Genomic DNA, 144179 nt, shown 5'->3' on the forward strand with positions numbered 1-144179 from the left:
CATATGCTCGTTAAATGCATAGCGTCTTTGCATAATAACCTTCCATCTTTACAGGAGGTTAGGTTTAGGCAACAAACCCACATCGTTTTTGGGAGAAGAGTGTTTCTAATGTATAATTCACTGAGTAACGACACTACTGAGGGACAGTAATGGTATTATTAAGTACTCATATCGGTATCATATAAATGCCGTTATAAGTCGTTATCTTGAAATCAGTACATCCCTAGAATTTAGTGATTGGATTTTCACATGTCAATGTTGCATTCTATTTTGCAGACAAGCCTCTCCACACAGCATACTTTGGTATTTTAGACCGTAGTGTGCTCCCAACTTTGTCAAGAGTTTGTGTTTGACCTTTTCCTGTTCCAACATGACAATGCCGCCATGCACAAAGCCAAGTGCATAAAGAAATGTTTTCCCCAGTTTGCTTTGAGAGATCTGGACTGGTCTGCATAAAGCCCTCACCTCAACTGCATGCAACACATTGGGGATGAATAGAAACAGAGGTGGTCAGCTTCCAACCCCTGGGCACACAGCTTGCGTGTGCATGCAGCCTTGCGTCATGTTCACATTCAAATTTACATGGCTTGATTAATTATAGCAGGGAGGGGACGCAGGCCGAGGGTTCAGCATCATTACCTCTGCCTTGATTTGTCTGTGGCTGGTTCGTGCGCCGTCTGCTAACTCATTACCTTTTGTGTTTCTTAGTGGAGCTGTGTTTATGTGTTTATGGGGCCGCGGGGTACAAGGTGCTGTTTACATATTCAGCCGTGCCATCTGTATCCGCTGCGGCAGAGAGAAAAGGAGCCGAGGCTGCTGCGAGCTCCCTCAATGCACTTTTGCATAATTACTCTTTAAGGGCTGTCATTACAAATTGTTACTTGGCATTTTTTTAATGATATACTCAAATGCCTCATAGAAATGAGTTGTTCTCTTCGTCTGGTCTCTTGATCACAAAGTGGTGATAATTATCATTTCTCTTTAATTGTACTTTATTTTGGAGACAGAGCTGTTGCCCTGGAGGAATGCAGCTTCATTAGCATCTGTAATAGTAAAAATAAATGTTCAAGCGTTGCATTTTCTTAATACGGTCTTTGTTAACAGTCATTATCAACATCATCATCTCCTAGCTAATCATTTATCACCTGCAAAGGAGAGGAAGTGCTGGAGGGAGGGTGACATCTGACGAGGGAGAAAAGAGGTGAGTAAAGGCATATTATTATGTTTTAATAGCTTTCCCTGGGGAGTGGAGGGCCCATCTCCTGCTCAGCTAATGAAGGGAACGAGCAGAGCAGACACGACGGTAGAAGTGAGAAAAGGGTGAGGATGAAAGGACAGACCGGGGGGGGGGGGGGGAGAGAACAGAAGACAGGTCCTGATTTCACCAGCATGCTTGTGAACTGGAGCTTATTGGACCAACGAGGTATACTGAGTGTGTATAGCACACTAGCAAAGCTGTGTCAGCTTAACACCCTGTGTTAAACTGTTGCATTAGTGGCGTATCAGTTGTACTGTATACTGTACTTTGAAGGAACGCTCCACTAAACATCTTTTTTAAATAGAAGCGCAATAATTCTCAATTATCTATCGGTTACAGGTCTGGGTCCGGATACAACGCCATCTGGGTCCAGACCGCGGTCCACAAAAAAGTGGACCTACTTAAGTGAGGTGCGCTACAACTTGTCACATGACAACACTCTGACGCCCTGTCAGACCGCTTGGAATCACTTTCTAACGCATTGGGTTGCCCCACGCAAGGTCGCAGTAAACACGTGGTTAAAGTTGTGAATTCAAACAAAGACACGTGCTTCGGTTTAGACAACAAAACCACTGGGATCGATTTAGGAAAAACTGCACGGTTGGGCTTAAAAATAACTAAGTAAATGAAGTAAGGTATTTGAAAAAGTACTGAAAAGCCAGCACAAATATCACTAAAGTAACAACTTTATAATTCAACACCGGACTTGAATACTGGTCTCCTGGTTGAAAGTCCTGTGTGCAGTCGTTTTATTTTGTCATCACACTTCCAGGGTATTTTCCCTATGAGCATCTAATCATGATGCGGATGGGAGTGCATCATGCGGATGGGAGCGCATCATGCGTCGGTATCAGACGCCGAGGGGCGTGACAAAACATTAGTATTTAACAACCAGGGAAGGGGTTCTGTTTGGGCTATAGGGATGGTAGGTTTGGTTGATCCACCACTTTGGAGTAGATGGAAACACTTAAATGTGGTGACCCTCTGACCTTTCTTGTGCGAGCATGGCTGCAGATCTTCCGTGTTGCCTTCGAGTATGAAATACCCACACCCCACGGCATTTTGATATGTTCTGACGTGACCCTGGGTCAACGATGAAATCCATCATAACTGCTGTTAATCCAAGCAGACTGCAGCGGCTGTCCTCCACAAAAGATCAAGCTAAAAGCTTTTCAGAGCCTCCGTTCAAACATATGCACTCAAGAGCCTATTCAATATTAAACAAGATAGATATTATGTAAAGTATTTATTCGACACAAGGACTAAGTGTCACTTAGAGGTCAAACATGTTTGAATAATATAATTTAAGAAAGAAGAGGTTCAAACGGCTTCTTTTGACTTGAAGGAGCCAGTTGAGGTGGTTTGAACAACCTGTGATGTTATGCCGAGGAACAATGTTTGAAATGTGAATTTAGAGTAGGAACAAAATACTTCGCGGGACCAACTGATTCTCCCACTTCATATAAAAAAATGTTGTTAGTGCAGTTTTTAAACTTCACTCTGACATTTTGCACCACAACATTCATATGAGTCATGCCGTCAACGGCTCTAAACCCATGAATAACTGTGCACTGGCCCCTCGCTTGCAGTGTGATCGCTGCCTCGGGCTCTGCAACATCTGAAAGCTCAAAGAAACAGCTGGAGCTGCCCTCAGCAGAACAGCCGGTTATACTTCATTCACTGCTTGCTCTCTCCTCTCTCGTTCTATTTATCGATTCAGTTCAATTCAGTGACTTTTACTGGACTGACATTTGACGTTTTACCAAAGCAAGCTACGATGGTTAAAACCATGTTAATGTCTTCTCAGCCTTTCACTCTTCTGTTCACACACACGCATTTTCTCACCCCTCCATGTGTCCTCGTCTTCCATTGCTGAAAACGATTCCTGCTGAAAAAATTAATAATATCCATGACAGCAAAGCTTCAATTCAGCGTGTTGCTGTAGTTTTACTGTGCCCTCCAGAATTATTGGTGGCCTTTATAAAGAATAGCTCATTACTTTTACAGCTTTTTGGCTCATCCTCACCAAGGGTGCCAATTATTCTGGAGGGTAATACTGTATATATCTTACCCTCCTATGACTCTTTCCCTTCTCTTCCTCCTCTCAACGAGCAGCCTTATCTCACTTTTAAGTTCATGCATAATTCATAGACTTTTTTTCTGTAAGTGGGAAATTATATTTTAAAAATGAGCAAACAACAGGGATTTGATTATCTGAACAGGATTGAGCTCCACAGAACAGCTCTTAAATGTAATCTGTGCATGCAGTGTGAGTGAGAACGAGCATGAAGGAAAGGCTTCAGACAAGCTGTTGGTGGAAATTTGAGCTGTTTACGAGTAGACAAAGGAAATATGCAATTCATTAAGACGGCTTGTCAAGCACACTGCTTAAGGCTCACACTTTAGGATTTTTAATATGTTTAGTGCTTGATTTGATTCAAAGCAAACCTTCTGCTCAGGTCAGGTTCACCTCAACCCCATGAAGTTATCTTCCTCCAGCTCTCTGCAGAACTTTCCTCAGTTAATTTGCTGTTCCTGCATAGATGTCTCATTATGTGTTGGTACAGGAATTTGTCTTTTTGTACGATTGCGGGGGCTCTATGTCTACACAACAGAAACTAACCTCTCGTCCCCGCCCCCCAATGCTGCTTTGTCAAGCTATCAGAAGCTACCATCAGGCACAGTTGCACACAATTGACCAAAAAAAGTACCACATTTAGTTCCCATTGCCACCATGTCCATAGAACAATATAGTTGATACATTGTCACCTACATATATCATTTTATATTACAATCAATGGAAATGTCTCAATATTGTGACTTGTTTTTTTCAGTCTACTTTGAGGAGACATTGTGGAAAACAAACATGACAAAACACGACTAATAGAAATAAGAAAAGTGACAGGGGAGATTTAAAATGTACCTTACATAGACTCATAAATCATCCATTTAAGAATAATCGTCTTCAGCCTTTTTAATGTCTATACTGCAAAAAAGCAACTTAAAATATTCCTAAGTGAGCACTAGGAGATTGGGAGGATGTGATGGAGTTCACAAGGGCAGGGGAATATTTTGTTGAAGCAATAAATTAGCAGCTTCATTCTTTGGTGCTGTGCCAAGGTATCTGGGAATTCATCCACCACTTTGGAAAGACATGCTCAGGATGCCATAACGGGTCCGCTATATGGAGCTAATTGATTTTTTTTTTCATTTCATCAAGAAAATGATGCTTGAGGTGAGTGCTTATATTCATACAAACAAACAGGCAGTGCTCATTTGGGACACAGATCTTCAGTACTTTTATGGACTGTTGTACATCATGTTGAGGTTTTATGTCTAAAGCGTCAAGTGAGCAATTTCCTTTAAGGTACCGTATTAATCATTTTTTTATTAATATGTTCCAAGACAGTTTACTGTGGCCCGGGATGAGAATATGTTTCTCCTGAGAACTGCTTTTGTTTATTGAGCTCGAGGATATGAAGAGCGTGCAGTCTTTTATGGACACTCTGTGCATTGTATTACATCTCATCTGATCTTTTATATGCAACTCATCAAGCTCATGGGGATCTGGGGAAATTAAGCACTACAGTTGGGTGTAGAATGGCAAAAGACACATGGTGCTGTCCTTATACTTTAAACCAGAAATATCAGCCTATTGAGAACCAAAAACAAAGTAGAGCTACAAAGAAGTAATCTATTGGTTTTGTGTACATGGACACACATTGACAGGTTTTGTTGTGTTGCTCTGTAAGAAAACAATGCAAAATGAAAGTGATTCAGGATTCTTTTTTGTGGTGGACACAAATTAAACATGTCCAAAAATGCAACTGTCAGATATAGTGACATAGTATTAAATATTGACAAAGACCACATATGGTGGGCAGGAGCTGTGGTGGATGGGTCCAACAAACAGGACTTTCAACCAAGAAACAGGTGCTCAACACCGCATGTCCCAAAATGCTGTTATGGTGTTGTTACCTAAACTTAACGTTTATACTTAGGTTTAGGCAATAAAACCACTTACTTAACTTTACTTAGTTTAGGACAAACATCATGGTTGGGTTTAAAATAACTAAGTTGTTTTGTTGCCTAAACCTAACTTTCTCTTTGTGATTTCACGTTGTGTCAAAAAATAAATTTTTCCGAGTGACATAAAAAAAGGGCAATCTGTGTTTTTGTAAACAAAACCAATAGATTGCATTGTGTGACTATTACACAAACAACACTGAGACTGTGTTGCACATGTTGATGGCTGTCCATGCCCCATCTTGCCCCCGTGAATAGGATCACAAATAACTTCCTCTACTTGGTGCAGTAATTCATTTTAACCCGGAAATGGCAATTCCAGTGTGATCTCACAGAAATACATGAAATGACCACAACCTCTTAACAGCACATTAAGTGGTGGTGACATGTAATGTGTTAAAATTAAGTGCCACCATCTTGCAAACAATTTAACATTAGGTTTAAGCAACAAAACCACTTGGTTAGGTTAAGGGGAAAAAAGTCATGATTGGGGTTAAAATAAATTGGTAAACACGTTATGAACAGAACTCTACAATAACTGAACAGGATTTTGGGACACTAACTCAAACACCAATCCTGTGGTTGAAAGTTAATGTACATGTAATATGCCACCAACACGTAATTCACTGTTCGAGTACTATGGCCTCAGATTTGGAGATGGTGACTGGCAATCCGATATGATAAAAGACAACTATCTGTAAGCAGGATGCTAATAGTCATATTTCACTGAAAACCATGAATTTCTGAATCCTTTTGATATTTAGTAAAAAAAAGGCACACACAGTTCCTTCAACACACACACTGGATATATAAGAGAAGCCATAATAGCTGCAGGGCACAGAGGTACCCATACACGCACACACTTATACAGTATGTGGTCTCCTCTCTTTTGCCTCCTCTCTCCATATACTTTTAGTGCATTATTTAACACCTCGGGAAATGGAAATGTGAACAGGAAATGATGCATCATACAGTGGTTCAAAACCACACTTTATGATTAATATCCCCTTCCTCCCACCTCTGAAATCCCAGTGATAATATTGCACTTGTTCCCTGATTTATTATGTCAGGGTCCGAAGTCATGCATTGACTCCATAGTTCAAACTGATTTAGCTGCCTGTGTGAGAAGACAGATACACACAGGAGCTGTTTTGCATTATTCTCTGCAATGTCCCTGCTGCAACACGGCAAAGCAATCAGCTTTTGGTTTGTGGTCTCCGTGTTTCTTATTATTCTTAAGTCGATTACGAGAAAAGTTATTTCGTATACGAGGAAGAGCCAGTTCAAAGTTGTCTTACTAAGTATTTCAGGAGCCCCATATCCTACAGTGGCTTTGGTGGGGCTTGTTTTGGGAAAACAGCTGGCTTCTGCTGCTGGAACCCAAGTTGAGCACTGAGACTTGCAGTACATGCTGTGAATATGAGGCTCAAAAATATCAGAATCATGTGATGAGTCTCTTTAGATTCATCACTGCAAGCAAGTGGTATCACATGACACAAAGTCATGTGCTTCATTGATTGATTCAGATGTTGTTTAGTGGAACTTTAGGAGGATTACTGAAACAAGGTTTTCAGGGACTTACAATTAAAGTATTTTAATCTTGAAGCTCCCAAACAAAAAATATATATATCTCTGTTGGAATTCGTGCTTTTGTCTCATGACCCGTGCACAGTGGAGGAACATAATGTTAGAAATAAATAATGTTCACAGCACTTAATCCGGTCATCATATCGGTCATGCTTATTTGTAAAAAAAAATAATTGTTATAAGAATGTGTTGCCCCCGGTGACATTTTCAATTTTCTACCTGCTCAGGTTATGTCTTATCAGTGAGAAATACGACCTAAGTGGAAGCCATCTACGATTGATTCCCCCCCTTTTATGTCATGTTTTACTGTCCGCCCTGAAGGATGCAGAGGTAATCACAGAGGAGCTTCAGGTTCCAACACATGGCAGATATGGATTATTGTGGTTGAATGGGGTTTCATTTAAAAAATACCTACTGCCTCTCTACTCTGGCTGTATTTCATCCATCTCATTTCGTTTCCAGCTGGTCTCAGGTGGGTTCAAGGTTGAGTTTATGAGGAAAGAATATCTCCGAGTCGTGCAATTTACCAAGAGTTAAATTTGGTTGTCTTTTTTAAATTTGATCCTAGTCTTGATGCATTGGAGTTTTAGATACATTTTGTCAGCTTAGCCTTCATAGTTTTAGCTCACTGTGATTGGTTACACATATTTCAATATTATGTTCGTCATTAATTGTGTTGCAAACCCCTTCTAGGTTTAAAGCTATCTACAGAGACTTATTATTGCTTCTTAAGCCACAACAGGCGAGTTCGACAAATAATGCAGCATGTACACGCTATGTTTACTCTATGTTTCTATTTAAATCTTTGCAATAATAGAGCCGAGATATATAGCTCGAACATTGCCGGAAGCTGTAGACGGTCCGCTTCCACGTCTCTTTTCTCGCTAGATCGTATGTGACTCATGCAGCGAGCTGGAAGGCAGAGAAGAGAGCGTCTCTGTCTGTGTGATTGTTGGATTTGTGTGTCTGTCTCAATTTTGTGAGAAACTAACCAATAAAAACTCAAGAAATCCCTGAGTTCCTGTCAACAGGAGAAGCTTGAAAAATGGCAACGTTGTAATCTTGTTGTCGTTCTTGCTGCTGTTTGGCAAACCAGCATCACGGATAACGGAGAACCAGAGGGTTTGACTCCTTTTTTGTTCCCTAAACCTAAGTTTATGTATTTATTTACTTACTCACTTTACAAGAAACTTAACTAAATGGTTTTCATGCCTAAACTTAATATTAGTTGAATAAAGGTATGTTTTCACAACAGATTTGAAGAATATCAAAAAGTCAACTTTCTGGGGCCAAATTACGTCTTTGCACAGTGCTTTAAGGCTAATCGGAGCCCCATTATCGATAGAGCTGACACTAATGTTGATATAAACATATTGGTATCATGACATTTACAAGTACCTTTTAAAAGGTGCATTTAAGAAAATAAAAATCGATAAAATACCCTTAGATTCATGCAAAATGTATGTACAACAAATTATGAAATTCTGCAAATGTGAAAGACAAGACGCAGACTTATTATAATGTAAGTTGAATCAACGTATAATTTATAAAACAACACTGACAAACTGTAGTGATATTATCTGAAGTGAAATCTCACAATTAGATATGACAAAAAAAAGTCTATCATTGTTTAATTTAATTTGTTTGTTTTCCTAATCTAATGCTCATCTGACTCTTAAGATTCTTCTTCCTAAAATGGCATTGTTGTAAATCATCTTTCATGTCATAGCTGTTTAAGATGTCTCTCATTGCTTTTAAATTGTGTTTAATTTGTCAAAGATATTTAAGTGAGTCAAACTAGAGGATCACCAAAGTAAGTGTGCTTCATCATCTGGAGACCAGCAATGTCTCTACACATTTTGACGTCCATCCAATAGGAGATATTTCAGCCTGGCCCAAAGTGATGGACCTTCCATCTCTAGAGCCACGGCGCTAGCATGGCTAACGGACAATTATGATGAAGAAAACAGTAAAACCTATGGGTAAGGTAAACCAAAGTATAAAGACAACTCATGTAAGAGAATGCAAAACCTCTGCTCGAGAATATCAAACTCTGTACATGCTAATACAGGGCTAAAATGTGGGAAATAAAGCACATAGCCAGGCAACGAAGAGTCTGAACGGAAATCAATCAGATCAGAAAACACCAGAGGCCAGTGTAAAGCCTGCAGATTAATTCTGTTGAGTCCATACCCACAACTTTTGATTAAGACAAGTAATGAGCAAAAGCAAGTTGTATACAGCCTGAGCTCCCTGTGGTTCAGTAAACTTCTCTAAGCTGCTGCCAGACAGCCTGAAAAAATAGAATTGTGTTGTGAAAGGCCAGTTATTGCACTGGTCAGGAAATGTGTTTGGCACAGAGATATTATGGTTACTGAGATTTAATAGGATCATTTTGATTCTCGCCAGTGCTCCTGGGTACATTGTGCTATGTGCTTTCCACCAGGTATGATCTACTGTACGTACTTATAAACTAACCTTTAGCGAAAATGACTGATTTCATGGAACCACCTCCACCTCATTATTTATTCACAATTTTTAGGACACCTCTTTATTTAATGTCAGTTACATAGACCACAAAGTCAGCCAACACAATTTACTGGTTTACTGTTTGTTTTTTTCATGGCAAATTAAAATAAGACACTTGTTTGTCCAATCAGATACAGCTCCAGATAGGCAGAACAAAATGACCTTAAGTGTTAAATTAACTCTGGTATGTGGACTTTAATACACTGTCAGAGTTAATTTCCACTGATTTTAATGAGTTTTGACTCCCACCTCAAATACCATGGGATACAATCAGGTTGTTGTGAAAACACATAGAGGGAAGTGTCCACCAAATGGTGATCTTTATGTGTGCTTCATCAGTCGAGCCGCAGTATAGCAGACGGTATTGATACTTAACATGAAAAATGAATTTGCAAGACTTGTACAATATTCTTGCTGCATGGCAACGATCCACCGCCCATCAAGATTTAGGGTTATTAGGGTCATTAAAGAAATATTGACTTTGTATCGTGCATGCTTTGCTTCAACTGCACTTAAATATCTTTCATGTCTAATTCTGGGACTGGGTAAAGTTTTATATTTATAATGAAATATTTTTGAAAGGCAGAAACGAGGGCTGCCAGTAGCAGAAGCAACGCTGTGAGAGGCACGGCCTGACTTAATGGACTTCATTCTCTTGTACCTCGTGGGGACCAGTATTCCCTCCCCCCCCTACATTAGAATAAAATGACTTTTATATTCAATTCAATCCATTTCCTGATTTTCAGACGAGCCCTTTCTCAAATATTTTTCCTCCTTGAATGGCCAACTGTGCACTGCTGAGAGCTGCAAGTTTACACAAAGAAAAAATGCGCTCTTCTATTTCATGCTTGATGGCACTGTGACGAGAATATCAATTATGCGTCAACATAAGGCGGCCTTAGGTGCACATGTTTCCTGCCTCTCTTTTGAGCTACTAAACAGGAAAGCGCAGATTTCTTTGACAGATTGTTTCAGACTGCAGACATGCGTTTCAGCAGCTCTACAGTAGTTCGACACAGTGCAGAAATAATTACCTCGCATGTGAGAGAGGATGCAATTAGTGGAATCGAAGAGATTGAAATCAGCTTAAACTCCTAATCTCTACGAGTGGAACAATATAAATACAAATGGCAGGAGTAATTGCATTGAGTCCATTAATTATTTATCAAGCTGTTGGCTGAGGCATCTCAGACATTAAATAACAATGTAATGTAGTGCCGCCACTCCACATAAAGGGCAGATGAGGTTGTTTGGCACTGGAACAAAAGGTACGTTGAAGAACCAGCTCGATAAACAGGAATAGTGCAAAACAAAGTGTCTATTATTAAAAAGTTTACACAATCAAATGGGTTAATCACTAAAGCAGACGTAAGACAATACAAGGTGAATAGGGGAAAAATGGTTCTTCACAAAGTACCCTTGCTTATACGCTGACAGATTGATGCTATTTAACACTGTAAGAGTATTTTAAGGCTAATTTAAAGCAGCCCTAAAACCATTTCCACCAACTTTTATATTACAACAATTGATCTTCTGGTGGCTGACAGAGGCACTATTCACTGACAGAAATGCAATGTACTGGCCAAAAGTAGCAGAGGACATGTTTACAGCTAATGAATGATGTTCCTTCAGTTTCCCTCTGTACACTTGGTGTGGAAATACTCCATTGTGGGACACACGCCGTGGTATATTTCAGACATAATCACAACCACGGTCTGATGCTCCGCTGAAGGCCGAGCCACCGCGTTGGCACAAAATCCTTCCACTCTGGGCTCTTTTCCACCTTCTTAATATTCAAGGTACAGCACAAACACTCCAGCAGGGCCTTTGGGCAGGCACTATTGCAATGAGCCCCTCAACCTATTTAGTCTCTATCAACCGACCGCTCATTAACTGACAACGTCTCACAAGTGGCAGGAAGAGCATCCTAAATCAAGCAATTAATTCAGATGAGAACCTGAAGCAGCGGAGAGAGACACTGAGCGAGGACAGGGACACAGACAATTTTGCCTGAAACGAGTAATCTTTCATTAATTTTGATGTTTTCTTTTATCAGTCGACTCCTGTGAGGGTTTCTGCTTCTAATTGTATTCCTCTTTGTTTCCAATGTAGCCTAACATGTAATTCCGATTCCAAAACTAAAATATAACAAGTTTAAGTAAACTAACTAAGTAAGCTAAACTTGAAAACTGCAGGTTTGTTGAATGGTTACTTATACTAGATATGTCGGTCAAATGCTTTTTTTGCAATACTCACTTTTGTACTGGAGAGTATAGTTATTGGATGCACTTAAGTGATGATCAGTTAGTAGTTCTTCAAATTTGAATTGTACTTGATGACAAGGAACTCTATAAAATATGAGGATGAGTCTTGGCCCATGTAATTACCACCGAGGACTACCCAAAAAACGTTTTGGTGGGGTCTGAGAAAGTAAGCTTATTATGTTCTCTTCCTCAGTGTTGTAAAGTCTGCGTGAAGGTGAGGAGCACCACATACAATTAGACTGACATGCTGCAGCTGCTGGCATGGATGCAGGCTTCGTCCCTTCAAGTTGTTGCAAACTCAACACGTTTTCATTCTCGCAAACAACGTAACATAAGAACAGAAAACAAGTCCCAAAAATCACTAACGTGTCTTCAAAATCATTCAAACCCCTGTCTCCTGGTTAAAAGTCCTGTGTTTGACGCTCTGGGAATGAGAAACATGTTTACAACTCACGCACTGATGCAATTCATTCCATTTATTTTGCAACCTGAACTTTAATTCAAAACTGAGTCAATGGATTCATATTTGCCTTCACTACTCTGGCTACTGGTCTTGTCTGGTTCAGTAAGGAGACATGAAGTAAAATGTATTTTAAGTCTTGTGCTTTAAACGAAACTGGCTTCAGGTTCATAGCAGTCTATTACCTGCTTCTGTGGATGTAGAAATTGATGTCCATGCCCCTTCTCTGATGATTCTCTCCCTTTGATTTTTGAACATTGGTGCAAAATAGCACTGGCACCAAAAGCTGACATTTACCACTGCTGCTTTAGATAGCAGAGAAATGTTCTGTTATTCAAGCTCATTGAGGCTGAAATATAACACTGACAGTTGGTTAAAAATAACTTATGGTTTGGTCCTTTATTCATTTTTTACTGTTTGCCATTCCGCTGGCTTTTTATTACTGCGTCATTTAGTCCTTGAAGGATGTTATTCGGCACATTGTGAATCACAGCACATTTGTGCAGTCACCCATTCAGCTTTTGTTTTGTTTTGTTTGTTAAGATTGTGTTTCATCATGTAGTGTAGCTGTGTGTTTTCTATTTTATTAAATTTTTACCAAAATGACCGGGAACAGAAGTCCACACTTGGTTGGAGTAGCGTAATAGTCCACTGTTGGTAATGTAGAAATGTATTGATGTGTGAGTGTGTCTGTATGGTGTGTCTTGTATACTTACTGTCACCTTCTGTTGAGGATCAGGTGGATTGTTCTTCTAGCTCTCATTTATTGAGCTTTAATCATTTACAATATCATATCTAACTGGTATTCCGACATCAGAACATAATTCCTTGAGGGATTCTGCATTTCCAGTATAGACCATAGATCAAAGGAAAAAGCATGCAAAAACTGTAAGCCTTGTTATGCACTCTTATTTTGGCACTTTTGTCCTCCTAAAATGTCCAACACAAATTCAGTGCATTTTAAAATCGTGCGAATGCAGAAGTATGGTAAGTACTCCAAATATCATTAATCCTTATAGGCTTTAAAACTGAATTAAACTGGGGATTTATTTCAAACCTCTCATGGAAAAAAAATAAGGGGTTGCTCTTAAACTTATTCCTGGTTTCTGTGGGAGAAGCAGGTGTGGAGATAACAGCACAGTAATAACGTGTGTGGCGGCACATGAAGTGCTGAGGCACAGTGCTGCCAGCTCCAAGAGCAGCTTACTGTCCCATCGCAGTTGGAGTCCAATCTGACAGATAAGCAGTCCTGTCATCCCATGTCTCCATGTTTTCACTCCTGGTGTGAGGAAAAATGGGATGTCAGGAGCCTATAAGTGTTTTTAAAGTGAGTCTGTGTCAGGAAGTTTGCTTGATTGGAACAAGTCATTATAATTTCTCCCTTAATAAGCTACCTTCCAGATTCTCTTGACCATGCAGGCAATATTCCTTAAAAATAACAGGTTGCTCTGCTATTATAAATGATAATGGCTTCATAGATATATTTGGATGTTTTTTCTTGAAAATAAGTTGTGGTTGTAGTCATAAATAAATATTTTCTACAAGGTTCTACATTGGACCTGGTTTTACATATGTTACGTACTGTACAGGCAACTCTTATGCATATTGATTGATCCATTTAAATCTGCTGAAATTCTGCCTTTTACCCAGTAAACAGATAACTTAAATATGTATTACATCAAATATTATATGATACATATTTTTACATTCAGTGACTTAAAGAGAAGCTTTAAATGTCTTGTCTGTGGAAAATCTCAATCGGCTGCAAATGAAAAGGATCTTCATAACCCACATATTTGTAATTAAAAGCCTGACTCCTCGGCACGTATCCAGAGGCCGTCTGCTGCACCTGTCCCTCTTTTGGCCCTGTATGCCGATGTGGGGCAGCAGATCCCTGACAGGCCTACAGAGCAGCTACTGCACCCGCTCAGTCTGTGCCTCAGCCAGAAGTGAGTCAGGATCCATTTTTTGGACATACTGTTCAGCAGAATCTGCCACTGGAACAGTCTTCACAGGTCTGAATGTGCTGTTTCCCTTTTTTGGGAATTACTACTGACTTCCATGAAACAAACAAAAGCGAAATGCTGAGTGACTTGGCATACGGCATCACATCCAGTTTGATTTACCTTCTAAATAACAAATGAAGCCACAGTGCTACCAGTCACTGTGTGTGTACTGAACTATTACTACTCCCATTTTATATGTATTTTTCAGAAAAATATGCAGCTTTCTAAACTTTTGCCTCAGGTAGTCGGTAGCCAGTATGCTTTCAAGGCCTACATACAACATTGAGGATTAAGAGGACTCAAATGTTTTTTGGGGAAAAATTAGGACAAAAGCCTTCCAGTGTCAGCAGCACAGACAAGACATAAAACAAAAACAAATTAAACAGTAGAACAAAATGACATATCAAGTGCAAAGTGCAAGATACTTAATGAACTGCAGTGGCAAACAGAAAAACTGCAGCAGTGTTGTGTTGGTCTAACCAAGTTTCAGTTCAAACCATGAAATCAAGATTGTGCTTAATATTCAAATCATTAATTAAAAATGATTTGCCTGCCAAACATCTGACGTTTAATTAAGTTAAATGTAGTGTTTAAAAGCATTCTCTGCCAATTCATCTTTATTTTTTTCTTCGTGAAGACAGACCGTGGCTGAAGAGTAATTGATGTCAAATTTGATAAATCGGCAGATTCAGTTGACTACGTTTTGTTCAGTCTACTGCTACAGAAGAGTAATTTAGGGGTTGTAGACGTGGGCCAGGGACCCTGTTTGTCTTTGGCATCATATGTCTCCCGTCTCTACTGATGCCAGGCAGATTTGCTTGGTGATGATTTGAATAGTGATGATTCAAGAGTTCAGCTTAGTGGCATCCATTATCACATCTAGTTCCCAATCGCTGATCTCTTAGAGATATCCATGCGGCGACATCTGGTGCTGACAAGCCAACGTGGAAGTGATAACTGAGTTTTTTCAAATGGCCACTTGAGGCTGGCTCCAAAAGAGAGTCAATCCCCATAGACCCCCATGTTAAAATGCCCAACTTTACAGCAGAAATAGATGTTTACAACCTGGTATGAAAAATAATTTTGTCTCTATAGCCAATACCCCCAATAGCCAATATTCATGACAACTTTAAGGGGAGGGAATTTGAATAAAACTCACCCGTGGACATTTCTAGTTGGGCTTAAAGTTAGGCATAATTAAGGGAGTGGCCTCTTTCAGTGACAGATTGGTCAAGTCACGAAACCTAACCTCTCAGCGTGTGTTGTGCCTTTTGGAGATTATTTTATGCAAATATCAGGGAGAATCTAATGTCAACGTGATCCAACACTTCTATTTCATAATTGAATTCCAAAACGAGGGAGGCAGGGGAGGGCAAAAGGAGGATTAGGAGACTGATCCATGAGCTAATTATCCATATTGAGGCTGTGTTTTGTTTTCGTGGTGCAGAGGCTGCTGTTTCTCAGGGTGCTTAAAACTCAGATCTGGACAATGAGTATTGCAGGCAGAACCAAACTTGGTCCATCAGTACCTAAACTTCACACCTGCTTGGGTGGAGACTTTCTGCTCTGAAAAGATGCCCATGTCCCCAGAACAGATTGAGGTTATTTTAATCCCTTTCAGGTTTTGCTGAGCCATGTATTCAGTGATAAGAGTCGGCTGGACCTGTTGATCCCCCTATAGACCATTGGCAGTGGTCCACTAATAGAAAAATGGGCTTCCAGTTTGTCCGGACAGTTCAGTGAATCCTGCTTTAGCATTTCTGATTGCTCTCTGCAAATATTATTGGCCGCCACATTTAGAATAATGTGATTAATTTTGGGATGTTTATCAGTTGAGGAATGTCAAAGACCCTGTTATCTAGCATGCAGTAGTTATTTTACGACAAGAGTTACTGGTTAAATCACCGTGTTAGCCAAGGTTTTTTTTTCCTGTCCGCTGGCACTTCATAACACCATGTCCTGACTTATCAGCAGCCATCTCCTCTTCTGTCTCATGGGGATTTATTAATGGTTCAAACCTGTTTTCTAGTTAAGGTCTGGGGTGATGGCTGTCTGGTCGAAGTTGGCCCTCTGTAGGAGAAAACAATGGGCTAAAATTGGATTTATTTTCAATAGGCATGGCACTCCAATAGGTCTTTTGGTTCGCTGTTGATTAACAAATATATATATTTCTTTAATACCATTTTAGAGAACCATATTTTTTTGTTTTTAGTCACTTTTTTCATGCACAGTCCAGCTTTTATTTCACTTTTGGTTTGCAATATGTCTCCGCTGCAAATGTCTGCGTTACTTACCAAAGGCTCGTATACTAACAACAGTGTCAATATCAATGTGAGACCGATGTTAAAAAGACAGCAGTGTAAACGCTCTGGTTCTTCAAAGCTACACTCTTTGTCTGTCTGTCTCCGTCCGTGTGTCTTCCTCTCCTCCAGAGTCTTGTTATCTCAGCCTTTGGTCAGTGGAGGACGTCGAAGGCCCAGTGTGAGACAGAATAGATTGCCCGTTAACCCTGACTTCAAAACAAACTAACAAGCAACACAATGGAGACTCAGTGAAATATGAAAGCCTGCCATGCTCACTGTGTGAAAAAACAAAACGGCAGAAGTCAAGTGACTCATCTTTTAATGAGCCTGGGGGGCTTGAAAACAGCACATCAGCGAATGAAGAAGGAGCTACTGATTGTATTATTCATGCTGACAATGCAAGAAAACAATTAGCGTTAACTAATAGTCTGTTCGTTTACAATGATCAAACTAAAAAAAAATAACAGCCTTGGGGAGCGATATCGAGCCAAAATGTTTTAAGTGTTCGTCGTAAACTCTCCTAACTCTTATGCAAACTAAGGTCACGTACACGGCTGAATGTACACCTCTTTTCATTAGCAACACCCACATCCTAATTAAAGGCTGCCGCATTTGATCATTACTGTATGTACTGAGAGGTTTTTTTCTCTTGTTATGTGGAAGCTTTGAAGGACGGTGCATGCTTGGCCACCACATAATGAGGATCCAGTTAAAGGTTAAAGGAAGAATAGAGAGTGTGTTTTTGAGGCGCTGTAAGTTCATACGAGTCTCGTTAAAAAAAATCACCGTAGCTCATTGTGTATTGATTGAGCGGGTGCATCTGTCGGTATGTCGCTTTTGACAAATGTGAATATAAGCGATGGCATAAATGTGTGTAAAGTTAGAAAGGGCGACAACAGGAAGCAGACAGGGTGAAATTGGCGTCGGGCAAAAAGCCGGTCGGCCTTTTGAAGGGCCATTAAAGTGACATGGAAGAAATTGCAGGGAGTCACTGGAATGAATCGCTGCTTTCAGGCTTTATTAAATGTTGCCGCTTTTTTTTTGGTTTATTTTCTCCTGGGTTTGGAGTTGATATTGTTTTGTATGTGTAGAGTGAGAGTTTGAAAACACATTGGATATCACATAGGACGAATCATTAACAAGTGGCACATGCGAGTAATTTAAGAAAACTTGTTGCATACACCAGTTTATTTAATTGGAATTTTCTTTTTGACATGGACCAAGTTGGCTTTTTTACACAGATGGTAAAAGAAAGGAAACTCTGGTCAACGTCGGGGCCTACTCACAGGCGCTCCAGGGCTTCTTAATTAAGTGTTCTGGACGTGGAAGCGCTGCGAAGCACCGCGTTCTGTCAGTTGTTGCAGGAGCAGGAACCATTTCTCTGTGCGGGTCAACAAGCCATTCTGCTCCCCTGCTGTTTTCCATAGAGCTAATCTCTCTGTCTGCTTGTTTGTGTGTGTGTGTGTGTGTCTAAACGTCGCTCTGTTTAGACACAACTGAGAAATACATGGAATAGGAACGCAATTTAAAAACCACAACCACAAACAGCAGTGACACTAGACTATTTGTAATAAATACCGTGGATGGATTTAAGAAATGAAATCATGTGGAAGGGGAATCAGGGGAATTGCAACTCCTGGAAAACAGCAGAGGTAGAGGGAAGGAAAGTCAAAAGGGTGGAATGCATATTTTATCACGCATATTTTTTTAATATTATCAGAATGAGATCATAGTGGCACGAGCAAATCTGGCTACAAAACACACTGCTAATCTACAATAAAAGTACAAGTTCTCCTGATTCTCCTCCCACATGATCACATTTCAAAATCCATCCACTATATTCATTAGACTTAGACAAGTGTCAGTGCTGTTTGTGATTGTGGTTTTAAAATTGCGTACTTATTCCTCAGTTGTGTCTAAACAGAGAGCGGGCACGACGAGCAGACACGCATACATACACAGACAGACAGAGAGATTAGCTATATAGTCAACTTCCACGATGTCTTTGGAGTTGCATTCTGAATGTTTTATCTTCCAGATGTTGCAGAACTTGAGCGTGGATGTCTTTGTTAATGTGACGGCTTTTGTTTCTTGTGTTGCTCCCAGATCTAAGCAATTAACGTAACAGGTATGATGTCATCATCACAGACAAAAAAGCCAAACTCATGCCAATTGGACCAAATTGCAAAGTATAAAACAAAAGAAAAACAGAATCATCTTTTTCTTTTCAAATATCTGGTACAATACCTGCTAAGCATCAATTGGCAGACAGCATACGTTTGTCACTAGGCAATGGAGTAAGTGGAACATCTGGAGGCTAAAAAGATATTTAATTCTTAGGGGGTTGGTGGAAACCAAACCAATAAACTACTTAAAATAACTCAAGCATGGATACTTATAATATTGAAAGACGCACACACACACTCCTAACTACACGGCTTTGCAGTGATTCTCTACTTAAATCAGCTCATTTGAATGCAAAGCCAGAGTTTTCATTCCAATTACACACTTGCACTAGAGCAAAGTAAATCTGGGAAGGGTTTTAGAAATTACAGTTATTAGATTATGATGAGCAAAGTTCAGTTGAAAGGCTTAAGCCTCTGCAGTTCACATGAGAAAGGAATGGCTTCACGCAGCACTCACCATGCACTTCAACCAGAACCCTGAAAATCACTGTACATAGAAAATGCAGAAAGACTTTTTTACTCATGGATTTATGTGTTTTCTGTATGTGCTCTACCATGTTGGCCGCCAAAGTAAGCTCAAGATGCAAAAACATGTTCATGCTTCGTTTTTGAGGCTGGTCTGACCCAATGAAATGCTCCACGGTGACAAGGTAGCAGCCACCGGGAACGATATACTATGTATATCTATGTTGCAAGAGTTCATGTATAAACACAATCATACCCAATCCCAAATTCATTTTTTATTTATTACATGAGAACAGTTTCCTTTACAAGTCTTTTTGCTAATCTACTGTAATTTCATGCCACAAACATTATGGAAATGTGTTTTTTTTTCCTCTTTGGAGCTAAATGTGCCTCCATTTTCTGCCAGGCAACTCAGAGTGCATCCACAACTATATTAACAAGCACAATTTACAGTTTCCTTTTATCTTGATGACCATGATGGCAAGTGAGTTGTGTACTGAGGCAAAATCCGTAGAGAATGAAAGAAGGAAACATGTATGGCGTTCGTGTTCTTTTACAGAATGTCCAAAAGAAATGCAATGTGAGCAGTCGGACCGATCTGTCACGGGGTGTGGTGGCGGACCCAAAAGCAGACACAACCACGGAATACTGAGTGGACACAAAAGGGAAAACTGTCCTGGAACAATGGGAAATCCGAGGACGAGAGAGCGAGGGTGAACACCGGGACAAGGCAGGTTAGGCAGACTGGGGAACCGGGAGGATGATCCAAACTGTAGGCACAGGTCAACAAGGGAAAACACATGGTTAAAATAATAATTAAACAGAGCGGCCGAGAACGAAGAAAATACCGATAATTTCTCTGGCCTGCCTGTCTGAGAGCGTTCAGTGTTAAGAGCAAATCTCACAGTGAACTGTCAGTAGAGCAACAGCATGTGTGTGTAAGGTTTCTGGCCCTTTATTATTCTGAGCTGTATGCTTTTAATTTGGATCACTCTCATGTTGTGTGTTTTCTCTATGTATTATATCTTTTGTGCTGGGTGTTTTTGTTTTTTCCCCATCAGGGGATCCAACCTTTACAAAGGCCACAAGCTTTAAATACTTTTTCTTCTCTTCTGTACGCTTCTTGTTCCAACACTATATCGTATGACATTCAGATGTATTTCCGCATGCTATACGACGGATGCAGGGTTGGTGGTTACACCCCTAACTCCACCATTGTGTTGTTGAGCAAGACACTGGATCCCAAGCACTTGCAAACATGCTACACAAATGTAGTCTTTTTAGTCTTGTTTCCTGGAAACAGAGGGCTTCTCAGTGACTATAAACAAGCAGAATGGATGAATTCAAACCTCAATCTTTAAGAGGTTGCCATAAGTGTGATTATACAGCCAGAGGTGTCATATTTGTCTCCATCCTCTCCATTATTGCCATGCTTTGGTATTATTTGCAGAAATGATGAATCCAGACAACATGGGCATTGCCAGCCAGCCACTTGACATCCAACAAACACATTTGGTAAAATTGGCCATCTACCATCATACAGATGGATATAATTGTGTTACACAATGGATTTGACCTAAGTAAAAGTTTTGTATTTCCTCATGAGAAAAACCTAAACTGTCGAACAACCCTCCACCTACTCTTCCATCACCCTAGCTGCCATTTTACACTTCATCCTGTCATCCACACACATGCACAACTACCACTTTCTTTGCCCACCTACCCATCTATTCGTCAGTGCAATCTCTGTCCACCCAACCACACATCCGTCCATCAGTCACTCCTTTATCTGTTCAAGTCGCTATAGCTACTGGTGGCTGCCTGGTGAGAGCTTTTTTTTTTTTTTTCCAGTTTGACAGTTCAAAAGACAAAGTGCTCTTGAGGCTGACAGCAAGCCGGTCAGATAGGAGCAGGTAAGTGGCACCTTCTGTTCATCACTGCCAACAGAGAGGGAGCACCGAGCAGCCCCGCGCTCTGCCTGTGATCCTCTGGCAGCAACGCTCCGTGGTGGCAATCAGAGACAGTGATTTCAGCCAGAAGACGCCCTGCTGCTCTGCCTTTCATCAGGCGTCGAATCCTATTAGATATATTTTTTAAAAACACATGCTTTAACTTGTGGATTCGTAACTCCACGCATTTGCACTGTCTGAGATACTTCAAAAAGTACAGGTTCCTGTCATTTCGATTTTAAGCCGATCACCTCCTCGTTCCAGCTCCATAGTGAATGCACAGGTATGAGAGGTCTCATCTAACTCCAGGCATGACAGCATGTAAGCATTTCCTTTTCCCAATTTCCTTTTCCTTCAAAATAAAGTGTAGACTGTGGTCAAATGAATAATCAATAACTGACATGACATTTCTAGCTTATAGTATAATGATTAGGTATATGGCTAGACCAAGCAATGGATTTGAGTAGTCCTTTCATGCCAGGCCCATTTTTCTCTATTGGAATAAACAAAGTGCTTTTTTTTCTCCCAAGACTGGGCAGGGATGGGGAGGTGGAGCGGCACGTGTAACAGCAGCACGAAAGGCAGCGAGAGCATCTTATTTAAATAGAAGACAAGAGCAAGATGATAGGCTAACGACGTAGTTGTGCTACTGGATCAATGGGACCAGCCGATGAGAGCGGCTGATTTCACGATTCACAGCAACAATGGCAGCAAGGGAATTATTACAGCATGCATGAGTGAAGTGAATGTCAAGATACACAACAGGACTACAAGCATGCAGAAGTATATAGTCTTCCTGGCTCATTTTATGCTTGAGCTTCATTACCCGTAGAGGAATAAGTGAGAGTGTGCATACCTCACTGGAATCAGGATGCATTGCTTCTCTTCCACATCCCAGCAATGCAGCTCATTTTCCTCCCAAATTCCTACAGTAACATCTTTATCAATCACCCTCTCATAATGCTGAGCACAGTCGGCCCATTCAGCCTTTATCTCATTTTCTAACCTATTTCCTCCCCATCGCCGCCTTAATACCTTCATCAGCCTCCAAATAGCCTTAATGTCTTCAGCAGATGGTGCGGCTGTCTGAGGATCCTCAATCTCAGGAGATCTCAGCTGAGATGAAGTGGTTTACTAACCAGTCTTCACATCATCAACAACAAAGTATGCACATGGTCCGTCTTTGGCTTAATATGTATGAAAGTATCTGTTATTTGCCACATGCTAGAATAGCTAAATATATCTTAAGGAAATACAATGTCCTTACTAATTTAACAAAATGTGTACCAATATTTAGTAGACAAACATAAATAAGCAGTACATGTTTATGTACTGGGTAATTGTACTTGTCAAACCGTTGTCAGACGTTTTTACTCTGTTGAAGTCATTCATATTTCAGGACTTTATTTTCTATTATGGTTTTCGATTTTAGACGTTCAGACAAAAACTTTTTAGTCTTGTTGAAGAAAATAGTATTGCTGCCTGTGAGGGAGAGCTTCATTCACAGCCATATTTGCAGTCAATGTGCACACATGAATGCCGTTTGCTCGACCAGGTGTTGGAAATTCTGGACTGTACCAAGTGGAATTGGGGTAGGGAGAAAGCAATGGATTAGTACCGCCATCAAGAAGGAGGTTAGCAGGATTACGAAAAAAAAACAACTACTGACTCAATTTTCATGAAAGTTGGTAGAAGGGTGTAGCATTAAACAAATAAGAAAATTCAGGAGTGGGTTACTCCTGACGATTCCATGTAATTGATAGACCAGTATGTTGGTGGATGGCATTGCATTGTGTTGCAGCAAAAGTTGAGCCAGGTACAACTTTTTTGATTGATTACTTAGTGTTCTCTGTCTGACCCCCTTGTGGCAGCAACCCCACCTCCAAATGAATGAGCAGGCTGAGTTTTTGGACACTGCACTTATGTTAGTCTGACCACAGCCTTCTGCTTTCAGACACAGCCACGCTGATGGTCGTGATGCATATCATTTCTAACATTCAAAGATCCAAACTAGTTGACCACTAGAAAAAGCCCCGAAGCAGCCGTGCAACTGGCCATTGTCTGTCAGTTGGATGGACGGGCCGGATGTAATGACAACTACGGATATGATAGCTGTAAAAGTTGCTGTGAATATTCACAGTTCCCAGAGGAATACTCCCAATGATTTTTACAATACCCCAAACCATTCTTATTGTGCCACTATCATCCCAAACGTTCTCATTGTACAAAGGAATTTCTGGTCAGATTGCAATGCAATTTGCTAAACATGGTCATGCTGTCAAGAGGATGAATCTCTCCGATTTAGGACAAACACATTCTCAATCCTAACTCGTCAAATACCGACACTTGGTCAGTTGCCCTAAGCTTCTAACTATGACACTCTAGGTACCCCTCTCGCGTCAGTTTTGTCAAATGCATTTGGGTGAAACCGGGTTGTTAGGACACCTTTGTTCTGGCAAAAATATACAAATATAAATATATATATATATATATATATATATATAAATATATATATATATATATATATATATAAATAAATATATATATATATATATATATATATATATATATATATATATAAATATATATATATATATATATATATAAATATATATATATATATATATATATATATATATATATATATAAATATATATATATATATATAAATATATATATATATATATATATATATATATATATATATATATATATATAAATATATATATATATATATATATATATATATATATATATAAATATATATATATATATATATATATATATATAAATATATATATATATATATATATATATATATATATATATATATATAAATATATAAATATATATATATATATATATATATATATATATATATATATATATATATATATATATATATATATATATATATATATATATATATATATATATATATATATATATATATATATATATATATATATATATATATATATATATATATATATATATATATATATATATAGGAAGCATCATTTGTTGGGGACAGTGTGTATCTTTCTTTGCGTGACCCTTTTTCAGATACAGTATGGCCGGACTATCACAGCCTGTTGGATGATGTCACATTTCTGAATGGTTTTAAAGTGGATGAAAAAAATGTAAGAATGCACTTCCCCCTGCAGCCATGAGTTCAACTTTTCCTTCTCATCTCTAATGCTCTTTTCTGTTTGTGCTGAGGCAGGGGATTGAAGTTTTCCCTCTGAAACCTTTCTTTAGGCTATCAGCCTATGTAAACATCAGTCTGGGGTGATTCATTATGCCAGGCAGAGAGAGATAGAGAAACGGGGCTGAAAGGAATGAAGAAGAAAGTGGAAAATGATATAGATTAGAGTCCTGAGTCTCCTTGACCTGGCTCTCTTGTGGCACCTGCTTGTCTTTACAATAGGCAAAGGTATAAATATTTCAAGTCAAATAGAAAGCGGTATAAACTGAGTTTTCATCTTTTATTCATCAAAGCCGAGGGATGTAGATGCACATCCACCAGTCTTAATGCCTGCAGGGCCAAATGCTCCGACAGTATATATCTTTCTGTATTTGCGTTGTGTGCGTGCAGGCACACAACTTTGTATGGAGAAAATGTCGTCATCAAAGCCAGGTGATAAACGATAAACTACAGCCTTTTGTCCACCCTTCTTATCTTTTTCAGATGTCTTGGCAGATGTCCGGTGACATTATGTATGCTGCATGCAGTAAAGAAACATGTTTTTGTTCTGAATTTTTGATATGTGCGTCTTCTCTTCACATTTCAAGTACATAATCCAAAGATGCAGGGATTTTAGAAGTGTAACTCCTTCCAGCAGGCTTGTTTAAAGGATAAGGCTGGCGTTATTGTTTTTCTGAGTGTCAACAAATCCCACAAAAAGACCAAAACCAACAATGTGTTAGTCCATCTCTCAATATTTCATGATTTCCCTACTCAGTCTGTATAGCACTCAGCCTCAAACACATTGCTGCTACTTAAATCTTTAAACACGCCTCACAAATATTGACCATATGTGTTTCAGCAACAAGGAGCTCCGACTATTAGATCTCAACACAGCGTTGGAATCAGTTGGTCATATTACTGTCATAATAGTCTGTATAAAGAAGTCCGGTCATGTTGGTATTTGTGTTTTTGAGTTTCGGATGATATTGTACAGTTATATATGATCAGGCCAAACCGGGTTTTCACATCTGCTACTTCCAGTCCATAAGTGTAACATGTTGGTCATTCAACATGATAGAATTAAGATTACATAGTCGAGTGAGAAGTTGTATTTAAAATCATCCATCTACTCGTGAAATGTTTCAAAATGTGTTGAGAAAAACTCTGCTAGTGTTATGCTCTCAAACTTCAGGATGTTCAGTGGGTTGCACTCCTAGAAACTGAGCCTCTCCACAGCACTTCAGTGCATCTCCAGAGTCCCGCCTGCACTTTTATACCGCTATAAAAAAGGCCAGCGGACAACTAATGGCATCACCAACCACCCTGCTTCCTCTGCATCCAGCATGGTAGCAAATGAAATCCCATGAGCTGCTCCACTCTTCTAAACTGCCTTCATGTGATATGACCCACCAAAAAAAACAAAAAAACGCATGAATTGAATTCATGAATAAGTATTTTTTTTTTTCAGGGCTTAGTAAATGCTGAGAATAAAAAATTCAGCTTTTGTCCAACCAGTCCGTCTGTAATCACTAAAGCTTCTCTCGACTGTAATATTAACTATTTAAGAAAGAATATCCTATCAATTAATCACCAACAGTTAACCATTTTGAGGCATTTAATATTGAAACCAAAGAAAATGTTGTGAAAAACATTCACAGTGTGGTTTAACAGGTCGTGTTGAGCGATTCCGATCAAAGATCAATTGTCAGTGAGACAATTGTTTAGTTAAAATAAACCATTAATCAGAATTGCTATGAAATATAAAACTATTTATTTTTAAAGGGGTATGAGACTTAATTAGAATTGACATAAGAATCACAGACAGGGCTTTATTAATACACAACTAATGATCTGACCCAATTTCTGCATGAAAATTGGAAAAAAATATGATATGACTACCAAAAAACAAATAACCCTTTTCTCTGCACCCCTGTTTATATCTGCGTGTGTGTGTGTGTGTGTGTGTGTGTGTTGCTTCACCTTAACTGAAATAAAGTCTTCATAACTTGCAATTGTATCAGAAAATGCCAGTGTCACCACAACCATAATAAACTGGTTTAAGAAGGAAATGCACCTAACAGAAAGGTTACCACAGGGAGCAGTCAGCATAAGACGAGGAAGGCTACATATTAAATCACCACAGTTTACACAACCTGAGGCATTGTTTTTGAGCTGCCCATGTATGTAAAGTTAAGAGGTATGCAGGGCCATGAGCGTCAACTAATACTCTAAGTATCAACGACGTATGGAAGGAGTCGTGTTAAGGAATATCTCTTCAGATGAAAGAAGGCAGAATTAGATATTGATCGTGTGGGGGGTGTTACAACGAGAAATAGAAATGAAACGGATAAGATTCCTTTCTTTAGAAGACGGATACGAGGGTCAACAGACGAGATATGAGAAGAAGAACAGACGAGATATGAGAGTGCGCAGTAAAGGCAGTGAACAGAAACATGCAGATGATGTCTCAGTGAATGGGATGAATACGCCAGAGACCATTCTGATGATACAACAATGTGCACACTGAATATTGTGCTTTTCACTTCAGGGAAGATAACAACATATTGGGTGAAAGTTTTGTGTCCAGCAATATGGAGCTCATAATTAAAATGAATTCAACTATGACAAAAAAATAACTAACCTGAGAGTTGGAAGTACTAAAATTGAAATAAGCTTTCAGGAGTCTGAGCTAAATAAAGTCAGTAATCAGCTGGTCGGCTTCGACCTGCAGACAGTCGGTATGCCGCCAGTCAGACAGAGAGCAGGAAAGTGAGGCACTGCATGTCCCCAGGGTTTAGCAGGTCGGACTGCACTGCAGAACATATCAGCCTTCCCTTTATTACTTTCCGTCTGCTGCTCTGAAGGCTGCTCCATCATTGGCTCAACGAGCTCTAAACAACAGCAAACTCCTCACCTGAATCCTGACTCGAAAGAGAAGGTGTCTTTGTGGTTAAAACTCTTAAAATGATTAATATTATGTATTCTCCAATCTGCTTTAGTCTTTGACCACCTCACTTTCATTTTACAGTGTATGGTTTACAATGTGCAGTGCGTGATATAAGTAAAGGAATTAAACTGAAAGCCATATTTACAGCATATTATTTGTCGTGTACAGTATAAGCACTCCCAACCTCTGTGCCGTCAGGTACACAAGATGCAAACAAACCTGGGCTTTAACCTTCCCATCACACACTCAGGCTGTAGCTCTCACTGGTGTCAGGCAGATGGTGAGAGTGGGGTTAAGGCTTTAAGGAAAGGAGGCTGTTGAATATGTATGGGTGCAGGTCAGTGTGTGAGCACGCTGGTGCGTCAGCAGCAGGGCCCTGACAGGCAGTCTTCCTCATTAGCAGTGACTGAAACAGTGCTCTGCGCATCTGTCCACCTCCAGCACCGCAGGAGGCAGCGCTTTAGTGCATAATGCTGCCATTCTGATAGAACCTTTTTGCTCCCTTAACTTTGAACTTCTCACTGTTGTTGACTCTTGTAAGCAAAATCCCACGTTGAAACTTCCCCACTCCTGTGCAGAAGTTTGTTGCCGAAGTGAACAGCGTCGCCAGTATTCGGAACGTTGACGGAGGCTGAGAAAACTTTGCAGCTGGGGCTGATGTGGGAGGAAGTGCGGCGAGCTTTTAGTCGTCCTCTGTCAGCAGTTTCTGCTTGAAACCGAGCAGCGTGCGTGGGTTCAATGAGCTATCTGCACACAGGAATGTGGAATCTCAATGACACAAATATCATAGCCTTCTGCTGAAATAACTGTGCACGGTGCAGGGGGAGAAAAGTTCTTAAACTTTCCACAGCTTTCCTGCACTGGTCTCTAAACACACAATGGCAATTTAATAAAGTGATCGGTGGTTTTTGGAAGAAGCAAAAAGGAGAAAATCTAAACACATAAAGAGGTGTAGTGCTGGTTGACTCATCAATCTCGATAAGTTATGTTTTTCTATAATTCAATCCTTGCCAATTTGTATCAATAAAACATTTAAAAAACGTTTACTACTATTCTGTATTTGTGTCTCAAATCAGGTCACCTATGAAAGGCCATGCTTTAATTAACTCGCACAAGAGAACATTGATATATTAAGGAACAATTAACGTGTCATTATTTTATTATAGCCACTTTTGGCCACGGTGTCCTCTGCACAGCAACATTTATATTGTCTTACTTCACTAAATGTGCCATGTTAATAGAATGTAAATAATTAAGGAAACATACGATGAGCGGGGATCATTGGAAATCTGTTGTGCAACATTATCTATGCACACACACACAATGTTTTCCTCTTGGACCAGTTTTGTTGAATTTCATCTCCTAACCTGCACGACGTGTCATTTTCTTAATGCTACCCCACCGCATTCCCCAAAATGATGCTATCAACAGTGAATCCCCCAGACAGCAATACCATTTTCCAAGAGAACAGGGAAGACTGAAAGCAACTTCACAAATGGCACTGCAGTATTTGTCCAAAGAAAGTGAATGAAAAGTTTTGTACAGACCTAAAAAATATTGCTTTCTCATAAAGAACCATGCTGCCTGCAAAGACATTTGTCAGCTGCCCATGGTATATCGATCTGGTAATTTGGTACTTGATCTGAATTTGGTGTACGATAGTGGCAAACGTCCCCCGTCATGCATGTATGCTGCATTAGTAATAGAGACAAATATTTATGCGCTCTTAGAAGACACATTTCTGCTGTCTTAAATCATAAGTCGTGACGTCTAACAACTGCAAAAAGCAAAAGCTTTATTTTTCTACTCATTATACTATTTTTCCAAATGGAGTCAAAATCTATCGTTTCACAGCCAAAACCCCTTTGTGTTCTTACTATTTTACATATTTGCTGTTTGCCCCAACAGGTGCTGCTGCATTTCACTGCACCATCCTGCATTTAAACAATTATCATATTCTGCAAATTGTATTTTGCTCATTCTGTATAATCAAGCTTCTTGTTAATTACGTTTTTTTGTTAAATGTACATCTTCACTATGTCCTCATCACTTTGTCTTTGATTTCTCTGTCCTTCCCCTGTCTGACTGCCTGTCTTTTTGACCACATGACTCTCACTTCATTTTGGAGACATGTTTTTAATGGTCTGGCTTACTTTTTCATTGAAGACTGCAGTTCATCCCCTTTCACCTACCAACAGAAATAATCTTCAACCTGGCTTTATTCAATGTTCTGAAAATGTATAAAAATCCAACTTCATGGTTTCTCTCGGCTTCTCTTTGTAACCTTTAGACTAAAAAAAATATTATTTACACAAATATCATTTTTGAGCCTCAAAGGATTGATAAGTTCAGGTCAGTTTACAAAGTTTAGCTTTGTAAAAGTTAGAGATACTTTTTGTGGAGGCGAAAAACAGAAATTACCTCCAACAGCAACAGTAAAATAGTAACTGGTAAAGAGTTTTAAAGGAAATAATGAGTAGACCACAGTGTGTTTTATTTATTTTATTTTATTCCTGTAAGGTTTCAGTTGTTGCTTCCAGACAAAAATAGAAAAATTAAAATCCCAAATCAACAATCATTTGCGTCGCTGTCATGTCCTATCTCAGGGACTGCAGGTTTGCTGCAGGGTCTCACAGGGCTCGTTGGTGGGCACGTGGGCTGCTGCCGTCCTCTGGCTGTCTTTTCGAATGAGTTGAATGTGAAATGATTCCTTAAGCGATGTTGACTGTTGCACCTCGCTCATATCTTATCCATGCAAACAGATGCTCGTTAGCCACGGGGGGATTTCGTTTGCACAAAAACAACATGAGGACGTGGATGTGAGGTGTGAGTCGAAAGAATCATAATGCCTTTAAAAAAAAACAGCGGAAACCTGCATATTGGACACAAAACCCAGAACAAAACCCTCTTTGGTGGAGGTTCAGTATTCCAAATGCTTTCCAGCAGTGTCATTACACTGTATGCATTTTTAACACGGACCGAGCCAGCGGCCATGCAGCCTTTAACCCTCAAAGTAAATGAGGAAGCCTTTTCAAATTTCTTCATCAGCCCTTAATGTGCAACATGAAACTTGTAGGACAGAGACAGAGTATGATATTTAGAGTGCAGAAAATATGTCTGCAATGCCTGTTCTCTCTTTAGCTGTGTGCAATATGGAGCTTTTGCACATTTATAGGCAGAGTGCGATAAGGGAACCGTCTGGTAATCCATGATGCATAATCCCTTCAGCAACATGCACAGGTAAGATTGAAATGTATCCTCCTGGCGTATCCTTTGTGGGAATTTTTACAAGATGAACAACATGTTATGTTTTCAATTAAGAACATGTAGAGACCTGGAATGCAAGGGTATAATACGGAAGATCATAATATAAACAAACATCAAAACCCCCATTCGGTCGCAATGGCTGATTTTTAAAAAATGTACACCATATTCTGGGCTGATTGTAATCCTGTTTTGCTCTTGAGATATTTTCAGTGTAAATCAACAGGATTCATTGTTGTGATCGGGAACAGCTCAATAAAACATATGGCTCTTGTCCGTCTTGTGTCTACGACAACAATTACACAGGATGGACACCCTGCAAAGAAGTCAAATGGATTTGTGTGACTGAACTCCCACAAAGAGGAAAAGACAAAAAGATGAACCTCCCGAGTTTGCTGCCTCGGTTACTCTCGAGCCTGTGTTGGGAGGTAACCAGATAATGTAGTATCTGTTTATTGATCAGTGATTGATGCTGCTAACAGCGCAGCATGCTCCCAGGCCCTGGACAATCTGCACACAACACCTTGCCAGAGAAATCCAATTAAAGTTTTAACAACTCTGATATGTTCCGCTTTGATTCAGTTTATAACACTTAATATTTTCATCACATCAAACCAATCTTTCATTCTTTTTATGGCTAGTAATTTATGATCATTGAATAATGACTCATTAGTTACCTTTATATATAGTAGCCTGTTTTGTCTATACAGTTGTTTGTATTGACTACATAGTAGTCTGTGTTGTCTATAGAGAAATCCGTATTATCTATACAGTAGTCTATATTGGTTATAGTCTATTAGTAGATTTCAGCTTGCTTTGTGTTTTCATGAGGCTTCATCTGCTGCCTCCCAAATGCTGCCTTAAGAATTGCATGGCCTCATGTTACTTTATATAAAAATGATGCCAAGGGCTGCAGTGACATACATAGACTTTACATTTTAAAGAGAGGTATTGGTATTGGATTAAAACCAACTGATACCCAGAGCAGAGCTATTGGAATAAGTATCGGGAGAGAAAAGGTCTGTCTGATTGGTGCATCCCCACTTCAGGCTCAGGCCTTGAGCCCCCATTTGCTCAAATGGAGATGCTCATTGCTGAGCAAAAGGAGACTTTGGCTCAACTAAGCATGTCCCAGGTGTGAGCGTAACTATGTTGAGCAGGCTGTTGCTGAACAATGTCATATATAATACCCTTTAACCCTCCTGTTACCTTCAAATTTACTAACATATTTTATCCTTGGGGTCAATTTGACCCCAGCAATTTAAAACTCCAGAAAATGATTATAATTCGAATTGTTTATGTTTATGTGTCAGGTACTTTATGTTTGTTTGTTGACTACCTAAATATCCCTCTAAATAAAACAACCCCCCCCCACCCCCCTTATACATCCAGAATACCCACAGAATACCCACTTGTCCCATACATCCCGTATTGTTGCGAGTTTGTCTCGCTCTCGTCGGCCCTTCCTTGTTTCTCTGTCATCAAAGCGTATGACACGGGAGAAACCATGGAATGTGTTTAGAGACATGGTGGCTGGAAATATTGCCCTTCCAGTGTCAGCAGCCCAAAGGCATGCTGTTGCTTCACCTTTTGACTTGTACACTTCTGCCAAAATGAGCAACCCAATGTAGGCTTGCAAGTGGGTCACATCCAAGTCTTTCCAACTGTCCCCATATACGCGCCTCCCCATACACGCGTCATCTCAAGTATATCCTTTTCAATTGATGGTGTTATGAAGAGCTCAAATGCTGATTGTATGTCTTGGACATGGCTGACAGCGTATCTGGTGGGGCCTGGAACCATTTTGATGACATTGGCAGCACTAAGTCTAGTTTAAGTGGGGAGACGGACCATAATAACTTTCCATTTTTGGAAGGTAACGTGTTTGCTGGTGGTTGAGAGACAACAGGAGGGTCAACACTGAGGGTCTCATTCTCATCAGAGGAGGATGCCTCATAATCAGGGTCCTCTTCAACATCATCCTCTGTCTCAGACACATTCTCCTCTATGTCACTTTCATGGTCAAAGAGATTTGACAACACCTCATTGACAGAAAATCTTTCCTTAGAAGTCATTTTCAGTTGAGAGAGAACAGAAAGAGAGAGCAGAGAGAGAAATGGTTTAGAAGGCTCCTGTGCAAGCTTTTATGTTTGCTCCACCCCTGTCTTGTGTGAACTATCAATATCTTCACGGGATCCATATTTTCCCTCCCCCACAGCGTGGGAAATATCAAAGTTCTCGCGGGAATGTTTTCCCCTCCCCCATGTCGTGTGAACTATCAGTGGATCTCGCACTACTACAGTTATGGTTTTGTTAGGTTAAGGCCCTAAAGCTCTTTGAAGATTACAAAATTGCATGTTATAGTGACCTCAATATCATCCAAAACAAATGTGTGTAAAATGTTGATATTTCTTAAATGTTTTATACAGCTAAAACAGCCTGGGGTCAAATTAACCCCAAAAGTATAACAGGAGGGTTACGTCTTCTACCCGGGTTGATAAAGGTTAAAATAACTGTAAACCTAGCAGCTGCTGGCCAATGGATCTTGAACATGTTCAACGTGCCCGCAGCTAATAGAACAAGCTCTCAGAAATCCCCAGACTGTGAAATTACCATCAGTGAATGTGGCTTAAGCTATTCAATTCTGTCATCTTCACTCAGTCAAGAAAAAAGCACATCTGCTTTCTGTGATATTACGGACTCTCTTTACCCCCATTTTGGAAAGCCTGTTCCTCCTACTCTAGATTTCAGAACAGTGTTATACTTTTCATAACACCTAAAAAAAAGGGAGGCACTGAATAGCTTCCTGTTTAGGGAAAAAGAAAAGAAAACCCTAGCCGATTATATAAGTACAATTTAGGCTGTAATTGCACCCCAAAACAATGAAAATTTAAACTTGCTGTTTTTATTTCTCAGAATTCTCCCCTGTCCATCAACGCTCAGTATGTCCCAGTCGTCTTGCCAAAACATGTTACTGAATATGCTACTACTACCTGCTAATTTGAATCTTACTGCCATTCACAAATTCCAATCCAAACATTTTCTCTATTTTTTGTTTTTCAAAGTTATTTTTTATGTCTGTAGTTCCCTTCAATTTTTGACCCTTTCATATGAAACTAACGTTTACATCCACATTTTAACTAAACTTCAAAAAATCTACAAATGACATTTTCAATGAATGCGTTTTTTGCAATATTTCAACTCATTTAAGTGTTTTCACTCACATTTTTTTAATGCGGATATTGTAAAAGCAAATTAAAACAGGCGGGTGGAAACTTACTGTCTACTCTACCAAATTAAGTTGGTTTTATGTCACATAAAATATGAAGCACGACTCCAAGAGCACCATTAAAGAAAAAGAAAAGTCATTGAAGTTTCCGTTAAAACAATGCAAAATACGGTGATCGACCATGCAAAGGAACAACAACCTTGAGTTTCATTAAAGAGGATAACATGATTTATTTCCAATCAGTGGAATATACCACAAAACTGAGACAGCTGAAACAGAGAAATTGACATCTGTGTTTATTTAATGACGGCATGCATGATGTCAAGAGAGGGTCGAGAGGATGCAGGTTGTCATTCCCTTTAATCAAGCACTCAGAAAATTTCACTAATTAGATTCTCGCTCTCTGGCAGAAGTTGTACTAATCAGTGAGAGCAACTTGTTTGTCTTAGTTTGAAAGGAAAATCTGCATGCAGCACATTTCAATAAGTTAGCCTTGGGTTTATATTCAAAATGTGGATCCTACTTTAAATGCAACACCAATTACAGAACTCATTACAGCTCGGCAGCAGGTGTGGCTCACGTTCTCTAATTCTTTAATCACAGTTAAACAGGTAAAGACACTGGAGGGTCACAACCTGCAGGGATCACCTTTAGGATCATGAGGTACTTTCTGTTAGCTAGCCAAAGGGGCCTGATCTCTGGCACACTAGGATGATACACTGCACCGTGTCTGACATCTCTAAAAAAGATGTCTGTAGCTTGCAGCCTGGAATGAAATTAACTAAAAACCAGAGACCTACAGGCAGAGTGTCACCTCAACTCACCCACAGCCTGGAAAGAACAGAGAGAGAGATGTGGGCTGCAGCTTATTGTATCTCTGACAACCAAAATCTGCATTACATTCATTTGAATGGTGCTTAACAATGAAGGCTGCAACTTATTGACATTATCCTTTATTTGTCAATTTATTAATGGTACACTCCATAATGAGGATTAGCAGAGAGAGAGTTTGTATTGGTTGAGACAGCGTATGATTATTTGAATTAAATTGGAAAAATTAGTAATAATCCTGTTTGCACTTCTTATTTTAGATTATTAAATTGTGTTTTCTCCTTCTCTGTTGTGCTTTCGGAAATGTTGTATTTTGTGAAATGTCTTTGTTTTCTGAAATTTCGTTGTGTTTTGATCCTCAGGGCCACCGTAATTTGTGCTTTGCGGAATACCGTACTACTCCATACTATATATAAAAAGGTGGGTGAAAAAAAAAGTGACGACTTCACATTTCTTGTTTTGTTTTACCAATAGTTCAAAACCCAAATCCTGCAATACAATGATGTAAAGCAGTAAATCCAGTCCACACATAAATATGATGGTACCGCGATCAATCTGGTTGGTTATTTCTGTACTCTATACTGTCATCCTGTTAAAGGGCAGGCTTACCATTGGTGGTTTCTTTGTAGTCTTTATGATTGACTGACATTTCGAATTTGTCATGAAACAGCTACTTATGGAGGCAAAAAAATAATACATATAAAATGGTTTGTCTTGGAAACAAGAGGAAACTTTTTTCCCACTGTGACACATTTTCAGATTGTATATTAAATGTCTCCTTAAAATAGATTTGCCAGCATACATCAGTGACTGTAGTGCAGTGGAACAAGAAACAATTCCACCTTCAACTCTTGGGGAAATGAAACATTCTAGTCAGAAAGAAACATCTGTTTACTTCAGCGCATAGAAACACTGAAGTTATTTTTTTTCTTGTAATAATCTCAAAGGACATGAGTGAAACTGTTCAGAGTACTCCGGGAATTAAAACTGTTTTCTGGGAATTTTTCCGGAGGTATTGGAAAACTACAAAGTAGCAGACAATGCAGGAGAAATTTAACTTGATCAACCGAAGCCTCAAGCTGCAGCAGTAGATGATGGATTTCCCTGCGGTACAGCAGCCCTGTCCTATAACTGGAATATTAAATTACATTCCTAACACAAGTTCCACTGGGTCTTAATATACATACAGTGGGTGTGTGTGTGTGAGTGTGGAAGATGCTGGCGATGAGCAGGTTCATTGGGAGTGAGCTCAGGTTGAGATCCTCTGGAGACACTCTCAATCCCTTTGAAGATACCTCCGATCATTCACTTTGCATTGCGAATGGGGATGTGTTTGCACTCACTCTGCATGAATCAATAGTCAAGAAAGCTTGTGATGAAGTGTAACGCTGATGTGCATGTTGATACAGCCTACTGTGAAACCATTTTAAAAGGAAAGTTTTAAACTGCGTTTGTTCTTGAGGATTGCATTGCAAGCTCTGGAATTAAAAAGGACATTTCCTAATTTTCATTTTGTTTGCATTACCGATGATAACTTTTGAAAGCAATACCTATATTCACGGAATCATTTTCTTTCATTGAGCAGATACGTTTAAACCGGTTTTCACTGGATTTGTACTATTAGAAACATCATCACCCCAGTTTGCGATAAGGTTCCTCTGTGACAAAGGGGTTGCAGACTGTAAACGACCGTGGCACAGGCGTCCTGCACGACCATGTGTTGCACACAGAAGTTCCAGGTCTGTTTGTCTGTTATTGCTGTGATTTTAATATCCTGAACATAGCTGCTGATGACAGTTACGCCACTGACACACAAGTGACTGACAGCTGTGCTGCGTTGCCTAGCAACAAAAAGATGCCTCCAATGGCAAAGAATAAATCAGCGTGGGCGGGATCGGAGCCAAGAGGCATCATGGTGAGCCTGACTTTACAGACTGCCAGTAAATAGTTTTAGGTTTAGGTTCAATGACGTCGGTTTTGAGCGCCATTTTTTTTTTTTTTAACCAGACCAACACATTCTCACTCCCAGGGGCTGCCCATTCTTTTTGACATATCTGTATGCTGCTGACCACAAAACAGAGAAATTGATAATGACGATTTGGAGTGCAGGTGCACTGCAAGAATAGCATGCATGCCAGTATCTATATTACAGTGAACAAGTGATAAATCACCTTATTGCAGGAGCTTTACATCAATAAAAGCCTTATTTATATGAAAATACAAATGCATGGCAAAATTAGCACACTCAATATTTTAAAGACTCAAATGACGTTTTTAGCGGAGCTCATGAGAGGAAACAAGCTCCCCTGTAGTTTCCACCCTGCTGACAGATAGAGAGCAGTGAAGAGTTCTGTGCCTCTGCAGGTCTGAGATTCACTTGTTTCAGTGTGGTTAAATCAGCAGGGTTAATAAGCACCACGGGTTGCTGCCGGAGGACAGAGAGGAATCGATAATCTGATAGAAGGCTTTCAAGACAAAACAAGGTGTCCTCCAGCTGTGGTGCAGCTGAGCTGATTGAATCCGACGTGTTTTATTACAAGTCCTGGCATGCTGCTCTGTGGTTTACCGCCAATTAAGGCCACCGGCCCTCTTACCCTCTCCCCTCTACAAGATGAACACTATCTGTACACACTGATTAATGCTGTGACCTGCATCTAAATGTAGTAGCTGGTCCCTGCAAGGCGCAGACAACAGTGATCATAGCCTGTTATCTTCCTGTGTCTGTCATTATATCGGACTTAAGGGGCAATCCACACGGCCAAGGTTTTGAAAATCCTTCGTGGATTGTTTTAGACGTCAATCACCCGTCTGTCGCAGAGAACAGAAATGATTATATTTCTTCAAATATCAATCCGCAGCCACTCTGACATTGCATGTATATGTCTATACATGCAATGCCCATCAAGTGAAGGAAAGTGCATAATAACGCAAATCACAAACTTTGTTGTGATTTCAAATTTCTGCTTTTTCATGCCTGGTTTTAATTAAGTGGAAGCCCCATTGTTTCCTAGGCGAACTCTCGAGTTTTGGTTTTGCCAATAAAGATAGTCAAAATGAATGTCCTACAAATAACTGGAAAAAAATGCCCAAAGGGAATACAACTGGCAGTTTCCTCACATTTACATCTTGGTGTTCCTAATTTTTCAGCACAAAAGTAAAGTAGAGGTAGACTGGAGAGAAAGCCATCAAGTTTCTCTGAATATTGGGCTTTTTAAAGGAGAGCTCAGGAAATGTTGAACTCTGCTTAAATTGTAGCTACGACTAAGAAGAACAACCCTTTCATACACCTGCACCCCTTTATATAGCTTGTGATGGACACGCAGATAAAACATTGTTAACTGTGGAAATAAATTGAGAGTCAAAGGGAAAAAAAGAAGGGAACACCAAAGTTCAACATCCATTAGTAGACCTTTCGTTTTGTTCCCCAAATTGACAGTTTTTGCTCATGGCGTTCGTGAGATATCGTGAGACGGACGTGAGGTCACAGTGACTTTGGCCTTTGACATACACAATCTAAACAGTTCATCCTTGAGTACAGGTGCCAAACTTTTAAACCTATTTGCTTATGCTTCTGGCTAAGGTTGTCGCCGGCATGGGGGCATGAATCTGTTTTCATAAATTAGGATCAATTGAATCCTTGTTGTGAAAGAAAGCGGACTTTCTGGTAAATAGGTAAAGGTGAATCTGACATTTTATAAATGGATGAAATCTTTTTCTATGCTCTGTTTAACTGGTCAGTCTAAATTTAGGGTTAACGAATGTCACTCTTTAAAACTGCCGTCTTCAGATTCTTGCTGAGAGGGTTGTGAATGAGGACTCGTGCGGAGCGATGAGAGGGGCGCTGGGCTTAATACATCTCATTTGGGTTCTGCTACGTGATTAATGTGGTCGTTCTTTTCAGATTGGGTATTCACCAAGAATTCTGATGAGACAATCAGATTTCCACTGTAACATTATTCCTCGACCACAATGAATGAATGCACTTTTCATGGGGCCCATTGTTTTAATGATGGATTGCACGCTGCATCTTGGAAAAATGTAATACATTAGAGATCTAGTTTTAACAGGATCATGGAAGTTTTGCAAGCTCTGCTCTTCCACAAAGACATAAAGTCACCTTCAAAAATATCTTTCTGAACAGTTGCCACTCTGTATCCTCTCACACACACCTAAGCCATGCCCGTAGCTGGCAGAGAACCCTGAACACCCTGGGCACTGATGGTCTGGACACAAACACATTATTTGAAGACTACAATAAGGATCTTGTGATATTGCAATCCAGCTGCCGTGCAAGGTAACATGTTCATAACCTGCTCTGTTGTTTTATATATCAGGACACCTCTGGCCTACAGGCAAGTGTCATTCAGTCCATTGTAGATTTTTATAGTGACATGAAATGACATCCCAGGATTCCGGGTCCACAAGTAAGGCCTCAGTCTGAATCATATAGCAAGATTTAGAAAATGTAAATTTGCTAATCTGTCCAGTTAGCATAGGTTTAATGCCAAGCTCGGATGTTTCAATGCTAAGAAAAACATACACAAAAGGATTCAAGGCTTTCTTAAGTCCACAGAGAGAAAAGTAATAGCACTATACAATGCCACATGTTTGTTTAATCGAGCAATTTACAAGTATAAAGAATGTTGTTGTTATTTTATCAGTAGAGCCAGCTGTGTCCCTGCTGTGAAACACTGAGCTGGAGCTGGCGGGAGAAAAGGCTTCAGCTAGCGATTTCACTGATAAGCGCACCTTTAATCACAGAGGGAGGATTGATTAGGCAAATCACCTGTGTTGTGATCGGTTTGAACGCAACCCTGCGCACTCTCAGCTCTCCGTGGGCTTTGCAAAAAGAGATCAATTTGACAGAGCTTGTGGAGAAGCTGCTTTGCTTTGTTCACATCAAAGTTGGTACATACTAAACTGAATCACATTAACAAACTGATAAACCACAGCTGTCAGGCCAACACATACTGTCCGAAACATTTTCCTTTGGTTCTCTTCTGCACTCGGGCTCCATTGGATTTGAAGTGTTTTTGTAAACATCACAGGTGTCTGTGCAAAGAGCAGGCAGTGATCAGTAACGGTGTTTATTGTATTTACAGGGATATGAATAACCGGATTTCATCAGTTCTCCAGTCACAGAGGTCACAACTCTGTCTTACCATCTTGTTCTTGTAAGTGAACAGAACCCTGCATGGTTTTCTGCTGCGGCTAAGCCACTTCAACGTCTCTTTTCTGCTTTGATACTTTTTCAATTCAATGTTCTCAAATCTGTTACCAACTCCTCAGGATGTATTGGATATTGTTATCATGTTCAAAGTTTGATCACAACGACTGTGTCCAGCGTAGACTGTATATAAGAAGTGAACGTAGGCACAGTGATCTCACCCTCTGCTTTGTGGACCGCCGGTTAGTAGCCTTGAGTTCAGCATTTCGGCCTTCGCCATCTTGTTTTTTTAAACCAGAAATGACAAGAGAGGGTGGAGCTAAGTACAACCGGAGGCTGATTAAAGACATTTTTAGTTTACCAAAATGTTGCTCTCACTTTATCGACTGAAAACATATTGTGAAAATGTTAAAATATAGAAAAAAAACACGGAAAACTAGACCAGGACAACACCGTTGTAGCCATCAGTATATCACAAGGTAGCCACGCCCGAAAGTATGCCTTGCTTTATGTTGAAATGTTAAAATAATTTACTAACTGATCATCATGCTACAGCTGATAGAAGACAAGCAATTGAGACCATATTTACAATCGTTTGAGGTAATAAATCAAGTGAGAAGTAGAGTCATTTTCTCATAGACTTCTACACAACCAGACTTCTTTTCACAATCAGAGGAGTTGCCCCCTGCTGGCCATTAGAAAGAATACATGTTTAAGGCGCTTTGGCTTCACTTTGCAGAACCGGAGGTTGCTGCCTAGTATCCCCCCATTTGTTACTGTCACGTAAAACAAAAACTGTTACTCTGGTGCCAGAAAATAGCTTCATTAAGAATTCTGCATTGAGAGGCATCAGCTTTGTGCCACATAAGTAAACCTCAGCAGCTTAAAAGGGAGTGACCGAGTAAATCAATCAGCAGACAAGCGTTCCGACTTAATGTTGAGCTGACAATTTGATTAATTAAATTCAGATTCCAGTTGCTTTATGACCGATAAGTCTAGTTTTGCAGCCACTGCTGAAGAGAACCTTTGATGCAGGTTGATGTGTGGTACGTTTAGTACATCAGAATGTAGTCACGTACTGTGCTTGTGTGTTGATATATTCATGCCCAGTCAAATTTCTCCATCTATTAATCTTTTTCTTTTCAATTATGCAAAGTTAATTGATCAAAGTTTAATAAAAGTTCCCTGTGCACCTTGGGAAAATGGCAGTAAATGGCTCTTGGCTTTCGAATCAGAGCAAATAGAGGTTGAGAGTGGAACTAGTTTTAATTCCCCAAGCACTCAATGAAAGCTTGTGAATTGAGGCAGGCCGATGGAAAGGGTGAAAACAATGACAGGCCGCCTCTCGCACAAGACAGGAAGAAGCATCTCTCACAATAATGTCACCTCACAGGAAAATATCTGCACTTTTTAAAGGATACGTATGAGATATATGATCTGTTTGGACCCAACCAGGAGGGGAGTTATAAATTGAATTTATAACCAGAAACTGTCATTGCAATTTTGTGCTTAGGCTATATTATGGGAAGCCAATTTTCTGATATACATAGGATTTCAATCAGGAGAGACTTGTTTTATAATTTAACAATGATTTATTATACAAGCGTCAAATATGAAAAGTGCAAAGTCTTTGGCGATTGGACTCCATCCTGAAGTACTATCACCGAGGGTAGGGATACTGAGGCCCAACAGGCCTAATCCCCCCTGGAGTCCAGACACTGGTGGTGGTGGTGAAAGGAGTTGCTGCAATCTGATGATGAATCAGGAGCCTGACTGTGATGCTGACTGGAGGTGACTGGGGTGGAGGCGGGTCGCATCTGCTTAACGCTGAAATGACAACTGACAGCAGCAGAGAGGAGAACACTTTAAAGTTTGACAGCAACGATCTGATTGGCTTAAGGAAACTGTGTGCCGAATCTGGTTGGTTGCTTAACAGTGCACGCCCCCAATCAGCTGATAGAGTAATTACAAGGAGAGGAGGGACATAGATCACAAGTGAATGTCTTCCTGACTGAACTTGCGCTTGAGCTACATTTAATTCCAGAGATTTTATCAATTTTGTCTATATATATGCCAACAAAAAATGTTTAACAACTGAAGGAATGACATGAAAGATGCTGTAATTACAACCACAATTGGGTTTGAAGGCGAGTGAAACCCTGACTAAAACCTGTATTACCCTGTCCTTGAACAAAAATAATAAAGCCTCTCAAATTCCACAAACTACTGAATATCGCTGTAATTATTAAAAAAGCTGCCATATTTTATAGGATGTGGTTCAGCCTTTAACTAATAAAGTGGGCCCCCTCTTTGCTCCGCCACCTTAGGTCCGGATGCTCGCGGTTGTCTCTGGACACGGCGGCCATCTGTCATACATACCTGTGAGGCTGTGATGATGTATGAGTGTAATGAGCCACGTGGAGGAATCTTGCATCCAGCTCCGTATGCAACAGGTCACCTGGTGACCTTTACAGGCCAAACCCTGATGTATCATATGTTGAAACACTTTCTAAAACAAGTAGCCCAGGATGAGTCTATGTCTTCATATTTACCTGTAAACGAGAGAGTCAGGGAGCAATAGGAATTATATCAAATGCAGTGTTTTCTGTCTGCAGGAACAGAACAAAGATTGTGGTAGACAGGTAAAGTATGCGGCGCACTCACCACTATCCGCAATATGAAGTATCTGTCACTGTGGATAATGATGAAAAAAATCACACAAAGTCAAATTAAACATTTACTCCATTAAATGAAAAATGGCACAATAAGATATAGGACCTGAGAGGAGAGAGTGACCATTTAAATATATATTCTTCATACACTGTTTTGAGTGGTCTTTGGCTTCAGATGTGGTCTCGATCACGATCGATCGATGACTAACTCTCGTATGAATTACATTTTGGACTAAGAGTGTCATGCCACAGGGATTATTCTTATTATGCGTTTTCAATATTAGACTGTTCATATTGTAAATGTAGTGGTTATTCTATTATCATGACCCCGAGAAAGACTTGATTAGTATGACACTAATTGGGTGCTGGGTGTATGTATGATAATTATCATGTTCCATATTTTGTTATATCATAAGTGTATACACACACACAACACACAAACGGCCCCAGCTAGATCCCACCCACACTCACACGTGACTTCTGTGGCCTATCTGACCTGCCTGGAGGCACACACACACACACACACACACACACAGAGCATCCATTTTACTACAGCAGGCTATATGGAGTACAGAGCAGGGAGCACGATGATATGAGGCTGCATCATTATCCCTGAAGGCACATCCTGCGTGCGAGTCGTTGGGGTTCATAATCTGCTGCTGCAAGGCTTTCTTACTGTAATGTAAAAAAAAAAAAGAGTAGGTACTTTCTTCTTCACCTTCTTCTTTGCTCAGGAAAGCAAAACAGCAACTGCTGGGTCTCAAACCAATTTTATAAAATGTTATGCTCTTTCATCACACCACTTCCCTTGTTAGTGGGGCTGTTGTTGTGAGAGAACCAACTGGATTCACACCAACAGAGGATCAATGGACTTGGCTGCAGGTTTGATTAACTACTTTTTTGGACATTGTTTTCTTTCCTTTCACACTTACTCTGATTTGCCTTTTGAATCCATGGTAATTGCTTCACATCCAAGCTACACCTTTCAAGCTGACAGACAGCGTTTCCCTCAGGATTTAAGTTTTGGGTGGAGTATTGTTTTTGTTGTAACTTATAGAGCTTTCAAAATTAGTTTTAAGAAAACATATAATATATTGTAATATAATAATATAGAGGCCTGTTTTTTGTTAGGCAGTGTGGGCTTGACTGACAGGTGTCTTAGCCTATCATGCTCATCCATTGTCTAAGCTCATCCGGCCTTATTGCCGACAGAAAACAGTCATGTGACAAACACAAACCCTGGTTAACAGAGGGACATTTTCAAATCTAGTTAATGATGTCTAAGAGACAACGGTATGAAAAGTTTCAAGTGTGACACGTGTGTTTCGGTACATAATAACAAAGGATGACTGACAGCACTGTTCTGCACTCATTTGACTCTTAAACGTGAGGTGTCCCTCTCGTTCTTGGGCAAAGTGTGATAAAGATGAAATCACTTTTATTTCAAAAGGTCTATGAGAGTGAAAAGTTTGTCGCACAGTTATTCACAGCAGGACAGAAAAACAGCTTCAACCTGTGATATATTCTTCCATAATGTTCACCGGCGTGATACAGAGGGATCGTGGCTTCCCAGCCCTAACATCATATTTCTGCATCAAGATTCACTGCAATGTGAAGCATCCATATAACTCGAGCAGGAAAACAAGAAGCCTTTCCTCATTTATTATTTAGTCGCTTTCCTCCTCGCTCGCAGCTTCTTTTCAAGTTTAGCAAAACTGGCAGGCTGTGTTTACGTTCAGCTCCAGTCTATTATTAATGCAAGATAATCGTCAGTGTGCATGAGTGTAGAGAGTGTAGAGAGTGTAATAGAAACCTATTAGAAAATAATTTCATATATGACGTTTATGTGAGTATGGAGCTAGCAGTAATCTATATGTGAACGTAGCAGTGCAGTATGTGAACAGTTAAGGCTATTTATTGTAGAATAAATGCTACCACTCCTTCAGAACCGATTTTTTCTTTGTTTCTTTCTTTTTGGTAAAAGCAAAAGTATAAGTTTCTTCCAGGTCATGTGGAACCACAGTCTGTACAGAGCCTCACAATAATACATTCATAAATTACATTATACACCATAACATAACCACATACTGTATATTACATCAGATATATCCGCTCTATACACGTAGCCCCTACACACGGCACGGTGTGGTTTGTTTAGTGATGCTATGGCAGAGGGGACAATGGATCTGTATCTATGACCAGATGAAAGCAGTGGAGAGTGTTTTTTTTTTTTTTGGGGGGGGGGTTGATGTGCTATGGTGTGTGCTCTGCATGTAATGGCTTTGCTGTTGAAGTCTGAGACTGACTCATTTCAGCACTGCTCTGCACGAGGAACTCATGAGTGGTTCTGTTGAAAAGGCTGCCCTCAAAGAAAATCCACCACGTCACTTTTCAAACCAGAATGAAAGGCAGCGAAGGCGTCCACCTTCTGTGAAGCTTGACAGAACAGGGAAAAGCCGACAGGCAGCTTGATATAACACTGATTCTTGTCAGACTGGAGAGAGAGGACAGTACCTGTGTCCAATATGCTTTCTTTTTTTCTCATGACATGAACAATGTCTGAACTGATAGCGACCGAGGCCCACGGCTCCTATTTGCGTTAGTTATTTTCATGATTGATCCTTTAACATTTTCATATAAACCTTTTTTTCTGTACATGTCTGTGGTTGTTGGCAGTCTCAAGCCATCTACAATGATGTATTTCCAGTCTTAGTTTCTTCACGTGTTGCCCAAAATATGTTTATCATGTGTACAAACATTCCCTCCTGAGATTTGTGTTAGTTACTTTATATTTGATTACATTATTATCTAGTGTGAGTCTTCCTTTTTTAATTCTAGAAATCAACGTTTTAGCACATCTTACCTACTTTAGGTGTTTCAATCGTAAAGCCCAGGAACCAGCAAACTCTAATAGATTCCACTACGGAAACCACGGGTGCCTCCACCAGCATGCATTAAAACAGTAATTTACTATAACATTTGCTTTGCATTGGATTAAGACATTAATCAACTTATTCTCAATCTATCTTTAGGACAGAATAGGGAGAACACAATATGCATCTGATCTGTAAAGTCATATGCATTTTTTTTCATCCTGAAATCATGTGCACAGCCTGCTTTACTTTAGAAATACTCATAATGAACTATAAGTATCCCCGTCAGTCATAGCAGTCTTTCGGAAATGGCGAAGATAAGAACGGCAAAGGAGAATTTACAGAATGTGAAAATTAAAAGTTTATCGGTGAAGAAGTGAAGAAAGGCGCTTTATACAGCGGCCATAGTTCACATGTCATCGTCAGAATGAAGAAGTATTGAATGGCAACATGTGGAAGAAGCTATTCATTCTGTCAGCTCTGAGCCAAAGAAATTGTGTGACTATAAGAGCGAGACGAAGAAGCGCATCAGTACGCACAATGACAGCGCGAGGGCTACAGGGGCAAGACAGCGAACCTCAGCTCTTTGTACAGCCGATGAATGCTTCTGTTCTAGGACAAAAGACATTTTATGGGATTGTTTCAGCTCATGAGGGAGACAGATAAAACTTGGTGTGCTATTTTTCTCTTGTTTTGCACAGTGACATATTTCAATTTTGGAAATTAAGATGTGTTTCACCAAGTCAGGCGGCTTAGAGGACCACGGTGCCGCTCGGAGGATGCAGGAGAGTGAAAGTGAAGATGCCGCATTCAGTCTGCATCGTCATCCACCCCCGCTGGTCATCCACCAACGCATGTCTTCACAGCTACTATATGAATTTAATAAGTAACTGATTACAATACAACAGCACAAACATAGTTGCAAATAGTTTTGTGTAATAATCCATACAATTATAAACTTCCTTCAAGGACTTTAACCTTTTTCTTTTCTTCAGGTCGACTGATCACACCAAGATGAAATTTATTTGCTGGTGTAAAAAGCCCAGGAGGGAAGCGACCATATATCAGCACAGGTTGATGGAGTAATCTACCTCTGAATGGTTGCATGGGACAGCCATTTTCCCTTAAAATAAAAAATGCAGTGCTCCACAATGACGTGAACGGCCAGGAATAAGTTTATGTAGTTGAAATGATGGCGATGGCTATTTCACCGTCACCATCTTGGGTTATGGTCGACGACATTTTGTTTTTTACTGCAGCCAATGAACGGAAGTTACCATATTTGGAATGCGGAGGAGTGACGTAGAGACGCCATGTACATCTCTGGTAGCGGCAGCGACCTGTCAATCACAGGAAGCCTGGCCTAAAGCCTACTCCACTTTATGGTCTATTTAACTTTAAACCGGACCGTAGTTTACTAACTGAACATGGTGCTGTACTGAAGAAGACTTGAAACTAGCGATTGAGACCATAAACTCATGTTCACAATGTTTACTGAGTAAATAAATCAAGTGAGAAGTAGGGTAATTTTTTCATTGACTTCTATACAACCAAACTTTTTTCTGCAACCGGAGGAGTCGCCCCCTGCTGGATGTTAGAGAGAATGCAGGTTTTAAGAAGCTTCCGCATTGGCCATATGGTCACATGCCGGTGCATGTTGGTTTTTCTTTGTCATTTACAAAAAACTGTGAGTGGTGCAGGTGGGTGATGCGAGTTAATGATGTGTCATACTAGGCATCCATCTCACAATCTGACATGCCTTAAAAGTGATATTGTGCAGTCTGACACAGATTGATTAGATAGAATCTTAGGTCCAGCAATCGCCTGCAGTATGCCATGCAATTACCTGCATCGATTGCTGTTATCACAGCAACAGCAAACTGTTCTTTTTCAATACCAGGGCAGCCGTCCTCCACTCTAAGGTGGACGGAGACAAAATATCTTCTTCAGTTACTGAGCTCAGCCTTTTGACTGTAAAATGCACAAGTCAGCTACTGAGAAAAAACGTTGGCAGAAATCATTCATGTCTTTTTTTTTTAAGGCTGAATAACTTGAAACAATGATGTCATTCTTTCTGTTCAGAGAACATCTCCCCACTGACAGAGCATTAAGGACACTTACATAAATATTGCTTTATTCATACTCTTGACAGAATGTTTGAACTGCTTTGACATAACTTTCATTTCTAGAAATCCTCCGAATGGTTCAAAGAGAAGAACACTGGTGCAGAGTTGCGGTTTGAGAATGTGTTCACGAAAACACCCGGCTACACTTTGATTTGTATAGTGACCATGAATAATTTCATGGGGTTCATGGCTCGCTAAAGTACACTTGAACAGGACTGAATTAGGTTAGAGTAATGATCTCTCACTGAGTCCCCTCCTCAATAAACATGCTGACAGCTTCCGGAAAAGCAGCAGCGACGTGAGAAACCATCTTAAATTCATGAGGACTAGTGCTAATATTTAATATTTCGGAGTGTAAAAAAGAGAAGACAGCTTGTGCTGCGAGCTGTTTTTATATTTGTAAACACTTACAGTGGATGGAAAGAAAAGCCTGGATGTGACAGATTATAAAAAAAGCTGTCAGGCTGTCATGAGATACATCTATTTGGCATCTATTTTTCATCGAAGAGAAGATCACCTAAACACTCTGAAATGCAATATTTTCTCCACAACGGTGCCGTCGATGCATCGAGATACATGCGTTGTCTTGGTTTCTCCCTCAGTCACAGTTCCTCTCCTTCCTAAAATAGATTCCAGGTCATAACTGGATCAGCTGGAAACAGACGGAACTGCAAGTTTTTGCAGAAATCATTTGCTGTAAATGTAGTTATTGACTTCATAGGAACCCCAATGAGTATTGCCAAAGTGGAGCGACCTAATCGTCCTTTAGAGCACTCCTTCAGTCAAATTGAACGGATGTCAACGCGTTTTGACGAATGGTGAGATTCCATTGCCAGCAAGGCTAATGTCGCGTTAATGAACCGAACCAATTTCCACCAAATTAAAATCCATTTGCACGAGGCTTAAGTGCATCTGGCGGATACATTTCCATAAGCCAGACAGGGCTTAGGGGCAGCACTTGAGGCGTTACTGTGCTTGTAATAACTGAATTATAATTTTATTAGAAGCAGCTAATTTTAAGTGAAGAAAATTACTCTGACAAGTCGGAGGGTTTTGGGGACACTGAATGGAGGCGAGGCAGGCGCATTAGAGAGACTCTTCACTCTTCACGCTTCTTTATGTGACACATTCATGCTGCCGAACACGGAGCTAGTTTGTGAAGGTTGCTCTGTGTGAGTATGTGTGTGTTTTTTTTTTAGTATTTGATTTAATGTCTGCAATGGAAATTTCTCCATGAAGGATTAATGAATTTTATGGGCTGGATCAAACTGAACTAAGTAGGTCACGTTTACAGTGTAAAGTCTGAAGATTTACACACAGCCAACATTTCCAATGGGGGCTCCAGATACATTGGTGATTGGAAAGAATTTGATTCAGATTGGAAAACCTAAACCTACATGTATGTATATTTAGATATCAATATTGAATCTAATATGAAAAGTCAGATAGATCATAGACAAAATCATTTTTTCGAATTTTCTTTAGCCTCATTTGACTCATAGTTGTAGTTTCACGGCATATTTACTGTTTGGTTTAGTCTCAGTGTTCTCATCAAACTCAAGCAGGCAGCTGTTGTGTTGTGTTTGCTTGCTGTCTGAGTAAGGAATTGATTGAATGCAAAGGGCTCCGTTATAAGTGGAAAGCAGAAGTTCATATGAGGATGTGTGTTTGAACCAATTGCAAAAGGCCGGATTGGGAGGCCTGGAGAGAAGCTGAGCCAAACACAGAACACGTTTCGGAAAGTTGCAGGAATACTCGCATGAACAAAATTTGATGTGTAAAATTGGTGGAGTTCCCCTTTAATTAGATAATGTAGACTATATACCAATGTAATATTAATCCTAATATTACTGATATTAGGTTTAGTACATGTGCTTTTTCCCTCCTTCAGTGACAGACATCAATTCATCATCATTATTCTGATATGATTGCTCTTTGTAAGACACATCCAGGCAAGGCATTCAGAGTGAAGGCTGCGTGTTGGAGGGAAGCTCGACTTTAGCTTTAGTCCCTTGAATAAGAGTCCAGAGGATGAGTTTCTTAAAAACCTTCTGCTCGGCGCCTACAGTCAATGGGTTCCTGAATAAACCAAGTAGTAAATGTGTTTGGTTTTCCTGCAGCTGCGTTTAATTGAAGGAGAAAGCAATACAACAAAGCCGTTATATTGCAGATGAAACGGTGAGTTCATCCTTGCCAAAACCCTTTTGAAATTGCAGGGTGTAAGTGTTTCTTCTCCAAATCCTTATTTTTCAGCAGGAGCTGGTACTTTGAGGAATTCTTACCAACCATCCACTATGCACAAGGAAAATTCTCATCAAATGATGTTTTAGCTACCTCGGTTTATCTGGATTGTCTGCTGATACAGATTCAGGGAAGTGTCGGCACGATTAAACAATTTTTGTGTTTCTAATTATCGTCGAACCAACTCCAAATCACAAACCTGATTGTCATGACATTTGTTTTCAACATGTGTGGTCACCAGAAGATGCATCAAAAAATTCCCATTGACCTAAACTTTTCCATATATTTTTTTAATATTCATGGCTGCCAGTGGAATGATGTTAATTTCTTTGACCTTTCCCCCAATGTACAACATAGTAATGAAGCCTTGCAAGACATGTACAGACTATTCATGATTCCCATGCAAGGCAGCAAACCTGTGGCCTCTACCTCATCCTACTGTTGGATTTAAAAAGAACTGAATGTTTTGGGTCTGCTAAATTGAGGCATAAAACGTTTCCATTTTCCACAGCCTTCGATTGGATTACAATTTGGACTTTACACTCATGGGAAGATTTTAAATTAAATGTATTCAGCAAATCAATGTTCCCAATGAACCCGTTTGATTTTGTTGACCACAGGATTTTGATATTTTATGTTAGCAGCACTACAAATAACAATATCTTCATCTTCTTATGCTTGTTCTTTTCAACCCGTTGGTATTGTGCCGAGGGTGTTTTGAACGTTGCAGTAGTTGAGCTTTGGTCCTTAGCTTTGTTTCTCCTCATCAGATGGCTAGTGTTTCATCTAGAATGCATTGCTCTGATTGCCGAGACATTTACTTTCCAGTTCCCTGTCCAATTTAAATTACTTTAATTTATTTAGGAATTTTACGTTCTGGTTTCAACAAAACTCATTCATCGTGTACCCAAGCATGGCGAACGAAAATTAAGACAATATACTTCTTTTTCCTTCTTTTCCGCGGACTGTAAGGGATTTCTCTGACCCTTTAATTGTAGATTGTCTGGGATGACTTTTTTTTTTCAAAGAATATATTACCATATTTTATTTCATTCTTTCTTTTTTCCTATACCTGTGATTGATTCCATTGTTGGGGGGGGGGGGGGATGAACACCTCTGTGGATGGATGAGAGGATCACAACTAGGATTTGGGCAAGGCATTAGAGTCAGTGTCAGTTTGTAGAGGGGAAGAAAGGACGACTGTGGTTTGAGAAAGTCAACTCTGGGAAATGTAAGTTACCAAGTTTAGTAGACATGGAGAGATTACAGAATACACAGAGATTGAATTACACCAATTGATGACAGAAATACGTCCTGGAATGCAGTGAACTTTACAGAGTGGTGAAACATACCAAAGGGAGAAGGTAGATTTTTTTGTTCAGTTGTCATCTTCCTATCAGAAAAAGATCCCTCAAGCTTTTAAATAGATGCTTACAATTCAGGATGGAGCACACCACATGTCATGACATAACTCTTAGAAGACGATGAAACGGAAATAAAATGACAGGCCATCCTGGGGGTGCACAAAGAAAAGTGGTTCCTTTTCATCTTTGTGACTTTCAAGCAAGCACTTCAATGCGATCTTAGAAACGCAGGCTTGACATCCATCTCAGCTCCTCCTTCCCTGTAAAAGCCATCAGTTAGGTGAAGAATGGTGCAGCTTTTTTTTTTTATGCGGATTGGCCTTATTTTGCAGATGTCATTCCACAGTCTGCTTAGAGGTTTCAGAGTCCCCAAAAGTACGTTTCTCAATCTCACACTCATGTAAACCATTTAATCCTTTTGAAGAGTTTAATGTGCCCCGCATGGTATTTAAAGGAATGACACATTATATGAAATAAAATACTAGTGTACATATATGTTGAAACGGGACAAAAAAGCCTACAACCTTGGTGGCAGCCCCTCGAGGCTGCAATGTGCTTTACACCAACACAATGAAAGTGTGGGACAGAAAGACAGACATACTGACAATTTTGCTATTCTAACTGCCCTAAAAGTGTTGGAGCTACAGGAACAAATAAACAAAAATAATGATAAGTCAATTGTCAGTTTGGCTGTTTTTAAACACAGCGTAGATGATCACTGCCTGACTTAAAGTAGGCCTATATGCTATTTACCTGAAGAATTGCACCCGGGTCCTCCCAAGTCCTGGTTATTGCTCTTGCAGACATGACGTTCATTGTGATAAAATACTGAACTCTTGAGTTGATCTTCACAATGAAGTAAAATAACTAGATAACAATGGCTGCCTAAATGTATTTGTGGTAAATGGACAGAAAAAGAGACTAGTTTGGGCCTTGCAAATTGATGTTAACTCTAAACTGGCTGACATTCTTCATGGCTTTCTCTCAGCTGAAGAGTCAGTGAAGAGCAGTTTGGCTCCTGTACTCACGCTGCATTTGGACGTGTGCCTGGTGGAGGCAATCGCAACAGAATATATAGCATGCTGTATAAATCCGCTTTAAAGACGGAGGTGACAGCAGCATGTGTGTGTCGCCAGCAACAGCGAGCAACTGACTGTGCAGCACAATGAGCTGTGGTTTCTGCTCGTCGCTGTCAAACCACGGTTGTTATTCTGCAGCTCCAGCGTGTGATTTACTCACCCAGGCTGAATGGGTTTATGTAAATATAACAACAGGTCTTTAACTAAGTCACTGAGCCTCAGAGAAGGTATTCGCTTCACAGCCAGAGGAGTGATGTCAAAAATATGCAGAGTGAGGGACGAGGTGTTATGTTGAATAGGAGGAAGCATACTGTGAAAACTTTAAACAATGTGACGGTATCGTGACTAAATCATGAAACACAAATCGGTCTTTCAACCAGGAGACCGCTGTTACTGTTTCGCACTTAGGTACAAAGTTTATTTTGATAAGACTGTATGCAATGTGCGAAAATTGACATGTGTTGCTGGAATTTTGTAAGGAAACGCAGGAAAAAAAAGGAGTACCTTTTCTGTAAGATATCATACAAAGATATCATACCTTGAGCTGTCCACATGCCAAGTTGTTTGCAAACTTTTGGGAGAAATGTCACTCTTTTAGTCTTCACGTCTGTGAGTGGGTGGGCTGGTGTCTGTGTTCGATAGCTTAGGGCCACAGACATGCAATGAAAATTAAATTGTGATGGTAAATATAGCTTAGGTTAGAACAGACAGCGTTTTGTTAGCAGTGGAATAACTAAAAGATCTGCAGATTTGACCTCTTCAAAATGCTAGCTGATCAGCTAATTAGCAATGTAGCCTGCAAACTAAAGTTAGCAGTGTTTTCTCCTGATGAATGGTCCTTTGGTAGCTTATAAGACTTTTCCATGCTCCGGTTCAAAGTCTGAGGCTTTTTTGTGTGTGCTTTGTCTCGGGCTGCAGTCCTGCTTTCAGTGTCACCTGATTTATGTAAGTATTAAATCATTCAATGTGCATTAATTCTTTGTTAGTGTAAACAGAAAAACAACAGCATCCAGACTGAATACGCTCAGAGAAGGAGCAACGTCATGAAAACACCGTCGTAGAACATCTCCAACCTGCCTTTTTAAACAGCGAGGGAGTGTTAAAGGATTTGACCCGAATACATCCACCCAGGTCCCCGGCGACTCGAGCCTGCCGCCGCGACACTGCCACGGCCTTGATTTCCCATTAGTGTGTGACAGCGGGGCCGTTAATAGCATCGAAGCTCTGTGGAGAAGGAGGTTAGCTGTAATTATTCAGCTGATAGGTCAGAAGCAGGGCAGGCCTGTCACACCTCTCCCGGCTCCCTGGACAGAGCGAATTAATAGCAAGGAAGGGTGTTTGGTTATTAGTCGGACTTGCAGCAAGCGTCTCCCCAAAGAGAGAATCTGCACTTTCTCTCATATTCATTTAATATTTCATTTGAGGACTCTTTCACTCTTCTATCCTACATGCGACTCCTTTACCATTAGCCTGATTAGCACACATACTCATCAAAAGTTGCTTTTCTTCCCGACCCATTTCTGCAAAAAAATTCTCTCTGGACATTAAAGATAAAAGTTGACGGTGAAGAAGGAAAAAGGTTTTATTTTTCAGTCAGGGCTGGATTCAGTTTTTGTCTGCAGCTCGCATCTATCTTTCCATTTCATGCCGTCTGATGTTCATATTGCACACCATCAAAAAGATTGCGTGCAATTTGCAGGGTCATAATATGATGGAGGCGAATGTGTAGCAATGGAATTAAAGTGCCATGGGTCTCTCGCCCTTTATGAAATTGACTCGACACAGTGCATTACACATACAGCATAGAGTCAGTGATTGTGAAGATTACCCACAATTCACTTCTGATTGTTACCGCATTTGTTTAGAGCTTGAGATGTCAAAGTTTCAATCACTCGTCTTTTCAAACGACACTCACAGTGACGGCCAGAAAGTGAATGGAAATATTATATTTAATCAAAACGTGTGTCAGCTTGTCACTTCAAACTCATTTCACTTGAGAGCAGCACAACCAGTGTTTCCTCCACAATTTCTTTAATTAAGCTTGAATTAATTGTGTGGAAATATTATTGTTAAACATTATTTCAGACACATTAATTTCAGTGATCATCAAAACACATGAACCCATTCAGAGAAAGAAAACTGTGAGATGACAGCTTCCCTTGATGATTATCTACAATGTTTTAAGAACTGAGAAGTATGCTCAATCTTGGATACATTTATTTTACTTCTTTTAGCTGCAAATGGTGAAAGCAGAGGAGGCTCTGATTCAATTCCAGGCCAGGCAGAAGGCAAATCGTCTAAAAGGAGCAGAAAAAGTTGTTCTGACTTTTTATTGGAGGTTGTTAGTGTGGGATGCATCATTTCTGACCTATGTGGTGAAGATGAAAATGAATGCTTTGTAATTCCATATCACACTTATCTTGATTTGAGTCTGTCCACAGTGTACTGTGCCCCATAATGCATTGCAAAAAGCAAATGGAGAGGGGGGGGGGGGGGGGGGGGGGGGCCTAATCACAGCTGCAAAAAAGAATAGTGGAGGGAGAACTGAATGACAGAGACACAGACTGTCATGTCCTGCATTAAACTCTAAAGAGGACTAATATGACAAATCTAGTAAGCAGAGGGCAATAGTGTGCAAAGCGACCGTGGTTATATGCGGTGGCTTCCACTGTTTACCTGTTTAATCTTGGTGGCATTAGACAGCCAATAAGATGCTCAGACTCATACTTGCGGTATTGGAATTGCCACTAGGGTTGATGGCTCACTCTGTTAATAAAAAAAGTGAAAGTGGCAAATGATCGTTGGGCCTCTGCAGCTGCCGTCCTTTGTAGTGAGATGTTTGCTTGCTGTGCAGGATTCCTTCCCAGACTGATGAGTTTGTGTGACCTCAGGTTTATCAGAATTGCAATAAGATGTCTTTGCTCATATACAAGTGCTGAGTCAAGGATCCGAGTGGTCATATTAACGGTGCAGGAGTGGACAACCTCTATGATAATTAAGAAGATATTTGCATATCGTTTATTTTGTTATGTTAATATATCCACAGTGTATGACAATTATCTTCAGCTTCGATGACCTTATACCGAGTTCCAGACAACTCGGCTGTTGGCATTTTCCAAGTTTCCAACCTCCAGATGCACAACGCCAAATGTATAGAAAACCCTGGCTGACAGTGACAAATCGATGTTTCTTTGGCAAGTGTTTCCCTGAATTACCTTTGTGCAGAGACAAATGTTGACAACTATGACTCTAGACTTGACTATGACTCATTTGGCTATCCAACCTCTTCATGTGAAAAAAGGAAAATGTTCTTTAGTCATGTTACAGATCTCTGAACCCCTTGGTTTTTGCTCTGATGATGGATAAGCCTTTGGAGGCTAGGGGCTATATTTCTGGAGCCTACTACATTTTCTGGTTGAGGCTTTAACGGGGTCTTAAGTGTCAATCAAGGGATCTGTGACCCCCTGATACCCCCCGGTATTGTCTTTCTTTCTTTGCAAAAGCTACAGTGCGTAGTACTCAACACCTGCTGCTAATCAAACAACCATCAGTAGGTAGATTGTAGGGTTCTCTTCACTGCTCAAGTGTCTGACCTGTGATTACATGACATAACACTTTGTTCCCTGGAAAAGCTGTCTGCCATCAGAGCAGAGAGAGTGAACCAAAACATACATATATATATATCTTTATGTCATATATCCTGGCTGAAGAGACATGAACGTGTGAGCGATAAATTGTCAGACAGCGCAACTTTTTACAAATATTAAATAATAATACAAATGGACATAATTTGATGCTTTATTGCTCAGTAGAAAATCAATTGCACTTCAAAGATGTGTCTTTACAAGATGGTGTTCCTTCTATAAAAGAGATTCTTGCAGTTAATCTGCACACAGTGCAGGAATAATTGTTTCAAATTGTTTCCAGTTCCCATAGAGTTTTGGCTTGCAAAAGTCCCTCATATGTCCTCATATGCTGTTTCGGTACCTTGGAGGAAACCATAGGGAAAAGGTCTTTCCCATTGCTGGAATTGTTAAGGCAACAATTGAAAAAGACGAGGGGAAAAGAGGCATCCAGCAGAGTTTGTGTTTATGACTCTTGGAAACACGTAAACGTCCAAACTTCAGTCTGTAAGAGCTCTGTGTTTTCCGTGTGTCCACAGGACAATCAGGTTTCACCGTGGTTCTCCCACCCTGGGGAGGGACAGAAAACAAAGTATAAAGTCTTTTTTAGTGAGTGAACTTCAATTGACAGTGAAATGGTGAATTGTGGCAGCGGTGCTCAGGCAAGTGTGGCTTTCTTTTACCTTCCTCCTCATCACCAGCTCTTGCTGAATGATTGTATTCCTGGTGTTGTTGTGTGTGGTCCAACCAGCTCTTCTGCTCTCAGTCGTCACACCGGATCGCTGCTGTGCCACGGGACGATGTGTCTGAAGCTGCACGTTATTTACATGTAGCTTCCATTCTTATCTGGACAACAGTGAGACGGTTTAAACAATGACAACAGCGTTATTCGTTTTTTTCTTATTGTCAACAAATGCCACAAAACGTTGACTTGAATGAGCGCACCATTTTGTTCCTGAGACAACCAGGTTATTCACCTGATCAAATGTGATCATTGCTTCGTGGTCTTTCTCTGCAGAAGACGCCTCATCTCACCGTCCAGTGGCCTCAGTTGGCGCCCCGGTTGAAGAGCTCCAGCACGGTGGCATTGGTTCTCTGAAACATCCACTGCTGACTAAGAGAAGAGGGGTCGCACGTGTTCATGAAGACCCGCCGCTCGCTCGGGCTGCTGTCGATACAGCTGTTACTGACGGGGTGGTACAGACTTTTATCCTGGAGGACGGAGAAACAGACTGACATTTAGTCCCTTCTTGATTTTTTTTGTAATTCTGTTCCAAAAATCTATTTCATAAACTTCACTGTTGACATCCCCCCTTCCTTTAGCTTTAATTTGATCTCCATCAACTCCAAAGGGAAATAATTGGCTCTCTAAATCAGTGGTTCTCAACTGGTCTGGCTGCGGGACCCACCATCACCCCTTAATGACAAGCCGGGACCCATAAAATTTGGGTATATCTATATTCAAGAAATCTAGTAGTAGTAACGTCTCTGTGTAGTAAACAACTGTCAAATCAAATAAAGAAAGTACACATCAATTATATTTTAACAAATATTATTCTCATTTTTCAAATTTAACTGGATGGATTATAAATAATACATATAAATACATGAATAAATGTTCTTCTCATTTCAAGTAAAATAACGGCTGGATTAAGAAATTCATTTTAGCAAAATTATTTTCACTGAATTGCCCTGCAGCTTTAAATTCAGTTCATTCAGGGTGAAGTGAAAAAGCCATAATATTATATTTTTCTCATCTTCTAAAAAGAGAAATTAGTGTTTGACTGGACAGACTCATATAGGTGAATTCTTCAGAGTCTAATGACTCTGGTCTCTCTGGCCATTTCTCTCTTTTGGAGATCGTCCTATGATTTGACTTTCATGACTCACACCTGAATAAATAGTCCTGCTCTGCTCATATGTCCTCGTCTCTCCCCCGTGTGTCACGGTGTGTGTACATCTCACTCAAGTCAGGAAACTTGTCAGAATACCCATATTTGATTGGCTGAGCTTCATCAGGTGATGTGATTCACAACGCATTGGTCGGTGTTTTTCCTGCACCGCTGAACAAGTGCCGTAAATGCTGGAATAATTCCGCTGCATAAAAAATGCCCTTCAAAATAAAATCACAACATTTTTTTTTTTTTGTCAGGCAAAGGCCCGCGACCCACTGAAAACCGGTCCGCGACCCACTTTTGGGTCGTGACCCACCAGTTGAGAATCACTGCTCTAAATGTTACACTATGATCAAATATATTGACCAGAGTAGCTTGAAAGCCACTAGGTGTTTTGAAATTGTCTGACTTTTGCAGGCTCAATATTAAAAAAGTGACACTGAGGCAGACATCCGTTCCACAGATCTGTGAGGAGGACGCTGATATGAATGGCCTGAAAGCAACACATTCTTCAGGATTGTCACTTTTGTACTCAAACAAAAAGTGCCAGAAGAATAAGCTGATAGATGCTAGAATCACGTCACATTGTGATCAGGGTAAGTGTAACATCTGTTGTTTATGTATCCTGCAGTTTTCCTTCAGATTCATTTGATGAGATGTGTAACAGATGGTCCCCATTATGTTGAAATCATTCATTAATTGACTGAAATGATGCTTAGCTGACCAAAGAAAATGCTACAGCAGCACAGTTGGAAGACCGAAAAGAGGATACAGCTGTGACTACCGCCATAAACTCCACACTGTAAGTCTTCACTTTCTTCTCCCGTACCTCTCTGTAGCGCCACAGCTGGTTCCCCTTCATGCCGTGACAGTCGTACAGGGTGACGGGGCTGTTGTGGGAGACAGCGTCGAAACAGACCTTCCTTGTGTGAATGGGGTCACCCACCCGAATATCCTCCCTCCAACCAAAGGTTAACACCTGAAGGGAACACATCTCAACTGTAATTAAACATCACACATCACTCTGTGGCTCTTCCTGAGGTTTTTGTCAATAGGTTTTTTCTCTATGAGAGAGTTCCTCTGTGGAGTTTGCCAGGTTTGAATTAAATGTATGAGGATAGTGTGTCGCACAGGTTCAAAATCCATCTGAATCAAACCTGTGATTACGGGCTACAGAATTTTGACTCGATTCATTCTGATTCTGATCTCTGCTCAAAGAATACAGGTGAAGGTGAAAGAGGCTCAAACGCTACTTGAGTCTCAAGGGGGCTTTGATGTTGGTAAGAAATGATGAGGCTTAGTGCACAAGAGCAGTAGTTTAGACTTTGCATGACATACACGTCATCACCTGCAATCACAATTACATCATGCAACACGTCAACGTCTGCTTATGCAACAGTTAGTATGACATTTGTCTGTGCATTTTACTATGAAAGTCCAAAAACTTGTCAATTTCCATTCTTTAAATGCACAGTTTTTTGCAGAATAAACTTCCGTCTTCACAGGAAACAACTTTGTTAGGTTTAGGCAACAAAACCACTTGGTTAGGTTTAGTAAAATATTGTGAAATACATAGTTTGGCTTAGTCAACAAAATTACACGTTGTTTGTCTTAAAATAACTACGTAAGTGCCGTTACTGAAGTACGCACGTTACGTGACAAAACAGCGGTCTCCTCGGTGAATGATGGCTTTTTGTTTGACCCATCCACCTCCTCTCCCGCCAGCCCTTTGTGGTCTGGTTCATGATTACATTCGATTTGACTTTGTGGGATATCGACGAATTACGGCGCATTCTTTTTCGCAGAGACCAGCCTAAACATATTACCATGCAAATGTTTGCAGTAATGTTAAGTTGCCCATGTACAGTAATGCTTAGCATGTTAGCATGTTAACATTAGCAGCTACATAACATTTATATCAAACTATAGTAGAATCGGTAAACAATTACTTAGGATTGCTCTGCTGGCTTATGATGATGTCTGGATAAAATTCCACAGCGATCCATTTGGGCAGCATTTTAAGCAAAGTGTTACTCAACCAGAACGGCCGACATTGCCATCTTAAGAGCCACGTTTGGACGGCTAAATTTACCCAAATAAATTAACAAGGACACACAGGCATGTAAATCTGTTCAGTTCTGAAAGAACTGGCCAACGGGGTCACCTACTCATTAACCCCTGCATGATGGTCATGGTCCTTTCAGATACAACATATGCAGTGCAGAACTCCGACCTTGTGTGTTCTATGACAACCTTCCGAGGTCAGGAGACCTCCTGAGACGTTTTGCTAGAGAAAGTGTAATGAAGGACCCTCACCTGTCCGTGACTCCACGCCACCTCGCCCCGTCCTTTCACACAGCTCTCCAGGCGGATGGGGCTCCCTGACACAAAGTGTTTGATCTCCATGCACATGCCGCTGCCCACGTTCCGTATCTACAAAACACACAGACAAACAGAGTCACAGTCACAGAAACAGGCACTGCTTGCTCTTTAGTTATGGATTGTCACAGCACAGGTTCCCATCAGATATTGTTTGTAATCCAGCAAAGTCATGTCTGGATTTAGGCCTCCATAGGCCCCAGAGGACTGTGGTGTTGGGTTGCCATTTGGGCCCACATAAATTGAATGTTTGAGTTTTTTCTTTTTACACTTGGAAGGGCCCAAAGGCATGTGTGGCCCCTTGGTGTGGACCCACAATGCTCTGATGATAGTTGCTGCATGCAGGAAGAGAAGGCAACCCTGTGTTATTGCAAACATGTTTCATCACGGTTTCTTGTCTGGGAATTTTGCTATCGCTATCTCCAGCTCGATGCACACCCCTCTTTCAACTTGGAAAACTCCCACTAGTATTACAGGTAAGTCAAAACCTCTGTGTTGAATTGAACATGATATGCACCTTTGTCTCCGGCACACTTTACAGCACCATGCGATGTTTGTGATTAAGATCACTCCATAGCCCATTACAATCACAAAGCAATAAGTGTAATTCTGCTCCACTATAATTAATAGATTAATTGTTTTCCTGCCTGTGTCCAGAATGAGGTACATGCCTCCACCCACGTTAGTTGAACTATGCTGTTCACATGAACAACACAATGCTTTTAACAATGTATAAAGTCCATCTCTGTTTAGTCAACAAAGGTAGACTAAAAGAAGGGATTCATAATGTAAACATTGTACTTCCATGACCTGATTCTGAATATAGAAATGATAAGCTCAAAAAGTATTGTCATGGTGAATCCACTCATTTTAAAGTGTTTGGTTGTTCTGAGAACCAGAGTTGGGTAAGAGCCTTTAGGCATTTTTAAGATGATAACAGATAACAGATAGAAACAGCTGACATTTTCAAACCTAAAAGGATAAAAACACTGTTTCAACTTTGCTTTTAGCTACGAAGCAATTTATACCCATTTCCTCATTCCTTTGTTATTCCTCTTACTTTGTCTATGCAGATTATCTTTTTATTTCTGAAATAAAAAGAAGGTAGAGGACCTTCACCAGTCATGTACACACCTTAAATAACTGTGCTAGTGCTGACAGTGGGTGGGAGCTAATTGCCTTATTATTATCTCCACCGGGAGATTATCTCTTAGGTTGTGTGTGTGTGTGTGTGTATTTCTGTGCCTCTCTTTCCACGGCTTATCTCGCATACTGCTGGACCCATCAGCCTTCTGTGCTGATTACTGACTGTATGCTCAAGGACCTCTAGCGCTGTAGTGATTCACACATGTTGTATTGAAGGTTTACAGCGTCATTGGCGGATTACGTAATGTTCCTCGCTTGATTTGCACGCCTAGCTGAGACAATTGCATGTACGTATGTGTAATGTGGTATGTATGTGCTATATAAAGGGGGAAAACACAGGTTGAATCAACTTAACTAATTAAATAAGTATGACAAAACGATGAAGAAAATGAAGTTTTGAGGTGAGACTGCTCCTGCAGTGCTGAGAGTGGCTGGGAGAAAGTGCTGCGAGGTGGAGGAGGGGCTTTTAAACCCAGGTACCACAGCAGGTGCCACACATCAACAATTAGGAATGGAAGGCACGACATCACATGACCTAATATTTTCTAATGCACATACTGACAGGTGCATAGGAGAATGAAAAGTGTGAAAGTTTGATTCACTGAAGTGTTCAAGAACTAGAGATGTTGCAACTTTCTGGAGTCTTATCCATCCTAGCAGGTTTAGATAATAAGTTAAGATGAGATGATAAATGTGTGCTCTGCTGGTTTATCGTTGTTGGGCGTGTAAGCATTTCCAAATGTGTGTGTTTCTCTCTACGTTTTCTTCTCCATGCAATCTGTGAAACCCTTGAACCACGCTAATCAAAGCAGTGTCATAAACTAAACCTTACTTCTCCCCACGCGGCAGCAGGAGGCTCCACCATTGGGTAGTGTTTCGGTAAATCCCAGGCCACCTCGCTCATGAACCACTTGAAGTTCTTGCAGTTGAGCCGGTTCCTCAGCTCCTTCTGGGCCGTCATGTCTCCCGCTGACAGGTGGCGGTACTCGGGCCGACGCTGGTAGACATATTCTGCGTATTCGTCCATCCACACCTCTGCCACGCGTTTGAGGTTCTGGAACCAAATCAAAGAGAGAGAGTCAGGCGGATAGATTCATTCACTAAGCAGCCTACTTTTCTTAGCAGGCATCTCAAGTCTGCCAGAATGTCTATGAGCCTCCCACAAATAAACACCAAATCCCACAGTCCCTGGCAGTGAGGATGATCTTGTGGAACCACATTGGACTGTTTTGTGAACATAAATGTTTGCTGTTAGCACTGTAGATTGCTCTCGGGGAGTCAGTTCCAACAGTGGCATCCATTTATTGACTCTGCCTCTCACATCAACAGCAACATATTGCTACTTGGCTGTGGTGTACCATTGAAGACCACTTTGGGCCAACTAAATTAAAGCTGACCTTATAAGTTGGTTTCCATGAATGCAGTTTAAGTTGAAATACTGTAGCACATCAATAAAAAAAGAAAGCGTTTGAAGAATGATAAAAATTAACGAGGGATAAAACTGATGATCAAATTAAAATTCAAGATGGCAGCAAATTCATTTTTGAGTACCTTTTTATATACATTTTCTCCTTCATCTGCAAGGTCAGGCAAATTCAGGACCATCAGCATTCCTCTGAGGGTTCAGTTTAAAGACTGCTGGTCAGAATACAAAGTCAAAACAAAGGCCAGTGCCCTTCAGTTGCATACTGAGCCAAGTTCCAAGCTGCAGCTGTAATGAATCGTTTTAGGCAACACTCCAGATGATTTAGCGATTTTAGACAATTTTGCATCCTGTGTAGATACTTTGAAACGTACAAGGAACAAAGAAACTCAAGCTTATTCTTCAGAGTAACACCTGCAAAAGCTATAAACCGTAGATAGTGGATATCCTGCATACTGTTGCCTCTCGTCTGGGTTTGTTTTGTTCGTAGATGCTGAACCGACTTTAACATGCTTTTGTGTGTGGAGGAGAGTAATGAGTAAAGGAAATATGAAAGAAAAACGTAGTCATTCATTATAGTGCGTCACTTAAAGACTAGCTTAGTTAGGGCAATGTGTGTGTGTGTGTGTGTGTGTGCAAGTACACAGTCTGTGTTTGCACACATGTAGTATTGATGTTTGTTCATGTGTCTCTTTATTTGTGTCCTTGAAACTAGACAGAGGTTAATTTGCTTCTCGTAAGCTTGTGTTTTCAGCTATGCCTGATTTAAGACCAGATTTACTGTTCAGAGCAGTTCAAGGACACACAGTGTTCTTATAGTGTGTGCGTGTGTGTTTGTATTTGTATTTATGTGATTTCACAGCAAGAAAAGAAAAAAAAACGCTGTTTGGTGAATTTAATTAAAAGGTAGGGTTGGTAATCCTCTTCAAAAACATTTTTGATAATTTTGTTGAAACTCTCATTAAATCCTGTCAACAATCATTAAATGAAATGCTCTGACAATAATAAGCCTGTCTAATCTTTTAATTCACCCCAAATGTAATGACTCGACAGCTACCTGCATGTGCAATCATTGCTCTTCACCAGAGTCTTCCACAAGCTGCTAGCTTAACACCTGTGCATGCTAACAATAGCCATGTTCATTGTTTATGTTCAAAAACAACAACCCCTCACAATATCACCAGGGTAAAGCTTGGAGAGTACACTTCTTTTAATGTATACCTGCTTTAAAAACATCTTGCGGAAACTGTCGAACAAAAAAGACAATATTGAGCTACATTATCGGAAGTGTGTTTTTGAAGTTTGGCCAATACAAGGCACTTTATAAAAGTGCAATATATAATAGCCGGGATGACGATAAATACATTATGTGGACCAAAGTGGACCCTGACTGGCTTGCGGATCACGTCAGAAACGCGGATGCTGAAAGTATGAATTTGTGTTTACATCCATTGTTCATTGGTTTCCTTTTATTTTTTTATAATTAAAAAAAAATAAAATAAATGTATAGTGTCCTTTACTCTCAGTGTATGGACCTTTGATCAGTTAGGTTTGACCTGTCTTAATTTCATGATGGACAATGCAATTCAGTTAAAATGGACTTTACCATCGTGGTGCACCTGAGAAATGTCGCCAAACCAAAAGCACAAACAGCATTACAAATACTGTAGGTTCCACTGTGGTGGAGATTAAAGGAGTGTCAGAGAGCTAGTGTACTCTGGTTTATACTCCCTGAATGGATCAGCCAATGGAACAGCCAACACAGATCCATTACACTTTGATTAGCCCTGCAATATTAGAGAATAATCCTTAAAATATAATGTTGTCCATTGTTGTGTTGTGTCTCAGATGTGAAAGAGTTGATGTGACAGCACTGTGCTGACACTGAAACCCTGTATCAGACTGTCCTGGTACACAGAAAATGTGATCTGCTGAATTGTATTTTCTCATGAACCGCAGAGGCATACTAGTGTGAAGAATTACCTTCGCCAAGCTGATCCCACCAGGGACCTTGTAGGGGACGTACTTCCTATAGATGTGTCCTACCCTGGAGCAGGGGATGTCCTCCATTCGACCACCACACATCCACACCTACAGAGAAACACAGAAAGGGAGGAATATCTTTCATCAGACGGATGTCTGTTGTATATAGAAGCTTTGTCCATCTCAAAATTCAAAGACAGAAAGTTGTGGAAAGGTAGGAGGAAGGTGAAAGAAGGAGACGATCAAGGAGATGAGCAGGAGAGTGATGGCGAAGAATAAAAGAGGCATGCAGTATAGTGATTCTTACAGGCTTATAAATCCTGGGAGACTAAGAGGAGAGAGGAGTGAATTCGGAGGACGGGCAATAAAGATGAAATTGCAGGATAGTGGAGGAAGAAGAGAAGACACCAAAACCAAATTATCATTATGATGGTGACCTGAAATCACCTGAGCAGCGGGGTCAGATTAGAGAAAGACTGAGCCGCTGGGTTAACTCATTGGCACAGTATACTATGACAATATTTAAAATTAGCTGATATGGGAAAAACAATGGCAACTGCGAAAAACTGTTGACCGCAAAGGCTTTCGAGGAAAACGAGGCATGCTGTTTCTTTGAAATATTGAAGTCATACAATGAGATTTTAAGCACCTTGATGTGATTTTCTTGAGTTAAAAAAAACCTTCCTTTACTGTTATTTTATCTTGTTTATTTTCCTTTCCTTCGTCTATCTCACATAACCGACACATCCAGCAGAGGCTCCTCATTTTAATCCTCCAACTATAATAAAGACAACAGTGATGATTCTCTGTCTTGGCTTGCAACGTTGAAAATAAACCTTGAGAAAGAAAGGGAGGCAATGAAGAGGATCACGATGAAAGGAAGACTTAGAGATGGAAAAAGGGTTTTGTTTTAACGACAATAGCAAAATGAAAAGTAGGGAATTGAAAAGCTGGATTTAAACATGAAAACAAACAACCTAAGTATGAGCGTGTAGGGCGTCCACATTGTTTCTATAGAGTAAAGTCTTTTAATATGTAAATAAGGTGTATGCTATTTGAAGGCTAGAAGCGCCATGAAACTGCTGAGAGTTCAGGAACATGGACAGGAATAATGGAACATGAAATATACATATTTTACATATGATTTCAAGGTGTAGGCTCGTTCAGTGCAGAGTTCAAAGGGGGTGTACAGGCAGTCGTGAAACTCCTGTCCTCCTGCAATAACCTGACTTCAGTTTGATTTCAGTGCACGTGTGAACAGTCGGTCCTACCCACTCAGTTCCTACAGTACATTTAAAAACATTACACTGAGGACCCTATAAGGAAGTCTAAGCAATATTGCTCAAAATCATCAGCAACAACACGTCCATTGAAATGAAAGGTTTGAAATGCAGACGGGAGAGCAAAACTGATATGAAAAAGTCTATGTGGCATCTTCTGGCTTAACACGACGGCACCATTCCAATTCTAAATTAATATTTGAAAAGTGCACATTCATTGTGTTTCAACACAGTATTTCTGCACAGTTGCAAAAAAAGATCAGGCAACACTAATATTATTATTATCACACTTGAGTGGTGGCTGCATAGGATTGTTTCCGACTTATGTGATACAAACATTTCCAATAACTCAAGAGCGTTGTTCAGTCCAAATTCAAAATTTACTGAAAAAACATAGATGTAATTGTTTCCTAAATTTACAACAAGTTTTCATCCAACTAAATATTCTGCGTCAGTCCTGCGTCCTTCGTGGCTGACTTTTGCTGGATACTCGAAGCTACATGACTTTACCAACTGTAGTTATCATGATCTGAACACAAAACAGCAGGCCTTGAGGCAAATTAGTGAGATTTTGTTCGATTTCATTCATTTAAACGGTACTATTGACTTTCAGGATGTGTACAGTTCATGGTTTGTGTCAAGCTAACATTATACTCAATTAAAACATAAAAATGCAAAGAACGCTCTGTCTGTTCTACAACAAGAAAAAAGGCAGTGTGATGTGAACACGTTTTGTCTTATTAACCCTTTAAATTGATAGTTTCTAACTCGGATTGAGTTTGCGATGTTAAGAAACAACTAACCACATGGGAATAATTTCAAACCCAAACTAACATTAGGCTATTAAAGCATCCAGACATAACAAGTCCTCATTGCCCTGTTTTGATATCATTGTCACTGCAGCACGACCAGTCTCTCTGGTCTGTTGCCGATGAAGTTCCACTACCAGTGAACCGAACTCAGATCAGCTGATAAACTACAGAACAACAGAATTCACTCCAACTGCATGAATAAAACATATTGCTGCAAGACAAAATCTAGCATTGAATAAAAGTGCAACTAAAACTTGAGTTGTCTCTATTGGTGTCTTTGAATAAATAAAACATAAGTTCAGCATATACTGTATGTCAGTGGCTCTTGTATTCCGTTTCCTTCCATGAATAACAATGACCTAACCAAGGCCGGCAGCAATAAACGAAAAGTCCGAGAAAAAACAGAAATGTAATGCTTCAAGGTTAGTACTGGCTTCAGCACCGATCTCAATGACTGACTCTATCTGCTTTTTAGATAGCAGATGCTTTACATGTTAAATTATTTGTGTTTGCCATCTGGTCCAGAAGGCAATACAGACAGTTGGTCATGAGCATGATGCAAAAACATTTCACATCATTAACAATTAAGTTCATGTTTTCTTTGGCAAACAAAGACTGTTTTATGGTGTTTTAATGGAAACAAGCATCAAAAAGCTGGTGCATTATCACGGTGGCAACCACAGGATCATATCAAGCATACCACTGGCCAATATGTGAAAGTTTATGTAATTAGCTTACTACCCATGCAAAATTCAGAATGCTAAAAAAAATCATGTAATTTATTTTTCAATGCAAGCTTTTAGAGAAAAGTTTCCCTCTGCCAACTTTTTGCCATTTAGCTTACTTATACACAGAATACCTACTTTGTGTGGCTCCTTCTCTGGAAGTTTAATTATGTCTGCCTCCAGAGCAGCTGTCTCTGAGAAATGTTAGCATAACTGAAACTCCAATATGCCAGAGCATATAGTCGGTTATGTGCCTTGCTCTATCTTCTTGCTTGGCATGTGAGGTCATATTGCCTTTGTGATCTGTGTGCCTGTATGTCCTGAGATTATTTCCCTGTATGAAATGCGTGATATTCCCATACTTATGTGACCAAGATGGAGCTTTAGATGAACTGTACCAGTGATTGTGTTTCACATGCGAGCAGGGCCTGGCTGTCTTTGGGAGCAGCAGTGTGGCTGTAAGGATTAGTGTGAGAGCCTGTTACTCAGGAGATGGGCTGTCTGCTCTGTATCAGCTAATGGGGATCTTAATAAAAAGGAAACCAAATTGAATATCTGTGGGCTTAAAGTAGGGTTAAGAGGCACAGCTAGGAATGTGCTGATAGCACAATTTAATGGTATGATAATCTTGGCCAAAATAATCACCTCGGTTTGGGATATTATCTCAGTAATTACTTAAATAAGATGAAAAGCTTCGAAACGGTATTGAAATGTAAGAGCTTTTCACATACGGCTCAGCCCTGGGTCACGGATGATGTTAGTTGAGGCCTATCGTTTCGGCTTTAAATGAAGGAAATCCTCACCTTTTGCTCAGGGTTTGAAAAACACTCAAGTGCAGAGTTATCCTTTACATTCTCGGGTTAAAGTGGAATCTTCTGCGTCACAGTGGTCAAGTTGTAAGTGCTTCAGGTTTGGAAATTGATTCATATTTCAGCCTCGGATTTCAAATGTTGAAAACACCACCAACATCACACTAGGAAGACAGAGGCTGTGTAGGGCTTTCATTATATACCTCAAAGAAAGTGTGTCGGAAATGAGTTTGCATGATCACAAAATATGTTTAGAAATTTGCTGAAAGGAAGATTCCTAAGCCTTTCTTCAGCTGAATTGATGATGTCTGTACTATCAACAATCACCATTGGCATGTGAACAGATGCTAAAAGGACAACGCCAAAACCTGAATGTCAGAGGTCAACAACACAACAGCCTCCAAGGAGCTGGCTTCAAGTTGGTGTGGGATGGATTGGGAACACTGCCAACCTCATAAATTTGTCTCCAATCTAAGACTCTTAAAGACAAAGCAAAGAGATCATCCTTTTGGTTTTAAAGTCTTAAGTGAACAACAACATGAATCAAAGATGTGACAGAAACCAAAAGGAAAGAGGATGATGGCATTGTTTGGGAACAAGATTCATTTCCAAAATGACATGTTTTATTATCATTATGTGTATGACCCTGATGCAATGATAACAGGCTAGAGAGGTGGCAGAATGACTTGGTTACAGGATGTAAATTCCAAAAACATCATCTGCAAATGTGTACGATAAATGAGCATTCAATTAGCCAGTGGTTTATGAACATATAAGAAAATGATTCGACCATCCCTTCAACAAAGTGAGCAAAACTGGCTTTAACTGCAATTTACATTTGATCATTTTTACCTTGAAGGAGATCTCGTACTGTTCTCCTCCCCAGATCTCCAGACCTGTGTCATATCCTCCCAGCTCCCAGAACCACTTCCTGTCCACAGCAAAAAGTCCACCTGCCATCACTGGCGACCTGCGGAATACACAAAATGCAACACACACTCACTCACTACTTGCAGTACATTTTGTACAACAGATGCACCCAAAATCACAACATTTACATGCAGAGCGGCAGCATCGCTTTCCACTTTTCAACTGCCAAAGAAAATACATGTAGGATTTAACCACAAACAACAACTGCGGCAACTCACAATATCCTTGAACTCAGCACTTTTTTTGAGTCAAAGTAACTGAATGGAGAGAGACAGCAAGGAGAATATCAGAAAGCATCACTTCTAACAACTGAAACTAAATGTCTACAGGTGGAACTGCTCAAGAGAGAAATAGAGGGAGACATGAGCAGATGCATATTGATTTGTGAGGAACTTTAAAAACTTTTTCCTTGAAAGCTTGAAGGAAGTCTTGGCTCGGATATCTGTTGGCTACACGGGGACCCCAAAAATATAGACACGCTTATCCGTCATCAGACTGATAGCTGATGTGTTTCGAGTAAACCACAGCTGCATACATAATTATTGTCAAATTAAAAGGGATTATTTTGCCAAAAATTATGTCTGTAACGATCAGTGAAAAAGCAAAGGTCTAGAAAAGTCTATTTGTGCTCAATTATTGCTATTCTATAGAAAAAGAAAATACATTTTGTGATCTTTTGTTTGAATGTAAATGGATGTGTTCACTGGAAGAAGCATGAGCAATATATTGGTGAAGCGATGAGTGTTTTGACACAAACCTAACATATGAATGGTTGGCATAATAGTAGATTGTACTGCAGGTGTTGTTTGAGAGGTTGTTATTTATGCATGTATGCATGTTCTTTGCTGTGACTCTGGTTCTTAGTTGGAATCCACTGTAACTGCTCTAAATCCAAGCTGACGGCAGCTGCTGTCCGCCATGATGAGGGCGAAACAAACTTTCCAGCCTACGTGATTAAAAACTCAAATGACAAAATATAACAGTCAGAATAAGAGCAAGGAAGCAACACACAGACACAGGCAGCAAGTCAGAGTTCATGTATTTATGGTGGCACTATTTCTCACCAGATAATGAAGCTACACTGAAGAGTGCAGAACCAATTAACCCACTGCAGAGCACTGTGGCTTCTGTCTGTTGTGACGAGCTCTGTGCTGCTGAGTGCGGGGCTTGTTAGCTGTTACATCGCTGCTGTACAGTACTCGATTGTAGCGGCAGCACACCTGAGGCAGACAAATTGGGGCAGCAGGTGTAGACACACGAATATATTTGATTTCTTGTAAGGAACCCAACCCACCTAGTGCCTTCTTTGAATCCAATTCATGTCACACTGATCCTAACGATCAATCACAACTCAACCCCCCCTGCCCTTCTCCCACAAATACCCCATCTTTGGCACCGACATGTCACTATGCACGCAGATACACCAGGTTGTCATAGTTACAAGCTTTTCATCAAGTAGAAGTCGGAGGCAGGCAGCCAGCAGGTAGTCTGCTCTCGCCAATGTCGTCCCTGAGGAGGATCAATTAAATGGCAAACAGGGCAGCTACTGTACTGTCAGCAGTGAGAAACACTCCGGGGCTTCCCACGCCTCATGAGCTGTGAGCACAGACACGAGTCCCGTGGTGATAACAGCCAGGTTTCAGCAGTTTTCCTTCTCCAAGGGTGAACAGGATGAAAATAATCCACTAGCAGTGATAACCGTACAAACACCTCTGTACTTCCCTCCGACATTCTTTTTGTTTTGTCTTTTAACATAATCTGTGTCACTCTGTCCAAACTGCGCTACTCTATTTCGTGGTGCAAACAGTTATGTTTGCTGTGCCTGCTATTTGTTGGATGGGTCTCTAAATCACCACTTCAGCTAAATGATACGCATGTGTGCTAAATGAATGGCTGTGCTTGCTGCGTAATGAACTTGTCACCATTTCCAATTGTTTCAATGACAATAATTTTCTTTATTCAATATTGGCATGTCTACAGACATTTTGCCAGTTTACCATGTTATTACAAAACCATTGGAATTTTTTATTCTCTTTTGGAAAGGCTTTCTACCAGATTTTGAAACTTGGCTGCAGGGATTTGTTCCCATTCAGCCACAAGAGAACTAGTGAGTTCAGCCACTGGCGTTGGTGCGATAAGGCCTGGGTCTCAGTTGGTGTTATAATTCCTTCTGAAGGTGCAGAATGGGGTCGAGGTCATGGCTCTGTGCAGGCCAGTCAAGGTCTATCACACCAAACTGGGAAAAACATTTCTTTATGGAGCTGGCTTTGTGCAGGGGGGCATTGTCATGTTGAAACAGGAAAAGGCCTTCACCAAACTGTTAGCATATTATTCTCTAACATGTGTACAACCACTCTACCAACTTTTATAAAGCAACAAGTTATAAATCAAACAATTTCCCCAAGTGATGTATCCATGTTTCCTGCTTTGTTTTTGCCCTGCATGACAACAACTACAGTCTTCAGTTCCATTATGGACGTACGTATATTAGAGGAAAATAAACTTTGTATTAATACAAATGTAAGTGTGTGGACAGTGAGCTTGATTCCCACTGGCTAAAAGACAGTAATATAAAGCAGCTGCAGTCAGATTACACAACAGTGTTTGATTTTGCCTGGAATAATAAGCCATTGCTCTAAAACTTTATCTATATTAATATAGATTCGAGCACAAAGGACCAGTTTGAATCCTTGCAGGGGAATGGACTTAATTACCGCTGAGACATAGTGCAGCAAACGAGTAGATGAAGCAACCAGCATTAGAAACTCCCGCTTGTGTCTGTTGTGTTCATTAAGGAAGCCGATATTGCAGTTACAAAATAAGTACATATTGTGCAGCTATAATTACTATAATTATTACATTATTTTCCATTGTGCATAAAGAAAATCTAATTCACACTCAACTGGTAATACTTACTCCAGAGTAAGCATGGGCTACACACACATGCACTTCTCCCTTCCTCCATTGCCCCACTGCCACACTGGACCAGAGGCAATGAAGGGCAGGTGAACACCGTATGGATTTAATTAGCTGCCTGTAGCACAGCCATGGTCTGCTGTTGCTGATAAAGTGACCCAAGTCTACAGTATGCAGCTTATACATATTGATATAGAAAAAGAGATTTATAGCCTGCTCGTCTGTGTTCCTCATGTAAAAGCATGCGGTACAACAGTGTGGCTGTAGGTAGGAGAACCACTGAGCACAATGTTTAATTCATGTGTTGACACAGTGTCTACAGTTGGAGGAGCACTGCAGTGCACCAGTGAAGTGGCTGCTCAGGGGGTGTTTGACTTCCACTGTACTGCCTGTACTGCCTGTCGTACGAGCACATGGATTCCCCCCTCCTGCTATAAGTAGAAAAGTGAAAATGAAACACTGGCTTTCGGTCTGTCCACACCTCCTACACACATCGGAACCGTCAAGCTAAGTGAGGCGGGGGTATTACTTGACAACGTCTTCCGTGTGTGTTGCACAAACCAACATCATGTTGAAAGAATATTTCACCCACAAAATGACCATTTGTATTTTCAATTATTTACCATGTGCTACATAAAAAAGAGCAGTTTTCTTTTTGCATGACTTCCGGCAAACGGAAAATCTGAACACGGATTTAAATGGATCGATTTGAATAAATGGGGTCAAGGATTAACAACAGCAAAACCATATCAAAAATGAGTTTGAAAACTCTCACACAACTTGTGCAGCATTATCCAAGTCAGTCGTATGCTCAGTACTTCCCAAACACATGCAACTTTGCCACAATCGTACTATTTAAAAGGTGCTGCATACGAGATCGGGAGCATTTCAAATTCAGTAACGACAGAGGATTGAGAGAGTGATGATGCCCTGAGAGCGTAGGCTATAGCAGCAATGTGTATCTGACTTCTGAGTTGATAAATAAGTGGGCAGCAGTCCAAGGATGAATGGTTGAATGTGCACATGGATAATGATGACCAGGTGACTTAAAACAGGAGGGGTTTACGGTCGTGATCGAGTTCTGTGATAGCCAGCGTCCAACAGATGAAGAGTGTGAGGTGAAGCGTTCGTGTATGAAACATCTCCATATTCAGGAGTAAAGCTTGTTGGAGGAGTAGGCTATGAAAACAAAGACACCATCAATAATTAGAGCATGCTGTCACTCACTCGAAGGGCTTACTGGGGTCGTCGCTCTGCAGCTCTGTAGGGATGGGTATCCGTTTGTAGTACATTTCCCAGTCAAACGCCCCTCGCATGGCGTCCCCCGCCTGTGTGTCGTAGCCAAAGTTGTCGTGGTCGATCACGTCGATCATCGGACACACGATCGTCTTCCTGTTCTGGACGATTCGGTCTGAGAGACACAGACGCAGCAGATAGTTCAGTCCAAAAAAAAGTTGTTCCACCGCTTTTCATTAAAGCAAACCAGAAACAACGTTTTTAATTTGTACAAGACTTAGAGTTGTGTTTGTGTGTCTGTCTTTGTTTGAGTATTGAGGGTGCTTCATCTACGGTGGTAAAGGAGGAAGTCAGTGGGTGCCCAGGAAGAATGAATGTATATGTGTGTTTGTTTGTGCACTATTGTGCCTCTTTTTCCACTGAGCTCTCGGCACATGTCAGACGCATATCAACCTTTCACTGGAAAAGGGTTGCCAGTGTGTTGACTCAGTAAAGAAAATGCTCAAGTAATATATTTTTGGAAAAGTGCAGCTATAAATCTGTTTGAATCATTTATTTCAGCAAGTCTAGTGCAGTTTCTGAGCTCATCTGTGAGACAGAGTGTAAACATTTTCAAGGTAACTTATGAGTGATGGTTCTGACTTGCAGTTTCTTTCGATGACATTTGGATTAAGTGCAGTACTTTAGGTGTGTGGTCCTTAAAAGTGATTTTGTTTTTCCCACCACCGCTTTTAAATTGGAAATCGTAGATCATTAATATTATACGGTTGTCATTTGAATGCCACACAGGGTGCACGTAAAATGAAATTGTACTCATCATTTTGTCACAGCCTCCTTACCCTCTCTCCTTTATTAAATGTCACAAAGTGTTGTAATGAACACAAACAGCTGCCTGTTTATGTCACACACTGGCAGACACGCATCATTGTCCTGAGTATTGTGTTAACAATAGAGGTAACGTGGGTCATAAAGCTTGTTGTTGAAAAGGTTCGATGTGGGACGGCGCCATGCTGGGAAACAGAGCCGAACATGGGTCATTAATGGAAAAAGGGTAATTGAGAAAGTGAGCGTGTTTGTGAGCAAGTCCATCAGGCAGAGGAGGAAGCGCTTAGTCTCACAGTAGGGGTGGTGTGTGTTTGTTTGTGTGCGTCGGTTACATCCATCTGCTATGAGGACCTTGAGATTCGGGACATTCATCTTAAAGAGAGGACATATTGGGAAATTAAAGCTTTTGGAAAAGTGAGGACACTTTTGGGAAGTAAAGAGATTTTAAAAGACATTTGATATTTTTGAAAGAGAAATTCTTAAAATGAAACATGGTGGCAAATGAGTTTCAGCACTGGGGATTAACAAAGTTTACGCAATTTTGGAAATTCATTGGGAAAAGTGAGGACATTTTGTGAAGTGCCTGGTAGCAGACAAGATGGCGGGCAACATCCATGATGGTCATCCACAGGAAATGACTTTGGGACAAAGGGTGGAAGTTGTTCGTCACGTTTTTTGTGAGGCAATGTAAAAGGCATGCAGACAAAGAAGCAGACATTGCCGGTGATCGTGAATGCAAGTTGGAGTATCTGCTTTCTTCGAGACTATAAGTACATTTAAATATTTGGTGCAGGTAAAATGGTAAGCTCAGTTTTTATCCATTGAAACTTGGTTTTAAAACTGCCATTCTCTCTCGCTATGTTCTCTTCTACCAATCAAACTATCAAAGGTCCCCGTAAAGTGTAGTGAAGGAAGACTCAAGCCTTAGCACCCAATTGTTACCTAATATATCTACTGCGGATGCAGCTAACGCTAACTGTAAAGTAGTGAGTCATGAACTACAGTTGTTGTTTTAGTCAAGTTGTCTGTGGAATAAAAACATGATTTTTTAGTGTGTATTTTTCCACTCCACCACGAATGAAGAGATTTGGCTGGGCTAAGCTTTACATCGTTACATATCTTGACAGTGATTTTGATGTAGCTAATGCTTAGTGCGTGCTTTTGTGTTCCTCACCCAGCAGCGGTGGCAGCCAGTTGACGTTGGCCTCACAGTGGGAGTCCAGGAAGGTGATGACTTCTCCTTTAGCCGAGGAGGCTCCAAGCAGGCGAGTCCTGATCAGCCCCTCCCTCTTCTTGGTCCTCAGGATGCGAACCTTCGGCATCCGCATCATGTACTCCTCCAGCGCCTCCTTCAGGTGCTCTGCACAGAGGGGAGGGGAGGCAGGAGGGGATACAGGAAGAGGGTGGGATCATCAGTGTCATGTTTAGTGCTCTCAAGAATTGTTCAGTTAAGTGGTATTATTTACTTTGCCCTGACATTTGTTTTCTCTCAGACTGACACATCGACCTCAATCATTTTCTTGATTTCCTAGAATGCCCTTGGAAAAACAACAGCGAGGGGATTTTCAGTCTACAACGTGGAAATACACTTGGCAATTTAATGGACAACAAAGCTGTGTCTGCTTTTGCAATTTTTGAGTCTGTTGATGGTGAAATCTGTCTCTACATTATGAACTTCAGATTGTATGCTCGTTGAACCAAAATGCACATTGACGCGTGTAGAGAGAAGAATGAGCTTTTTAAAAGCTGCCATTGAGGCCAGCTGCACATGCTGACTAAAGCTCTAATAATGCAATGTATCCTCAGACAACAATTTGTAAGATATCCTTTGAAAAGTTATGATATCTTTTGTATGTTTTCCTACAACTCTCCAGCAACAAGAGCGATCAGTTTGCCTGCGCAGGTCCTTGCAATGTTTCGGCAAAAAAAATACTTGGTTAGATTTAGGAAAAGATTGTGGTTTTGGTTAAAATGACTATTGAGATGTCAAAATGCGGAAGGTAGACGACAAATGAGCTTCACACGGAACATGAACAGCAGTGTTCTGGGTGGAAGTCTGCTGTTTTTTGACACACTATTCTACCTCAAACTCCTCCGTTTAACTTTGACGCTTTTTATTCTCCATCACCTGTTTTGGCTCACATTTACATACAAATTGATTGTTTACGTGGGTTGCAAACAAATAGCCCAGAACAGTGTAAACAATTTGAAAATATATATATATATAGTATATATACACACAAATATTTTCAGTGCACTGCAAAACAGTGTGGACGTTTGTCCTGTGCTCACCTGCCTGATCACTAACTCTCCTGTCATTAGAGATCCTGTTCCCCTCATCTGCTCTGCAATCACCTCATTCACCCACCTCAACTTCCATGTCCACACCTGGACCTCAATATCCTCATCAGCCACTCATTACCGGCCCAGACTCATTAACCCTCTGCCAGACTGTCTAGACTCCCATCAGCCTGTTTCGTGACACATTTTTGACTGATTGAAAAGATATCGAACTCTCAGCTACTTCGGCATTCATGCTTTTTTTTCAGTGATTTCTGTGTTGCTGTTACAGGGATGGGTTTCTCCCTTAAAGTGTGTCTGTTTAGTCATATTCACAGAGGTTGATGTGCAGTGGTTACTGCAGTTCCCTGTGGTAGACTGGCAACCTTTCCAGGGTGTTGCTTGCCTCTTGCCCACTGCATGCTGACAGTTGGGCTAGTCTCCAGCCCTCTGCAACCCTGCACAAGATGGATTTTTACCGCAGTAGCAGTGAAGGACAGATTCAGGATGGGAAACTTTTTAAACAACAAAAGGTTGTACAGGTCCCTTAATGCCTTTACGCAACACATCTTAACCACAACTTTTCTTCAGTTTTTTGCCCATCGGATAACAAATTTTCAATGCTGACATTACATACTAAACAATAAATCAGACCGACAAGCTGCAGAAAAAAATGTTGCTGCACTGATGCAGGACAACAAAAAGGAATAGTTATATTGCATCAGTAAATACTCAAAATAGCCCACACCTTTCCGTTGCTGAGATGGACATGCATTGATTAATGACAGAGAAAAGAGACAGACACAAATGGATTCAGACAAACTTGAATCTCCTCTATGACGATTATTAAACAGCTGATAATCCATTATCCCTCTATATAAATTGCTTGCAACAGATACCTGCTCTTGCAGAGAGATGCTGCAGGCCTCCTTCTGGCAAAACTGTCACAAGTAAACAAACGCCGTAGAACACTGTAACCCAAAGGTTTGTCAAAACCAGCAGTTTTGTAGGACAACCATCAGCCCTGTGATTGCCACTGTAATCAAATCACATCCATCACTGTAATCAAGTCAAAGATCACTATGATAAGTTCAGCTATACCATTAGTCATAGAAGCAGGAAGGTTTAAAGGTCTCTCTCGGGATACATAGTTTGTTTGTTTAGATGGGACTGAAGACTTTTCCTTTCATGTTTTATTGCTCCTTTGTTAATAATTGAATGGGTGATCATAGGAGTTTAGAGCAATGTATTTGGAAGGATGCTTTTTGTTGTGGAATACTTTGGTAGACCTTGGTAGAAGAGACACAATTCTCTGACAAGCTTTGTGTAACAAGTTATTTTCTGACTTGTTTCCCAATTGCATATTTGGTATGTGTCTTAAAAGCACACGTCAGGGTTTGACGGTAGGGTTGAGGGTCTAAATTTGATATTCTAGTGAAATGGTTTTACACCCACCGTGCGTCAAATAAGGAGGATGTTGCAACCGCCCCATGTTTTGGAGGTGAAAAATAGATAATTACTTTTTTTGACACTAATATCTAATTTATGAGGATAAGAGCACGAGCCCTGAATGTTTAAATATAAATTAACCCTGAAGCAGTCAAAACATAAAACGTAACTTTGACAGATGCTTGACAAAAAGCCACATTACTGCCTGTCAACAAGAGCAGAGAGAGAAACTATGAGAAGCTGGAAAGTTGACCTTTTAACTTCATACGTTGAAACCTTCATTTACTTTCATGCAAATTCCAAATCTAACTGAGCTGAAGTTGACGAGCTTCAGAGCAATACCAAAGCGGCTCTATACATTTCCTACGCAAGTTGTGTAAGATCCAGCCTCCCAGTCGTGTCAAAGCAGCTGTCAATGTTTACAACTTTGATAAAAAGGATGAAGCCAAACTAGTTCTGGTCATGGAATGGGAAAAATAAAAAAGAACATCTTGAGTGAATTGTGGGAACAACGATCAGGTAAACTTGTGTTCTCTCCTCTCCAAGTGTGTTGTCCACAAAAAAACGAACGTTAAATTGATGTTCTAGTTTGCAGTCCATCTCTCCATCTGTCTTGCTAACCCAGCTGGTCAGTGCATCTCTTGATCTGCCTGTGTCTTGTTTGCCACGTCCAGGGCTGTGTTCTGGGACTTTGTCCGTGATAAAAGTGACAGTGAAATACAACAATATGCACACATACTTTTAAAACAAGACCAAGATCACCTAGTTTCTTTAGGGGGAGACAGCAGGTCGGCAGTATTATGCCACATATAAGTGGTGTTCATTCGCTGAAAGCTAGGAACCTGAAGAATCATTCGAGTTGCAGCTATGTGTCAAATTGTTCTACTATAAATAAATAAATATATAAGAAACATTTTGTTTTGTTTAGGCGCCTACATATTTAAATGTTGAAAGTTTAGAGTGGATAAGGGCATAGCACATTATGATGGAAGTATATGATGGCCATTCCCATGCTGAATTCTCTCTCATAAGTTGTTGCAGTAATCTTTGGGGTTGATTCCATTGGTAACGCAGATCTAGTGCTCAATTTAACAATTCTTTGCCATTCGAAAATTGATAGAAATATGCAAACATTCCTCCAAAATACCACATGAAGACACCAAGACCTTGATGTACAACTTAGAAAAAGCCACGCTGTGATTTGGTAGCAACAACTTTTGACAACATTTTGAGATTTTTGCAAGAATGTCAAGCACTTCCATCCATCCTGGTTTCTTCACTCCCCTCGGTTTCTTCTTTCTATCTTGACCCATTACGAATACAGCTCTAGTTTTTGCCACAGAGAAACAAAGCATCTTCAGGGACGAGGAAGGATCCTATCTACAAGGGCAACAGGGAAGATGTGACAGGACTCATTCCTTCTGTCCTCCATATTTCTCTCTGTTCTAACTACTGTTTAGAAACTATGATATGGAAGCCTTTATTTTCCCATTTATTGATACTGCTTGTGTCTCAGTTGTTAATCTGTCTTTTTCTCTTCTCTGGTTGGGCTGTGAATCAACACTTAGTTTGTTGGTCTTTAAATCACGTCAACTGACTTGCTCCTTCACACCCGCCATAACAACAACAATCACATAGAGCGTATGGATACTGACCAAGCTACCATATTTGGGAATGAGAACAGGCTGCATATTCACACCTACAGGCGATTTAAGAGTTCAGGGAACCTAACCTCCATGTCTTTGGATTGAGGGAGAGAACTAAAACCGCTTTAGTACCACCCACTGAGACCAAATCCTTTACTTTATCATTGGGCATTTAATACTATACATGTATAAAGGAGTTGCAATCATGCTTAAGTTTATGAAAACAAGAGGTAAAATTATGTCAATCAGTGAATTAAATGTGGGTTACAATACTATTTATATTTTATGATATCTGTGCCCTCCTGCGTTATGACTTAATGCAGTATTTCTTTCTCGCTCAGTTCTGATAATGCATGCAGGTTTAGTGTTGAACACTGAAACAAGGCCTCAAAACAACAATCAGTTCTGCAAATAATCAACTCAAACCTTGCCCTTCGAGCTGAGTGTTTATGATGCTGTTTTCACTCTTTTTATTTTCATCTCTTACAGTATGTCTTCCTCTATATCAACCCCATCAAAAACACATCCCAAATCGAATCCCTCCATTGCCAATTTTCAGATTTATGTGGGGCTTTTCTCGTTGAGTCCTGTGACGGTCAGCCATCTTTATTTTCCGTTGCTGTGTTTATTGTGTTGCACAGCAGCTGACCTACATGCTGTAAAGTGTGACATTGCAACAAGGGTGGGAGGGCACCGAAAGGTCGGCGCCAAACTGTGTGGAAAAGGCGAGCTGTCCTCCCCATGTGCTCCATCAATAAATTAACCCATTAAAAACTGACCATTACGAGCCTGACTCTGCCTCACCCTACACACAGAGATGCTTACATCATCCTGCTAATGGCAGGAAGCGAGGCAAACGTAATCAACGGGCATTCACCCGGCGTGTGAAGAGAGCTTGTATAGGGAGAGGTGAGGGAGAGAGATCAGAGGATTTAATTATGATTGGTTAATTTTCGCTGAATAAATTGGAATACCGCTCACAATGTTTACCAAAAGCAAGGAGGCAATTAATCACGCTAATGAGAGCGAGCTGATGTCGGCAAACACATTAGTCTTTATTAGAATGTGAAGCGGAGGAGATTGGAGGGTTGAGGCGTCGTGGATGTCGGGGTCATTTCCCAGCGTGGATCAGAGGGATGAATCGCTCATCACACACCAGGTTGGTGATAAAAATTCAAGATGTTTATTCAGACTCCACCTGAACTCCCAGTATCCCATCCATCCCTTTCTTTTTACCTTCCTACAGTACGTCGCTCACTTATTTTCTCCTGTGGACGGTGCGTTAGCTGCCGCGGCCTTCTTTCATCTGCTCACATGGGGCTATACTCAAACCTGAATTAGCGCTTAGCGGATGAAAGGCACGGCAGTTTGCCTCAGGCCCTTGTCAAAGTGTCTGTGTTCATTAAAAATGTCATTGATAAAATGTGATTTTAGCTTACACGTGTCCCGTGAACTGAAATCACACCAGCTAACTGGAGAGTTTAAAGGAGTAGTCTGCCAAGTCTTTCACAACATCACAACCACCTTAACACAATGCATGTTATGCTTGTGTGAACTAGTAATATATCAGCCAGCGAGCTAATGTGACTTTATTTGTTTCGAATAGAGCTTCCATTTGTCCAGGAAACATTTACTCAACGTTAATGTGTCATTCAGAGTCATCTGTAGGCACCGCTGCAACAAAGCTACCCTTTTGGAAAAAGCAAGTCCTCCTACTTAAAAAAAAATAAAAAATCCACTTACTAGATTTCGAGTGGTTGAAAGCTCCAAAAGTTTTATAATCATGGAACAGACGAACCAGATATACACTGCAGTTCAAAAGGTTGAAAAAAAGCTTGATTCTTTACAGTCAGTTCTTTAGCTGACTCTAAATTGTCTTTCATGCTTTGACGTTGTAGAATGTCCATTGTAGAAATAGAGGTTATTTTGACATACTTACTTGTACGTACATGGAGAGCAAAAGGCTCCACAATGGTTTAACCAGACTGAAATTTGAAAGGGCAGAAAGACACAAAGATCACTCTGAGCAACAGTTGAATAAGAATAAAAGAAAACACCAGTCATTGGTAATAGATCAAAATGTATGCAGAATTAACTATGAACACTGTTTCAGTGTCCAGTGCATATTGATGCCTATAACAAGATGGGACAGTAATAGGTGTGTTGCTCTTCTTCAAATGTCACAATAGAGATAGAAGGTTAGTCTATGGTTAGCACTATTCAGCTGAACATAGACTGCCATGGACTGACAAATCACAGTTTAAACCTCTTTAATCCAACCAATGAGTAGACTGCAGAGGGCCCAAAGAAAAATGGCTACCCAAAATATTTAAAGCCCAAATTCAAGCAGCGTAATAATAATGATTTAGGGTCACTAACTATTTTCTGGACTGGGAAAGAAATTCAAAATTGACGGGTATTTGGGGATAAAGTGGTCTGCGAAGTATATCGTCAGATAATCCGTTAAATTGGCCAATGTATGAAATGCTTTAAACTTTACCAACTAAAGTCAAAACTGATATGAGCTGTTTGGGATTGAAAGTGGGCTTCCTGCTTGAAATGAACACAAACTCACACACTATCAAATGGGTGTCCACAAATTTCTACCTAAAAAAACCCCACATCCAGCCAAATGCATAAAAAACATGAGGGTTACAGCTCAGTGTGCCATGTTGGATCCACTGTGTTTTGTTTGCAGAGTGGTGGATTAATCCCATGATGCTCTGGCACACCACCAAGGACTGGAGCAGCTCGTTTATTCCCTCAGCAAAATATTCCAATGCCCTTGTGAACTCCATCACACACTGTCAATTCCTGCGGCAGCTTGTATTTTTTCATTGTTAAAAAAGGGTTTTCAGGGGAGTGACTAAACATTTTGTAGGTCAGGGTTTGCTGCATTGTGAGCGACAAGAAACACGATGAGGGTTAGGGAGGTACGTGACAAACCCATGATGACAAGCTTTAGCATACTTGCATATAAATCTCAGTTGTTATACTGTTCATTCCTTTACCACGACAGCTCAGCAAAATTGCATTACTGCAGATGTTGCATTGATCGGTCTCACATCTTACCCTTTGTCATAACCAAGACCCTGAGATATTCAAACCCGCCTGCCTGCAAAACGCCCCAGTGTGTGCTGGAGGTTATTAGTTGATGAAGACGTAGAAGCACAACATCTGCAAATCCTGAGCCAAACAAATCTGACACCCTTTTGACATTAATCTCCAGAAATTTGTAAACTTTAATTTCTGGTACCTCACATAAAAACTGCCTATACGTTCACAATTATAAATGCCAACAAAGAAACCAACAGGAGACAAAAGACACTTTCAAGGGCACAACCTGGGACATTATGAAGGTGTACAATGAGACGTGTCTTGTTTTGAGGTTCAGTGGGTGTCAAAGCAATTGAAGGCTTGTCTTATAAAAATGAATATGCTGTCATTATGGATAATATTGTAAAAGAGAGGAACAGAGACACTAGGGGAGAAGAAAAAAGAAAAGCAAAATATTAAAATAAGTCTCAATGCATGTGAACGTGTAAACTAAGCAGATGGTAGGAAAGAAAAAATGGTAGAAAAATGGAACACGCTGTAGAAAAATGGTTTCTACAGCGTGTTCTGTTTTGGAGCTTCTCTGTTTGAAAGGACAACCCTACATATTCTACATCACACTTACTACAGAGGGAGGTTGTAGTATGTCCTGCAGGCTTTGAGCTCTGTTAAGCTGCAGGCCCTCATGGCCTGTGGAGGCAGACAGTCAGATTGTGTTCTCCACCTTAAAAAGGTTTCGACTGAGCTCTTCTGATGTGTGATGAACACCAGTTGTGCCACCTGGACAGTGTCTAACAACATAAAATTATAGATGCTACCCCTGAGTATCTTAGAATGGCAGCTCTACTGCAGAGCTTTACTGATACCATTTTAGTAACATCATACTCCAGAGTTCAGACCGGTAGGGATTATTAAATCCCTATTGTTTGCTGGTTTTCTAAATATAAGCTCTTTTTAAAACTGCACAACAAATAAATATGCATGAGCAAAAGCATGAACAAAGAACAAAAACAATGAATAACATACGGTAGAGGAAGAAATAGTTTTTACTGTTTACTAACTATACTAACACTGTCAGAGTGAGGGGTTGAACCTGCAACCTGAGTGATTTTTTTTATTTTTATCTGAGCCTAATGTACTGATGAAAACAACTTTGTATGACTTTGGGTAAATCTGGGTACCACCTCAGCCTTGTTCTTGCATCCGTCATATTAAGAGTATCAAACCAGCTGACTTACATCACTCCTGTACAACTACACTGAGGTGGTGGATAATGAAGGTACCATCACATATATTCAGTCACTCATCACATAGCCATTTAAATGTTTTGCAACATCTTTCCAATGGTTGTTCGTGGTGGCCTCAGATGAAATCACTAATGCATAAATAGACACCACTGCATGTTTTTTTTTTTTCTCTCTCTCTCTCTCTCTCTCTCTCTCTCTCTCTCTCTCTCTCTCTCTCTCTCTCTCTCTCTCTCTCTCTCTCTCTCTCTCTCTCTCTCTCTCTCTCTCTCTCTCTCTCTCTCTCTCTCTCTCTCTCCTCTAACTGCTTTTGTCTTTAGAAAAGGAGCACCTGAGAGGAATGAATCATCAGGGAGAAGGAGGCGGAGGAAGTCTGTGTGTGTGAAAAAGGCCGGTCGGCAGGTAGCACGATCTTTGAGATTTTGTTTTTTTTCTCCCTAGATCTTACTTTTTCCCCAACATGGGTTAGACTCTTGGGTTTTTGTTATTTCATTATTTTCCGCCTGGAGGCTGCTGTTCGTTCCCCAGGAGAAGTCAATGTTGATTTTTTTTTGTCTTGTAATTTACATACTTCAGTAACAGCACTTCGATCTTCGATCTTGTCCTGAACCTAACTAAGTATTTCATGACCCTTCCCAAACCAAGTAGTTTTGTTGTGTAAACCTAACTGAATTGTTTCCTGTGATGACGGAAGTTTATTTTGAAAAGACCATTTGCAGTGTTGCTGGCTTTCATGGGAAAACGCACAGTAAATGAGGAGTAACTTTCCTTAAATATTATACGAGAATACGTTGGTATGATAATTGTGTAGTTTGCTATTTCTTAGCATAATGCCTACACTTTGTGTTCTTTATAAAGTTTTTTGTGTTGGACGCCACAGAATTTGTGCTACTGTGGGCAGAGGTTTTTTTGCTAACTGTGCAATTGTTTTGGGCAGATTGTGTTGCGCCAGGCTGTAATAGACCAGACTTTTTTTTATGGCTTGGTGTTTTCTTGTGGTCAGCGTTTGATCGAGACATCCTCTTGTGGATGGAGTTTAATCTTAAAGTGTTAGTTGTGCAACCTAGCGTACAGAAATATCATCCTTGTACGAACGAGCACTTGCTTGTTATTGCAGATCATTTTGAGAACATTGTGTCGAAACGTTTGAAGAAACAGATGATTGAGTCTTAGTTTTGGTCTGCGCTGTCTGACAAAGGGATTTTGCTTTGTGACCCTGGTAGCGCAGACAATTGTTCACCTGCTGGGAAGCAAAATTCTGAAGAAGTGCTGCGAGGTACATTATAAAAGTTATAATATGCAACAATTTCCTAAAAAGCAAGACGAATACAAAAAGAATCCCTCTGAATCATTACTCATTGTCTGTATCCACAGAGGCCCTGCTCTCTGGCTGTATTTTCTCTTTCCTTATTTTGCTGTGTTTGGGACGTTTCTGGGCATCAGCAAAGAGCCTTTGGACCCGATGTGGGGGTGTAGTAACCGCCAGCCAATGTGCTTGTCACAAATACAATATAAGAAAAGAACTGGGACTTCCTTGTAACCATTAACATACCGGAGTCAGAATCAGAGACAAGTGAATTTGCTCAGTGGCTTTTAAATGAACTTCCATCGCTACATTTTCTAGTTTATAGCTTACTGCAGAGGCCAGTAAATGTATCGGCAAGACTGCAGAAGACAATGTTTACGTTGTCCTCGCACAGTAAACACGACTCATCTAGTGCTCTCCTCCTCGGAAAGAGTTTGAATCGATCCCCTGATGGCTCAACATCTCTAAATGGGAACACTTAATTAGCTTCTTTTGTCCTCTGTCGTCTGTCTCCCTCTCAACCTCCCTCTTCATATCACTCTCTCCCTCGTCTCTCCGTCACACTTCACTGAGCGCCATTATCTCATTATCTCCCTACGCCCTCAGTCACTTACACAAACAGACAGACACACACACACACACATACACAAACTGGCATGAATGAACAAACACGCTGAACTTTGTTCAGTCTCTTTCTGCATAACTTCCTTTCCCGTGCTTCGTACTCGCTTCCATTGTATTCCGTTCCACAAATTGTCTCTCATCTCCTCATAAACGCCGCATCCTGCCCGAACCTATCCATCATGCAGATGGTTAGGCTGCTGGTGTTGATAAGAGTTTTCAAAGTAGCTCTACACTGCTGACAGCCACTTTCACAGGCAGCCAGAGCAACTCAATCATTGTTAAAACTTTCTTAAAATGAAATAATTCCATTAAGTACCAATTAGAAACTGTATTTACGGTACTCTCTTTTCAACACAAGACCCTAGCAGATGCCTGAGTTTTTGCCTGCTAATGGGCATTGCCAAAGTATAGTGATGTCACTTGGTCAATAGGTCTGTCAGTCAGGTCGTCCATCGATCCATCTGACTGGAAATACATCAAAAGTCACTCTGCATAATACCAGCGTGCAGACCCCTCCTTATTTGAAATGAAGTATGGCTGCCATTTGCCCAACTGTATTGTCCTGTCATATGAGTCATGTGAAGACATCACTTTACTTTAGAACAATTAAAAAAATAGGACAAAGAGTAGAAAAACATATCATTGAACAGAATGGTGCAAAGACTTTGGAGTTTTTTAGGGTCAGGTAAACGCACCACAGACCAATACCAACTGTCAGCTAATCACATAGCCTGCAGCCAACAATTCAAAACAATTGCAGTGGTAAATGGGATGAAGATTGCAAAAGACATCAGTAGGACCATTTAGTGAAGAATGAAGAAAACAAAACAGTAAATCAATGTTTCATTGCTTCATAGTTTTCAGAGAATAGATGTTTCAACACAAAAAACAGCCAACTCACATCACCCCTTTGCAACCCCACTGTGACATGGCCAAGGGAAATAAATGAATAACACCTTTCCCTGCATCATTAACTCCTGTCAGACTGGTGAACAAAGCTCTCAGCCCCAAACCGCTCGACTGGTGCTGTTTATGTGCAAGTGGCAACAGGCTGTGTTGGTAGTGACCAGCTCCCAGGTGTCAAGGCATGAATACGTAATGCTCCCCCACTGCTGTGGCTGTGAATAATGATTTTTTTGAATCAACTTGATTTAATTAAAGATCATTTCATTAAACTTTTAAAGTTCCAAACTAAGTGTTTATGCAGTGTAAAAACCCTGGATGTGACAATGTGGCGGTACATCGACGTCCTGAAATAAACATGTTTTCTTTCAAAATGTGGTCCTGTTGCCATTAGCCAGATCGTAGCAGAAGGGGCTGAAAAATAGGATGGATGCAGTTTTTTTTCCATCGTGGTCCACAGCTCTCTATGATCTAAAAAAGTGTCGTGATCCTCAGAAATATTCTGGTGGAGCTTACTGAGCCGTGGGACGAGGGTTGTCAAGCCTCAAAGCTTTGCCCTCTGGTGCAAGAATGCAAAGATAAAGGATAACAAGCATGGCGGTTCCCCACAGACGTCGACTGCAGCATCAGTATGGTGATCGCTGACACGTTTTGGCATAGACAAAAGATGTAGCCCACAGGATGAGGCATAGAGCATCGAGAGTCTCTTGAGTCTCAACTGAAGGTTTGATAATGTCCCAAAAGCCACTATTAACATGTAAGCAACCATCAATTTATGCTATGAATGTTTCTCAAGTAAACCTCATACTTAGATACAGCAGCCATGTTTTCATTCAATTGTCCTGCAAAATGTTTAGCAAACTTTTGAAATGTCGCAGAAAAAGAAATGCAAATCAGGTGGTTTTCCATCAACTGGTCAGTCGTCAGAAGTTGGCGCGAAAGGCTACACATGGCTGTTGTCCACTAGTAGTCCACTAGTTGGGGGCGACCGTGGCTCACTGGGTTAAGAGGGTTGTCTGGTAACCGCAGGGTCAATGGTTCGATCCTCGACTGGGACGTGCCACGTGTCGTAGTGTCCCTGAGCAAGACACTGAACCCCCGGCTCCCTGGGTGCCTGTCATTGGCAGCCCACTGCTCCCTATATACAGGGATGGGTCAAATGCAGAGGTCAAATTTCGTGTATATGTATATGACAATAAAAATGGTTTCTTCTTTCTTCTTCTTAAACAGAGTAGAAGTAGAGGATGGGAACCAGAAACAAAACAAGTTAGCTTGGCCTTCAGATCCATCTACGAGAGAAAAATGGAGAGAAAATGGAGAGAGGTCTTCTTTCTTCTTCTTAATTGAAACAGAACTTGTTTCAATTTTTGGCAAGTTTTGATTGTTCTTCCATATCGGCTTGTATCGGCCGTGCTTCTTGCTGTCCGGATATAGTGGAAAAACTGAGGAAAATGGCTGTTTCATTTTAGCTAACTATGTATATACAGCCTCAAACATTCACAGCAGGTTTGATAAACGAGAGAGAGAGAGAGGCTGATATAGAAAATGATGCTAACTTTCAGCAACACTGGAGGGATACTTTAACGACCCCATCAATACAACTGGAGGTCATTTTTATAACTACAACATGTGTAATGTAACTCACCTTAAGGGCAAACTTCACAACGTAAAAAAAAAAAAAAAAACTACCTCATCATGAGTTAATTTGCCCCAGTATAACGGTTACAAGCAGTTCTGGCGCATAATGAAGTTATAAATATAACAGGGCATTAGTATGACTGTAGGCTCTGTATGCTGTTAAGCAGAGCGAGGGAACTCAGCGTCAGCAGAACTGATTGGGAGGGTTTCTTCCCGTCTGTGTCTGGGTAATGAAAGGAGAAGTACTTTTGTCAGGGCGGGCCGGGCCGCTAATGACTCACACAGATTGATTCTGTTTTGTGAATAAGAATTAGATCACACACTGCTTGAGAATAATAAGCTTGTATTTCAACTGTAAAGTACCGTACAACTGGACCAAAAAGATTGAATTAAGACAGCTATAACTAAATGAACAGGGCTGTTTGCTAGGTAGCTTATAACCTAGATCTGGATTACTAACATGTGCTTGCTCCCCAAAAAAACAGCAGGATATAGTTGCAATGTTTCTATTGCTCCACTTAGAATTTCCACCTCTGGTGTGTCAGATGTTCGACCATGTGGGGATGAAAATCAATATCCTTCGCCCTGACTCTATGAACTGCCAAAGCATAAATGCTAAACTTCTAATTTAAATATTGGGTATTGCAAAAAGTCAATTTTCCATGACCATTACCTTTTGTTGATCAAAACCATCCACGGAAATCCCATAGTCAGAAACTGTGTCTTTTTAATGAGCCTTCTGGACTCCCCAACCCATTGTTATTTCCAGCTCCTTACATATGGACGATCGGTCAGGAACACTTGGTGTCACATTCCAACTCACTGCACTACGTGTCAAACTATGACGCTCCACTGCGGTCGCAGTAAACATGCGCTTAAAATTGTGAATTCAAACAAAAACACTTGTTATGTTTTGGCAACAAAACAGCCTGGTTATGTTTAGGATAATATTGTAGTTTGGGTTACAATAACGTAACGTCAAATTTTTGTTTCACACGGGACACGAACTGCAGTCTCCTGGGTGAATGTCCCGTGTTTGTTTGACCCGTCCATCCTAAGCAGAGACTTCCAAATGACTTGCTCTAAATGTGAAATATTGCGGTGGATTGGTTTACTCTGGAGTTTACTGAAAGCCTGTTGCGTCTCATACCGACGTTCCTTGTGTGTCTGTATCTGACGCGGACGGCCATGACAAAGCGTTGGTATTTCACGCCCAGGGAATGAAACCGAGCTGGACTTCAGTAAGGATGTTATGTCACAACTACAGAGTCAGTATCGATGTACCGCATGTACTGTAGTTGACACACCAAACTGCAGTGACACTGTGAAGACGCCGACAGAGCAGACGCGGAAGACCTGAAAACCCCTGAGCATTGAGAGCAGGATGGTTTTTTTTTCCCAAAGGTGGGCTTAAAGAGACAGGCGCTAAAACGATGCATTTCAGACAGAGAGTATGAGCGTATGAACATATGCACATGTTTCCTTTAAGGATCAGTGCTGAACCTGGTTCAGTGATGTAGAGATAAATAAAACATTTAAATAGAGGGACTGGCTCCTCTATTAAAATGTGCTATACCCTGCTTGTTTATTTTAGCAAAGGACACAGTAGACAGTTTGCCAAGTAGAGTGTACTGACCCAGGTAGGGACCTCATGAGGATTTAAAGCATCATTTAGCTAGCTCGTATAGGTAAGAAAGGCCCGAGAGCCTAGAAACAATAACACACAATAAAATAAATACAATAGTTTTGTTAGGTGTTCACAAACAAAACCCCACCAAATACTAATACTAAACTGAGCTAAAGTTAAAATAAACTAATTTAAAAACATCTCTTACTCACTATCTCCCTGTGGATATGTTGTTGTGTTTGAGCGATTGCCTTGGTGGTTCCCGGTGTGCTGTAATAAATGCACCGCACACCCCGCACAGGTGATTTCACTTATTTTGGCTGATTGCAATTCTGCTCAGGTTGAAGGTGGGAAAAACTATGCTGTGACACACGTGGGGTCTCTCTGGATTCCCTGAAATCATTTTGAGTGATAAAGATGTAATTTGTCCCATGCTAACAGGAATCACAGATCCATCAAAAGAGCCAGGGAGACACGCCCTAACAGACCTGAGATGAGGTCTAATCAGACAAAGTCAAATCACCTGTGAGCTGTGCGTCACAAACACGTTGCTGCCCTAATAGATGTAGATTGGGAAGCCATTTGTTGACATTGTTTTTCTCATGTCTAAGTGATTGATGTTTTAGTGATTTATTTTGTGTGTTTCTAAAAAATCAATTTTGGTTACTTGTTATGGCTTGAAGCTTGAAGCCAGCATTCCTTTAACATTGGAAAAACATATATTTAAGGAGTGAATGAAGTACGCTACGACTAGACACACACATGCAAATATACAGGCACACTCTTCGTCCTGCTTTTTCCAAATTCTCACAGAAAAGTATTTATCAGCTAGGTTAATAAATGTGTGGACCGGAAATTAAGCACCCTGCTGGATGTCTGAACCACACTTCATGATAAATTACTTTTTCTCTCCTCTATAATGCACTTGCTCCCTAATTTACTATGCAAGGTTCAATGCTGAGCATTGATTTGTTGTATTCTGCACAGAAACTGTCCGGGACTATTCTCTGTGACGTTGTAACACCAGCCACTCAACCAGAGACCAGAACCAATTGAAGTTTACTTTGTCCTTGTGTCTAGTCTAACGCCTTAATTACAGCCTGACTCATTTCTTATCAAAGGGCAGTGGCAGAGAGGGAGTGTTAGAGCAGACGGCCGGCAGAGGTTAAGTCCCTTCTCTGCAGCTGTGAAATGTTCTCCCATCCATCCTGACGACAGGAGGTCCAAACCCATCGCAGGTTCCAGGCTATTTTCACACAACTGACTTGTTCTTTACCTCCAACCTACAGGGACGTGTGGTGGTGGAGGGGAAGGAATGATGTTGGAAAAGAAGGTTTCCTGTTTCCTCTGTCTGAATCCTAATACAAACGTTTAGTTTGTATGATTTATTTTGATTAAAAGTGCAAAAGAATGGCTTATGAATTGAGGTTGATAGTTTTATGGTACATCTTTTGAGACCTATTGATTGGATGCTTGCACAAGACTATTTGGTCCTCGCTTGTCTATTGTTTTTTTCTTTGATATTTCCTTGCGACAATAATTTCTTGACACATTATGTGAATGCAAATGCTTCCCCATATATTTATCCCTCATTTCCTTTACCTTGGTGGACTTGCATTTGGTGGAAACATCAATAATACAACACAATTAAAGGGAGCTGTACTCCTCGTTTTTTCAATCCTATTGATTTATTTTTTGTGTCCAGCACCAATGGCACTGAGGTTTTTTAAATAGTCAAAAGGCTACTCTATTTAATTGATTATTTATAGGGGGGAGTGGGACATTAAATTGGTTACTTGCTTTGTAAAATTGACACATATTTTTTGCTGTATCATTCTGCCTCAAGCAATTTCTACAAGAAATACTATACTATTGTAGCCATACTTTCGCCACCGTTTGTTTCCTCTCTGCTCTGCAGCAGCAGTGGGAGGGTTTGGTCTCCGAGCTCTGATGGGTGTTAACCTCTAAATGAGTCTGAGGCAGCGGGAACATCTCATTACTGTGGAGACGGGAGGTAAACACATCCTTCAACGAGGGACCGTGACAGAGAGCACTAATTAACAAGGAATTAAACACTTTCTTTAAGAGGGCTGGTGAACGGAGAGTGAGAGACAAAATAACACACCGACAGGTAGGTGCACACGCAAACACAAACGCACACATAGAGACATACAACAATGCTATGTAACAATGCAAATGAGATGTTTACTGGAGAGAGCTGCTAAAGAGCCAGGAATTCACAAACAAAAGCAAAGCCACACGTGCTGAACAGATTGGGCCAAAATGGTACACACAGAAATAGAGAAGTGTTTTGTTTAGTAAGATATGATTTATATCTTCATCATTCCTGTCGAAATTGGGCAGCAAAATGACCAATTAGTGCCGTCCTCAGCTACCAGGTAAAAACATAAGGGTTGTTTTTGTTCTTCTTTTCTCTGACGTTTATTTATTGGAAAATATCTGTACTTGTCTTTCGTTAAAATGTTACCTAGTTTGCATTTTACATTCACTTTCCCAACAGCAGGGTTTGAGCTCTAAGTGCTGAAATGCTTCGAACTTGTGTCTTCTCACCATGCAGCGAGCAACACACACAATAACACCCGTCTATAATTTACATACTTACTTTGTGTGCTTACATATACTGAATATTGTATATATTCTTACATAGAGTTTGCACAAAAGGTTTGTTGGGGTACTTGGAACTGATCCGCACACTCAGGTAGGTGTACTTGCTCTTGAATCTTCAATCATATCAGAATATTGACACCATGTTCTTTTCTTTTTTAAGACCGTAGGTCAAGGCCTGATCCATGAAAAGACAGAGACTGTGTTTTGACTACTAAGCATATCAAGCGAGTGTTGCCATCTGATGTAGTTTAACCTGAAGCAGATGCAACAGTGTCTTCTCTTTGCTTGGGTGAGAGAAGGATTTAAAGGCAGCTTAAAGGTACTATAGGTCAGAGATAGAGAATTACGTCGCCTGTCAGAGGGCTAATTGGGCCCAATGATACGTGAAAACGTCACTTAACATGAATACTGGGCTTTCACAGGTAGTCTCACCCACGTTTGACACATTTCTCTGCGTATTAACAGATGGGAATATACATGAAGGTTTTGCTTAAGGTTTATGGAAAAGATATTACTGGGAATAATCCTGGATAATTGTTTAGTTTTTCTGGTTTGACCAAAGCATGTTTTTGAATAAATGAGGAAAGTAATACCCATTCTGATCGTAGAGAGAAGCTTGATTTTAAAACTAATCCTCAAAGTGTGTAGTTTAAATAGTTTTTCACATGCTCTTGTTTGCAGAAAGACAGATTCAGGGTGTCACGTTATCAAGGAACTCCCAACATCCACTGATTAGTCTGGTTTCCAGCTGCCGGGTGTTAGTCAGTTATTTGTGGATGCTTCCACAGGTTGGGTTTGTGAGGCTGAGTGTGAGGAGGTCAAAGATAGACTGAAACAAAAACTCCTCCTCCAAGAGGTTATTGAACAATTCTCATTCCAGGATTTACAATTTTAGAGAAGTGACACACTAATCAAACAAGTCCATCTTGCACATGAAGAGGTGTGTTATCTGTACAGGTGTGTGTTCTGCTCAGCGTGTTTCCTCTGTACCTTTGTCGCTGAAGTCGTCGACCAGGATGACCTCGGCGATGAGCTGTGGGGGAGAGCGGTTGAGCACGCTGTGAACAGTCCTCAGCAGCGACGACCAGCCCTCGTTGTGGAACGGGATGATGATGCTGGTGTTGGGCAGCTTCTCTGCATACAGCTTCGGTTTACAGCTGGAAAAATAAATACAGAAATATGACACTTCTGTCCTTGTTTTCCTCCATCCGCCTTATTGAGAGACGGAAGAAAGCATCTCATTCACATCCACCTTTCTCCTGGTTACACACTCGCCTCCTCAGCAGATCTTGGGTCACTGAGGTGACATATGGATTCAGTGCTCAAATGGATGTGTTTAAGCAGTCTTGAAGACAGCACGTCAACAAGCAACCTTCTTTGAAACCACTATTCAAACCATTTTATATCATGTCATTAAAGTGAAAAATGCATTTACTCGCCTCAAAGAGAGATAGTGTTAAAAAAACAGTTCTAAAGAGCCCTTTACATTTCATATTTATATATTTTTTTGGTTTTATAGCCAAATTGTCTCTGTGTTGCACAATATATTACAGAAAAATAGTAATAATAAAAATTTTAAAAACACAGATGATCATATTCTTGAAAAGATGCTGTTTTCAGTGAAAAGCTCTAAATTGCGCTAGCAGTGAATAGTAAGATGTAAAATCATCTGTCAAATACGAATTCTCTCTGTTTTTGGCTGGCAAAAGAAAGAAGCAATGAATACAACCACTTAAAACGACCATGTATGTGTGTTATATACTGTTTTTTGATCTGGGACCCCTTTGGCAAGATAAACATTGTTAGCCAGTGTCTTTCAAAACCATAACAAATTGCCATTTTAGCGGTTTCGTAGACATTATAACAACCTCACACTAGCTCAGTGCAGCGGGCTCTGCAGTGACATGTTCCCTCCTGCATCAGCGCCAGCTTTAATCTTATTATTTGCAGCACATACAGCTGTCATCAGTCGCCGTAGCTGTTAACATTGTGCTCCGATGACGGGTTACAGCGATCACCTCGTGCATGATCATCACAGCAAGCGCCGTGACCCCTGCATAGGAGCTAATCACGGGAAGAGAGTTACGGCCCCTACGCTGATGGAGAGAGAGAGAGTGTGTAGCGAACTGTGTCAGACGATCAATGTCCATGTTGAACATCAGCCTGCATGTTATTTATTCAAATATGACCGCTGGGAGACAGGCGGGCAGAGTGATAGGCAGACGGTCGACTGGTGACTCTTAACAAACCCTGTCCAATTCCACAGGGGATGTGTGTGTGTGTGTGTGTGTGTGTGTGTGTGTGTGTGAGTGTGAGAGAGAGTGTGTGAGAGTGTGTGAGAGTGTATGTGTGCTTCAATTAACTCTTGTCAGCGTGCAGAAATCGAATGTGTCAGTCGCAGGTCTGGGACTGGCTGCCTCGGAGGCACCGACAACATGCCAATCACCAAGAGAGAGACGCTGCCTTTGAGGCAGACAAAGTGAATGAAGTCAGGGGGAGCAGCCACTGGTCGGTGGGGGGAGCAGGTGTGTCCGTATGATTGGTCACAGGAGGGTGACAAGTGTCTGGCAGCCACAGGGGCTACATCAGTCCTTAACACCATTTACATGCTAATAATTAAATTACAACTACACCAAAGCAAGTCTTTGGGCTTTGATTATAGCTGTTGTCAAGTAAACACTTGTAGATAATCGATGGAGGGAAGGACTTGACTTAATTGAGACTTGATTTGACTTGAGACGTAACAGTAGAAATATTCAAGTTGTTGCATGTTTTGGCCTGCTGAAATCCTGGAACACTTATCCAGACTGAAGGGATGGGCGTACCTCCAAATCGGTGTATAACATGACATTATGTTTTCTGGTAATTGAAGAAATAAATAGTCTACATCATGAAACATATTTTTGTATACTCCTGCATTCCAAGCTGCTTTCTACATGAAAGAAAGGGAAGGGTCAGTAGTCAGATGATAGTCAGGCAGGCAGGCAAAATAAAAACTTTGATTTAAGGCCTTCGACAATACCATTCTGGGATTGAAAGGGAGCATGCAGGAGTCTGAATAGGCCCTGGTCTCTAAATTCTATAACTTTATTTTCTGACGCAGCAGTAATCCTTGACAAATACTGCACCAAACATTCTCTCCATGACGTGCTGTTCCTATGGAGATGAATACACAGGTGGATGTCAGGGAACTTAATAGAATTCCACATTTTACTGCGTGTGCGTGATTTTTTTTCACAAGATACGATCAAATGATTCACGGCAATGTCAGTCCATTGGTGGTACTCCTAAAAATGATCTTTATGTTGGCATTTCACAAGCAAGTCAATGCATTCAAATTGCATGCATTGTTGACTGTGCATAGCAAGTGTTCGACTTTGTTTAAGGTGTGCTTTCAAACATTAACCGGGAGCCAGACACACACACACACACAGTTGTCGTTTTATGAATTATGGGGACATTACATTGACTTACACTGATTTCCTGGAGACACACCCTAACCATAACCGCTACCAGCCTAATACTAACCCTTTCCTAACCTTAACCTAAACCAAACCTTACCCAAAGTCTTTTCCAAAAATGTAATGATTTAGGTTATGGGGATGTGCATAATGTCCCCGTAAGGAAGGAGAGTCCCCAAAATGTGAAAATATGAAGGTCCCCTCAAGACAGGTAAAACTCGCCTATACACACCATCACACACATACAGGACTTACTTTGCATGTCGAATGTCAGGGATGGAGCGATTGAGGGAGATCCGGTTGCTGATGTAAATGTTGAAGCCGTTCTCCCTGTAGGCCTGGTCTACCCGGTCACTTTCTGACAGAGGAAACGGTTTCCCCTGTTCACCGTTACCTGAATCAAACACAAACATACAGTACAGGTCAGTGACTCATACATTTAGACTCAAACACTGCGTAAGCTTCTTTTGTCCACTTGATATAGGTTGATTATCATGGTGTGTTTTCTCCACCAATTGTGGCCCCCAAGTGGCCAAAAATCAATTAATACTGGTTGAAGGTTTCTGGCTGGAGAAGACCAGATGTTTGTTTGTTGTTTGTGTTATTTAATGATATTCTGTAATTACCTTTATGATACTTCCCCTGTGACATAGAAAGATGACAAATACAAAATGCAACACAGGTTGTATTGAGAGGTATGAATACAAATGTGCACTCATAAATGATCTCAATTTCATAACTCACTGTAAACATTAAAATCTGTTTCTCTTTTTTGAGCAAGCTGAACTTTGTAATTATTTTATCCTTTATACAAACAGGAAGTCTCTTCTTTCAAATGAGAAATCCGGATAAAACTAGCTACATTTACAAAATGCATGCAAGGGATCAAAGCATTGAAGCACAGAAAATGTTATTTTTGTGCGGTAATTAATAATTATTTTCATGATTGGTTAATCTGCTGCTTATTTTCCGTTTTAATCTATGAATCGTCTGGTTTGCAAATCGTCAGCAAACAGTAAGAAGAAAATGTTTTCCTAATCCGAAGTGGCTTGTTTTATCTGACCAACAGTCCCAAACCCAAACCTATTTAGTTTAATATCATAACAGAGCAAGAAAATATGCTAATATTTGGATTCAAAGCATTGTAATCGGCTGGGGAAAAATGACTTTAATAAAAAATGAAGCAATATGTTTTCAGTCCATTTAGTAATTAATTAATCAACCAATCGTTTCAAGTCAAGACAACCAATATATACCTACACATATACTGTATAGCACTTAGCCTAGATGTAAGACATGTACACACAAGCATCTACCTAATCACTCCAACAACCCACAAACATTCAAGCTTATTTCAGGAGTGCATCAAATTACACTGTGCTGCATGTTTCATTAGCCACTCATCAATGCACTCCACACAAAGACGCATGCATGGAGGCTTATCTATAGTCAGAGGAGAGCATCAAATTAAAGTGGGCTGCCTTGTTTCATTAGGTAGAGATGATCTGTCTACGATCCTGAAGGTAATAACTGTGAAGAAGAACTCCTCACTTTAATGGCTCATTTCAGAGATAAACTCTTCTACTTAACAGTGTTCTTCTCCTTCCATAATGAACACACATATATAACTTATTTTGTGTTTTCTGCTCCTCCTCGGGCAAATCTGAACCCTAAGACATTTTTAAAAACCATCCTATAAGATTCCTTTTGATTCTTTCAGTGCTTTTCTTCAAACTGAAATGTTGTTTACTTGCACACTACACACTTTCCTACTTAGCTGGCGGCATGTGAAGTGCTCCAGACAGGTTTGGTTATTGAGACATACACTATTACTCTTTCTGTCTGTCTCCATCTCTCTCTAGGCAGCTATAGCATTCAAACTACAGTCTCTCAATTTGCCTTTCTCCATTACTGCATGCTGAGATATTCAAACACAAGCTGTGTCCCAAATTCATACTACATATCTCTCTGCAGGTTCTGGGTCTGAAAGTACAAGGCACAGGGTCTATTTATTGTCGTTGCGCAACAGGGTTGCGCAACAAAATGGATTTTGTAGTCCCATTTTGTTATATAATAAAATACAAAAGAAAAAAAAAACTTTATTATATGGTGGAGGGTGGAGAATGAATTCAGGGCTCTCACAGCCTGAGGAAAGAAACTGCTCTGAAGTCTGCTGGTACGGCAGCTGATACTTCTGTGACACGTGCCAGTATGCAGCAGGGTGAACAGGCTGTGCATGGGATGGGTCTTTTTAACATTCTTTGAGCTCCTCGCAGGCACCTCCTGTCACCAATATCACTGATGCTCAGTAGCTGGGTACCAATGATGTTCTGTGCAGTTGTAATTACCCACTGTAGAGCCCTCCTGTCCTGGGTCGTGCACATCCCATGACAGTTTATAATGTTTCCAGTCAGCCTTCTAATGCTCCTCTGTAAAATTTAACGAGAACTAATCTGGGCATTTTGCCTTCTTAAGTTTCCTTAAGAGCTTTGTTCACCAGGATGGAGATGTGTGCTGACCATGTCAGGTTGTTTGTGATGCTGATTTCCAGGAACTTAAAACTGTCCACTTGCTCCACCTCATCTCCATTGATGTAGACAGGGGTGTGTGTGTCTTCATCTCCTTTTTTTCTGAAAATCAAAAATCAGCTCCTTGGTCTTACTGATGTTGAGCAACAGGTTGTTCTCAGAGCACAATTCTGGAAGATTGTAGATTTCCTGTGAAGTCTCATCGTTGTTTGTAATCCGTCCGATGAAGGTTTTGTCATTTGAAAACTTCACAACAGAGTTGTTTTCATGTCGGGGGCAGCAGTCGGTGGTGTACAGTGTGAAAAGGAGGTGGCTGAACACACAGCCCTGGGGGGCTCTGGTGTTCAACACTAGGGAGGAGGACGTGTGGCTCTCATTCCGAACTGGGAACGCTGTCCTGTGACAGTCACATGTTGAAAATCTTAGGGATGACTTCAGTTAGCTGATGATAACGACCAGGGATGTTATCACACCCAGCAGCTTTACTCATTTTGCCGACGGTTTGGCCCGTTTACTCAGCTGGATGTAAGAAGCCAGCAAAAGCAGGGAAATATTTGTGTAAAGAGTTGTGAAGATCCGTGTTTTTTTGCCTAAATCTAAGTGTACACTGTCCCTGTGGTACATATACAGAATCTTAACACTTTAAGTGCTATCTCCGCTGTTAAGAGGTTGTGGTCATTTCAAGTATTTCTGTGAGATAACGTCCATGGCACCTTAATCAATGGGCTTACCCAGCAGTGAAAATAATGTTTTTGAAAGGCTAACAGACTGCATAAGTGCATGCTGGGAACTTAGACATCAAAGGTAGCCTATAAGCGTGCAGGCAGTTCTTGTGCGTACTATAACAATTAGAATCCTATCAGCAGCACTGTTCTTATAGCACCACCTAATAATATATAAAAGCCAATTCAATCTGTTACATTTGTAACGCATGAGACTGAATCGATGCTTATAGTAGAAGATTAACTGTGTATATTTACGGACTCAGAACTGTACTCGCAGCATTGATTCACACTGCTTCTGGGAGAGACACATCCACTTGGAAGGTATTAAGAGGAGGAAATAAATTAAAAAAACACTAGAAGCGAAATAGAACGCTGCAGTCTGTGTGTGTGTGTAGTGTGTGTGGCCTCAGTGCTGAAACACAGCAGATGTTCTCAGAAAACATGCCCAAACAAAACAGCAGCATCAGCACAGAGCTAGGACCTACCTGAGCGAGCAGCATCTCTCCTCATTGCTTCGTAGTCGTGCCAGTCTGTCCGCCGCACACCATCGAGTCCCACCTGAGCGACCTTCCTCATCTGGTTCAACCCCTGCAAGAGCACACAGAAAAAGTACAAACCATTTAGACCTCCATTATTTTAGCTGGTCTGTTTCCAAAAATATACGAACCACAAAATTTTGTTGGATCACACAAAAGCTCTCCATCACATTATCTAGAAATGAAAGATGTTTCCTTGAAAAACCGAGAAGTGGCTCTGTAAAACATGAACTGATTTCTGGTGGTGGTGAACTAGTCTTTGATATTAAACTGTAAACAAATACAGGACGATATCTTGTGCTTCTAAATAATACAAATGTGATGCATAGGAATCTATTCAAAAATGTAATTGGTGCAGTAAAATGCCTGAATAAAAGAAAATACAGCTACATCAATTTTTTCAACAAACACACAAACTTGTATAGAAACCCACTTTATAACTACTTCATTTTCCTCCGAAATCTGTACGAGTTACATTTTTCTCCCTAAAGTGTGCTACTGACAGCTGCCGGTTTACACAAAGGGCGGAAAAGAAATCTCTTTCTATTTGTTATGACACCTAGAAAATTACATTCAGCTTCACTGCTGTGACACATATGCACAGACATACACATGCAGTACACACCCTCATCACCAAAAGCATTAAAATGCAATGCAGCCATTTAAGAAATTGTCTCTGCTTTGGAAATGACTTTCTGAGACTCTGAGGATATTATAGGATCACAGCACAATGATAAATCAATTAGTTCCATGGGAGGATGCAATTAGTAAATGTTGTTAATGCAAACGACACGTCTGACTGCACGGAATACTATTAACCAGGCTGTTAGCTGATGCCACAGCACAGGCAAACAAACCACTACGGGTGTAATAGGAGGGTGTAAGGAGGGTGTGTTCATGAGTGAAATGTGCCGAGAGCAGCCGCTACAGAGTTATCCAAGGTGGCAGATAGTGTATAAAACGTGATTAAAACTCATGCTATGTTCTCATCTTAACAGTATACTGTTATTTGTAATATAAATTAAATCTAATTAACATTTTATATGAACAGAAAATTATAAAATGTATTAAAAACAGCAAGAACACACCACAAACTGCTCTGAAAACATACAGCTGAGTTTGAGAGGCCGCACGTGGTTTGACGGACAGTTTTGTCTCGGACTTCAAGCACCAGAGCAGGCATTCGAAACACAGCGCATCAACACAGCCAATTAAGTTTAATTGTGGAAACTCAGGATTTCGATTGTTCAGTGCTAACTCTTTTTAGAAAAATTAAGAGCTAATTATTCTGATTGGTGGTGTTAGCGATGTGTTGAATTCTGATTGATTTGTATGAGGAGGTCACTGGAGCAGCCACCACTCCCATTCTGCAGGAAGAAGACAGAGGCTTATTCAGTATGATTTGACTCTGCAAGACAAACATTTTGCAGTAACGTACCTCAGTATCAGGCCAAAAATGTGAGTCTGAGGTTGTCATCATTTTCTGTTTCTGTTTTAACTGTTTAGTCTTTTCATTACAAAGTAAAATGCCTGTATAATTATTTCCCGAATGCGTCCTTCCTCTCTTTTTGCTTCGCATTTCCTCTTGTTCCTCTTCCTCAAATATTCTTGTATGAGGTCCATTGTGTCACACCAGGACCTGACATGAAGCGAGAGTCCATCTGTGTGTTTCCTACTAAAAGAAAGTGACTGCTCCAGCAGATGTTAAGGACGTTACAGAGAACAAACAAAAAGGGAAATCTAACTTCCAGAAAAGCTGACTTAATCACTCAACACTAATATAATAATAATAATAATAATAATAATAATAATATACAGGAAATTAAACTGGACACCACACTAACCCCGCATTACAATTACATAATAACAGCCAGAAAGTTCAGGCGAAACATACAAAAATCAATCAATCAATTTGTTTCAAAAGATACAAGCAAGCGTTGCAGCAGGCCTCACCATCATCGCTCCTCCGTCTCACAGAGCCTCGACTGCTGTCACCTCACGAAACAAAACCCCCAGGGTTGCCTAATCCTTTCTCGTCCACTCCAACACTTCAAAAAAAATCCAATTCAACTGGCGAGGCAGGTGGGGTAGGATTCCAAATAAAGGAGTGAATCTACACTGCTGTGGGTCTGTATTATGTAGTATCAACCACATCACCACCTCATAAAAGCTGGTGAAAATGACATTCACATTGTAGAAAAAGGAACAGCAAACACATTCATCGTTATTCTGCCTGCTGTGTGCTCTGCCGATACCTTCTTAATGGCCATCATCACAGGGACGAGGCTCCACGCTGCCACAAACACACTTCTACTGTGGCCACTGTTCGACTCCATCAATATTCATGGAGTAGCATGAACTAGCTAATAGGGCATGACAGGAGCAATGCCAAAAACCATGCAGCCAATGTTTTATCTCCGTCAACTATTCAATCATTAATTACAAAGCACTGTGTCAGATAAGGGGCACGCTGCAATGGAATTCATACTTTATCAAGCGAAACATTCAGGTTGAACGCAGTGAGGGAGAGAAAATGACAGTGAGGGAGGGTGTGGGCGGCCAATTTCACCTGAGTGATCACTAATTAACTTTCATGTAGCATCTTAATGGTCTACTCATCTATTCATCGAATGTTTGCTGCTTTCAAAGTATCTCTCCCTGGGTTGGGATAAACGCCATGAGTTACAATATATATTTATTTTCACAATGCAGTAGAACACAAAAAACACACTTCAAACTAGAATGGTGCCGACAGTAGAGTGCAGATCTAGCACCGCTGTATTGGGTGATTGAATGAGGAGTGACGTAGTGACGCTGTGTACAATCACAAGGTAGCCCCGCCCTAAAGCATCCCCTGCTTTATGGTCTGTTTGACTCTAAATGGACCATAACTTACTAAATGAACATCACGCTGCACTGAAGAAGACGTGAAACTAGAGATTGAGACCATAAACTCATGTTCACAATGTTTACTGAGGTAATAAATCAAGTGAGAAGAGTTATTTTCTCATAGACTTCCATACAATATGACTTATTTTTGCAACCAGAGGAGTCGCCCCCTGCTGGTCAGAGAATGCAGGTTTTAAGACACTTCCGCATTGGCTTCATTTTTCAGAACCGGAGGTTGCCGCCTGGCCATAAGTGGCCACCCAAAATATAATGCAGTTTGCTTCAGCAGAATGAAAGATGATGCACCCTTTTTAACTTTTTTCTACTCTTCTCTTTTTTATCCTTCATCATTCTACATTACTTCCTATTCTTGACATATCTGCCAACTATTTTGTGTCATCGCTCAGTGGCTTCTGAAAAGGCCTTACACGTCGCACCTGACCAGACTTGAAAAGGTCTTCAACACCTCAAAAAACAATGAAAGGCGCACCACGATGAATGGAAATGCCATGCTAACCTCTGAGGCATTACCTTTTCTGAAAAGAGTTACCTCATCGTGCTCTGGGGCAGTGGCTTTATTCTTCGGTGGATGTACAGTATCATGAGAACCTTTTCTCCTGAGATATAAATGACGGCAAACTCAGACGAAAATGCCAGTGACATCTCACTTGTACCTTCTAAACTTTCTAATAGTGGAAAACTTTGCAGATAAAGAGAATGTCAGGTTGTTAGTACATGTGGTGGTTGCTGTCAGCCTCCAAATGCTTTGCATTTTCTCTGTTAGAAAACACCCCGATACGGATTTTCTGAATAAATCAGAAATAGGGGTATTGTTTGTGTTGCTCTGGTCCCATATCGCTATGTATTTCATGCTGTTATGTTGTATTACTGCCTCGAGAAACATTCCCAAGAGGATAGCTGAACTGCCATGTCAACACTTAACAATTCATTAAGACAAGAATGTGTCTAGACAGAAGACTGCGCAAATATGTATCGTTATTTGTTGTTGTTTACAGTATAAGCTACTGCTGGTTGTATCTCAAGACGATTGTCCAGAAAATGTGAGCTTAAGTGATTTAAGAATATTCAGTCATCGTTTACATTCAGTTAATTTAGTTATTGCCCGTTTGTGTTCAGCTTTCTCAGCCCTCATGGAGATCAAGTTGTCGTTCGTTGCCGCTTGCCCTAAGGCACTAATGTAACTCCACGTTGGTGGGAATTCTGACACCGTTTCACAACAATTAAAAATTAAAACAGCAATGTTTTGTTTTTGTTTATTTTTATTGAATACTAGCCTCGAAAGGTGTTGCACTTTCGTTATTTCAAGCAGCCACTTTTAAACATACAACGCTTTCCTCGTTTTCAGCTGCTTCCGGGTCTGTTGTGCTGAACAAAGACGAGGCGTAAACATGGAGAGATTGAGGACTACTATTGGACTTCCTTTGTTTGGCGTAGAGGAAACGCTGGTCTTACCAGCAGAGCAGTAAGTCTGATAAGAACAGAGCTGCCCATTTGTTCTCTGAGAGGGATGAATCCGACCACCTTGGGTCAATACTTCCCTTTTCTGTTTCCTCTCCCCGTGCTCAGAGCTGACAGAAGCTCCGGGAGAGAAGAGGAAGCTTTTCTGTTCTTTTTTCCCCCTCCCCTTCCTGTTCTGTCAGATCACAAACAGATCCGCCTCGACCCCCAGAGACACAATTACCTGTCTTTCCTATTCCACCTCACCCTCTGCTCTTCCTCCTCCACCTTCAGCCACTTCACAGGCAAGTCAAGCTGTGCTGGAGGCTCACAAATCCCCCGTTACCTCTTCTAAGAACATGAAACTTCTGCATGTACTAACTGACCTACTCCTGCGTCAGTTCAATGAGAGGCCAGGCTAGAGGGAGGTGACTAAGTCCTTTCACAAGTCATAACACTGGCTAAAAAGAGCAACATTATCCTCCCACTACTAAAATGTAGATAAGGTGATTTGGGGTTTTTAGCCCTGTTTTGATACGCATGCAAATGTCTCTATAGACCAGGGGTCACCAACCTTTTTGAAACTGAGAGCTACTTCAAGGGTACTGAGTAGTACAAAGGGCTACTGATTTGATACAAACTTCCTGAATAACAAAGTTGCACAGATCACCTTAATAATAATAATATATGTGAAGAGACTGTTTGATCACATGTCAGTTAATTATTCCTCACAATAATTATTAATAATGATTTCCACAACAATGATGGTATAGTTACACATATATATTTAAACATGCAACTTTTATTTCTGTTAATCTGTTTCAACATTTGAAAGTCAGAGGTATCACATCTCTGATATTTTTGTATCATCACATGATCAAAGCCGGTTACTTTTGCACATAGCGCCTGCTGGTGAATGATGCAGTGGTAATGTAGACATTTTGCGAAGTCTGGGTCACCTTTGCATTGCGCAATGAAGCCTGCATGCCGGCCCGTCACCGCGGGAGCCCCGTCTGTTGTCACCGACACCAGCTTTTCCAATGGTACCTTTGTCTCCACGAAGAAACCAGTAAAAAGTCCCGTCTATAGCCGAGCGGGGGATCCAACATTCCGAAGCGCGCGAGCGTCTTCGGGCGCCCGCGTTCAAACCTCTAGTCTGGGCCTTTTCGGTCGGATTGCGTTGCCTCGTCTCTACCCCCGCCACCCCTGAGTTGTTGCCCCGCGGCCTGTTCCGAGGATGTTCCCGTTGGCGTCTGGCGCCAACGGGAAGCGCCCGCCATTCGGAACCTGAAAACCTAGTGCGGCGGCCTCGTCCTGGCTGTCCGCCGTGCGCCTCCGGGTACTCAACTCTCTTATGACAAGAAATATTGTCATTTTAAAATCTACACTAATGCAAGCGTTTTTGATTAAAAAAAGAACAGCAACTACAATTTTAGACGGAGCTCCAATGGTGACTAGTGCTATTTTTAGAACATGTCTCGCGGGCGACTCACGTGGTCCCTGCGGGCGACAGGGTGCCCGCGGGCACCGTGTTGGCTACCTCTGCTATAGACCTACGCTGCCTGTGCTGTCAGAGCAAGACATTAGTCTGAGGGCACAGGACCTCCAGGCGGAGGTCCCTGCCGCGAGGCACTCCAAACCCTCTCAAAGAGAAGGCCACAGCATAGTCCGCTGTCTCCCGAAAGGAGTCATTATCCAGAGTCCTGCTGAGCAGGAAGAAGACCAGGGGGATGCCAGACTCATGGAGTCCCCCACCCCCGCGGTCTTAGACATTCTGCTCAGATATTAATGGATTGTGATGTGAGCACTGGTCTTACAAAATGCTTTGATCACCTGCACAGGAAAATGTAGGCTCTCGCTCCTGAATCAAAGTAAAGATCAAGTGAAGGATAAAGAAAAGGACGCAAGAACATGGGACTCTGCAAATGGGCGTGTTCACACGTAGAGCACCAGCAGGTACCACAAGGCTCTTTAGAGGTGCTGCACTCTGCGTTGTTGTTTTTTTGAGTGCAGTGTTTCAAGAGACAAGTTCAATTTTCCCGAAAATGTCACATCAAGCACCTTTTTCTCAGCCAGTTAGACTTCCTTTTTGTTGTTGTTTGTTTTATTTTTTACAAAAATGACAAACAATGACAAAGACGAATTGATAGTAATGACTGTATCTACATTTTCTATCCAAACACATCTGCTTGATATTTGTTCACTAAAAAAACATTTGTAGCTAGTGACTACTAACTAAATTGCTGTACAGCCTAAGCTACTGTAAGATATTTATATTGAGGCAATTAGAATTCCCTCTGGTTACACTGTCTGCTTTTATTGTGAAAGGTAAGAATGGTAGGAGTGGATCTGATGTGTTCTTCCTTTGTATTTTGAAAATGTCCATTCAGCACATGATTGGCTGAGTGGATTTTTTGCCGCTTAGTAGTCACGTTCTGTGTGAACATTTTCTTGAGAAACAAATATTAATATATATATTGATGTGCACACAAACAAACCCCCTCAGTGTGTAAAGGTCTAAATACATAACTAATTTGTGCAATTTGTACATTTGCCTTGAGCAATACAAAATGATTTAGTCACGGATGAAAAGTAAAACGTAAAAATAAATGTTCATGAGAGAAAACCAGGCGGCCAGGTTCCAACATATTGTGGAAAGAATGGAGGCTGTGCAGCACTCTGCTTGTGTTCAGCTTGCAGCCTTGTAATTGCACATATCTGTGTGTACATACACACATAGTAAACAAACAGCTACACAAACAAGACATAACACACTAAGAGGTATACACTAACAGAACAGATACACACTTCAGTTGTGTACGTCCACAAATACAAAGAAAGGACCAGAGGGTAAACTGTGCAACTGTACACAAACACCTCCAGCAAAAAGCAGCCCTGCTATCGGCCGCCTGCAGAGGCTCTTCCAAACAGCTTCAAGGATACTAATAACAACTGTTGGCGGATTCAGCTGGCAAACTTGCAAATATCTGAATTTAAGTTTTTAAGTACATTAGGGCTGACCTGGCTGATCAAAAGGTTCTCCGTGGAACTTCAGAAAGGGCCAGGAGGAACTCAAGTTGTAGAACGTTAGGATGAGTCTGCCAACCATATATTGTTTAATTTACAATTTGTTGAGTGAATTGTTTATGTCAACAGTTTTCATTTGGACTACTTTCTACTAAAGAAGTAGTCCCTATATGAAAACTGCTGAGAGTGATGTCTGTGGATTATTCAGAGTAGGGGTGTCTCATATCGCCGGTATTGATAACCGAGATATTAAAGAAATATGAAAGAGTTAATAAAGTTTACACATTGTGTAAATAATCTAGCACCTCTTAAATCATTTTATATATAGTCATGGTTACTCTCTCCACCTCCCTAAACTCTGATTTTGAGTTTAATTCACTTGCTCACTTTTTGTTTTCTTTCTATAGATACTGTGAAAATATTGATAATGTGAAATATTTTGGTCATGATAATCTTGTTGTGAAAATCTGTTTTGTGCCAAACCTAATTCAGTAACCGGGATGATGTTTTTGATTTTTTTAGGTAATTTGCCAATACTTTAAAGGGGACACACAAAATTAAATGTCCCTCTTTTGTGCCGTGATGACGGCAGGTGTTTCACTCATGCATGTCTCAAAACCTTGGCACATGGAAATGAAAACAGCTGTGTGTGACACTGCTAAGTAAGAAAACGTTATATTTTTGTAAATTTGGGTGAAAAGCATTTTAACCTCCCTTGCACAGGCTTTTGACTTGCCAACAAAGGGACACACAAAAAACACATTGTGGGCTTTAACCATGGTGTGATGGACCCGCTGTGGGGTTCAGTAGTAATTTACAGCTGTGTTGGTTGCTGCCTCCACTGGCTCCAGTTCAAACACATCTCAGCCATTCAAATAAGCTCCTTATTATTATTATTATGTCTGAGGAAGAGGAAGGCAGGGGAATAACTGCAGAAATACAGAACGGTGGCCATTAAGTGCTGAGCCGTGGTGTTGCCAGCTCAAAGAGCAGCTTTCTGTCACGTTTTCAGCCTGAGGCGAAGGCCAGGTGGCAGTTTAGTGAACAGTTGTGAACACAGAAATGAAGCTTCTACCAATGTTTTCAGTGCAAAAGAGGAAGATTATATTTGTTCACATTGTAGTGGAATTATAGCGCTGTAGACTAACTGTTGCTTCATGTCTAAAATAGAGATGGTCGGGTCTAAAAAGTGTGTGGTTCATATAACCGGTGACCTATTTTGTGGTTTTGTTATGAAGACTTGGTGCTTGACCTCCCATTAAGCAGTGTAGCCATGCTCTTTGTTAAATTAAAAATAACTTTGCGGCCAAGATACACAACAGAATCTGCAGTGTGGAGCTACAAGACAGGCAGAAGCAGAGGCAGCCATTCACTCTTCACTCTGTGTGAATGTCTCTCTGTCAGCAGAATTCAAACAGATGAGCAACTCGTCTCTGCTTGTTGCTTGTTTGCTGGGCTCCGTTCGACCTGGGGGTACTAAGGGACACACTAATGTACAACTCCCCATGTAAACTTACTCTGTTCTGCTGAGCGGCACTGTGTGTTGCTGAGCCGGGGAGCCTCCCTCCCTCTACTACAGTGATCAATGCTCAATTTGGTTAAGAGGCACAGATACATTGGTTTAACACACGGAGCTGTCAGGGTGCTGCTGAAAGGCATTCAGACACACTGCTGTGTACACTGCAGGGAAAGTTACCCCAAGATTAAATTCATTTTAAATAACAGAAACCAGCTTTTTGCGTCTTCCCTTTTTTACCTCGTTTCACAATAAAATTTGGAAAAATCGAACATTTACACTCTAACCCTAAAAAAGAAACTCAGCCCACAAACAGTAAATAGAGAGCTGCTTCTTGGCTCTGTTTGGACTGAAACATTCAACCATTTCACGCTTCTGGCAGCAACGTAACCGCCAACAGTTTGTGTTCAACATGCTCCACAATGAGCGCTTTTCATTCGGCTAATTATTCTTCCCTCCCATCCTCGCTCCTTCGTCCTCCAGCAGGACCTGCAAATCAATTGAGGTCCCCCGTCATCGCGGATCCAATGGATCTCACAAGAGATGAGGAACGAGGAGGGAGGAGGCTTCAGATGGCAACGCCCCTTCAAAGTGAATCTGTTTAGTGATTGGTGTGATCTGATGGGAAAGCAAAAGGAATACTGCTGACTCTTCCAAAACAGTGAATAGATCTATAATCACTACTGGAATGGCAGACAGTAGTTCATTATTTCTACACATTTTAGGTCAGTACAGATGCTGTGCAACATGATTAATTGCAGTCTCCTCTACATGACGCTGGACCGAACGACGATGCCTCGTTGAGAAAATGCCTCCCTGTTAGGCGGAGTTAAGACCAGAGGAAGAGACGCGAATTAGGAACCGATGTCAGGGAGCCACAATAGGAAAGCGCCCATTTTCAACATGCAGAGAAAAATTAAAGCAATGTCAATATGGAAGAATTCCTCAAATAACCCTAGTTGTATCCAGCCACACAGATATCAGACAAAATTCATCTGCAACCTCCTGGAAACCGTCTTGTGTCCCTTTTACTCTGGATAATCCACAGAACACATTTGTGCAGCCAGTAGTTTCAATGGAAACTGGTCACAGCGAATTGCCTCTGCACTTTCAATCTCCACATAGCAGCTTTGTGTCAGGAGGACACGCTCTCTCTTCAACTGCTGCTGCTGCTACAGTGCCCTGAAAGGAATACTCCACCAAACATGTATCTTTTCATCACCACTGGTATAAAAGTGACTCTGAAAAGTCGAAATCGGTCCTTTGCAGAGGTCAACGTCTGCTGTCAAACAATTGTTGCTTCCTCGATACGTTCCCAAAATACTTTTGGCCGAGCTTCAGAGATATGAAGAGATGATGTGTTCAATGATGATGGACAGACTATAAGTTTCTGAAGATACTGAGCATAATGTGTCATGGGTCAAAGCGGAGCGGTGCGACAGGGTGTTGCCGTTGGGATCCATTGTACCTGCTGTGAATCCAAGCCGACTGCTGCTGTAGTTTCGCTTGAAGGAGCAAGAAAGAATCACAAACGGCAAACTCCTCGAACTAGAATGCTCCAGGGCAAACAGGAGGAAACTAGTTGCAACCAAATAAACGAGAATTCAGCTGAAGAAAAGCCGTCTTCTCCTCCTCTCTGGTTAAATAACTCTTTAAAAAACAATAGGTTTGAATGTAGTACATTTATATTCTTATATTATCTTATCGAGTACATCAGTGGGAGAGATTGTGTATGAATGAGACTGCAGCTCATTCTCTTTATGTTTAATCCGCTCTGCTCTTATTCTGATGGTTTAAGCACTGTGTCGTCTACAAGTGAAGCTGACAGAACCCAACAAAGGGGAAGGAAATATCCGCTACAGATGTCTCTAACAAGACGTATGTGGTAAAGGGCTGAATGGGATAAGGGTATTGATTTTTATCTACTTCAGTGAAGCCATACCAGCCCACAGGGAGCACTCAAACACATAACACAAACACACATATTGTTCCTTCCTTTTCCCTCATTTGTCGTTTGTTCCATTTGTCTTTTGCTATTAAGTTTGCCAAAAAAAGAAAGAAAAGAAGATGAATGCTTGCAGCCAGCTTCCAGCAGTGTGAAAGAGGTTCTGGGTTATATTAAAACCTAAAATAACACAAATGTTAGCGCTGCCTGATGTACATCTGGCAGCCTAGTATGTTTCCCTGCTTCTCACACAATGCTTGCTAAAGCCGTCAGTACCCACATGACACTGAAATAACGGCACAATAATGTCAGAGTTAAACCAGTTTCCTACCTCACAACAACTCCAATATGTCTTAGAACTACAAAAGTTCCTGGACAAGCAAAAATCAGCATCAAACCAATTATATCAGGTCATTATGATCATGTTTTACTCCCCAGCCATCTGCACAGCCATCGTAACGAGGTAGAGGCATAGCAACACAAAGTCGTCCGCAGGCAATGCAACCCTGAGTGACGACACTGATTTTAAACCAGTCCTGTGTAAACCAATTATCAAGTATTATATTTTCACCCTCCAGAATGGCGTATTTATTTCAGATCTGATGCCATTGGTGGAAGATTGTCACAAATTAGCGCTATTAAAAACTTTAAAAAACAAGATTTTATCCAAAGCACTTTACAATGTGCCCCACTAATTCACCCAGTAGCACCATCACATACCGGTGATAGTGAGCCACCCTGTGAGGCGCTGAAATCTGCTACTGGGAGCAGTATGGGGTTCAGCCTCTGGCCCCGAGCACACTTCAAACATGTGGAGAAGAGGAGCCGGGGATCAAACAGCAAACACTTTGATTACTGGAAGACTCGCTCTACCTCCTCCCGACTAACTGACTAACTATCTTTGTTGGTTTTTAACAACATCGGCAAAGAGCAGCATTCAAGTACTGACAATGTGTTTGGCAACCTACCATGACCATGATCGTACACTGTCCATTATATGTCTAAAACCACTGACGAAACCAAATGTAACCACTCACTACGGTTAAAGAATAACAGCAGGTTCAAATTTTTCACTTTCCTTTTTCAGTCGACAACTGGAAAGCCTTGGGAGTCATCATGAACCATAATGAATATAAATATGATCTCACTCTCAGAGTATTTAGCCTGAAACACTGTTTCAATACAACTCCGAAAAGAAGATATATAATATGATTAGCCTTTATGTTGTTGAATTCCGGAAGGATATTAAAGGCAATCTATGTTAAATGTTCTCTCAGGATGATAGCAAATGTAATTTTCTATCACAAAACACCTGAGAATTACAGTTGAAGTCTTTACAATGCACGGCACACGGATAAGTGACTGAGGAATATCTTAATGGAAAGTTAAATAAAAATCAATTGAGAGGCTAAAACAAACCAAACCAAAAGTATTTCTGATTTATCTCAGCAACAGTGAGTTTCAACTAACCCTTTTCAAAAGAAAAAAGGAGAACAACAAACTTGTTACATCCAAATTGAGTCATGAGTCATACGTCTGTGACTGTTTCTCGTTAGTCTTGATATTCCATTAATCCTCACATTCATCAATAGTGCAAATAGCCAGTGGCAAGCTTAGATGTCCCAAACGGCAAGAGCTAAGGACCAGATGTTAAAGGGCAGCAACATCAATTAAAACACGATCACTTAGTGAAACCATCTACAGTTGCTTCCCGTAAATGAAAATCAGAAATGCAGCCTCTAAATGCAGTACATCCACCGGCAGCAAATCACCCCGTCTTGAGCAGATATCAATAATACCAAGCAGCAAACAAGAGTGACTTCACAGGTGATTAGCCTAAACCTGGTGCCCATCCTAAGCCTCTATAGCTGCGTTAATGGGCTGCTAGAAATCTCAAAATGACTGCTTTATTAATTCAGATCAGAATGACACCACAAGCTTAGTAAACCAATACAACCTTAAACTGTGTGGACGGATAGGACATCCCCATGTGTTATGAGAAGCACCTCTTGCCTATTCAGGCAAAGTCTTGGCGCTCTCCATGGTGCTGAACCTACGCGGCTGAAGTGCGGTGAAGTGCCAAAGCGCTCTCCATGGTTCTGACTCCGCACCGCAGATACAGTCGGTCAACTCAACCTTAGTGGCATTCTCTGCCGCTCTGAGCTGATTTCTGTTGTAATTACAGCCACTTCAAAAGTCGCCTACATCAGTGAGTTCTTTGTTTCAGTTCGTCGAGTCCCAAGCAAGGTTCCTTTAATTTCGTAGAAAACGAAGAGACAATGTAAAGGCAAATACCGGGCACTTGTGTTTTTTTCCCCAGTTCGAGAAACAATACATAAGAATAATTCTAACGGAGATCCACTAACCTGTATCCGGAGGACGCCGCCCGGACCGTCCACCGTGCCGGGCGAGTTGTCGAACACTCGGTCCCTGTACAGAGACCACAGCCCGACGTTGGGGAGGAAAATTAGAGCCGCTATGAGCAGCCCGGCGAACTGCAGCAGCCTCTTCTCCTTCCGCCTCATCTCTCTCCGGGAGAAAGAAAGCGCGAGTGAAGAAGCAGCGGCGGTGGACAACAAGCGAGTCCCAACTGCCCTGGCTTTCCAAGCGGAGACAACTTTCACTCTGACTGACTGGAGGGGACGAACTGCTTTTCAAGCTACTTGAAAAACGCCCACGGACGCAACGTCCTGTCGTGACTTTCACAATAAAACCCCGAGTTGCTTATTCAAAAAATAAAAAAATAAACATGAAGAAAGATACGTTAGGTTCACTGTGAAAACAGCACCTGTGGTGAATGTAAAATACCAGGAAATATGAGTTTTAAAAAGATATTAATAATTCCGACATTGCTAATGAAATGTCATACATATATTATAAATGCTTCACCCGGCTGTATCTTAAATAAGGTGCCGGAAGTATCGAAAAGCTCAAACTGGTAGAATAGATATCCGCACACCTAAATCTATGCAGAGAACGCATATATGAATATAAAATGTCTCAGACAGTTTTTGTTCTTTGCATTCACAATGAAGTTACACATGAAGAAATCAAATGAATTTCAGTAATATAGTATTGAAGTATTTAGTAATCAATTGCCTGTATACAAAGCAAATAGTCATTGTAATTTCCACAGTCCCCTAATATTGATAAGAAGCAGAAGATATATGTCTGATGAAACCTAAAAAAGTTAATGAAAAATTAGAAAAACGCTACTCAATATCAGATCAAAGGGGCATAAAAAAATGCATATAAATATTGACACTGTGCGCTGTGCTTTGTCAAAAGCTAGTTAAAAGTTACATCATAACCACATGTTAATTAAAGTTTAGAACCAATCAAATAAATATGTAGTACAGAAAAAAAGCTTAATTCCTGTAGACTTCTGGAAGTTATTTATGTACAAGTACATTATAAAAAGCATACAAACTAGGCCGCTTGTGAGCCACACGTCTATGACCAACATGTCTATTTAAACCCAAAGACTGGAGGAGGTACCTCTATGAATTTGAATGGACCGTACAGGTTTTCCGTACAGGTTGCAGGGCTGCAAGGTGGTGTAGTGGCTAGCACTGTCACCTCACAGCAAGAGGGACCAGGGTTCCTCCCACAGTCCAAAGACATGCAGCTTAGGTTATTGGAGACTCGAAATTGCCCGTAGGTGTGAATGTGAGCGTGAATGTTTGTCTGTCTCTATATGTGCCCTGCGATGAACTGGCGACCTGTCTTCGCCCAATGTTAGCTGGGATCGGCTCTAGCGCCCCGCGACCCTCAACAGGATAAGCGGTTTGGATAATGGATGGATGGATGGACGTCCACAGCCCCCATTTTGAATCCATTTTGTAACTCTTCTGAAACTGATATTTTATTTTGTAAACGTTTTTATCAATTCAGCATATTCTTTTACATGTCAACTATTTCTGCACATTTTCTAGGTAGACTTTTAGCATTAACAACTACAGCTTCATTCTATTATTTCCTAGTATTTTGATTTATGTTCTGTTCTTCTTGCCCCCCCCCCTTCTCTTGCAATTAACAGCATTGATGCTTTTGTTTTGAAGTGTAGATCACCTAACTTCCTGTGTTTTTCTGATTCGCTCTATCAAACTTGATCCTGTTCATAATTTTGAAAGAAGACTTGGAGGGATAATCAGCAGGCCAAACCTTTGACAAACTTTTAGGAATTTAGTGCTTCAGACTGAACAGAAGGAGGTAAATGAAAATAAAGTGAATGACGTCAAGCGGTACTTTCTGCGCATAGAGTTGTACTGTATATCGAATAATCCCAACAGAACAGACGAGGGTACACATATCGCCTTCATTTTGGGCTCAGTAATACCTTCAGGATGAGGACTGCTGACCTTTGTCCACAGCATGGTGTTGTTTCCCTACCATCCAGGTAGCCAATGACTTCCTTTCATTAGTGACGAGACATCAAACTTGTTTGAGTGAGGTGATCCACCTTTGTGAATATCATGTCAGCTTTTAATTTCTACCAAAGTTGTTTTGCAATGCTGTGCAGGCCTTTCAAATGAATCACCACTTAATACATATATATTAAAATAAATGTTATATAGGCATAAAATCAGAGGTCTTCATGTTGGTTAACTAAACATAAACACGTTTCAAGTTTTGATAAAACCGAAATGAATCGTCTGTAAAGAATTCTTTTTTTTGAATAGGCTAAAACCAACACATTCTCACTCCCAACCAGTCCAATAGCTAGGTCAGTGGGCCTAAGGTTTAAACTAGAATGCTTTATGTATCCCTCCCAGCGTCAGGGAAATCATGTCAATATGCTCTTATTTTTTGCATAGCAACAAAACTCAGCTTCAACAAATGAAACTTCTGACCACACCCAACTAAAACAACCTGGAAACTTCCAACCAGAGAGGGCAGTAAAACACTGCTTCCCAGCCTAGTGTGAAGTGTTTCTTTAAAGGGTAACTGAAAAAGACCAGTAGTGACAGTTCTTTTGTGTCATTTCATTGCCGCTGCTTTCCAGTATTCGTCTCTGTCCTGATCCCACAGTCACGTTGAATTATCTCATTCCTTTTGTGCCGTAATAAGAAGCCAAAACGCATCTGAACACTTTCTCACTTCATACTTCCATGTGAAGAATCTTGTTACATTTGTCTCAACCCTCCTCCACTGCCGCCCTTTCCCTTTAGCAATTTTTCTCAAGGCTGCACTTGCAGAGAGAGACAGTGAATACAATGACTGCATTATATTGCATTGCCACTGTGCTGCTCCTTACTTAATTAACGGCAGCCATGCTTGACTCTAGACTCTGAATCAGAGCTTTTCCAGAATATTATCCCATCTGAAAAGCGTGCAGAAGGAGCAGAGCAGGTGTCAGCTCAACAGAGAGAATGTTCTTTCACCAAGTGACTTGTGCAAACATCAGCAAATGTCTGCCCCGCTGCACTGCCCTTGAGCAAGAAATGTGATCCCTGATATTGCAGGGGCATCTCATGGTCTCAGTGGGTCAGTGCCCCTCTCAGTACATCCATTCATGCACAAATGAATCATGAATCAAAAAATGAACACCTGCATCTGAAGTGGTTATTGAGAAAGACGTATGCTAAAACCACATTCAGACAACAGTTTACAGTAAACTTTACATGACGTTCCAGCTTTAATATTGGCTGCAATATGTTTTATAACCAAAGTTGAACGTGTTGTTGGATTGTATCATATCCCATTTAGGGAAAAGATGTCAGTTACTTTGTGTCAGATATGTACGAGTTACATGGAATGTGTTTTCAACTCAACGACTCGACATTTATTTTTGCCTGTTTGTCGACTCAAAATTACAGTATACTATCCTTTTCACTCTCCATTGAGGTGATTTTTGAAGTCAACTGCTGGGCCTGTTTGTTTGACCAGTGTGCCATGGGAAGTTAGTTTTATAAACACATTAACGGCCCGGCTAATGTTTGCGGAGCAGATGTACCACAGAATCTTTCTACTGGCTACCTGCAGCCCACATAAGGTGTAGGGTAGTGTGAGTCACAGGCGAAACAAAATGGTGAGCTTATATTTTGGGATTGTGTTGGATGTTTCTTCACATCTTTGGACCCAGCAGAGTGCTCTGAAACTTTTGTGTCTTTCCGTTGTTCTTTGTGTTTATTTGACCTGTAGGAGCAGATTTGACAGCTCAGTTCATCGAAACAGAATGATGCTTGAGTAATTGCTTATCAGGGAAGTCGTGGCACGGCCGTTTCTGAATGAGCTCTGCTAATGGCTTTCAGCACAGAAGAGTAAATCAGTGATCTGCCATCAGGGGATATTAATGCTGCCATTTCCTCTGCTTTGATGTACTGAGAATTACCTGTGTTTTTTTGTTGTTGCCCCCCCCGAACCTCTTTCAAATCCACACTGAGCCTGTGACATGAGCAGGAAGAGGTATAATGCGTAAATCCCCACCACATTCAGAGGTTGCAGAGTTCATCCATAATTCATGCGGGAAGACGCTGAACAGATTGAATTGTCACAACTCAGGCTGGTACAGATGGAGAGAGAACAAGAGAGGAATGAGCTTCTCTCTCTCTCTCTCTGAGTGTCCAGACCAGGATTAGCAGAGGGAGAGACTGCAACACATCCTTGGTTCAAGTCCGCTCTGTCAAACAATGTGTCTAATCTTGAGTTAACCCCCACTCATTCCTTCTACTGTATACGCATGCCTGTCAAATACAAGGGTTAGAAGAGATTCGAGAGATGCTTGACTGGTTTAGAAATGAGTATTTGTTCATCGTGTGTGTCAGAGGTTACAGGGATGAGGCAAATGCCAGTTGAAACAATAATGAATCAGCAGGCAGTTTGAGGTCAAGAAGAGGAGGTCAACATTTGTTGCTGTGCTGTCAGTGACAGACTGAGTGAGAATTACTTTTACAAAATGTCATTTATGCTAATTACAAAGCATGCACAAGGATGCGCAAATCATTTTTCACTTTCGTTAACATTGCGAGATAGGGCGTTTAGCCTTGCCGAAGGTCTGCGCACTCCCAGTGGCCTTCTAGTTTATATTTCATTACCTCTACCAAAGAGATTATGTTTTCGGTTAAATATGTTTGTCTGTTTGTCAGCAGGATTATGAAAAAAGTACTGGTCCAATTTTTATGAAACTTGTGTAGCCCTGGGCCCAGGAATAACCCCTTCAATGTTGGAGCGGATTGGCCTTGGCGGCAGCCTGCACTCTCCAAGTGCCCTTCTAGATTTATTATGCATTCAAACACTGTAAGCTCCTTAAAGCTCTATAATATAGGATTGGGGAGAAGATGGCTCTGACCGCAGTTTTTCTTTAATTTACTTTGAACTTCTTTTATGTATTTGAGGGGAATAGAAAACTACTGTGTTTCTGTTTCAAGAGGTCATCAAAACAAGTGTGATCGGTTGTCTCCAGGCTTTTGGTCCTATGCGTCATTTTCATAAAGTTAAATATTTGTCAACTTCCCCACGTCATGCAGCTGGATGACTTTTGATTTCTAAAGAAGTGGTGGGCGGCACCAGCATTGTTTCAAGGATCAGTTTACAGTCAGTGGCATCCTGTTACATCTCCATTATTTGAGTCTGGTTGTATGAATCGGGGTGTTGTCGTCTTATGGGATTTATTACAAAATAAGATAAGATTACATAAATGGATACAACGTATGATACAACCGCAAACTTACCTGAAATTTAGTTTACATTGTATTGTTGTAGCAAATAATTGGCAAGCTCAGCAGTCGATAAGAGACGAAACCGAGACGAGATTTGTACACTTGAGGATCCGTTTCTTTGGCCAAGTAAAAAGCTAAAGTTGTGGTGTCCACCCTTTCTTTTATAACATGTGCAATTGTCTCTAAATTTAGAAATGTGTTTCTGGTGTCATTGTCATTCTCATTGTATAAATTATTTTACAATTTTGTAGTTCATACATCCCAATAGATTATTGGATAAGCATATTGGCATGTGTGTATGATCTTGTTCAGGGATACACGTATGTTTTGCATTGGGACTAATTACAGGAATGCCTGTATATATGCACCTGGAGTTTCTTTCCTTCCGTTTGCCCTGAATGACTGAAGGTCTGTGACTGAAAGCTGGCATGTAATCAGAGAATGAAGAAGCTTCTTTTTGTATTAGCTTGACTGCAAACATTCAGAAGTGTTTACTGGCAGAGTTGCAGCAAAAAATGTAAAATCCCTAAATAGATTTAGGCACTGTTTACATCATCACAAGCCGGCAAACACAGTTTTGTGTAATTAACAGAATATTGCCTTTAACCTGTGCCGTGTACATACTATTTCTGTTCCTGCTTAACGTGACAACGTGTTTTTAATTTAGATGAACTGTGATTAGCTGAGCATTACTGCTGGCGCTATTTTCCTGGAGACACAACAGATAAATGTGGGCAATTATTTCTGCAGCTTTAGCCTATCTCACCTTTCTGTAAGTGAGAAACTGAAATTATCCCGAAGGAGAATTAAGCAAGAATCTGTCTGTAGCACGAAATGACACAATCTGTGTGGATTTGATAAGGGTATCGATACCAATGAATCCAACAGCTGCCTCTCCAGGTGATGAGTCATCTGCATTTCAACCTCGCTGTTCAGCCTCCTTGGAAAGAGGGTAAACAACACATACATACAAGAGGCTGAATGCCATTCACACAGGGGGTGATAGACAGGAGGAAGAAGATCCACATCAAGGATGGAAAGGGAATCGGCAAATATAATCCATTCATTAAGTAATTTTCAAGCAAAGATGTTCCCTTGCTCAAGCTTGTAAAGATTTGCTGTATTTACGTGTCTTATTAAACTGATTGTCTTTAAATTTGGAGTGTTGGTTTGACAAAACAAGACATTACTTTGGGCTTTAGGAAATTGTGATAGACATTTATCACCATTAACTTGAAAATAAAAAAACTGTCATTTATTCAGTGAAAACTACTGCAGCCCATAAAGCGGTGCTAACATTCATTAAATATCTTCGTTGGATGTATGCAGTTAGAGCAAGCAACATACTAAGTAAAGGAGTCAAGCCATGGATGGTTTTATTTCAAAATTACTTAATATGCAACAGCAGTCACTGAGTCAGCAGGATGTGCTACAGATTGATAATTCCTTGCAGCCTGGGTTGTGTGTAAATCATCCAGCACACACAGTTATGTTTCAGTGAATGATGTGTTACTTTTGGTGGTAAGCACATTCAAGGCAGAAGAAAATGTGCACCAATATAGCCTGTATGGCAGGGAATGTGTGTGGTGTGCTCTCTTTCTGTTGGTGATAAAGAGGCTGAAATGAACACCACAATTTATGGGCAAAAGTGCCCTTTCTTAATGCCATGAAAGGTCAAGAAGTGGCAATTCACCGGAGAAATTACAGTTGCGCATGCAAAGAAGGAACAGAATAATATAAGGCATGGCTGGGATGCTGAGTGAAACTGATTTGTTTCATGGTTCCACTTTACTATTTTCTTCTGATGCTTTCTTCCTAATTGCACAGCTTTTCTGGCTAAATCTGTAACGGAGCAATCTGTCATGTGGCACAGGAGCGTTTCGCAGGGCAAGGCAATGCAAGTTATATAGCACATCTCAACAACAAGGCGATTCAAAGTAATTTACATCAACATAAAAAGCATTGAAACAAAGTGCTAAAGAACTACACTATCATTAAAGAGCCAAGAGATTAGAAAAGAAAAAGGAAGTGTTGATCAATGCTTTTATAAACAATTTTACTATGAAGCAAGAGTTACCAGTTCAATTTGAAGTACGAAATGACCACGACCTCTTAACAGTGCATGGTGGTGGTGGCATAATGTGTTTTAAAGTACGTGCCACTGCCACAGAAACAATTTGACGTTAGATTTAGACAGCAAAACTAATGTTAAGTTTAGGCAATATCACAACTTAGGTAGTTGGGTAAAAGATAAACCTCATGGGTGGGCTTAAAATTAGTATGTAAACTAAGTAAAATACTTACATGCGCCACAACTGTCACATCTCAACAACTCAACAACACTCTGAGACACAAACACCGGTCTCCTGGATGAAAGTTCTGTGTTTCTTTGACCTATCCACCTTCCCTTCCGCTCATCAGAGGTAGTCTTTTTTTACTATGTCACTGAGCATTTGTCTTGGATGCGTTTAATTTGTGTGATCATCACGACAAAGGATCCTAATTGATTTTAAATAGGCATTGCTTCCATAGTACTTCGTACTTCTGTTACGCCCCTGCTGCTTCCCCTTCAAGCTGTCAGAGCTATCATGGAGCCCACACTGTAACTAACTACACTAACTGAATAAATATTACCAAATTTTTGGAAAAACGAAAAAATGATTTTGGAGAGAAGTGAATGGAAGGGTCTGCAATATGCGTTTGATATATCCAGGATGTTAAACTGAAGTGAAAACAGCTTGAAACATAAAGCTAGAAGCTAAAGCCTACAGATCACAATGTAAAAGCGAACGACCACATCACTTGGCGATCGAAACAGAAGACAATGAAATTAAGGGACATCGCTGTTCTTGTAAAGCAAGGTGGTTCTTCATTCACTTTTACACTTTTACCACCTTCCAACCTCGCCGGGTAAATAGTATCACTTGACTTACAAACACAATCACTCCCTTTTGTGGTGTGTGGCAGCCAAATACTTTTTTTTCCATGCAAAGGTCCTTCTGCGTTTAAAATAATGAAGTCTGCTCTTTTTGTGTATGAATTAATTATGCGGCATCAGTATTCCCTCAGACTCATGGTGTAACTGGCAGAGAAAGAAAGATTAGGCTGTTATACCCAGAGCTGTTCCTGGACCAGTGCCCTCTGTAAATATGTCTCCTCTGGTCCCACAGTACTATCTACATCCCTTGCATTCCATTCCACTGTAGTGACTCTGTATTTGTTTATACACTCTGACAGCTTTCACTGTAGTACTGCTACCTTCCTTAGAACTATAACAAGCACTGCCAGGTGGTCATATCTTTCCCGAAGTAATTTCTGTTGTTGCCTGGAAGCTTGTCTAGGACAAAATCCCAGCTGTGGGACAATAGATAGTAAACTGGAATGATGGAGCCTGTCTGTTGTGCCCATTTTCAGACTTTTGTTGCTTCTTGTTGGTTTTTGTTGCTCTCCGATGTGTCAATTCCGGTCCCAAGCAGTTCATAATGTGCCTGTCTCTCTTGCATTGACTGTAAAATTGGAAAATCCATTCAACAATGCTTGTGTTCGTGCTAAATTTAGACAGAAAAAAAAAAAAAAGAGTGGGGCTGGTTAATGCTAAATGCAGAGAACCTAAGAAACAGATGAGTATGTGTATGGGCTTTCCCCTTTTATGTCTTTTATATTGTTGTATCAAGACATCCAATCAATTTATCTCAGGATAATAATGGTGGTTATACTGTGGTTGTGTTATTAATATTATGTGTAAGCTTGCTCACTACGTTCTTGCATTTTGTTTTGTTAAAACCTATCAGTAACAGCCACTCTTAGCTTCAAAAACCATCATCCTTCGTAGTGTTTGAATTATATCTAAGCTGTGCTCCGTACCTCACAGTAATATATGGGAAGGGAGACAAGAGTATCAGTTCACCAATCATCAAACAGGTGCTTCTCTTACAGTGGTGTTTGGGAGCTTTTAAACAGCATTGCAATTGCATGTTCTCTGAAACACCAAGAGCTTTTCCTGCTTTCTCATACTGCTATGTACACAATGTTGCCATTATTAGGGTCTCATATGTATCCTTTGACAATGCGGACCTTGAGTTTCATCTTCCTCCATTAGGAACAAAAGTGAAAGTATCTGAATCCAACATCATGGTTCTTCAGTAATGTTGCAGCTTTTCTCTCAAGTGTCTGGTAGTATCTAAAAGCTGATCCATCTCCAGTCATCCATCTCTATTCACAAGATTATATGCATACAAAAAAATATAGTATTTTCTATCCAGCAACCCTAAAATCTATTCCTCTCTCTCTCTCTCTCTCTCCCTCTCTGCCACTGTTTGTACATCTCTGTTCGTCTCTTCCTTCATCAGTCAGTCTGAACAGTCATCATATCCAGTCAGCCAAGTATATTCATTTCCCCTGCAATCCAAACACCTTCATCAACATAACCAGCTCATCCACTTTTCTTCTCATTTTCTAACTTATTTTCTTCCCACTGCTGCCTTGATAGCTTCTTCAGCCTCTAACAAACAGCGGCCCTAGTGAGTCAGGCAGATGGTGCTGCCAATGTATCCACTTAAGGACAGTGAATTTCCCCAAGATGGAGCAATGAAAGTAGGAATAATAGTTTCAAGTGAGCTGACCTTCAAATATGATAAATGCTGCATTTAAACGACTAAACAGGTGGTTTGGCACATTTTATCCAATTACCTGGAGACTATGCCAACCATTTTATATTGCCAACCCTCCAAAGTATACATTTAAAGATTAATTGTTGATACGTAGGGGCAGACTGGCCATCGGGAAGTTCGGTTAGACTCCCTAATGGCCGATTAATTCCAGGTCGAACAGGCCAGCGGTCTTAGAGTTTTTATTTTCCAATCTCTGGGGTCAGTAGAGCCAATCTAATACTGTCAATATTAGGGGGTATACAAGCCGCCCCTCGCAATTTGGACCGATCCTCGTTTGTGTTGAAATGTGATTGGCTCTGTCATTTTCAACTTGAACAAGACAAGCTGTGACTATAGTGTTCCAGCTCACCTAGGATTGTCTGGCTTTTCTTGTTTTGATTCAGTGCAGTAGTGAAGTGTTTATACAAACTGAGGAGGCAAGTGGCAGCAAGACATCCAAAAGTGTCTCGAAGCTCTTCAGCATTCTCTTTATATTACAACGAGTGTATTAGTGTTACAATCTTCTCTAACTCAAAGTCCTGGGCTGAATTTCAGTCCCAGTACATCCTTGTCAATGTGCTAACTACCGCCCCCCTTAGCTATGCCCTTGCATTTTTGCAGGGCACATGTGCAGTTTACATTGATAACAGTGGCAGATTCACCTCTCGAAAACAACGGGTCCTTCATTTTAGACAAATGTAAAAAAGCAGACCTCTTATCTTTCTGTCTGGTGACCGTCAATTTAGTGAGTTGTGATGATAACTGTCCCTACCAGATTCATTCAGCTCTAGCGAGCTAGCCAATTAAGGATTGCTCCATGTGCTTGTTCAAAACTGTTGACTTTTTTATATTTCCAGCTGACCCATTTTGCAACGATAAACCTGTGAAAGGTGCTGAAACACTGAGGCTGAAACTGCATGTCCCGAGCTAAACGTTGGCATCCTCACCTGCAGATGATCTGTAGAAGACAGTCTTACAGTGTAGAGCTTAGTCATAGTGTGGGATACGGATCTTTAGTTCCAACATAAGCTGTTTGACTGCGTAGTTACATATTGGACAAGCAATACAGAGGTTAGATTCATGTTTTGTTGTTCATGTTTTAAAACAATAAAATCTTTGTTTCTGCCTAGCCAAGAGGCAACGTGAGGAAACTAGAGCGTGATAAAGTCTGAATGTGAGACAGAACAGACTGAGGGAATAAAAAGATGAAGAATGAGATTATACAGATATGCTTCAGTGCCTTCTTGCTCCAGTCTTCCAACAAGTGCCTTGTCTTTGTAATCGAAAAGACATACTAGATATTTCAAGTCAAAGAGAATGGAGTATTATCAGCCTGAGCTTCTATCTGTTATTCATTAAAGTCAAATAATGCAGGACCTCGTCCGACACTCCTAAATGCTGGTAGAGCAGCTATGTTTTCATCCAACTATCAAGCAGAAACAGTTGTAAAACATAAACTGAATGTTAATGTGAGCTTATCCAAATCAAATTAACTGCATTTCTGAAAGAAAAAACAACATTAAGAGGGTAAAGAGAATGTTGTTGCTGCTTACTTTTGGGATTTAATCAAGATTAGGCAAATGAATGCATCGTTTTGATCCACAAAGGCTGTTTCACTCATCACAGACACATGGTTTGATATTTGGAAACTTGGTGGTTTTTCACAGGAGAAACGTGTCTAAAGCTGCTTTTGAACCACTGTTCAGTAACATTAAACAATGTGTCTGACTGACCAGACTGAGATTAAGTCGTGTTTATGTTTACTTCTGATAGTAGTGGACATTTTGTTTCTGGATCAACAATTCTGTGTTTTTAAAGTCATGCACTTCATATTCTTCCCGTCCACATCTCCCTGTACAGTTTGCTTGCAGTACAAAACAATTGCACTTCAGACACATGAGGGGAACACACTGCCACGGTACATAATTCAAGCTGCAATTATGTTTCCTTGCTAAATGTAGCTGGTAAAACAAATGAGTAGTGTATATAGAAAAAAGACGACATGGGTTGTTTTGCTTGTTGTAAGTGTTTCAGTATTCTGCACCCTAACTTTTAGTATTGCACTTCCATGAAATCTGTGGATTTGCAAGAAACGGATCCACAAGAAGGCTTTATATGTTTTACAGGCTGAGTGCTATTTCTCATGACTGAACTTGTAGATCAGTGAACTGATCTACAAGAGTAAAATGGATAGAGTGCCCCCTTTTTAATGTAGGCCTTTCGACGATAATGAATTAGTAAACTCAGGTTAATGACACCTTGTCACTCTACACTAATGCAGAACGTACATTTAATTCAGTAACAGATCATGAAGGTGCAGAGCTGTAAGTGAACGGAGGAACATCATTAAACCTTTAATCATTACCACCTGTGGCTGCAGGGGAGGAGGAGAAGCAGGGGAACCCGTTGTGAATGAAAAAAGGTCAAATAGACTCTTTCTCCCCACAGTGAGTCTGCTATCTAATGTATTATATCAGGGGTATTCAATTAAAATCCAACGAGGTCGATTTAGAGAGCATTTCCTCATGCAGAGGTGTGGAACATCACAGTCATTTCTAATTTGTCGTATAATTTAGTCCCATATATATTGAAGTAGCCTAGCAGTTGTATTAGTTGTACGTAGTCAACAACTGACTGTCAAATAAAGTAAAGAAAGGTAAATTTCATAATATACAAACAATATTTATTGTCAGATTTCACATTGAACTGGATGAATTATAAAGAATACATAATCTAATAATAAATACCTGTTTATTGAGGTGTGAAGTGATGTCCCCCAAAGAAGCCAAGATATTATATCTTCTCATCTTCTAAAAAGAGAAATTTGTGTGTAGCGGTTATTGAAACCACTCGTTTCAGCTCTATTCATATTTTTTAACATCATTGTTGGGCAGTGAATTACGGCTCTCAGATTGTATATTTTGTGTTGTCTCGTAGTGACGTTTCACATTGCCGCTTTTAATAATCGCTACGGTGCCTGACTTCTGAGACTTACTGGTTTTAAACTGCCCGTAGGAAGAATGAACATATAAGAGTCTGTCCATTCGTGGTTAAAGACTCTGGTCTCTCTGACCACATTTGTCTTTTTGGAGAACGCCATGTAATACAACTTCTCTGACTCACGTACTTTTTCTGTTGGGTCTCTCTCCCCCGTCTCCCCCGTGCGTGTAAATCTAACTCGAGTCGGGAAGTTTATCGAAATACACATATTTGATTGGCTGAGCAGCATCACGTGATGTGATTTACAACGCATGTAATTGGTCGGTGTGTTTCCTGGACTGCTGAACGAGTGCCGTAAAGGCTGGAAAAGCTGCGCCGGTTAAAATAGAAGCGCTCCATCTAAATTTAAATCGGTTTTCGGTCCAGGTCCGGATAGACCGGCGTCTGGGTCTGGACTATCCGCCTATTAGTGACTCCTGTATTATATAATACATGGGCTCTCTTACTGCTGCTCAGGAAGTTTTTCTCACTGTCACACTTTCAACTTCCCAACTTCATTTTTAAAACCCAAAGTGATATTGAATTAACAATGCAGGTGTGAGAACATGTTTGCTCTCCAGCTGTCAACAGTTTTGACAAAACAACTGGGACATTCAGAGCAACTGAGCTTTTAAATGACAGGCGGTTGTGCGCATGATGTGAACCCTCGGTGGGCGGATGAAACTATCAGCGATGAGCTCGCAGGCTCGGAGAGAAAACAGATTCGATGACATTTTTAGAAAGTAAAATACATTTGAGGTTCAGCTGTGATTCTGCTAGCTGCAGTCAAGCTGCTTGAATCAATCAAAACTGGTGCATTTGAAACAAACAAAATCACTTGAGAATCAAAAATCAAGTATTTCAAGATTTCAGTTGGACGACCATTCAGTTCCTCAGACATTTATTAGTTGACTTTGTTAAAATTTCGTACCATTTCTTCTTGCTTCTTTTTTTCCCCTCCAGATGCCGACTTTACACATTTCCTCTCCATAAGCCCTCTTTCTCCTCCTGATTGAGGCTGTGAATGACTCTCACGGTATCAGCCGTCGTGCAGCTCCTTTTGCATTTAACAGCTTCAGATCCTCATCTGCATGAAACCGCATTAAGCAGATATACGAACCACTCAGGCGGAGAGAGATATGGTCAAAATGAATTCATGAATGGTGGATATTTTACCCATTCCATCTTTTTCTTTCTGCCTTTTCCCTTGCAATTTTTCTTCATGAAAGCTGAGCAAAGTGATCGTTTCCATATTGATCGGCAATGAACAATATACAGTTTTCTCCTTTACTTATTCCAGTGCCTTTTTATGCGCGAGTGACAGAATGGGGCGACATTATGGTTTATGCAGACACAAGAATCCTTACAGCACCAAGAGATATCATCAGTGGAAGCATTTCCACAATGCCTTCTGTTTTAAAATACTATCTAACAATGTCTGATGTGAATGTGAATGCATTATGTTGTGTGGCTAATGGTAATACATGTATCTATGTGTCTACTTTGATACCTTTGTGTGTGCATATTAAAGTGAGCTTCAATGCTACCAACTGTGCAGTGACATTTGAGGGAAAGCAGTGCTTTGAACGGTGATAATCTTCTTTCCTTCTTTTTAAGTTCCAATTTGATGATGCTGTGTTTTAAAAAGAGAGCATGTTATTATTATTTTAGTTGCTTTTATTGTCAGTTTTAATTGATAAAATGGTCTACGTAATGAATGCAAAAGGTCAATTCGATCATGACTAATATCTGAAACAGAAATCCATGATCGAATTTGACCATAACGATATGATACCAGCTAATGTTGTGAGTTTAAACAAAAACCTTGTTCAGGTTCAGGCAACTAAACCACTTAGATCGCTTCTGATCCGTGTGGGTTTTATCTGTCTTTATATTACGTCATCACACTCCCAAAGTATTTTCTTTGAAGGTTTAATAATGACGTGGATGGGTTTACATTGTATTTATTTGAGAACTCGGTGAGACTCTTGCAGAGAACCGGGTTTCTCTCTGGGAATGAAAACGGGCTGGTCTAAAGTAGCTCAGAACGGAGAGCCCTTTTATGTTTTTTTTACGTTACCTGAAGGCCACCGTAGTTCTCCACCACGCTTGTGGATCTATAGCCCATGACTTCACTCTTTTGGTTCGTTCCCAACTCCGTCACCAACCCTCAGATATTGTTCTCTGGAGTTGGAGTTGGTGGAGATCAAGCAGTGAGTGAAAATTAGACCTACATTTGTGCCAGAAAAATATTTGCTAATACATTCAAACAACTTTATAGCATTTTGACTGCTGTGTTTACAACTTGTGCCACTGCCCCCAAGTGGACAAAAAATAAAACTATTGAGCTTACACCACCTTTTCATGGTTAGACCTATAGCTGGAAATGATCACCTTCAAGCATACGTCCAGAGCAGTGTTACAAATGAGCAGAAATATGGACTACTCATGTTACAGTGAACTTCCCTCAAACATACACTCACTCCCCAATTATTGCACATCAGATAAGAAACTCACTGCCGTATCAATCGATTTGGCTCAAGCCAGTCATCGATCAACTTATTGATATTACAGTAGAGTATTGGAGCTGATTAATGAGTTGCTCCTACACAGTGTGTCTTCAGTCCTAACTCATCACATACATTACGTAGATGAGTGATGCCCGTTTGGCCTCTAGCTGAGCTCTATTGACATTCTGGACTATGGAGCTTTCACTTTCAACCCTCACTGTATCAATGCATCTGACTGAGAGCGGGCAGAAATCAAGTAATTGGTAATACATTAGACCGCGGGATGATTCAGCTTCTGCCCCATCCATTACACAAAGCAGTCAATGTGACAAGACTGGGCCAAGCTCGTGGCCAAGCCAGATTCACGAGTGGATTGATTATAAACACGAGCTGACGCCTCGGAGAAAATATTCATGTCAGCCTCCAGGAGGATGTAAAGACGCCTCAGCGTTGAGGTATTTTACCGGCTGTCACGAACTATCAGGATCCACACAAGTGCTAAAATGTTCAAGGGCACACAAAAATGTATTGATTATAAAAGTGATATTCCTTTGTCAATGAAAAGCATTATTTTCCAAATAAAAGTTGCTGAAACACCCCAAAAAGAAGCATGAAATAATGTAACTGAAAAGCTTTTATTAGCTGTTTATAAACCCTTCATGGTTTAATGGTGGGAAAACTGTTTCCCTTTTCTTTTGTCTAAAAACAGGGATGCGATTTTCCATTCAGTTCAATATACTCGACTTCCTGAAGCCTCCGATGGTTGCCTAGGAACTGCTCACAGCCAAGAAATAGTCCGCACACAACTGCTGGTAAATCAGCTATTTGTCAGTTTTTACACCGTTTTGTTTTTAAAGAGTAAAGAAAAAGGAAACGAGTGGGTGTTAATTACCGAGCTGCAGAGGTGCTTCTAATTGGTGGATTATGTTATTAGGTCATTTTAAGCAAAATAAACTTAGGCTGTATATTCCTGGTAAAAACTCAAAATCATACTGTGGCCTAAAATACATGTAGGATCCAACAAACTGCGTAGGACTGACAAAGGACGTGCCTTCTCGCCGAGACAACAAGAGCGGTGCATCACTTTGAATGAACAATGTGGGGCTGTTTAAAATGACAGAAGGGGCAACCGCAGAAGGCACCCGACTTTCAACAGCTGAACCCTCTTCAACAAAAATGCAAAAAGAAACCTTTGAAAGAGGGGAACAGCGACAGAGCTGCAAGAAAATGCGAAAGCAGATTTTGAACTGACTGTGCATGAAATCAGGATTCTGTGGTCCAAATGTACAATTCTGTCCCTGTGTGCTCTCTGCTGACATCTTGATTACAGTAGTTTATACCCCAGTCTAATGTACTGTTTTGTGTCTGTATTGGCTGTATGTGTCTAGTTGTCTGGTCATAATGTTTGTGTTTGCCCTGCACAACCTCTGTTTTTGTTTCACTGCATGTTCATCTCCATGTACATTTCATACTGCATGTGTGTGTTTGTCACACAGTGTGTGATCTGGCTAGGGCCTGCAGGAGCTGCTGCACTGTCTCTGTGTGCATGTGTGTGTGTGTGTGTTAATGTATAACCTGGCTGGGTTCTGTGCTGTGATAAAAGGCCAGCTGCCACCTCCACTTTCTGCCATATGGAGCCAGACCAAGGCTGCTCCTGGACAGAGAGATTAGAGAATAAATGACTGATAACTGGGAGCCAAAGAGGCTCTGAGAGCAGAGAGGCGAATCACAACCTACAGCCTCTAAAGAGAGAAATAGGTAAAAGTGGAGAGGTAATTGACAGGCAACGATTGGGTCTGCATTGCGTCAGTAAAACTGCATATATAATATAGTATAGAATTATTCATTGATATGGAGGCTGGATTTATGCTAATTTGTATTTGGTACATGTAAAACCGCAACATGTCAAATCAACATCGCCTAATTAAATTTGATAGACACATGGGTGGGGGAAACATTTTTTTAGACCAGATTACCAAGACAATTAATGTAGACTGCAGTCTGAATATTTGAGATTGTGTAAATAAACAGTTTGAAGCTGGCTGAAGTAAAGCATTTGTGAAGACAAATGCAATCAGCCACTGTAACCATACAGTAAAGCAAAATAAACATTTGATGTTAGAAAGAGTGACTGATGCAATAGCTATGTTCTCTGGCTCAGCTAACATTTCCATGTGCTGACAAACGAGCCTGCACTTTGCTAGTATAGTATCAATAATTTCAAGACATTGGCACCTTTAAGGTCAAATGGAAACATATTTCACTTAAGTCGAAGACATATTCAGTGATTTTAAATGGGACAAGCTGATAAATGCACTGATAAAATCTCGCTTTTTTCCAGGTGAAGCTGGATTTTTATCATTTGGAGGTTTAAAAAGGGTTTTACATGTTTTTGTATCAACCCAACTAGTACAATTCCCTTTATGTTCCCTCTCACGCTTCCTTCTTTAACAGGAACACGCAGGCAAAAGCAGATTTCCCCCTTACTGGCATCCCCTTCACTCGCGCCCTGTTTTTAGGATTGATTTAAAGATTTTATTGTTTAACTACTGATCATTAAATGGGCTACCTCCAACCTATCTTCCCAACCTTTTACATTCTTATGTCCCAGCCAAAACTCTGGAACGAGTTGCCTCGGCATGTTAGGCCCCCAGCAGCTACAGTCGAAGAACTGGCCAAACACCAGTATGTGATAAGTTGGGACCATCAATATGTGACGATCAATATGTGACGAGTTGGGATGAGAAAGTGTTGATCAAGCACATTAACCCTAAACCAAGCCCCAACTGTCCTGGAACTAGCTTGTTGGACTGGTTCTCCTCCTATCTCGCCAACAAAACATTCTCAATTAGTATTACCAATTTCTCCTGTGGATTCCCACAAGGTTCCATTTTTCGGTCCCATCCTCTTCTCCATCTCCTTGGTAGTATCATACAGAAATATAACATCTCCTAGCACTGCTACGCCGATAATATCCATCTCTTCCTACCCGTGAAACCCAACTCCCTGCCTCCAACTGCCTCAGGGAGTGCCTGGAGGATTTCAAAAGCTGGATGGCCCTCAATTTCCTGCAGCTCAATGATAATAAATGAGTCTGTGCTATTTGCCCCCCCAGAATCCATTAAACTCATAGTCCAGTTTATTTCAGCTCAGATCCATAGCCAAATTAAGACCTTGAAATAGTCTAATAATCGACTGCTGCAACTCCCTCTAATACCCTGTCATACATGTCTCACCTGCAACTTGTAGAATTCTGCTGCTAGGCTGCTCACTGGAACCTAGCACTCTATCTCTATAGCTCTCCATTCCTTTGACACTGGCCACCTAGTAATCTTTAGCATTTCTATTAACCTGAATTTTGCCCTCCTTTTTTGCCACATATTTGTATACGTCAAACAAGCCCACCTGGTATGGCCAAAGCACTGAACCAGGACTTACGTATTACAGTTCTTAAAGGATATCAGTAGGAACTCAACCACAAGGCATTTATGAGATTTTTTGCAAGAATAATGTTGAAAATTGGAGGGCAATTTTCCGAATAATCAGAGAGACATTAAAGTGGCATGAGAAAACAGAGCATTGGGTTTGGTCTGAACACATCTTTCCACTGTCTTCTTTGCTTAGCGACTACAATTGGAGCTCCTATACTGTTATACACCGTTGCAATTTATCTATAGTGGCATGCTGCGTCGAAGGAAGTGCCAATTAGCAGCACTCCAACATAAGAAGAAACCAGAAGAAATCCCGTGTAAACCATCATAGTAATGAGGCCACCATTTCAAATAAGTATTCATAATGTTGTAAGTGCAATCTCAGTCTTTGTGTACTCAGCTTTCCATTTGTAAAATACAATTTGACCTTGTCACATCAATTTGAAGGCAGCATGAGTCATATCTTTTAAGGGATACATCGCTATGCATTTCCATCCATCCCATTCATTTTTATTAACATTCTCCCCATAGCTAATTGTATTATTGCCTTAGTGACCACAAGACAAGAAGAATCCAAGGATTATTTCTTCTTCTTCCATTGTATTCTGTGGTGTGAGCAAATGCAGCAGCCCTTCCTCTTCCATGCATTCCTTGCAACATATGTTGTTATTGGGAACATGATGACGCTTGTTCCTATGGATACTGTTCACCGCTATATCCCCATGTTATTATCCCCATGCAGGTCTCTGTGGTGTATCTTTACATTGGCTGATGAGCAGGCAGCCTCAATAATATCCGTGTGTCCACTAGCTTTATAGATCCACGAGGTACTGGGCGACGGATAACATACAGAGAGATTTGTCACAAGGGCCTTGTTTGTTGATTTCTTATTATTCTTTTGTGATTTATATAGATGGAGAGCAGAAATGACCATGACCTCATGGTCATTTCTGCTTCCAGTAAACACTTCTAAGTAAACACTTACCCATCCCTCTTAAATCTCAGGCTTAAGTGTTTGGTAATATTGAATACAGCTGAAAGGAAATAAACCTGGACACAGGCTTTGAGGCTTTTTCAGAGATTCAATCATTTCAAAATAAAAGTCTATACAGTACAAGTGTGGAAGAAAGATAATATGTCCAAGGTCAGTACAAACCAAATCAACTTCATGACATCTTAAAGAAGGCCAGTGATGACTTTCTCAATCACCTCTGAGGGTTAAGTGAAAGTTCAGCTGCAGTTCTGCAGGCTTGCAGTAAAAACGTGGAACTTTGGCAGGGCAAAGGCTACATCTGTTCAAGAATTTGTTCTTTTTTCATCCAGGGTAGTGGCCTGTAAATGTTACAAGCCGGTGGGTTCTGTTTTTCAAGTTTTATGTTTATGTTGGCCTTCAAGCTACAGATTCACTGGCAGTCAACAAGTACTTGGCCAAGCTGAGGCGGTTTACAGCCAAGCAAGAGATTTGTTTATCTTGGGCAAAAACATTATTCTTGTTTTATTGTTTAATTTTGCACTCGGGTAGGGGAAACATATTATGCCAGAGAGCATTACTTTAATTGGACCATCATAGTGAGATGTATGAGTGGGCGTGTTTGTCTGTTGGCCATTGCAATAATGGAATGGAACCATCTTTTCAGAGTCACCGGATTGCAGGATTCAAGTGGCTGCTAAATTCTGGCTGATGTTAGCTACCATGTAGAAAGGTTAATTTAACTGATGGACACAAAAGCAATGTACTGCTGAGTGTTCTGTTTGCACATTTCCTCCTGTGCTTCACCTGTGATTAGTGGATCCACGATAACCTGCCAGTATGAGCCTGTTTGAGTATGTTTTTCAACTCTATTTTTTGAGAGTTTGTCTGTCAATTTTCAATATTTGCTGTCATTGTAAAATCGGCTCTGTTAATGTGATCATGTTGCTACTCAGGGGCAAGTCTCGTGGGTCATACAGTCGGCTTCAAATGGCTTTTACATGTTTTATATATTTTGTTTTTTTTAAACTATTGAATAAGTTAAAAAGGCCGCACATACTGCAGACCATGCTTCATAAGGCTTCCAGCTGACCACCAAAATCTATCTCAGGAGTATATACAGTATGTCAACACACAAATCTGAGGTCTGTATATATAGAGTATTGGGGGGCATTTTACCTCCATATGACTGGGGTAGATACGTAGATACAAACAGGATATGTTAGGGGAGAGCGAGAGGGGGTTTGATATGCAATAAAGGGCCTCCGATCAAACCATAGAGGGTGCAGATATATGGAATGCACCCCGCCCGTCAAGCCAGTAGAGTGCTCTACAACAGCTATTTCAAAAGTAATCTTAATGGAAAGCCATCTTGTCATCATTTGGTTTTAGAAGCTGACGAATAAACCTTTTGATTTCAATCTATTAAAGCTCCTTTGTGTTTTAAGGCACGAATAAGATTATACGTTTGTTTGTTCATAAAAGAAAAATTGAACAAAGTGTAGATTGATGCAGACAAAAAAACAAATCAGACTAACACAAGAACACAGCAGTGTGCATTACGAAATACATGCCAAATTCTACACATACTGCAGTGGCTTTAATGCAGTTTTACACACTTGCAATTATTTATGTTTGCAGACGCATAATTGAGCTTTATTGCTTTAGAGATAAATGGGCTGCACTAAAGGATGAGCTCAGATTTTCAAGTCTGTCTTTAATACGGTACTAAATCATAATACAAAATCATGATTTGTCTGTCTCAGAGTGCTGAATCCTCATACTTTCGGCTGACCTTTAGTCAGCATTTTTGCACGGAACAAGGACTGTATATTTTGTACTTTATTTCTTACAGCAGAGAATGAATCTGTTTATGGCCAGTATGAAGTGTGAGTGTTAACAGCGGCCAATTCAATGAACTTACCACATTTAAGCATTGTTTTAGTAGGGAAACATCTGAAGATATCCTTTAATTCATATTAGCTGAAACAATAGAACTGTGGGGGATTTCAAATTAGTTTTTTGAACCGTGTTAGCATAAGAAATATTGTTGAAAAAATGAACAGGCAGGATTCTGATAAGAGTCAACCTGGATTTATACGTGAAGTATGTGGTGACATGGAGTAAAAGTGCTGTTGGGTCTTTGTGGTAGGCGCATAAAGGTGCTCGTTGTGTACTGTGCTTATTTCATCTTTTGAACGGCTCACTGCAAGGGTGAAATATGGTCTCAAAAAAGTCTAAAATAAATGTCTCCTTCAAAAAATAGTCCAAGGCACATCGAGAGTTTGTGCAAAATTAAAATGCCTTTATTCTATTCTACATTAGGCAAAATATATTTAGAATGACCAACGTGTTGCGACCGACACAGGTCTTCATCAGGGTCCAATTAGAATGTGTCTGAGTAGCAGCAAATGTATCAATTTGCAAGTGAATTATTCGTGAAACGTGACACCACCTATTGCGATCTGGGTGTAAAAAGTGTTTGCAATTTGCATTTGTAAAGTGGGCTCCATTGTGGTAAGTGATCCCCATCATACATTTTGAGACTGACAAAATATAAACTATTAAAAACAATTTGGCTTTTTCTTTTCAGCTGTTGTCATTAACATAGAAATATGCTTGGACGGATTTCGATATTTTCTGTTAGAAATAAACAATGGACTCGATTCAACCGCCAAGCAGATTTAGGTCCTCGGGAAAAGTACTCAATTCATTTTAACATTACAGCATTTTAACATTACAGCACACCGTGGAATTATTATTATGGACCCGCAGGGTCCATAATAATCCCATTTACCCATTTGCAATCCCATTTGCAATTCAGAGATAAAGCTCCATGTCTTTTCACAGAGAAGATACAGAATGACCTTCATTACTCAGCAAAACCTAGTTAGAAACCACAAAATAACCTTCCCTCTACAGTAAAACCCATCAGAGCTCGGCTGATGGAACTCGGTTCTTTTAAAGCGGCACAGGGCTCAGTTCTGGACCGACAGAACAACCTTCACTACACATTCAAACTCTGCAGCCCTGCAGAGAGACACCTACTACTTGTAAAAAAAATAAAGAAAGACGAACAAATCCAAACTAAACAGAATGAAAGTCATTCCCTCGTGGGGTGTAACCTCTCTCCAAAAATGTCGTGCATGCATCGTTCATGCCGTGTTACACCCAACAGTATGTGGCAGAGATTAGGTCCGTTGCTTCCAGACTGCAGGTGGTGAATATGTATGAGTGTATGCCAGAGTGAGCATGTATGTGTGAGTCTATGTGGGTCTGACACAGTAAGGAATTCACTTTTTAAGAGGGCATTCTTCCTCCTTGTTCTGACTTTAATAAGTCTTTGTTGAATAATGACACTTTTTTTATTGACTATTTAAAACTAAGACTTTATTCACAAGCTGCTGGTATTATGTTTTCAACATGTTCTACTGTTTGGGAATTTAAAGCGTTATCTAATTGCTTTCACCAGGTCGGAATTGTTTTTGAAAATTGTTTTTCCCGCTTTTTTTCCCTTGACTTGAATTTTAACATTTTGGCGTAAAGTCCAGGACAAGTCCAATAAGCTTATTTAGAGATAAAACAAGCTACAAACATGATGTGTGTGTTAAGTTGCCCGTCTCTGATGGAAAATATATGCCTCTACTTTAATCAATCCAGCTGTCTACTGGGCCACGTGTTATCTATGTTACATTTAATAATGTGTGAAGTGATTACGGACTTAATATTAGTGGTATATAACTGATTGAGTGGAGAGAAACTTGCATTCAAAGTACCTGCCTACTGGTACACCATGAGGTAAAGATAACATATTCAACATTTTTCAAGTGAGTGAAAGTAATTGAATTATAAGATAAAAAAGAATTCCTACAGAAAAGGAGATTTACTTTTTTTCCAAGGAGATGTTCTGGTCTCAATTCCAATGGGAAGGTGAAGAAGGGGCCATTTTAATAGGCCAGGTCTATTTTGGGTTATGGGGAAATGATGAGAACAATGTTTCTCCAATTTTTCATCTGACTAACAGATGGAGAGGGGGGACGTGGGGGCAGAGAGAGGGAAAGAGAAAGAGGAGGATTGGGACTGGAAAGAATAGAAATAGAGGACGGCGGAGCTCATCCAGCATGTGTCATACTCGACAGCAAAGGGTCGGTTACAGAGTGGGAGGGAAGACGGCCATGGGTTCACCGACGTGAGTGTCTCTGCTCAACACAGTGTGGATGTACGTTCAGTGAAAGGAAAACACAATCAACAGAGTCGACAGGCAAGAGTTATAGAACATCCTCAATGTGTCCCTCCTCATCTCAAATGTGTATATACAACTCTTTTAAAAAGGTAGAATAAGGTATGGATAAGAGGAAATACACAGTGACCTTTAATGTCACCGTCAAGTCTGCATACAAATAACTGAGTTGTGGTCAAGGAGGAAATTCTTCAGCATGCCGGAGAGCCAACGAGAAAAGCTTTCTTTCAAGTCTTCAGCATCGTGCGTGGAGACAGTTTTCAAAAGAGTTTTGAGGAGAAACCGATGTGAGCACTGACTAATAAAACGAATCTAATTAATACTAGTTTTCAGAGAATTATCTCAATTTCTGCAGCTCTACTTTTAATTTTTCTATTTATTCATTTTTGCCGTTTTTAGTTTACAGTTTTGGTTTTACTGTTTGGTTTAGTCTCCCTATGTTTTTACAATAACATTAACTCTGAAAACAACAAAAATGGAAAAAAATATGTAAAAAAACGCATTCAAGAAATATGCATGAAATAGAAGTGTGTAACGCAAAGCACTTTAATTGGTCAACCCTTTCATACTTTACTTTCCTGCACTTTAAAATAAATCCAAAGAAAGAAAGTTGTGTCACACAAGAAATCAAACTGCAACAGGAGCAGAGATACAGCCACAAGAAATAGTCCAAAGGTGCTAAATGGATGGTGGCATAAACGTTATAGCCATGATTTATTATACGAGATCACGGTGTGTGCAAGATATAGCTTATGCTCTTGTTTTGGTTGATTCAAGTGCACAATATATAGCACAAGATATATATACATCCCGTGTTTTTCAGCACATACTTTCATTTTTGTAAACAATTTTTAGCAGACATGAAGTGCATGCATTATTGTATTCAAACGTTGCATTGCGTACACAAGAGTAGAGAAAGAGAGGTGAAAAAGACTGAGAGGAATGCATGTGAGCGGAAGATGCAAAAGGGTGGAATAGAGAAGGGAAGTTAGAAAAAGGATAAACTGAGAGGAAGAGAAAATGTATTAAACTAAAAAGGGAGATCGGGCCTGTGAGAAACATCTGCTGATTTCATTTTGATCTTTAGATTCCTGCTAACTTCGTCGTGAGGGTTACATCTTGTCTTACTGTTTGCACGTGCGTCATGTTCCATTTTTAGCTCTGATGCTGTTTTTGATTAATTCATCTCTTTCCTTTTTACAGCTAGAGAGAGAATGAAAGGATAATGAAATGCTTCGGGGCTGTGTTTTCAGGCAGTGTGGGGTTATTTTTTTCTGATGGATGTCGGATGTTGTTACAGATGCAATCTGTCAATTATATGTGTGCAGTTAAGCGGCAGCAAGTTCAACGGGTTTGATATCAATTTTCTCAACAGTTGTTGTTTTTTTCTGCCTGATGAGCTAATTATATCGTCCACTGCCCGCAAATCAACTTTAAAACTGATGAAGGCCTGAATCTGGCCAACAAGTAATCCAAACTAAATGATAAAATATGTTCTTTAAATGTAAAAAAAACACCATATTTTGTCCACAAACATCATTTTTCATTGCCTTCCTAAAACTTCCTTCAAAAAATGTATTCATATGAGCGTTTTCTGATCCGACACCTTTATTAAGAGTGGGTTTAGGCACAAAACCCGTTTCCATAGCACATAAAGACGTAATCAGGCAGAAATTACATTTCCAGTCACTGTCAGAACAAATTAGTTTGACACATGGATAAGCATTGAAACTTGTGCTGATGTTAATGTTTTGCACAGTCTATGTAGGAGCAGCATGTTGGGATTAATCCTTGAATGCATACATCGAGCCTTCTGTGACCCGGGTCTATATTACACCTAATTCATTCATTTCATTCAAGTCAGCACTCTATTCCCTCATATTCCTCAAACTATTTGTTTTGAATCAAAATGAAATCAAAATGTGCCTGTAGATTAAACACATTGTATTAAATTCTCTTCTAATGAACAACAATAAAAAAAGTGAATTTCTTTATTCAGGGCGCACACACACACACACACACACACAGGAAGTTCGCTCAAAGAAATGCAAAGTTTGATGCAGCCATTAATCCGTCAAGGACTATCTAATTATACACAGTTACCTATTCTTACCATAATTACCTACAGAGCAACAAAACACTATCAAGTTTGCTTTTATCTAGATTTATTTTGTGAAACATTCAAGATGTGCTATAGTTATGCAGGATGGGTGAAAAGTACAGCAATAACAAGGACATGTATTATGAAGTAGGGTGTTTTATAACATTGAGACCTTGATTGCTAAATTCCTCGGGGTAGACACTAGCAGGAGGTTTGAGTCTCTCTTGTCACCACAGGGAGAAGGAAAGTTTGTGGATTATTTTTGAGTCCGTGGGGGTCTGATAAACAATCCTTTAATCTCTTCAACAATTCTATCTGAACAGCGTCAGCAGCTGGGCCTCAGCTGGTTTACCTGCCTTGCTTTGTATTTTTATTCATGAAATGATTCTCATCATGTGGAAACATTCAGCTGGAAACAGCAGGACTGTTAGCACTGTAGATTTTTAAACAGTGTGTTTTTTGATAATTATCACGGAAACCTAACAAATTGAATTGAAGCTTCCCTAAATAATCAGTTCCTTTCATGGGAATTAATGTGAATTGAATTATTTTGATGCTTAGAGTGGCACTGAGGACCATCAATCTCACCGTAGTTATTTCCCTGCATGTTTAAGCAGATTTCTGTACATTATTGCCAACTATTTCAATGCATTTCACAATTTTTTTTATATATATTTGTCTGTCAGAAAGACATTTGTTTTAGTTTATTCATTGAAATTCAACTTGCAAGACTTGGAACTTGCTGAACTCTCCTTGACAGTGCATTGAAGTACACTGCAACATCCAATAATAAGGAGTTAGCTTCTGAAAAGCATTGCCCTTCTGTCTAATAGTGTCAGAAATTTGGACCTTGAAGACAAGCAAGTAAACATGGCCATTGTCAAAAAGAATAATGTGTTTTTCGGAAATTTCGTGCATGAAAAAAAGTTGTTGTAGTTGCTCAAATCCCCCGTGCATGAGTGTCCTTCAAAAGGAATAACATTCGAAAATCAAAACTTTTATATACACTTATATATTCACAACACATTTCAAGCTTTCAAGCACTTGGAATTGATTGACAAGTGAAGTGAAGCTCCATTCCTGAAAAAGTATGAAATTGCAGTTTTCCAGTATTTTTCTCTTCTTTAAAGAAGTTTTGAGTTTTCTTGACTTGAGCTAAATCAAGTTCCATGAAAAGAACAAGATCTAGTGCATGATGAAACCCGGAGACAACGCGAGACTCTCTGGGGTTTAAGTCTGCCACAGTGATGCTAATTGGACCCCGTCTCTCTCCCTCCCTCCATTAGTGTGTGTGGGATGATAAAGTGCACCATCACAACAGATTTGGGGGCGGACAGACCTTCTAATGAAGCTTCTTTCAGGGAGACAGACGGACGGACAGACAGTTCATGAGGGGGAGGAAGAGTGAAAAGAGCAGAAGTGAAAATTGGCAGAGATGTGAGCTGTGATTGTAGTGGCGTGTGACTCTGACTGCCTGTCAGAGTGCAGGTGCTAGAAAAGGGACTTTTTATGGGATTTATGTAGGTGAGAAGAGTTATTTTTTTTCTAAAGCAGCAGAGGCACATTGTAGGTCACACTTTGAAAGTTAAATTAATGCTGCCTATGACTCTTAACTCTGTGAGATACTCTTGAGGGGTAACGTTCCTGCATATGAGGTGATAAAGTGAATCACAGTACAGGTAAGTATTTACTACATTTCCTTTTGATCTAGCATGAAGCGGCTATCGCCATTTCAAGAAAGCTAGCCTGCCACTGTTTTAGCCGTACCCTTACTGATCAGTGTTGTGAGTTAAATGTCCGCTACGTCAGAATTTATTCGGCGAAGACGTTTCCATAACCCATTATAACTATTTGAGGAAAAAAACACCATAAGCAAGCATAACAACCTTTATCAGATGTTGCTGTTTCCATACAGCTTCTTTAATGCAATACTTTATAATGTGGGAAAGAATATGTGAATGGCAACATGGTTAATGATAATTTAGACAATATTAATATTGTCCTTTCAACTTTGTGGCAAAATATCCTTTCCTGTTTCAACGTGCCAATGCCCCCTTGCACAAAGCCAGGTCCATAAAGAAATGGTACCAGTTTGGTATGGAGGAACTTGGCCTGAACAGAGCCCCGACTTCAACCCCATCCAACACCTTTAACTGGAACGTCAACTGCCATCCGGGCCATATTGGCCAACATCAATGGAAATGCTCTTGTGGTTCAGTGGGAGCAAGTCCTTGCAGCTCGGTTCTGAAACCAGAAGAGTGAGGGCTATTATAGCTGCAGATTACTTGCAAAATCATTGGATGGATTACACAATCAGAATTTGGCCTCCCTTCTTACCGAGCAGCCATACAGAGTTGAAGGGCCCATTTTGCCTGGTGACAGTAAAATGCACAGTGCTTAAACATACTGAGAATATCAACTCGCTTTTAAGGTTTCATGATGTTCCTCTTTGTTGTGATGTGTTTGATATGAATGTGAAGGCACTTCCTTCAGTTTTTCAGAGTCTGAACCTTGTAAAGTTTGGCTTCAGGCCATCCTGTCCTCTAAGCCCCTGAACAATATGGTAATACATTCATGGCCAAATCCAGGCAGGAATTTTTGTTTTCTGTATACTTTTTAATTTCCAGTAAAGCCAAACTTTACGTCATGTGAGGACTTCCATTTTCCAGTAGCGTCCAGCTGGACACACTAATTAGATTAGTGTATTTCTGAAAAGCAGTGCTGTAGTTTGACTGTAGCCTGGTTTCAGTCAGTGCTATAGTTCACTAGATTAAAGCGCATCTGCGTGTTTGTCACTGATTGATGTTAGAAAGCGCGGTGCGTCCCCAGGCAACTGGCAGCTTTGTTTCAACGACACGTTGCATTGCAAATTCAATCAATTTCCAAGCCACCGCGAATAAGAGGCACCGTGGAAACAGCTGCCTTCCACTCGACACATCACATGACCACATGTTGATATAACTTTCTTTCATCTCGTACATATTATAGTCAAAGAGGTTCTGTGGAGCCTAATGAAATGCAGATGGCAAACTCGGTTGGTTATATAGATGAAAAAGCAACAAAATTAGCTTCTGTCTCACAAGTTATTGATTCGGTATAATTCAAAACGGGGACCATTTGTCACTGGAAAGGGCTTTATTCTCAGCAGATTCTGCACATGTGAGAAAAGATTGTGTTGATTCAGGCTGCATATTTGCTGTGAGTTATTACGTTAGCCAAGCGTAAGCAAATTGTGTAAACAGTTTCCTCAGTCGTGCAGACTTGGAAGGTCCATTTGTTGTCTAGCTGCGGCTCTAAAGCAAACCTTCGTCTTCGCCAAAATGACATTTCCAATGTGTCCTCTTCTTCCTCCCTCACTACCTCTTCCCTCCACTATCTCCTTTGCAGTTATCTCACTCGTCATGTGTTTACTTCTGCTGCTTGTTATTGTTCTGGATGACACAGACGCCAGTCTGTGCTCTTCAAGAATCAGATTTACGGCTTCCTCTTGTCTCCTTTCAGAGCAACTAAAGGCCACGTAACACTGATGTCTCATAAAAACTACATTCAAATAATTTTTCATTCTGTCAGTGATTCCCAATGTGTCTGTAAACATTTTTTAGAGTCAAAACAATGAAATATGTAATCGTCCATATGCTTTAGACCCTTTTAAGGGTTTGAAAGCTTCACCGCAGGGATTTCTGCTCATAAAAAATTGCACAATTGAATTAATTGGGTAAGGACTTCCCTATCGAAGCTCCCCACAACTCATTCGGCTCACCGGACGAGCAACACAACGTTCAAGCCTCGCAGCTCAATCAGGTTTACCTTCAATAAATCTCTTAAACGCTTCTATTTGATAAGTGTGGTCCTTGCTAGTGAAATAGGTGTTTCTGTAGCAGCAGCATCTAACTATAAAGGAATAAATGTCTGACTCTTACACTATATTTGTGTGTGTGTCCTTTGTATATTTCGAGAACCATTCATTTGATCTACTTCACACTTGACAGGTGTTGTTTTGCTGGAGATGCAAAGACGTGCAGTGTTAAATTTTCAATTTCGACATGCAACACGTTCAATATCAAAATTTCAAGATAACTGCAATGAGCACTTCTGGGCGCCAAGCATTTGTCCAGCTCCTAATGAGCACGCCCTGAACGGCAGCTTATTAGCAACCGCCTTGCTTTTTAGTAGGCTATGCCACACATTTCCAACTAAATTATATCCAGCACAAGTGTAATATCTTAATCTACAAAGGTACAGAAAATCTTTCAGTTGAAGTTCCAATATGACCAACGAGGCCTTCAGAGGAAATATTAGCTCATTTGTTTGGAGGAGTCGATGTTAATGTTTCGTCCTCCCTGCAACTTTTTATACCTTGCCTCTTTAATAACTTATTCAAATTGTAGTTTAATGACATCTCGTGTGACTTTTAAACCTATTGTGAGAAACAGACGCTAATCAGTGTTGATAATACATTTTAATGTCAACCACTCAATGTGCTGATATATTCCCCAAATGCCCTGGGATAATAGATTGAGCCCTTGTGTGTTCTTGTCAAAGATCGCTTGAAAAGTCGCATTAATTACCAGCAGTAAATTTTGTTCATAACTTTAATAATGACCTTGCTGACTGTCTTTGTCTTTCAAGGATCGGTGATCCTACTGATTACATATATTAAAAAGTAATATTGTACCAGCTCAGGTATTACAGGATCAGCTGAATGCTAATCGCTGCATTAATTCCAGAGCAACATGATATTATTTACTTTCAATACCTGATTTAATATGTCAAAAAGATGATGAGGTTCTCATAACAAATAAAAAAATGAATTTAAAAAAACCATCTGCTCTGCTTTGTATCCATCTGCCTGTGCTGGAGATGGAAAAAAAAACATTATTTTGTCATTTCCCCTTGAAGGAATGTTTTGATATGAATAATAACAGTGACAGTCCATGCAACACAATGTCCTCCATGAAGGTTTGGCTACAAATTGCACAACTGTGCACTGTGACGGCGGCAACAGAGGATGTATGTACTTGTACCCTTAGGGTTTTGTTGTTCATCCTCCATAACACTTTTATCAAAATAAATTATAGAAATCCCCTTCAAGCATGCAGCCATTTGACCAGCAAATACCCCCAAATAAAGAGATACATTTTTTTTGATATTTAATG

The 144179-nt window shown here is 40.5% G+C and overlaps 1 protein-coding gene across 1 annotated transcript; it reads right to left on the reverse strand.

Moving 5' to 3' along the window:
- Positions 1-56686: 56686 nt before the first annotated feature.
- On the reverse strand, positions 56687-113990 carry LOC142960210 (polypeptide N-acetylgalactosaminyltransferase 10-like). The gene is made up of 12 exons (XM_076101922.1): positions 112849-113990; positions 99597-99699; positions 96114-96252; positions 93388-93554; positions 75173-75358; positions 73165-73348; positions 68944-69061; positions 64466-64573; positions 61892-62113; positions 59851-59967; positions 58364-58513; positions 56687-56851 (listed from the first exon to the last, which is right to left on the reverse strand). The coding sequence occupies exons 1-12, from the start codon at positions 113005-113007 to the stop codon at positions 56687-56689; spliced, it is 1818 nt and encodes a 605-aa protein (XP_075958037.1). The 5' UTR covers positions 113008-113990.
- Positions 113991-144179: the final 30189 nt, after the last annotated feature.

This window comes from Anarhichas minor, unplaced genomic scaffold, assembly GCF_050575085.1.
Source record: "Anarhichas minor isolate MPS153535 unplaced genomic scaffold, ASM5057508v1 ptg000027l, whole genome shotgun sequence".
Taxonomy (NCBI): domain Eukaryota; kingdom Metazoa; phylum Chordata; class Actinopteri; order Perciformes; family Anarhichadidae; genus Anarhichas; species Anarhichas minor.

Coding starts and splice junctions, on each gene's coding strand:
- LOC142960210 (XM_076101922.1), bottom strand. CDS start 113,007: ATGAGGCGGAAGGAGAAGAGGCTGCTGCAGTTCGCCGGGCTGCTCATA. Junction 75,359..93,387: donor CGACGACTTCAGCGACAAAG/GTACAGAGGAAA, acceptor CCCTCTGTGCAG/AGCACCTGAAGGAGGCGCTG. Junction 69,062..73,164: donor GACCCCAGTAAGCCCTTCGA/GTGAGTGACAGC, acceptor TGTATTCCGCAG/GTCGCCAGTGATGGCAGGTG.